Source organism: Thunnus albacares, chromosome 9 (assembly GCF_914725855.1).
Source record: "Thunnus albacares chromosome 9, fThuAlb1.1, whole genome shotgun sequence".
NCBI classification, from domain to species: domain Eukaryota; kingdom Metazoa; phylum Chordata; class Actinopteri; order Scombriformes; family Scombridae; genus Thunnus; species Thunnus albacares.
Window position 1 is genome coordinate 34,761,141 of NC_058114.1, and position 144,179 is coordinate 34,905,319.

General features: G+C 39.4%; 3 protein-coding genes across 9 annotated transcripts; 1 reads left to right on the forward strand and 2 right to left on the reverse strand.

Annotated features, from left to right (window-relative positions):
* Positions 1-503: 503 nt before the first annotated feature.
* Positions 504-15,925, forward strand: ahsg1 (alpha-2-HS-glycoprotein 1). The gene is made up of 7 exons (XM_044362068.1): positions 504-740; positions 4,794-4,904; positions 5,186-5,270; positions 7,273-7,442; positions 7,768-7,884; positions 11,665-11,742; positions 15,068-15,925. Exons 1-7 carry the CDS (start codon positions 543-545, stop codon positions 15,479-15,481), a joined length of 1,173 nt encoding a protein of 390 aa, XP_044218003.1. The 5' UTR covers positions 504-542; the 3' UTR covers positions 15,482-15,925.
* A 362-nt stretch (positions 15,926-16,287) lies between these two features.
* Positions 16,288-42,885, reverse strand: sass6 (SAS-6 centriolar assembly protein). 2 transcript variants are annotated; one of them, XM_044362066.1, is made up of 16 exons: positions 42,632-42,885; positions 40,850-40,910; positions 32,519-32,598; positions 32,307-32,411; positions 30,794-30,962; positions 30,250-30,327; positions 28,969-29,088; positions 28,469-28,654; positions 27,809-28,003; positions 25,808-25,897; positions 25,003-25,182; positions 20,657-20,738; positions 19,524-19,633; positions 19,115-19,218; positions 18,717-18,808; positions 16,288-16,743 (listed from the first exon to the last, which is right to left on the reverse strand). In XM_044362066.1, the coding sequence occupies exons 1-16, from the start codon at positions 42,691-42,693 to the stop codon at positions 16,691-16,693; spliced, it is 1,767 nt and encodes a 588-aa protein (XP_044218001.1). In that variant the 5' UTR covers positions 42,694-42,885; the 3' UTR covers positions 16,288-16,690. The 2 variants fall into 2 exon arrangements, with proteins under 2 accessions (XP_044218001.1, XP_044218000.1); XM_044362065.1 differs by having other exon boundaries at positions 28,469-28,660.
* A 6,165-nt stretch (positions 42,886-49,050) lies between these two features.
* nfic (nuclear factor I/C) lies at positions 49,051-114,285 on the reverse strand. Of its 6 annotated transcripts, none has more exons than XM_044360944.1 (14): positions 114,098-114,278; positions 96,437-96,607; positions 95,639-95,815; positions 89,921-90,104; positions 75,095-75,169; positions 74,106-74,180; positions 73,413-73,545; positions 72,968-73,089; positions 71,143-71,256; positions 70,840-70,997; positions 68,274-68,457; positions 62,846-62,934; positions 55,630-56,771; positions 49,051-55,349 (listed from the first exon to the last, which is right to left on the reverse strand). In XM_044360944.1, the coding sequence occupies exons 1-13, from the start codon at positions 114,176-114,178 to the stop codon at positions 56,751-56,753; spliced, it is 1,584 nt and encodes a 527-aa protein (XP_044216879.1). In that variant the 5' UTR covers positions 114,179-114,278; the 3' UTR covers positions 49,051-55,349; positions 55,630-56,750. The 6 variants fall into 6 exon arrangements, with proteins under 6 accessions (XP_044216879.1, XP_044216878.1, XP_044216881.1 ...); XM_044360943.1 differs by having other exon boundaries at positions 75,083-75,169; XM_044360946.1 differs by lacking the exons at positions 62,846-62,934; positions 114,098-114,278 and adding exons at positions 110,646-110,728; positions 110,924-111,885 and having other exon boundaries at positions 75,083-75,169.
* Between the last annotated feature and the right edge of the window lie 29,894 nt (positions 114,286-144,179).

The following is a 144,179-nucleotide window of genomic DNA, read 5'->3' on the forward strand; positions in this document are numbered from 1 at the left end:
CAAGTGTATGCTGGAGATCACAGCACAACCCCCCAAGCCTCCATATCACAAATGCAATTCAATGCAACCAAATCCAGAAATACTTTTTAAGATTTTGCACTCATGTCCCATCCTTTGCATTAGCCAAAAAGATTCTCATTCATTGTACTGTTGTACTGATGTAGTGTATGTTAAACATGAAATGTTGTGAAGCTGTGATGCAACTGACAGTTCCTCTAATTAAATTTGCTTCAGTAGAAATACCTGTACAGCGGCAGTGGCAAATGGTTGACAGTATTAAAACCATGATGAAACTGAGTGTTGCAGTAGATATTTGAGAATAAGTTGCTCTGCTCTGGTTAAAGTCTCTGTTTGTTCTTTGATTTGGCAGCCCTGTGGCCCTGTCCTTCTTCTATACCTCTTATCTGTCTCTTATCTCATTTATCTGTCATTTCTTCTCCTGTTTGTCACTCTCTCTCCCTCCCTCTCAAGGCTGCTAACCTGTTTGTGTCTATATAACGTCCCCAGCTGCAGCGGTCTGCACTGTCTCTCTTCTCTGCACCATGAAGGGATTTTCCATCTTGGTGCTGCTGTCCTCAGTGGTGCTACTTTGCAGCGCTGCTCCAGCTTTGGAGCTGGTAACGTGCAGTGAAGATAGTGGTGCTGCAGCAGCACGTCTGGCAATGCATCACATCAATGAACAACATGACCACGGGTACAAGTTCAGACTCAGCGAAATCCAAGGCATCAAAGTGGTAAAGGTATGAGAACTAGAAATGGACAATAACTGCACACATTTGCTCAACTAATAACTAACTAATGGTTCTAGTATGTTGAGTAGTTTCATTTTGGTTGACATACATGAATACATACATTTCCTTTGCTACATCTCAGAGGGAAAAATTGTCTTTTCTCTCAACTACATTTATCTGGTAACTGCAGATTGCAATTTTACATTCACCATGATTTTTTTTTTTACTTTGAATAACAGCGTTGTTTCAGCTCAGTAAAATAATGACCTTTAGATATTATCCAACAGGTTTTGGAGATTTTTAAAGGTTGTTTTTTCCTTTCCGTTTTTGCTTTTCCTTCTTTCTGTCCGTCCTTCAATCTTACAGTACTGTTTTTTCTAGTTTTTTCATCCTTCTCTTTTCTGTACTGCAACCATACATTTTACTTCTGTCCTTCCTTCCTACCCTCCTTCTTGTGTGGAGAGCACATTTCACACATTTCACTGTTTATTAGAGCCATATGCATAACAAGTGAAAATTTATGTGTAAGTGTTTCCTAATAATATTACCTAAAGTGAGCATAAATAAGATGAATAGTATTGGGTCAGGTACAGAATCTTGTGGAACCTTGTGTCTAACTTTTATGTGTATGGAGGATTCATCATTAACATGTACAAACTGAAATTGATCTGATAAACTGGATTTAAACCAGCTTAATGCAGTTCTTTTAATGCCAATTAAATATTCCAGTTTCTGTAATAGGATGCAATGGTCAATGGTGTTAAATGCAGCACTAAGATCTAACAAGACAAGTACAGAGAGAAATCCTTTGTCCAATGCAATAAGGAGGTCATTTGTAACTTTCACCAGTGCTGTCTCTGTGTTATGATGTGCTCTAAATCCTGATTGAAAATCCTCAAATAAACTTTTGTTATGTAGAAAGTCACACATCTGATTGGAGACTGCTTTCTCAAGGATCTTAAAGAAAAGAAAGGTTAGATATAGGTCTATAGTTGGCTAAAACACCTGAGAGGCTGGGTTGATAGTTAAGATAAAGAAATCATTGAAGTTAATATATATCAGGTTTTACAGCTGTTCCTAAGATTCCTGTGTTTGGTGATAAATCAGTGTCTGTTGAGGGCAGGAGGTGATGAATCTTTTCTTTAATAGTTATAATAACAGTAATAAGTAATAATTTTATTATTAAAGAAGCTCATGTAGTTATTACTACAGAGAGCTATAGGAATACATGGATCAATAGAGTTATGACTCTTTGTCAGCCTGGCCAAAGTGCTGAAAAAAGGAACCTAGGGCTGTTTTTATTCTCCTCTATTAATGATGAGTAATAGGCATTTCTAGCATTACAGAGGGCCATCCTATGTGTTTTAAGACTATCTTGCCAGACTAAGCATGATTCTTCCAGTTTGGTGGAACACTGTATCCTTTCAAATTTCTGCACTTTTTGCTTTAACTTGTGGGTTTGAGCAGAGGGCGTGAGTGAACTTGTGGCTGAGCAGTGGAGCTTGAGATGGCAGTGGAGAGTGGGCAAGTAGACAAGTGCTTGGAGGGGAGTAGAGCAGTGCGCAGGTAGATGGAGGGCTGTGTGGTAAGTATGGCTGTAGAAGGGTCTTGGCAGGCAGACAAATAACTGTTGAATGGAGCAAGCTGGCTGGCACATGAGGACGAGTTCTGGAGCACAGGGAGACAAACGGTTAGAACAGCGAAAATACTTTAAGAGCAAAAGCCCACTGGAAAGTTGGCCTGAGCATCTAACTACCACTATGGGTGACGGAACGATCTGGTGAAGACTGGAAGGAGAGCCGGCGTAGATATACTGTCAAATTGATGAGGTAATGATGAGCAGGTGTGCCAGTTTCCGATTCAGATTCAGACAACTTTTTTTATCCCAGAAGGGCAATTCAGTTTTACAGCCTACCCAGCTCACAGGCAAGATAAAGTAAAATAAAATAAAATAAAATAAAATAAAATAAAATAAAATAAAATAAAATAAATACAACTCGGTCAAGCAGCAGCATTACATACAAATCAACATGTCAGTGACGACAGGTCAACAAATGGTACAGTTTACAATTTACACATTTACAGGGACCGGTTCATATTCCACTTACTGTTGTCAGCATTTAGCAGCCTGATAGCAGAAGGAATGAAAGAATTTGAATAACGGTTAGTTTTCCTAGGGCGCGCATTTAAGAGAATTGACCAGAAAGAACATGGTCAGAATGACTAATGATGCCATTTCATTTCTGGACCTCATGTCTCTTCCAGAGGGAGTACAGGTCTTTCTGCTGGACTCCGATGATCTTGACACAGACTCTAACAATGCTGTTTCTACTATTCTTGTCCTTCACAGACAGTCCATTGAAAGAGCATATGAAAGAAAATGTTAAAAGACTTTCAATAAAAGATTGAAAGAAGTTACATAAAATGTTATCAAAGACACTAAAAGAGTTCAGCTTTCGCATCAGATGGATTCTCTGTTGTCCTCTCATGGTAATCAGCTCTGTGTTTGCATCAAACTTGAATGTGAGTCAAACACTGTTCCAAGATACTTGTATGTATCTACAATTTGGACGTCTTCACCATATATTATGCTACCTGTCGGTTTGCTGCTGTTTTTCCTTAAACCAATGATTAATTCCTTAGTCTTTGTCACATTAAGGTCAAGGAAGGTCAAGGAAGCTATCATTTGACAAAGGCAGTCTGTGTACTTAATAAAAGCAGAGGGGAAAGGACACAGCCCTGAGGAGAGCCTGTGTTTGAGATGATGACATTGAACATGTGTCCAATCAAAATATGAGGCTGCATCTTGTTAAAAGCTGAAGAAAAATCAGCAATTAAAAATCTCACGTGAGATTTAGGTTTTTCAAGGTGCTTGAACACTGTCTAAAATGAAAAGCTTTGCATCTTCCACACCTTTACCAGCTTGATAAGCAAACTGCAGTGGATCTAGTTTGCCACCGATTAAGGAGACAACTTTATCTTTTAAAATTTTCTCAAAGTTTTTCATCACAAGGGACGTGAGTGCAATCGGTCTAACCTCATTAAGTCCTCTTGGATTTTTTGATTTTGGGACAGGTATTATAGTGGATGTTTTCCATATAGTTGGTATCTGGCCACACTTGGCACACATCTGGAAGACCTCACTGAACTGGTCAGCACAGTGACACAATGTGCGTCCACAGATGGTGTAAGGGCCAGCAGCCTTTCTTCTGTTAACCCTCTTAAATAGATTTGTGACACGTTCCCAGGATATTACAATATCATTTTGAGGAACAAGAGACTCTCTCAGCATAGAAACATTACATGAGAAATTAGACCTTTCAAAATGAGAGAAAAAGGAATTAAAAACATTTGCCAAGTCTGCATCATCCATACTGTTTACACTAATGACTTGCCAGTCGCAGGTTGAGCAGGAGCAGGAGGAGGAGTAGCCATGCCCATGGACACACAAGAACACACATGAACACAGGGACGCAGGAAACGCAGGGAAAAAAACACTAGGATCATGACAAGACTCATGACACCTTTCAGTGTTCTCCGGTGGACAAAAATGCTTCTAAATTACCTCAAACATATCTTTGACATTTCTATACTGCTATATAGGTATAGCTATTTTTACTATATTTTCTACCCCCAAAAGGAATTGAACAAGTAAAAATATAAGTATATATTTGTGTGCACATGATGGGAGCACCATAAGAAAATGTGGAAATCAGATGTTTCATTTTTATTATCTGGTCTTAAGTCTGGCAGAGTAATTGTTCAGTATTTTTACATGATATTTGCTTGACACAAAAAACCAAACAAGTGTTTACCAAAAACAAGATACTGTATTTACATTTACATTTTGTCATTTTGCAGACACTTTTATCCAAAGCTTTTATTATTATTATTATTAAAGTAAGAAACAACTTGAAGTAGACAAGTGTACCATGACAACAAGAAAGTAGTGCAACAATCAACAAAGTGCTAAAAGGGGCTCATGATTGTGATGTTGGGACATTAAAAATATCATTATACCTCAATAATTGTGATTTATTCTCTTACTCTGTGTGTTTCCAGGTTGATGGAGGCTGTGATGTTGAGTTGCAGTTAGACCTTCTGGAGACAAAGTGTCACGTTGTCAACCCCCGACACTTTGAGGACTGTGAGATCCGTGAAGAGACTGAATGGGTAAATGCTCGTCATCAGGTTATTTGTTCCAGTTCTCCTTTTTCAGCCGTGCATCATATTAATCTAGAGCCAGGAAGAAGAATGCACAGACATTGTTGTTGTGTTGTAATACATGAAATTGCAAATTGATTTGAAAGACCTACCAGAATGGTTCATTCATGTAACGTTGCACCTTCTGCAATTTACAGATGCAGAAGGTAAACACACTGATTCTGTCATCTTTTCTTTGAGATGTAAAGTGTTTACAGTAAAACTTCATATATGTCTCTTTTTCTTTGTAGGAAGTGATGGCCAACTGCACCATTATGATGACTGTGAAAAATGATGATGCCAAAGTCACCAAATATGAGTGTGACACGCGACAAGGTGGGCTTCTTCCCTGTTATGTACTAAACCTTATTGCCAGACAGAACATTGATATTGGACAATTTAGCAAAACCCCTGGACCTTGGTGTTTTTTGTTGTTTTGTTTTTGACATCTAGTGTCAACATTTTTACAATGATTCATTCATATATTTGGATATGGCAACTGTGGTATGGTTAAATTATTTGAAAGTTATTTGAAATTTTAATTTGAGGATAAGACCCTTGATATGCACCATCTTGTTTTCAAGGGGGTCCTCTGACAAAAACAACCCCTGAAAATTAAACACAAGACAATTAATATAATAACATCAACAAAACACACACACAAACAGGGTTCTCTCAAAATCTCAAACCACTGCATCATCTGCACAAGACAAGAAATCAACAACTGCCCCACTGAATAAAGATCTCAGTTGTACTGAGTAAATGAAAAATGAAGGTAAAAACAAGAACAACAACAGGGTGTTGGGAGTGTCGAAGTGAGTATGATGATAGTGTTTATAGCAATTCGACTTGGCATTCCTGGTATGTTTGTATGTTTCCTGAACAGTTGAGTCCATCATTGTTCAATTTTTGGCCCACAACTTGTCTGCAAGTTTAAAAAGATTTATCAGATCTGAATTTATCTATGGTAAATGCCTACCTTTAACTTTCATTGTTTTCCTTGGGAGCATGTTTATCTTTTACTAACAATGATACTATCAATAATAAACTCACTCAATAGAAAATTCCATGCATCTTCAACATAAGGTATAGGCTGAAACCTGTCCCAGTTTGTCACGGTGACATCTTAAATTAAGTGATCAATATTTATGTTTTTACACTGCCTCACACCAATGTATCTTGGAGGAAGACATAATCTTACAAACACAGAAAATAACAGAATAAGCACTAAAACGATCAGAAAGCACCCCTTACTCAATAATTCTTAATAATATCTGGGTGAGAAACAAGATTCCAGTCTAGCAGAGATGATGGTGTATGAGCAATTCTGGTAGGTTGAGTAATAAGCTGAACTATATTTGTACTATCAAGTAAGTTTTTATCATTTGAGGTGAACAATTAAGCCAACTGACATTAAAGTTATGGCAGATAAACTATGGTTATGGTACTTACTAACTGCTTTTCGTCATTGTCACTGATATCTCTACTGTTAGCCAGGCAAAATGTGAAAAGTTAAGGGATATTTATTAATTCATACAAGTAGTCACTACACCTGATTTATCATTGCAAGTGATAGTTCAGACAATGAAAACACTTCAGTGACAGCAGTAAAGAATATTGTAGCAAATGAAAACAAACATATAAGGTCACATTACATGAGCTCTTCATTCAGCTCCAAGACAAGTCAGGTCAAGTCAATTTTATTTATATAGCGCCAAATCACAGCAGAAGTTATCTCAGGGCACTTTTCACATAGAGCAGGTCTAGACTGTACTCTTGAATTTAGAGAGACCCAACATTCCCCCATGAGCAGTACTTGGTGGCAGTGGCAAGTAAAAACTCCCGTTCAATGGGAAAAAAACCTCAAGCAGAACCGGGCTCTACGTGGGCAGCCATCTGCCTTGACCGGTTGGGTTGGGAGAGAAAGAAGGAGGGAGGGGGAGAGGGGGGAGAGACACAGAGAAGCATAATAACAACAATAATAACAAAAACAACAACAATAATAACAATTTGTATGAATTCTGACTATGCTGTTTCCCACCAGTCACTCTTGTGACCGAGTATAAAACCTAATATTTCACTAACTTAACCAACATAAAATCAAAAAGGACATAAAGTCTAAGGAGTAAAATGCAAGTTGTCAAATTGCAAGGAAAAATTTGGAATTAAATGGGTTAAGTAATAAAAATGATGATGAATGGCTATGAGTTGAGAGAAACACATACTGTGGAGCCCTCACAAAGCAGACTCACTAATAATGAACACTATGTGTGTGTGTGTGTGTGTGTGTGTGTGTGTGTGTGTGTGTGTGTGTGTGTGTGTGTGCATGTGGTTGTAGCAAAAACTGACATGGAGATGATGAGGATCTGCCCTGACTGTTCCACGCTGATCCCACTCTACAGCCCTGAAGGTATGAAGTCTGTCGATGAAGCTGTGAAAAAATTCAACCAGAACACCACCAACCAACACTACTATATCCTGCAGGAAGTGGGACGGATGCAATCTGGGGTACAGAGAATCTCTCTCAAACATTCACTCTATCTCTCTCACACACACACACACACACACACAGACACACACACAAACACACACATACACACTAAGGCACACAAACAAAGTTTCTTCTCTTTTGTGTTATTATCAGAGTGTGTGTGAGGGGTCAACTATTTTAGCAGCCAAAACATAACCAAACACTGCATGAATATTTGTATCTATCATTGTGAATTCATATAACGCAGTAATCTCACTTGAAGTTGTTTAACATCATACAGTGGCACATCTGAATTTCATTCCCTCTACTGATTTACTCTCTCCACTTCCGCTCTTCTATCAGGACATGATGATGACAGGGATGATGTACTATGCTGAGATTGCCCTCGTGGAGACTCATTGCCCAATGGGATCCAGAATAGTTCCTGAGGCATGCAAACCCCTCTGCCCTGACAGAGCTGTAAGTGCAACTCATACATACAGAAGCTTCAGGAAAATTCTTTTTCCCCACATAGTTCAACACCAACACAGTCAACCATGATAATGTACCTTAAAAGCTTAGGGAATTAAATTATTTTAAAAGCAATAAAACACAGTTTACAAGGAAAATACACCTGAAAAACTGAGGGAACTAAATTATTTTAAAGCAAAGCACAGTTCACAAGGATAACATACCTTAAAGGCTGAGGGAATTAAGTTATGTTAAGCAATACCAGCTTGAAGAGCCCCAGGATGCAGTGTCCTAAAATTGAAGGGATGCACTACTTAAAATAAAAGACAAGAAATGAGAAGCTAAGCCATGCCGACATGGTCCGTTGTCTCTGCCCTGCTAGCACTGGCACTGGCTAGTAGCCAAGTCCATGGCCGGCAAGCAGACCCTCTTCTATGGCAAGTGGCTCCTTCTCAACACAACTCTGCAGAGCACTCCCTCAGCTCCTTCTCGACCAGTGTCCAGTAGGTTTTCAGGTGAACAATCAACAGTGTAGGATTAATAGCATGGTCTGCCTGGCTTTCAATCCCCTTGGCATTCTCCTGGCCCATTGACTGTATATACAGATGGATGACATGACAGTTCCCTAGAAGTGAAGCCAAGACATCTTGATCATTCCCTGGTGGCTGACTGCAGTATAGGTCATAAATTCTGCCCCCTCCATGTCAGCTGATGGGACATGAGCCAAACGAAAAAATCAAAGTACACATCAGATACATTTCTCCCAAAGATGGTTACTGTCATTTTAGGTAGTTCTTATCACCCTTGTGTATGTTCAAGTGCACATTTTTCTGATGTCTGTTTTTAATTAGTTATTTGACGATATAAAAAGGGGGTGTGATCTCATGGTTGTCAGCTGTGACAGCCAGACAAACAGCTGCTCTGATTTCGTGAATCCAGCTGCATAGGTGCGTAATGCTCGTACAGGGCAGAGCACATTCAGCCATTCATGCTCCTGTGTGGAGAAAGGAGGAGGATAGAAAGCCTGCAGTGCAATAGAGCGGTATGATAATGGGTTAAAAGGTTGTATTAGGTTTTAGTAGGTTTGGGGGAGTGAAGCAGGTGTCTGGCTGAGCCTGCCATCAGCAAGTGTCTGACTCAGCCTGCCATCCCCCCTGGAAGAATGAACTAGATAGCGTGTCTCCTCTTCTTAGCCCTGTGAGTGACAGTAGGGGTGGCTTGATCTCCTTCAGTCACACTGGCAGCAAAAGGTTTCTTAGCCCACCTACCCTTGAGTTCCAGTGGCTTGCTCTGACTTCAGGTGCCTGCCAGGGGTTGGGGCTGACGTTTGGGGAGCGGTAGCCAGCTTGGGCAAACATCTGTCAGGGTGCACTGAGGGGAGGAGGTAGCACCTTTCTGGGGAGACACAGCTGTAGTGCTTCACCTTCTTTCTTTCTTTTCCTTGCAACACCTTTGCATGGTGACTACTGCTGGGCTGAATAAGTGTTTTGGGTCCACGGGGATGTCAAGGAGCTGAGTCTTCCCCTTCTGGGAAAGACTGGATAGGTTCAGCCATCTAGCTCTCTCCTGAGCAACCATCAGGACTATGACGTGGGCAGAGGTCTGTCACCACACACACTTCGTCCCACAGGGCTGGGATAGGTGGGGTTGACTGGTTCTCGCTCTGTGAGCAGTTTGCTAGTCCGTAAACTACACTGGCTGCCATCTGAGAACTTGCTTCTGGGTGCGAGAAGAGGTTTAAGACTTAAGGGAGGACATTACGTCAGACTTTTATAGCAGGAGAAAGTCCCTTCTCTTGGGAGCAGACATCATGTCTGCCTGCCAGTTAGGACTGGCGTAGTGTAAAATAACTTCTGGGGACAGCACAGGGAGTGTGTCCCATAGTGAGATACCAAAATGAATGTTGAAAGAGAAGGAGATTTAGGCTTCACTTTAGCATAGCAGTAGGAAGTGGCGATGCCTTGTCCATATTTATCTAGTCTTTGTCCCGGCCTTTACAAACACCCTCCTCCCACCTCCAGCTCTACTTCCTGGTTGCTGAATGGTTCCTTGGTGTCCTGCCCCCAACTGAGGATTGGCTGTTCCAGCTGTCAATCCTATCACTCAGTCAGGTTAATTGTCCAATCTATTGCACTTTTTAGTCCAGCAGGCGATACACTGCTGCAGAAAAAAACGCTACAACGCACAACAAAACTATACAATCCAAAGACACAAAACAGTCCCAAAACCAATTAAAGCCAAATAATCCAAAATATAGTTAAAGCCAAATAATCCAAAATAATTCAAGCATAGCACCTAATAAATATGCAAAACAAACAGATCAAATCAAGAATATTCTGCCATGTGACATATGAACAGAGTACACAATTTACAGAGGCACAAAAATGGGGAAAATGCAGAATGCATTGCTATGCTTTTAATGGAGCTCTATGACAGAGCAGAATAAGATACTTGTTAGTAGGATTAATGCATTGTCGGTTTGGCTCTGCATAAGGAAGAAGAAAGGTGCTATACAAATACAGTCCATTTACCACACTTAGAAGCAGAGTTGTGTGTTGATTTTCAGTGGGATCAGTAGTACAACACCCCTTTCAAATTATAGGGAGTCATTTGATGCAAAGCTGATATCTCAAATATTGTTTAATGCAGTGTTCACATAAGAAAAAGACTGAATACTCACAACAGTTTACATACAGCTCACATACATGTGTGCACATAACTTTTCTTGGTGGTCTCTAGCCCTGAGTCCTGAATAGTGGTCTAATGGAACCTGGACATGTGTTTATAACATTTGTTTAGGGAAGAATGTTAAAATGCAAACTCACCAAAAACCATTTTATATGGTTTCAATTGATGTAAATGGAATCAGATTAAATAGAGAGACTGAATGAACACTAGACACAACATCAGTTGTCTGTGAATACAAAGCCATCCTCTCAATGGGGAAGAGGTCAAGGGTCATCGATCAGGAGTCAGTGGACAGCTGGAGAAAGATCATGGAGGACACCATCTTTGAACAGAGACAGAAGTTACCATCTCCCTCAGTATACAACCACCTGTTATCATGTGACTTGGGTTCCATACTAAGGTCACATGACAACAACAGAACTATCTCTATCGGCTGATGAAGACAGTGATATGTGTTTGAAATCTCTGAAAAAAGCCAGTAAGTGGACCTTGAGTTAAGATTTTTTTTGTCAAATGTACTATTCTCAAGGTCAGCAAGAAACTTCCTTATGTTTTGTAACTCTACTTGTGCCTGGTTTTGTTTTTCCTACATTGAAAAGACATCCTACCACCCTGTGAAAGCGTATTTACAAATTGCTTCCCTTAACAAATTTTCTGAACACCCGAGCAACTAAAATGTCTGGATGTCCTTTGGATAGCTAATATCCTGTTAGATAGCTATAATCCAGGACTGTGAGCTGTGCAAGATATTTTTTGTCCTAGGATGGCGAAGTCATGACCCGCCCTACTCTGCCTCTGATTGGCTTACCCTGATATTCTTACCCTTGCCCTAACCAATCTCACTCTTCACTCCTAAACCTAATCAACTCAACCAATGGAGGCAACAAGTACGAGCCAATTGGAGGCAGAGTAGGGTGGGTCATGACTTTGCCATCCTAAGAAAAAACATTTGGCAATCTATGCAATAGTATGACAGTCCTGGTTCAGGGATAGGCAGTGTTGAATCAGTACAGTTGTAAGTGTGATGTGGCATCATTCAAGCGTCATTCGCTGTTGGTTTCCTACATGCTCTCATCGTCTCTCTCTCTCCTCTCTCTGAAGCATCATGCTCTCTGCAGTTCATCTTACTCCAGTACAGAGGGACTCTGGTCTGTTAAGTGTGAATTCTATCCCCCATTGGTGAGTCCACATTCTAAACACATACTGTTTTTGCACCTCTTCTACTACATGTCTTAGTTGTCTTCCCAAAACTCTAGTAGGATATGACTTGGAAAATCAGCAGTTATATACAGCTGTATGCAAAAGTTTGGGCACCCCTTGACAAATAATATATTTTGGTGATTTTTTTAATTGAAAAGATGTAAACACAGTCTCCATAGGATATGGGGAAAAAAACAATATTTTCAGCATATATTAATGGATAGTTAGGAGAGACTGGGGATGGTTGCAACACTTTTTGCATTTCTCTCATGCGAGGGCCCATTCATCGCTGCTTGTAGCTTTAATTAACTTTTGCTTTTTGTCTCAGTGAGCATAGTATTCTGAAAATATGTATTGTTTTACAATGATATTATAGTATTATTTATTCATACAATAATATTATTATTCATATTTCAGTGCTAGACAGGAGGAATTGAACAATTTGCAATGCAACTTTTATTAAACATGTATTTACTGTACAAAATTGCAACTTTTTTAAAAACTTAATCGTGATTAAGTGTGATTTTTGTCACACTTGAGTGAATGTGAACTGCGACCCTGGATTTTCTGAAAGGCGCACAGACATTATAGACATTATAATAAGATTACGTTAATACCAAATAATGAAATGATCACGATATTATGTTTTTTAACTCCAATGATTTTGTGCATCACAATGACTTGTGCGTATATAAATGTAACGTTATAACATAATTTTAAAAAAAAGTATTTGGGTGAACCAACCTTATATTTACGTCACGACTGGCCTCATTCACAATAAGTGCATACACACAAATCTGTGCTTAAACCGTACATTCGAACATTTTAAGCACAAAGCCAGGATTCATCACTATGTTCTTATCTGAATTTGTGCTTACTCTGTGAACAAATTTAGAACTGCCTTAGACCATGCATAGGCACACATCATCATAAATGTCCCACAGTCTTAAAAACTAATATAGTCCATATTTAATCAATGTAAACAGTATATTAGAGCCACAATTATGTATAAAATGATTGGGCCTAAAACATTTAAAAGTGTGAAATTGCTAATAATACACAATTTATTTACTAATTATAAAATTAATAGACGTAAGACGTAATCAAGAAATCATCATCATAAATGTAATGAAATTATTAATATATTTAAAATTATTTAAAACAGGGAGGGGTGGTCTGCTTTCAGTGCATGGAATGGAATGGACTGTACTTGTATGGCGCCTTTCTAGTCTTCCAACCACTCAAAGCGCTTTTACACTATGAGTCACATTCACCCATTCCCACACAGTCACATGCTGAATGGGTACAGGGGCTACCATACAAGGTCCCTACGTGCCCATCAGAGGGAGCTAACCATTACACACATTCAGACACTGATGGCACAGCCATCAGGAGCAATTTGGGGTTCAGTGTCTTGCCCAAGGACACTTTGACATGTAGACTTGAGGAGCCAAGAATCAAACTGCCGATCTTCCAATTAGTTGATGACCCGCTCTACCTCCTGAGTCACAGCCACCCCTACATCACGGCCTGTTGTGGACAGAGATGAAACATGATGCGCACCTGGTGCAGCAGTAGAGATTTATTTAGATCAGTTCCACAGATCTACACATTTACCAACTTTTTATTTAGTTAGGGTAAAACTACTGCATGGTAGTAGTGCAACAGGTATGCAGGTTGTATACAGGATTCACAATTGGGCTCCAAACGGTTGTTCCAATGACATGTTTACCAGTCAAATCTGCCTTTTCTGGCTTCTACTTCTGAAACTACTGTTTGCTTGATTTCACAAGCAGTAAAGTTTTTCTACATTTTTACCATCACAGTTCTCATTGACAGCTCTCTCTACAGATATAGAGAAATGGGGGCATGGTAGTATAATTACCGATAGCAGGCATGCGTCTGTCAATTTAGAATGATTTTGATTCACTAACATACGCAGAGTGGTAAGAACAAAATTGGCCAGTGCGCATGTGTCATGAATCCGACAATAACTTTGTGTGCGCACTTATTTTGTGCACAATGTAAGAACATTTCTTTGCACATATTAGTGAATGAGGCCAAATGACTTGTGTATGTTGAAAAAAGCAATACAAATTTGTATTTGTATTGATGGTTGCAACATTTTGTTGCATCTGTCCCCAACCCTGTTAGCCATGACATCATGTGCTAGCTAGACACACTGACCTTGGCTGTGTCAAAAATTCCATACTAACATGCTATTCAGTATGCAAAACAGTATGTGAGATTTTTTAAATCTGAAAGCTTAGTATGAAACCAATAGTATGTGAAGTGCATTCTATTTCCAGGGAAATATTACAGTATGCAAGCACTGGACACTATGCTGGCATAAATATCCCACAGTGCAATGCAGACATAACAGACAGTGGTGGACAGCGACCAAGGCAGGTCTGGTATAATGTCAATAACACTTTAATTTAAGTAAGGTTTCACTTTGCTAGGCGTAATATATTTATAATAATATATTATAAATATGAATATTATTATAATATATTTACTAAATTAGTTCAGACTTTATGGTTGGCATGGGCTACCATGTTTACACTACTCCAACTGGCAAGGAGGCTCTCAGGAAGTGACGTGATAAGTGCATCTGAAAAGAAACATACTACTGTTTATTCACACAAAAGTATGTTGAACGATAGAACACATATTGGGTATGTAGGTATGCATAGTATGTGATATCTGAAGCATTTGACACATGCTTACCATGTCAATTAGAAGTCAACAAAACACTGATTCAAATTAAGTATGTTTTGATTAATTCATACGAAAGGTCAGGACGGTATGACAAAAATACAGCTCATGAAAAAAAATTACTGTCATACCTCCAAAACAATTTTTTCAGTAAATGCAGCAGCAATGTTGAATGTGTCTTCTGTCTACCTGGTGGGGGGAGGGTCTAACTGAGCATGTGAGTATATCACTCTAGCATGTTTCTGATTGGAGGAATAAGACTTGCTGCAACTGTCCTGTCTCCCTTTTATGTCATAAGGCTACAAGAAGATAGCAAAGCATTATCAGCTTGCAGTTTTCACAGTGTGAAATGTAATTGTTCATTTTTTAGTTTTGTTTTTCCAATTTATGACATAAAAGTAACTATGCATTAATGTTTGTTGAAAATATAGTTTTTCCCCCTATCCTTGAGAGGCTGTGTTTACATCTTTTCAATAAAAATCACCAAAATGTTGTTTGTCAAGGGGTCCCCAAATTTTTGCATACAATTGTACAGTTATACTGTGCAGAAATACACTTCAACTTCTGCTTGCTCTGTTCTCAACAGAACTCTACTACCCTCAGCCCTGGTGAGCAGGAGCCTGTATGTGGGCCCCCAAATCATGTAGGCCCTCCGCATCTTCCTGGCCCCCCTCCCCATGATGGTGGCATAAGACCCCCTGCCTCTGCTGGTCGCGAAGAACTCCCTCCCCATGCTCATGGCAGAGGACCACCTCCCCATCCTGGTGGACCCCCACCTCGTCACCATGTACCCCCCTTCACTGGCCCGCCAGGGCAGCCCCATGGCCCCCCCTTCACTGGCCCCCCAAGACAGCCCCATGGCCCCCCCTTCATTTCCTACCACCCCCTACAACCGTTCCATCACTGCCGTTTTTTGAACCCAAGTAGTTTTGACCCAGCTCTCCACCCCATTTGCCCCTGGCCTCATCCTGAACCCCGCCCCCACCCCAGACAGACCTAAGATAAACACACAATGCTATTTCAAGGGAACTGTGTTTGTCACTGATCAGACAACAGTCTCTAATGTATGTAAGAAATGCTAATGTCCTTACAACATATTTCAGACCACAAGTAAAATAAACTGTCAACGTGTGATGCAAACTTCCTCCACTGAGACATCTGCCATGTGCAGACATAGCTGACAATACCTTGATTTTTATCAGCTCATACATAAGGCTTTCTTAATATTCTCAAAACATCATTTTCTATGTAGTCTAGAGTGTGCCATGATAGTAATTCTCCTTTCTCTGTAAAATTGTAATCCATCAATGAATTGACGCATCTATGATGCTACTATAAGTTAAATTCGCATTTAAATGGCCAATAAAACATCCTTTCATTATATTTCCATATTCTGACAACTTATGAATTGAATTTTAAAATGGAATGGCAAAATAAAATATAAGAATGATTTACCTATATATGTTTGTCTATCATATTCAGTCTCACGATTTAGTGTTTCCTGCATTTATATGCAAGCAGTTTCAATCATTTTTTTCTTTTAAACTGATGGAAGGGAGTCCGACCAGAGTTCCCGCTGCTGCTCAGTGGGTTGGACATTTAATTTCTAGCTGTCACATTGTTAACACTTCTTTAAAATTTTAGCCTTAGATGAGTCTAGAATGTAAAAGTAAACTTGAGAAATATTGATTGGCAGCAATATCTCCATTTTACACATTTATGGAAACTAAGTGAGATAAATAAATTAAAAACAAATGTAAGACCAGTAGATTCCCTTCCACATTTGTACTGTAAATGATACGCCAATAAGGATTGAAAAGCTGTTTATTAAAGACTACACATTGAATACACACTAAAATACAACAGAAAACAACATCACAATATCAACACTGGGGGTGTCAAACCTAATATACTGTATTAGGAAAAAATACATTTAATTTGAAGACATTAACACATACTCCATGATCATGGGAATCCACCATACATAAAGTTTTAACAGCATTTACTTGTACCACAAATTAAAAGACAGACATGCAGAGTAAATTAAGATAGCAACATTAGCTACTTCATTTAACACAGCAGGTCATTAACAGTTTTGGACTGGAGTTGCAGACAAAGTGGATGGTGAGGTTTTAATGCTCCTTCATCCACTTGGAGCTGAAATGAAGCTCAATCTGTATGCCGGTCCTTACATTTGGCTGCTTCTGCGTCAAGCAGAGAAGTAAGCAGAAGCTACAGAGGGCTTAGTTCGTTGAGGGAGCTCTGGAAAAAAAAAAGGAAAAAAAAGGAAACCTCTATCACATTATCCTCACTCTCATCCAACCTGTCATCAATCAAAAAGATAAAAAAATCTTAAGATTTTTTAAAATTTTGATTGTTTTGATTTCATATAGACTTCCTTTTGAACATCTGGTGCAAATTAGCATTAGACTACAAACTACAACTCAGTGGATCTGTTGCTTTTTAATCATGATACCCACTATCTAATTTACTTTTTTTTTTTACATGCACTGTAATAACCTGGTTACTGCAGGTTTATTTATTACTGACTCCAGATGCTGCTTCCTTTTTAATTTTTTTTTCCTTTTCCTAGTGGGAGGACAGGCTCTATATTTTAGAAAGCAGTTTTTCCTTAGAGTGCAAATGTGCCCTAATTTTACAAATAGTCACACTCATTCCCACAAATGTGTTGCACTTGCAGGTTGCTTTGTTTTCACCCTTTTGTCCAGTTCATCATCCAGTTCATTTTGATTATTATTACTCCAGGATGAACCCCTCACCAACTAGGCATAGGGACCCAGGAAAAAGAGCCCCAGGCCATCGCGCTTTCCCCTCCATGCTTTTATACAGAGGGTTTGGAAGAAATCAACTACAGTTGGGACATCTGTAGGAACCGTTTGCATCAAGTTTCTAGGTTTAATTTACTTCCATTGTTGTAGAAAAGCTGAGTTGTTGACCCCTTACTTGATCCCTGAAATGTTATAAATATGAAATTTTACATATGTAGCCCTGATAAAAACACTGACGGCTTAAAATAATTTAGTTCCTTAAGAAGACTGAAAAAAATGATGCGAAGAACTGAAACTGAAATTTATTTAGTTTAATAAAGAAAGACAAAAAATGGTTGAGAGAGATTAAGAGAATTTAGTCATTAATAAGGTAGGATGTAAATAGTTGAATAAGTAGTTAAAATCAATGGCAACTCAGTTCCAAATAATATTGAAGACAAACAGTTGCTCCAGGACTGATGCTGAACTGTGAGTTTGCGTGCCTTTGCTGTTGAAGAAAAGGATTCTATTAGCTGCACCACACACGAGCGACATACAGGCCTGCAACTTTTCTGTTTTTTGTGTTTGTGTGTGTGCTTAGAGTCCAGTTAAAAACTTTGACCTGAGTGTCCCATAGTGGTTGAGAGGAGAGATATAGGGATTTTGCCTCAGAAATCTGAGTTTAAGTTTTGTGTAGTTGCATTTTGTCTAATATTTTTGCGGGACCCTGTTATGCATATTTTAGGTAATCAATTCAACATTATTTCAAAGGTTACTGTTTGTTTATTTTAAAGGGGTTTAATTTGCGTTATTTATGTTTTTGTTTGATTTCAATTTTTAGGGTAAATTACTGAACACTGAAGAAGCATTTAGTAAACTAGTATTCCCTTTTTCTTTGAAAGTGTTGTCTGGGGTCAGTTATTTAAAATACAGCATAGTCAATATAAATACAACTACTGCTAACTTTGACAGTTTCTTTAATTATTAGTAGGACATTATAAGGGTTACTCAAAATAGGCAAAACTTTGTGGTAGCAACCTTGAAAAACCAAACCCAAATGACCCATCATTTTAGTCTAAAGTCAGTTTACAGCAGTGTGGGCATAGTATAGACTGTTGGGGAGCTACACAGATTTTTTAAGTTTTTGGTAACCTAAATATTTCTTTTTTTGTTTGTTTATTGTACTATTTAAAGTTATTCACTGCACTTGAACTGCTTACATTTAAATAAAAATTGGAAAAATGGGGTTGCTTTACAATTTTTGACCAGTAGTGTATGTGTACACATGACCAAAAAAAAGTGGGTTTTTTATACAAACGCTGATCTTAGCCTACGCTCACACTCTTCACACTACACCTTGCAGTAATTACACTGTGGGCATAATATTCTCTGTTAAAGTGGTCAAATGAAACCCGCATTTTCTGTTTACACTGAATATTTTGAAGCTTTCAGTCAATGTAGTTGTACCTCTGTGAAGCAGATTAGACGACAGTCCGTAGATTGGGATACTATCATCTCTCCTCTCAAAGTACTTAGAATCCAGAACTGCAGAGTCTCCACTGAGGACAAGAGGATAACAGTATAATTTGTTTCACCACTGAAAACAGAGTGAAAATGAAACATGTCTTTCAGTCATCTTTCAGTACTGTAATAAAATGAAAGCCCCCAACAGACAAGACAGAGGTGTTCAAAAGGAAAGCAGAGAAAATTTGAAACAAAATTTTCATTTAAATATTTTATCATAAGATAATATAAACAGAATCAGATGCTAAGTCCACTGTAGAATGAATGTGTTTCAAAAGTATACTGCATACTGTGGAAAGAAAGAATTTAGCTGTGGGGTGAAAGCAATCATGCAAACTCACGTCTGTCTGTTGGCTGACTGCACTGCTCGCTGGTCAGCAGCAGTGACATCAGCAGCTGCTACAAGGGACACAGCAGGTTTGCCCGTCTGAGGATAAAACTGTGCCTGGAAAAATACATTGACATCTTTAACTAGCATCACTGTAAATAGTTGGTGAAAGGTGTAAAATTATATTTAATATCTTGCTTTTGAGTGAGGCACGTGGTTATAACATTACCCATAAAAAACGGTGAATGAATAAATTCACTTAACCTAAGTCGTAGACAGTTGTATTCTATATTTGATGTGAAGTATAATAATACTGATCATGTTTACAATAGTGTGTAAGTGCGAAGGATAAAGTCAACAAAGAGCTAATGATTAAGTTTGGATTAATATGGGTGTAAGCATAGCCAGGAGATCTCTCCTACCCTCAGTCCTGTTGTTGCAGATAAAACTGAAGGATTCTCCAAACATTCAGGAGACTGTGGCTTTCTGGACAGCTGCTTTTCATTCAGCTGCTTGTTGAGCCAACTTATAACTATGATAAAAGAAAATCATAATAGCAGATGAGAAAACTGTCAAAAACTGACAAGGTACTTTGATCATAACACTTCTGGAGTGTAGGAATCAAAGAATGCAATTCACTTTTTTGGCATACACAGTTCTCTTTGAATACTTATTTCCACTGACAGGAATACATTTTATTTATTATCATTATTATTATTATTGTTATTGTTATTCAGCCTTACTGCCACATTCTTAAACAGACATTTGATCAGATATTTTCTGATCTAAATCATAACTTCCCATAATCTTGGGAAATGTCTTGTCCAGCTGATAGTGTTAATGTAACAGTAGTAATGTCCCCCTCCACTAAAAAATGTAAATGTGTTTTGCTTTTCTTCACTGTGATGTTTGAGCTACACTGCGCAGAATGATGCATGTGCAGAGTTTGTTTTCACATTCATCTGCGGAAGAAGAAAAGTTTCTCTGTGCTATCCTTAAATACATGCGTGTACATATGCGCATGATTTGTGACATCACAACTAATTTGGAGCCAGTCACGGGCAACTTATATGCAATTTAAACACGTGTGATGTGGAAACTTGAAGCCTCTAGTGCACATACACTAAGAATGGACTTCACAGTGAAGTAAGAGAAATCTTGTGTCCAGCAGGAAAACTTTCGTAATAATTTGTGCATACTCATAGATCAATCGGGAAGAAGGTTGAGATGTCATTTAAACAATTTCCAAACAGGATAATTGCATTTTTTGTGTGTAAAACAAACATATACAGAAAATATTTGTATATTTCTTAAACATGTCTGAAGATCTTTGAACACTGATGGACTGAAAAGTTTGGCTTATTTTGTAAAATGAATAACATTTAATTAAATTTAAAATGAGGTATCGAAAAAGTATTGTTTTGGTATCAATATATTCGCACCATTCAAATGATACAACAGTTGTGAGGATATGAGCAGCAGTCTCCTGTGGGTCCTCTAACGTAACTATAGTAAGTCCACTGATCATTGAAACAAGTGAGACAAGCTTCCTCACCATTCTCATTTGTTTTTAACACCTCCCTGCTGTCATTTAGCTTCTGTACTGTCGTCTCCAACTGCTCCTTCAGTTTTGAAACCTGTAACATATACATAATATTGTCATCAACTTCATATCGCATAATTTCTTTTGCAAGCCATGCCAGCCCCTTGCATTGGTGCACTTGGTTTAAATATACATGAGTGGGTGGATGAGAGGCAAAATGTAAAGAGCTTTGGATAAAAATGCTACATACAGTGCTGCTTGAAAGTTTGTGAAGCCTTTAGAACTTTCTTTATGTCTGCATAAATATGACCTAAAGCCATAGACTGTATAAAAACACACCCACATTCAACCATTTAGGTTGATGCAAAAGCATTCATGAATACTGATGTACATGTGTCTCTTTTGCCGCACCAATCACTCTCTCTGTCTTTAGACGCCCTGCCAATCAGTGTCGGGAGTCAGTGTATCGGACCCTCTCTCGTGCAGCAGCAGAGGAAGGACTGCAACAGGCATGAGCGGACTTTTACCGTTTTATTTCCCCATTTTTGGACATCTTGAAGTTATGTGTGTAACCCAAAACAACCATATACAATATCAATAAACATTCCTGTGCATCGTAAAGTCAGACATCTCTGGTTAAATGTTTACCACAACCTGCAGCGGGCCAGCTCCCAGTTAACCAGTAGGCTATAAGTAGTTTTTACACCACACACTCAATATCTACAATACAGTAAGCACTGTATTCATTTATATTTACTCCAAAATCCAGTATACAGGTGTTTCTCTAATTTACAATGCAGATGGTGAAGATGTGGCGATGAGGTGACTGGAGAAGTCAGTTTGTATGGCCACCCTGGTGTCTCTAGTGCGCTCTCTGTGCTTGACATAACAGTCGTGTTTACTGTAGCGATTTTACACACATAAACTACATGGAAACTAAACTCATACCTGGTGATATATGCACAGTATAATGAAATATTACAAATCTATGAACACTCTGTCCTGCAAATATTTTTTAGTAATGTTTGTTCAAGTTATTTGATGTCATCTTGGATTTTTCTTGAATATGGGGGAAACACTGGCTGCTCCACAGCTGACTCTCTCCGGGTGAGACAACGCTGATGAAATGTTTAGCGGACACTGCTGGTTTGAATGTACGATAACGTGGATCCATAATTAACGTTTGATATTAAGTGAAATTACATGTGTGAGAGGATTATTATACAATCTGGCTTCAATTCACCACCTCACCATCTGCTTCGCCGATTTCCCTTGTCTCCAAAATGTTGGTACGCATGGGTCAGAGTTGACATACAGGTGCGAACGTTCTCCCATCAAGTTTGTTTTTATAGATCACAACTTTTGTGTGGGAAGTGGCGTACGCCTCTTTCAGGCCCCGTTTTGTGCGTACACAACAGTTATAAATGAGACCCCAGATTTTTACACAAATCCTAAAACTAGATAAAGGGAACCCAATTAAACAAATGAGACAAAAACATTAAACTTACACATTTGTGTGAGGCAAAAGTATGTGAACCCTTGCTGGGGCTTCTGTTGTGCTTCAGTTCAAAGATGGATACCTTGACATTTTCCTATAGAATTTGCTGGTACAACTCCATAAATGATTGCAAGCTGTCCTGGTCCAGAGGCAGCAAAGCAGCCCAAACTATGATACTGCCACCATGTTTCACAGATGGGTTAAGGTTCTTATGCTGGAATGCAGTGTTTGTTCATCGCCAAATATAATGCTTGTCATTCAAGCGGAAAAGTTCAGTTTTGGTCTCATCCATCCACAGAATATTTTCCCAACAGCCTTCTGGCTTATTCACGTGGTCTTGAGCAAACCATAGACAGCAGCAATGTTCTTTTCGGAGAGAAGTGGCTTTTTTCCCTGCAACTCTGCCATGACACCATTGATGTTCAATGTTCTCCTGATGGTGGACTCATGAACATTGACTGTAGCCACTACAAGAGAGACCTTTAGTTTCCTAGATGTTACCCTGGGGTCCCTTGTGGCCTCCCAGACTATTACACGCTTCAATTTGTACATGCCTGACAGTCAACTGGTGGAGTCCAAACTATTTAGAAATGGTTTTATAACCCTTTCCAGCCTGGTGAGTATCAACAACTCTTCTTCTACAGTCCTCAGACATCTCCTTTTTCACACTTACACAAACCTGTGTTGTGATGCTCAGAGTTTGATGGTTAAGATTTCTCTTCTTTAAATAAGGCAGGGCCTCTCAGACTCAAGTTTAATTGTCATCTCATTGATTGAAACACCCAACTATAATTTCCCCTTCAAATTAATTGATAATCGTAGAGGTTCAAATACTTTTGCCACACACAAATATGTAACATTGGATCATTTTCCTCAATAAATAAACAAATGTGTAAGATTTTTGTACAATTTGTTTAATCAATGTCTCTTTATCTAGTTTTAGGACTTGCACGGAAATCTGATCATGTATGAGGTCATATTGATGCAAAAATAGAGCAAATTCTAAAGGGTTCACAACCTTTCAAGCACCACTGTAAGTGTAGCAATGTTTTTAAAGCATATCGACTTTGACTTTTTGACAGCATATTGACTTTGAGTCAATGAGGTCAAAAATGACAGCAGGTATTATATTTACAAAGAAAATAACAGAAAGAGAAGTACATCCTCACATTTGAGAACTGGAGCTGGAATTACAATTTGGTATCTTTTAGAGATGCACAGATGAGTCAACAACAATAAAATAAAGGATAATATCATTATTACAAATGTAAAAATGTGAAGAGAACAATAAAAGCAATTCTTTTTTATTGGCAACTTTTTTAGTACAACACCTTCACCATCTCTTGAATAAATAGATTTATTTATTGGAAACTTTTTTGTTATTATCTTGGTTATTATTAGTTATAATAATAATAATTATTATTATTAATAGTAGTAATTAACACCAGACCTTATCTTGTTATTGACAAAAGTGCAGCAGCTGTTAGAATAATTTTACATATTGTTGGACTGACTGATGGTTACTAAAAGCTCTAGAAAAACTCAAGTAATACTTAGGTCCCATTTACACCTGGTATTTACATGTGATCTGTATCTAGATACATTATCTGGATAAGGAAAAATGCATGTTAATGCGAGGTGTAAATGCACTCAGAATACATTGGGATCGGAATTTGAGTGGATCAGCCAGACCACATTTGAAGGTGGTCAGGCTCACACTGCGATTGGATCTCAACAGGTATAAATGCAATCTGTATAGCGTGATCACATTCATAAGAAAAACATACACCCAGGAAGTTGAAAGGTCACCCCGCTCCGCTTAGCTGCCAGCTAAAGGAAGTAGCAGTATCTACAAGTCTCGTCAATGGCATTGCTTCCCATGGCCTAAGACTCAACATGTCCACCAGCTCCGCCTACCTAGTTTGCATAACAAGATCCAATCACAATGCGGACACAACTGAGAAAACGAGAATGCATTTTAGTACCAGGCGTAAATGCAAAGACCCATAGATCGGATGTCATTATCCAGATAATGTATCCAGGTACAGATCACATGTTTATACCAGGTGGAAATGGGGTATATGATACACCTTATACCTTTTATCCTAACTGATGTACATTTACAATCCCACCTCGCTGCCTCTGTTTTTGTCATTTATGTTTTTTTACTGACATATGGTGAGATCTGTATGCATAAGGAGCTGAAAGTCCAAAGAGGCAGCACTGCTTTAACTGCAACTGCATTAAAACATCAGCCTGTACTTAACCTTCAGACTAATCATTTTTGCGTCAATAATAATAGACTAATAATAACAATAATATACCAAAGTTGATCTTCTAAAAAGAATTACAACTTAAGTATAAAATACAAGGGAGCCATCAGAGCCACTCCTTACTAAAGGACCTGCAGAGATGAGACCTGTAGATCCTGAGGACACCCCAAGGATGACCTTGGAAGTTAGCAGGCTTTCCCATCTCTGAAAACATTGTAATACATTTTCAACTAGAAATTATTTTGATAAATCAACCCTATATTAAAACACTAAATCGTTACTTTCTCATTGTTGTAGTACAAACATTTTAAAGTTGTGTTTGATGTTGTCATGTTGTAACGTCGTAACAGATATGAAATGCATGCTGGGATACTTGTCTACCCCTAGTTCACCCACATATCAGCTCCCAAGGTGTCCTTGATAAACTGGGCATAACACAAACATTTCCAGGTATTTGGAGCGTTATTGGCTAAATGTGGACTTTGAACTGGGACAGTGATGGATGACGTTTTACAAGTCCAGATTAAGAAAGAACTAAAGAATGCCAAATATAGTGTGTCTGCAGTTTCCATGATTTGAAGACATACCTGCTCATCCTTGGTGATGAGCTGCTGCTTGGCTCTCTGTAGATCCTTTTCAACATTCTGTAGTTTTTCTGATGTTTCCTGGAGGACCTTCTCCTGCGACACAGTCACAGTGTTTTTTACTTTTATTTTTCCAACTAGGCCTCGGACCTCCCCTCGCAGCTTCTGAATGATACCATTAGCCTGGATAAAGAAAAATAAAAGGAAGTAAGGAACTGTTATATAATAATAATAATAATAATAATAACAATAATAATAATAACAATAACAACAACAACAATAATAATAATAATAATAATAATAATAATAATAATAATAATAATAATAACAACAACAACAACAACAACAACAATAATAATAATAATGATGTATTTATATATCACTTTTCAAAAACAAGTTAAAAAGTGCTTTACAAATATGTGAAAACAAGAGAAAATGTAGAATGTCTACAAATAAATATTTTAAGCATGGATTGTTTTATTCTTCAAGATGTTTGGCCAATACAAAATGAAAGTAAACCTAGTTGGTCAGTCAAACCAGGAGACAGGAACACCTCAGAGTGTTGGTCGCAGTTTCTTAAGAGTTAGAGCATTATAAGTCTTAACCAAATCAATGAAATGATACCAAAAAGCAGGTTTGTATGGACACAAGAAATGATGTGTAACAGTCAACAGTTACTTGATGACTTAAAGATCTGTAGTCAAACGTAATGTGGCCTGATGCTTATATTTCAGTTATAGTTTCATTTCAAAACTGAACACATGAAAGAATAACAGCATATAGGTAGTCTGCATGCAGCTAAACAAACCTTTATCAGCTCCTCAGACAGTGATTTTACCGTTGCTTCAAGTTTTCTAATCTGAAGTTCTTTACTTTCAGCATTTTCTTCCACTGATTCCTAGAAATTAAAAACATACAGGTTAAAAATGTATAACAGAATTAGAAGAGAACATATTTAAAGAATAAGTCTGGTGTTAATCTATAGTTTTCCTGCTGTCAACAAATCTCATGAACAGGGCTGTGTGATATGACAATATATCATGTTATGATAGAATCTATCGTTTCTTCTTATGCTCTATCATTTATTTTATTGTGACGTAAATCACACTCTTTCCAGCAATATTTTTCATCATTTGGACAGACCAAATATTTATTCATTGACTTAAAATGTGCCATACTGGGATAGGTATCATTATATAATCTACATTAGGATATGAAATTTTGTCCATCGCCCAGCCCTACCCATGAAAACACCAAAACCAACCAAGTGCTGGTGCATCTCTTGATACCTTCTCTTCTGTACCCTGCCTTTGGCTCGCAGATCCGTACCAGTGGATTTGGGGATTTACATAAATCTTTAAAAAATAGCTCACAAATATATCTGATCCATTTTTTTTTTTTTTAAATGGCTCAGTAATTTTCTTACCTTGCAAGGCAGCTGGGTTCGCGAGATCACAAGATCACATGAGAATCCATCTTGTCATCTTGTTATGCGCATTCAGCATCCTATGAGGATTCTCGTGTGATATCACGAATCCAGCTGCCTCGCAAGGTAAGACGGTGATAGACAAATGGTTCATCCAATACCTGGCAAGTATTTTTTGAAAGTGCCTTCCCTTTTCCAAACAATCCACATTTGACATATTGTATTTTTTAATAGGCACAAAGGAATGAAATATATAAGGCTTTGAATATACACACAATATTTGTTAGCAATTAATTGTTGGCGTGGTCTGCACATGGAATTTGTTGACAATAAGAAAAATGCTGAATATTTATTTTAGCCTTGGTCTGCCCTGCCAACAATTAGGACCACAACAGTGCAGGTCAGCACAATTATCTCCCTGCTGTGAGGCTGCAGTGGAAACTCATGTGATCACAGCTTTAATCACACAGCACAATTAAAGCGGAGTAACTGGGCCTTGGGCTGGGTGATACCTCTTGTCTAATTCAATTATTTCAAATTTTTGTTTTTGCATGTAAAATGTCTAAATCGTAAAATCAAGTTATTACAATATGCACAAAATAGTTATATTTAATCAAAAAGTAATATAGATGATATAGCTGGCTACATTTGCTGTTTTGAGCCAGTCCCATGAACTGTGATGTGATTAGTTACTGTGACTGTGGTTACTCCAAGTAGCTCGCTGCCTCTGGCTATCTCATAGTGAATTTAACAGTTACATCTATTAGAGGAACAGACTAAAAATCACTCTGCACACTGATCTGTGCTCTTGGTTCGTGTTAGAAGTATCATCTCTGGATACATGAGTCGACTGAACAGTTTCCAGATCCTACTTTGTTAGGTTTGTTTCTACTTGCAGGGTAGCTAATGCTACAGCAGATCAGTTAGTGAGCAGACATTCCTGCTCTATATGTGCTCAAACTTATTTTTAAACTGGATGTGATCTACTTAGTTGAAGCATCTTGTACTGATGGTCAATAGCTGTGTGGAAGAACCGGTATTTATGTGTAATGATGATAGCATAATGGTGGTGCAAGTCTTTTATTGCTCTTAATAAGCTGTCTTAAAAAATATTATGTTTCAAGCCTACATTTTGCAGGCAAACAAAAATTGATTAAAATTGTGAGAGAAAAAAAAATCAAGATTAAGGTTTTTTTGGCCATAGCAAACTAGATGAGGAACTATGCCTCTAAAAATGTATGAGACCAGGTGGATGTGATGCTGGGTCCACCATAAGATCAGAATATGATAAAGTTTATCTTCAGTTGAGAGTTCTGTTGTTTTTTTTAACATCTTGGCTTTTCAGGTGTTTGAAAAGACACTTATAGAAGTTGCAACTCTCACCTTCTGCTGCTGAGTGGCTTCCAGGACCTCTTTTGTGCGGCCCATCAGCTGATCCTTGTCTTTGATCTGCTGTTCCAGAACAGCCACTCTCATCTGCAGCTGGCTCACCAAACGCTCCTTCTCATGAACCTCTGTGTCCAGAGTGCTGTTCTCTCTCCTCAGAGATAAGACCTGCTGCTTTGAACGCTGACAGTCCTAGAAACATAACAGCAGGAACATAATCAGACCAGTAAGCCTAATTCCCCAAATCAGAGAGCAGAGCTGCATTCAACAAGAGGAGCATCAAGTTCACAGAAATGTGTCAAAGTTACAACTGAATGCCTGACAATAATGATCCAAATTGGTAGAAACTGGGAGAAATCTTGGGAAACGAATATTAAAAATGATACTCCTTGGGAATATAGTAGAGCTTGTGTATTTGTGTGTGTACAACAAAGTAAGGCAGTAGAGTCTGTGTATCTGAGGGCACTAGGTATCTCTTCTGGACAGATGGAAAGGAGTCTCAGTGATATGTAATGTGGGATGCATCGCAATTGTCTGCTCTTTTTGGTTCAGGGTGTTCATGATTTGTGAACAGATAATCAGTGAATTTTCCTTACATGTGTCAGGATTTTAAAAGTCCAGGGCACAGTCATTCCTCATCTGGCATCCATCACTTACCTCCTCTGCACCCACTAGTTTTATCTTCAGGTCTCTGATGGCAGACTCATTCTTGTATTTCCTCTCCGTCAGCTCTCTGCAGGAGACCTCGAGCTCCGTCAGTCTGCTCTGAAGCTGCTGGCTGCTCCTCTTATGAGCACTCTCCAGCTCCTGGCGGAGGTGCTCAGTCTGCTGCTGGAGCCTGCTCTGTAACTGAAAGAAAGTTCACTACACTACAGCTTTTCCAGTGTAGCTGGAAAAAAAGCATCACACCGTCCAAACAAACATCTCTAACAACTCTTGCAGCATGACCACCATCCACTTTTTTGCTAATGATCCAGACAAATAAATGCTTCTCCTAGAGATCACTAAATACACTGCTTTTTGCAGATCTTCAAATATCATAGCTTTGAAAGCAATAACACGACACAGAGGCAGTTTCTCTCTGATGTGGAGAATGTAATGTCCTTTATTAACAACAGCATTGGACAGTCCTGTTAGCACAGTCCTGCCAGTCTTACCTCAACAGCCTTCTCTCTCTCAGATTGTAACTCCTGAGAATGACGGCTGGACAGAGAGCTGCTCTGACTTGTCCACTCTGAACGCAGTTTGTCCAACTCCTTAGTCTTCTCAGACAGAGTCTGTAAGAGAATTATAGATATGTTATGATACTGTTTCTTTTTAAAGCACTCTCATTATAGCTCATTAAGCACATTAAGCAGCATAGGAAGAGGACCTGGGCTCACAAATATCAGAATCACACATTGGCTAAATCTATTTCAGGGGTAGATGAGAGTTGTTTCAGATGCAGGCGTGATCAAGGTACCCACAGCCTGATGTTCGGGTCCTGTCTACAGCTGGTATATTTTTGCACAGGGGCTTTTGACATCCTTTCAAATGTATGTGGCACACTAAATCCTAACCCTTTGAGGTCCATATTCAGGGTAGTCCTTGAGGACTTAAAGAACACTGCTAATCAAATTATAGCGATGTCCTTCTCTAAACTGCTTGCACTGATTCTCCTAAAATGAAAAGACTGCAGCACCATAAACACTGGCAGAAGGGCACACCTCAGACTCAAACAGATAAAGCAGACAACTCTTGGATCAATCACGAAGTTTGATAAGATCTATATACCTTTTTTGTTCCATTTTCAAAATTGGATGAATCCCATTTCCCCTAAATTCCCTATTCAAAACTATTTGAATAATTAAATCCCTTCAGCATCTGAAGGCAGACATATGTTGATAAATATGCTGCCTCTAATTTGAGAAGGGCTGCGCTAGAGCACAGTGCTATTACACAAAGCAGTCCATTGTGTTTACCTTCAATAAATCACCTGAAAACAACACCAGGCTGCTGTAGAATAACCACACACACCTGACTGGTCAGTTATAACTCAGTATTCTGCTGTTCATGTGGGAGATGCTGGATTACCGGGGCTCATTAATCCTGTGCATCATTTCCCCCTTTCCAAAATTTCTGGCTTTTCATGCTTTGTTCATGCTTAGCAGTGCATATTATATACATTTAATGTTTAGATCACAGTGTAGCAAAATAAAACTGGCAAGATCAAACTTTCAATCTCTTCACAGGAATAAACTCAGTTGTGAAAGCCTCAGTCTGCCTGACTGCAGCTTTGTGCTGCTGTGTATTTGCTATCATGTGCCACTGTGATTGGTTCAACTATTTCAGAATTGTGAGACGACTGATGTGATCTGTTCGCCCAGGACCGACTGCTTTTTGTTGCACTTGTGTGACTAAAATAGGCCTTAAACACCAAGTCCCACAGCAAAGCACACCTGTTGAGCATAACTCAGCTGCCTGGACAGATCATCTTCAGTCTTCTTAAGCTTCATCTCCAGGGCCTGCTTCTCTGCCTGAAACATTGAAATGACACGTCCTTATGAACATAGGGACTTGACTTGGGGAAAAACTGATTATAGTCGTACAGGTTATGTTAAGAACCTAATGCATGCTTTGATTGATGTTTATTTTCAGGGTAATCAGATAAAGCCTTCATTTTTTCTAAAATATCCATGACGGTTTGTATTTCCTTTGATTGTTCAATAAGAATATAAGAGTATAACTTCACTGAACTGTTTTAACTCACCTATCTGAAATGTACAAGTAATATACAAGCAGTGTGTAAAGTCAACCACCTCAACAAAGACCAGGGAGAGAGAAGGTCTTGGGAATGTTTTGATTACTGTCTCCCTTTGCAGAACTCCACCAGACAAACCTCCGTTTGATCAGACAACATTCGAATCAGTTTTACTATTCACAGTTCTATTCAAGAGGCCAGGCAGTATCATGATGATGATAAATTATGCTGATTGAGCCAACCTTCAAAGAGGAGAGACACACTGCCAGATAGTCTCTAACATGTTTGTCAGAGCCTTGAGCAAGCCGCAAAGACAAGTGGTTCAGGTGTTTGAATGCGTTTGTCTCTACAACACTGAAGCTGGCGGGGCCTTCGAGCACTGGAGACTGACATGACAAGTGCAGGAGAAACCTGTAGAAACAGATAATGAACAGTCATGTAGTGTGTGTTGTTGGTTTACTGCATTATAATGAAAGGTGTTTCTAATATTTTGTCCACCCCAGATTAAAATTAAACTTGATAAAAGACCTAATAAAACCTGATAAAAGCATCCACGTGCATGTCATATTTCCTCCAGGAATTTGCAACCAATCATGAAAGATTTATCCAAATCAACTAATACCAGCATCAAAGTTTACAATTTTGTCTATACGTCACAATACTTAGACAAAATATCTGGAATTATTTAACCTGCAATAGCTGAAATTATAGCCACTTGAGGGCAGTGGAAACAAGTGAACAAAAGCACTGTCATATCATCAGTTTTTAAGTTATGTTGAACTTGTTAGCAAACAGTTGCTTATTTCCACATCCAGCAGTTACGGAGCAACATTATCATTCATTTGGAGTCGTGTTTCTGTCCACCTGGTGGATGTAAGTCTAATATTCACTCTCTTTTAGCTCTGTTTTTGCTCTCTAACAACTCCTGAAGGAAATATCTGGCTAAATGCTCCACTATGTTCACCAGCTAGTCTACAGCTACCCGTTTGTGTTTGCTGTTTGGTGCTGAGCAGGTAAGGTACAGTGGCTTTTTAGAACTTTTTCTCTGCAGACAGGTGCCTAATGCGGCTGAAAAATTACACTACAAGAGCGCTGAGAGTGAACCAAAGCAGTAAATTTGTAGCCGGACCATTAAAGAATGAATTCTGTATTAAGCTCGGTAAAGCCATGGGGAGCTGCAGAGTCACTGATAATTCTCTGTAGGTTCATCACTACGAGCCACAACCAACACATTACACACTAACATTTGATACATTGTTATTCTACAAAATGTCGATTATAGCCGCTGTAAAGAATGTTGGGAGATGTTACTAATCGACAAACTTTCCCACTGATAGAAGCCTGAGCCAAATAAATTTAAACCCTAAAAAGTCTTAAAAAGAAAAAACCTCACCCAAAAAAGGTAAAATGGATACAAACTCATATAGATGAATTCAGTGGCTGATTACTGCCATGTCAGAGTGGAACTGAACACATTTATACTGACAGTGAAAGCAGAGATGTTTGGATTAATCGTAGTCGGCAGTCACCCCCTCCAACAGATGGTTGTCTGTGTGAATGTGGAGGTAATTCACTCTCTAAACTCTATTCTGAAATTAATTAGGCTTTGTGACAAAATAACATTAATTAAGCGATTCTGTCCAACCCCCACGTGGGCTACTTCCGCCTACAACCCAGATTTGTCTATACAATGTAAAGCTGAATTTATTTAGGTGAACAGTGTGATGACTTATGGTGGTTTGCATGTCTTCGTACCTTGGATTGTCTGATTCTTGCTCAGAATAGCACAGATTAAGCAGGTCAATAAACTTCTGAGGAAATGATGCAAAGTCTATCAACAGCCCCTGCTGAACTTTCAAACTACACAAAAAATGACAAAGAAAGACAACATCAGTGAAAGTCAAAGAACACCTGTTCATGACAACCTAAATGCAAACATTGATCATTTTACTTCATACAACACTTACCTTTGGAAATCTTCTTCTGATATAGAGAGGTTGAAGAGAAAATATGGATCTATATCATCTGTTAGTCTTACTAGAAGATCCTAAAATAAACCAAAAACAACAGATTAGTCACCAGGGATCTATTCCAGAGAGCTTTGTTGGTTAACTCTGAGATGAGGGAAACTCAGGTTTTTTAGTTCCAGAAACACTAATGACTTTTACTCTGGATCAGTTACCACTATAACTATAACTTACTCTGTGGACCTAACCTGCTCACTTGCTTTTCTTCAGTTTCTCTCTTGCAGAGCCCGAAACATTTCATCATGGTTACAGTCAATATCAAAACTCATATTGAAAAGCACTAATTTACATCAGGAGACGAAGATTAAAATCCTGGTTGGATATTAGTTCATATGACTATCTCTATTAACTTTACTACGAAGCCCCCCTAGGGTCAGCTGAGAAAAAAAAAAAGATCCATGTTTTAAGCTGTACTTTTGGTTTAGAAATCCATGTGCACGGTTTATAAACCGAGTTCTCAGATTCATAATCCATGCCCACAGATTTGTAAATCGTGCCTTCGGATTTGCAATCCATGCACTCAAACAACTTTTTTCCTCAGATAACAAGGACCTTCAATACATGGAGCATTTCGATGGTGACTGCATCTTCCAAGTAAATCCAATTCATCTAGATTTAAAGGTAGATTTAATGCTATATTGTGTTGTCCATTGGGTGTTTCACAGCTTTCATTGTGTTACGTTTTATTTATTGTATTTTTTTTACTCCAAAACCAAGCTTTCAGTTTGAGGCTACCAGAGAAGCAGTTAATGTTAGCTTCCCAGGCTTACTTGTTAACCAAACTTTGTGTCACTACACACTTCCATTTACGCTGTGACTGCTTGACCATGAGGCAGATTTAATGCTCTATTGTATTGTGCATTAGACGTTTCACAGCTTTCATTGTTTGTTTTGCACCTCATTTAGATATTTGCTCATCTAAGTCTGTGTGAAATGTTTACATTTACGGTAGAAATGAGTTAACTGGACCCAGGCATATATGTAAGCATTATGGGTGTTTTGACAGACATTTTTCATTTATTAAGATCTGGTGTGGTCTTAGTGTTTGCAAATGGGTACATTACCAGCATGTGTTTGTGCATGCAGACTACAAAGTAAAGAAATGTTCTAAATAATATAACAAATGTCATGTGTCCCTATTTGACAGGTGTGGGACCTCCATTGGTAGGGTTGATATGTAAACTTACCCAATGACTGAACCAGGACAACCTGGAAACAGCTGGGGGGAGACTAGCAGCTGGTAAGTAGAGAGTAGAGTCCTACATTTAGACAGTGGCACATTTAGGTTGTTTTGGCTCCAGCATATTTGATTTGAAATGAAACAATGACTGAAATGAAAGTGCTGACTTGGTTTTAAGTAGCTTTATCGTTCACATCCATACTTGTGAACAGCAAGGCAACTGTAGCCCTCTTTTTTAGATAGTCTGCCAATTTTGGGACAATGCAGGAGGAGGATGGTCCTAAATATACAGCAAATGCAGTCAGGGAGTTTTTTATGACCCAACAGTGGGATGTTATCAACTGGCACTGTCGTTAACTTTACCTCAGTCAGAATGCAAAAGTCCAGTTTGCAGTTAGGGACTGGTATAGAATCACCAGGGGAGATATAAGTGTCCTCTGGGATCACAGACTTCAGTCAATGACTGAAAACAGTTTGGCACCAAATATAATACATCATGAATTGAGTTTGTTTTAATTGGTCAAATGATCTTTGGTCCACTAAAATTGGATGATTTTAGTTACAAGTAAAAACTAAAGCTACAATTCATACACTGTTTATCTATGAGTGTAAACACCATCAAAGTGAGGAGGAAACATTAACCTCATAGTCATGATTTAATTTCAAAGCCAATGGCTGAAAGTACAGATAAATTACAAAAGAACAAATGAGTGTCACTGTGAAAATGTTTTTTTTCTTGAACAGTTTTAGCAGTTGTATCACAGTTCCCTTATTAAACCTTTGGTGGTGCACAACTTAGCATTACATATGCGGCTCTACTGGAGTAGACAATATGTTAGACCTTTTTCAGGGAATTTTGCCTTAATGTTTTTCTGTTCTACTCACTCGCACCACCACTGGCTTCCTTCACCTTGTTCACCTGTCGCAGGCTGTCAAGATGTACCAGCACTCAGGCTTTAAGGGGCATGGAGGTACGTGTAGTAAAAGTTAAGTAAACAAATTCACACTGAATACACTTAATTTATTTAAGATATCTGTTTTAAACCTAACAAAACATTTTCTGTTTTTACAGAGTTTCCAGAGGTCTGTTATATTCACTGTTTAAAATTCCTCTAATTTCATAAAACTATATTAGGACACTATAGGATGGTGAAGTCACAAAACACTTAAGTAGTGACTGTAATGTCAGCCACTGAAGTGCTTAGCCCGTTAGCAGGAAAAAGTGGATGAAAATTTCAACAAAGAGAGAGTATACCTTTTATTTATTTTGAAGGAGACAGAGGTCATATGACAAAAACAAGATGAAGAATTAATACATTTGTATATCAACTTTACAAAGATTAATCATCTCTTCTAATCATCCAATAATTTAAAAGACAGTGCTTCAATTCAATTCATTTTCAGTTTTTGGTGGTGACGGTGATGTGCTGGAGTGCATTATATTGAAAAGAGTTCCTCATATTTTGACCACCCCCTCAGGGTGGACAAAATATGTATAAGTTTTGTAGAAGTAGAATTTATGGCAGAGCTGTTGTACAGGATTGCATTAGATTGCACAGATGTTCCTAATAAAGTGCTTGGTGAGTGTATGTTTTGCTGTGAAAGCCAGTCTTGGTAGGTACAGTTAGAGACTCAGAAAGCAGACATGTGAAACCCCAGCAAAACCATCCGAGGTGAGCAACACACCATCCACAGCTGTCTGCCCTGGTGTCTCATAAGCTCTCTACTCTGGTCCTCTGGAAACTCTGCAATAAAAGGGAATAAAAGTGTTTTGTTAAATTTAAAACAGATGTCTTGAATGAAGACTGCATACAGAAAATAAATGACTATGAAGTTTATCTGTCCTCTTTACCTTAATGGTGTTTACATTAGGGATATCAACAGTTAACTGTTAACCACTGAGAATATTTTTGACTGGCTACGCATGTTGGTCCACAGGTTAATTTGCATACACATTCCACTAACAGCTTTGCTACTAGCTAGCAGTCTGAGGCAAAAATTGAAGCTTTCTAAACCAAGCTTGGTGTGGTAACATTTCCTCCAGAAAGGCAAAAAAGTCAAATGTAAATTGTGGGATGCTACTCTTAAGTTTAGTAGTAGTACTAACACTTTGCTGTACCACTTTAAGAACAAGCACCCCGCTGCCATGTTTGGGGATGGCTCACAGTCGCCAAAGATCACGTCACTGTTAGCCTGGGGGGAGAAAGTACACACTGGTCTGAGGCCATCACTCAGTTGGTGTGCTGGATGATTGAGACCGATATGCTGCCAATCACTGTGGTGGAGGGTGAGGGATTGAAAGAGCTAGTTTGATACCTCAAGCCTGAGTACGTTACGTGACTTAAACGCATTGAAAAACACTTTGAGGAGAAGAAGGATGAGCTAAGATTCAAGCTAGCCAGGGCAGACAAGCTTGCTCTGACCACCAACTGCTGGACAGCTCTCACAAACAAAAGCTACATCACAACTTTTCTTAAAAATTAAAAGCTTAGTTACAGATTAATGGATGTTGGTCTATTGAAAGCAAAATTAACGGAAACTGACATCCCTAGTTTACATCTACCAGGGCTCGAGACTAACGGTGTCCCATTGGCCTTGGGACGGTTATTTATATTGCGCCAAATCATAACAAAAGTTATCTCAGGGCACTTTTCACATAGAACAAGTAAAAACCGTACTCAGAAAGGAAAAACTCCCTTTTAACAGGAAGAAACCTCAAGCAGAACCCGGCTCTAGGTGGGCGGCCATCTGCCTTGACCAGTCGGGTTGTGAGAGAAAGAAGGAGGGAGGGGAAGAGGGGGGAAAGAGACACAGAGAGATACAGCATTTCTGATCAATAGCAAATGGGTCGTGGGTGGTGAAATAATACATCATTAATGAGGAAGTGTTTCCCCCAGCAGCGTACCGCCACTGCAAAATCATGAGCGCCGCTGCTAAAATTTCACACAATCATTAATATCAATGGGCTACTAATAATTTTCACTTGTACACAGTCTTAAATAAAAACAACATTCAAGATGTCCAATGTTTAAATAAAATATTAAAATATATAAAATATTAAATACTCAATTGTTAAATTAAATTGAGTATTCAGTGTTCTCCTATTTATTTTCAACTAACTACTGTAGATGATAATAAAGTAAAAAAAATAACATTTTGATTTTGGGATGATTTACATGCACTTCAGGATGGTTAAAATTGTTTTTCGGGTTTTGGTTAAAAAGTTAATCTGGAGCCCTGACATCCACAAATGAACAGTGTAGTGATTGTTGCTTTAGTTTTTACTTGTAACTAAAGTCTTCTTTAGTGGACCAAAGATCATTTGACCAATTAAAACAAACTTAATTCATGATATATAATATTTGGTGTCAAACTGTTTTCAGTTATTGACTGTCTGAAGTCTGTGATCCCAGAGGACACTTGTATCTTTCCTTTGCCTTCGGTCTGATTTTCGGTGAGTGACACATCTGGTCAGCTGGACTGAGGTCAGGTGAATGACAGTGCCAGTCAAGAACATTCCACTGCTGGGTCCTAAAAAAACTCCCTGGCTGCATTTGCTGTATTTTAAGGATTGTCCTCCTCCTGCATTGTCCTAAAATTGGCAGACTATCTACAATTGCCTCATTGTTCACCCAGTATAGATGTGAACACAATAAAACTAATTAAAACCAAGTCAGCACTTTCGTTTCAGTCATTGTTTCATTTCAAATCAAATATGCTGGAGCCAAAACAACCTAAATGTGCCACTGTCTGAATGAAGGACTACTCTCTACTAACCTGCTTATCAGTTTCCCCCTAGCTGTTTCTAGGTTGTCCTGGTTCAGTCATAGGGTAAGTTTACATATCAACCCTACCAATGGAGGTCCCACACCTGTCAAATAGGGACACATGACATTTGTTATATTATTTAGAACATTTCTTTACATTGTAGTCTGCATGCACAAAAGCATGCTGGTAATGTACCCATTTGTAAACACTAAGACCACACCAGATCTTAATAAATGAAAAATGTCTGTCAAAACACCCATAATCCTTACATATATGCCTGGGTCTAGTTAACTCACTTCTAAATTTACCTTATGGACAAGCAGTCACAGCGTAAATGGAAGTCTGTAGTGACACAAAGTTTGGCTAACAAGTAAGCCTGGGAAGCGTTAGCTGCTTCATTGGTAGCCTCAAACTGAGAGCTTGGTTTTGGAGTAAAAGAAGCATAATAAATACAACATTACACAATGAAAGCTGTGAAACGCCCAATGGACAACACAATATAGCTTTAAATCTAGATGAATTGGACTTACTTGGCAGATGCGTTTGCTGTCAAAATGTTTCATGCATGAAGGTCCTTGTTCTCTGAAGAAAAAAAGTCATTTGAGCACATGGATTGCAAATCTGAGGGCACAGTTTACAAATCTGTGCGCACTGATTATGAATCCGCGAGTACAGTTTATAGACCATGCACACGGATTTCTAAACCAAGACTACAGATTTACACACTTTCCCCTCAGCTGGCGCCAGGGGGGCTCTGTACTTTACCACATTTCTGTGCAATCAATCATTTGTATTTGTACAGTAGGGGTGCACAAAAAAAATCGATTCACATAAGGATCATGATTCTATCTCTGCCGATTCAGAAATTCCAAGAGTCGATTCACATTTTTCAGTCTTGCCACAACGCTGTTTTCCATTTTTTCCTGACATGAGTTAGCTTGTTAAATCCCATAGATGGTGCAATGATGCCACGCCGGTTTTCGTCCGGACCCAACTCCAGGGGCAAGAAGGAAGTGAAGTGTGTGTCACGGAGAGACATGTATGTATTTTGAAACAGTCAATAAAATTTAGTTAATAGCAAAGCTGCCCGTTTCATTACTTACTTAATTACTATATTCATGTAATAAATATACAAATTAAAGAAAAGAAATTAAGAAAAAGAAACAAAATCGGTTACAATAATCATCCGCTTATAGTGATCAATTTGACCAATTTTCATGTTTGCACTTTGCAGCTAAATATAGCAGGCAGCTATTGTTTGTTTGATTTTGTTATTTGAAGTATGAATTTAAGTTATTTGAAGTTTTGCACTTAGCAGTTTATCTTGGCAATCATTTTTATTTTGTGTTGAGTATTCATTTTACCCTTTGTCTCAGGGCCGCCTTGGTTTCCTATTGACTGAGTGGACTAAAGGAAAATAAATCTTACTCAGGTTGACATTGAGTAGTAAATGTTTACATTTGATTCAGTGTGATTTTTTTTCTTTGAGACCTATAAAAGTGTCTACTGCAGTCAAATGGAAAGAGTAACTCAAAACATCAATCTAGAATCAAATCTATGAACATATTGAATTGAGAATTGATTTTGAATCAAGAATCAAATCATTTGTACATGAAACGATTGTGAATCAAATCGTGACCCCAAGAATCAATTGAATCGTGAGATTTCCTGAATCGTACATCCCTATTGTACAGAGATCTCTATCCTCACATTCAAATATTACACAGTGAAATTCACATTCAGCTCAGAATAAAATCTATGCATGTCCTTCTTTTTTGAAAGTGGGAATTTTTATAACACTGTGACTCATTGATAAAACAACTGTCAGGTTGTTACAACAGTTCCTCTGCAGTGAAACTTTTATTGCATATAATGTGACAATCTCTGCTTAAATTTTTTTTAAAAGTATTGTATGGATTTAGACACATATGATCAATGAATAATCATCTATATTTCTTATGATGTGATTGGTCATACTGATGGAACAGTACTATCATAGTTTTCATGTCATATTGGAGATAACATGTTAGTATTTCTGAGTGAGCAGGATTGTGGTGCAGCTGCAGACTAATTGTAGTTTGAAAGCAACTTTTTTTCAGGTTGCGTATAGCCTTAACATGTTTTAACAGCGTTTCAGTAATGTTTAAATTTACATTTGTTGAAACAGTTATATAGAAATATAGTCACTGAATGCTGTTGAGACAAGATCCAAATAGACATCTAAAAACCTACCCAGTTTTAACCTTAACACTTTTTCAACTGCATTATTACTGGATCAGGCTGTGTTCTTACAATCATGTCTCTGTGTATCTATCTGTATCTATGTCTTACTGATCTATAGATTTTTTCTTCAACTATATATCTTTTTCCTGTGTTTTGGCTGAATACAACTTTGTGTTACTTACTGACACTTTTCACCACTCGAACTCAGGTTCTGTGACTGCTGCTGTTTTTTAAAGATAAATGTTCACAGTCCAATTACACACGCATTAATGTTTCTACCTTTTTATCTTTTATCTACCTGTTGCCATGGTGAATCGTCGTATTGGAGCTAGACTGATGATAGCTTTTTTCATTCACGCAGGCACTTATCTCAGAGTGAACATACTCAGAGTTGATTGAACTGACTGAGATGAGCTGTTCTGAAACCAAATACTCAGAGCTTCCCATCTCCAGGTTCATCAACTCAGAGTTTCAGAGTTAGGCTCTGAGTTTGTTAAACCTGCTCTCTGGAATAGACCCCAGGAAGGAAAGTCTGTCTATAACAAGAAGCGAACTTGTGACTGGAAGATCACCAGTCAATCCCCCAGACTGGCAGGATAAATCTAAGCGCTTTTCACCCGCCAACTGCACCGCCCTGGAAACAGAACACTGATGACCTTCTTCTTCCTGCAGTATAACGGGGAAAGTGAAGAAGCAGCGCTTGCCCCTCCCTCATTACCACCCCTGAGATGCCTTTGAGCAAGGCCCTTAACCCCAACTGTTTCATTGAGGCTGCTCAGTGGCCTCCGTTGCACTAGGCAGCTACAAGGTATGAATGTGTAACTGTGTGAATGTGATCAGGGCATTCCTGAGAAAGAGAGCATTGCTCTCAGAGAAACTCACCTGAATAAATAAAGGTTAAAAAAACAAACGAACAAACCCAACAACAGTTATACATTTAAAGGTTAAAAGACTGAGGTGTGCAGTGCAGCCAGAGGAGGAGAGGAACAAGTGTAGGCATCAAACATGTGATGAGAGGTGGATATTTGTTTCCAATTAGCTGACTACTCTAAAATTACAGAGAACACTATTTTAATTGTTTATCCAAAATTCCTACTCACCCGTTTGTGCACTGGACTTGTTGTCAACTGAAGCTCAATGGTGACACGGATGTTTGCTTTCCTGTAAAATTAAACCGTTGAAAATGGTAAAAAAAACACCCCAAAAAACCCAACTCTGCTCCAAACAGTGTGTATGATATGTAATCTTAGCCAATAAAAATATTATTGGAACAATCGTTTCAAACCTCAATTATAACTGTCCTGAAACTGATTATGCTAATGTGATTAATGCGAGAGGTCAGAAAATTGTCTACGATGTAACATGGTTTCTCAAAACAACACAATGGTGCATCACTTGATCAAACACAATTGATATCAAATAATTTTCCTGGCACTCCTGCCTTTTTTATACTGTGAAAAGCAATACTGATGGCTATGGAGGCATAATTTACATGCCTGGTTCCCTCCATCATCCCCCCAGAGAGAAGCCTCTGATCCCAGAGCAGCCGAGAAGGCAACGCTGTGGTTGTTGTAAAGTTAATGTAGAGAAAGAGAGGATTCAAACTCCGCCCTCCTTTTAATATTATAAAAAATATCAGATTGCTGGCTAACATATGCATTAGTTAGGAGAGCTGGTAAGAATTCAGCACAAGTATAGAGTGCAGCATCATGTAATTCACTGAGACACAGTAACGATCACATGTTCTGTCAGTCTGCAGTAGTGAGTACAGTACACTGTAGTGTGCTGGGGCTTTGGGATCAGAGTTAATGACGCCAGTAAGCTGAATAAGCATATCAGAAACACCAGCTCTGTCCTTGGGTCTCATCTGGAGGTGGTGGTTGAGAGGAAAATGGTGTCTGAACTGAGGACAAGCATGGACAGCATGACTCACTGGTCAGCTGGAGCAAACATAGGCAGGCTCTGTGGTCCATTGTGTTTCCTTGTACTTATCTAATTACATCCTTATTATGAGTTACTTTGTATTCTCCACAATTCATTATATTTGACAGTGCTACTCATTGGAGGTCTGCCATCTGTATTACTTGAATATTTCAGGCTCATAAGCTGTAAGCACATTGCCACCTTACAACGTTTATTTGGTGCACTGTTGTTGTTTTAGGGTATACATTAACAGTAGTCCACATTTGTCATTGAACAGTGATACACTGATTTGAATAGTGATTTCCCCTCATTGCCACCGAGTCTGTGAAGCTAACATTAATTCAGCAGCTGAAGTGCAGAGTATCATTAAATGGTTATCTGTCATTCTAAGCTTTGCAGTACCCTAATGCGTCAGTAGTACAGCAGATGACAACATACTCTATGAAGCTATCATCAATAAATAACGCTACATATTAATAGTTTAATAGGATGAGGGACAGAAAAATAAAACATCAGGCCGATGGACACTGGAAATCATAAGAACGCAACTCGCTGTTTGAAGTCTTTAAGCACACTCTCAAATCAAGGTTCAGTTTGAATGAGAACATGATGAGAGCAGACATTTTTGCTCCACCAATGTAAGGTTACAGTAAATCAATACTGACAGAAAATTTTGGAGGACAAACAAATTTAATGCGTCTATCAGAGCACACTTCCAAAATAATAAACAATAGTTTTACATATACTAGTTTGATCATTGTTACTAATGCACACAGAACTAGCTAAGTTAACGTTAGCTTTTAAAAGCTATATTAATGTCTTGAACTAATAAAATAAATCATTGTTTACGACATAACGGCCTTAGAAAGATCTATTTGCCCTGTTCTATAGCTGAAATATGTCGCTAACTTGCTCATGTGTTTACGCCAGGTACTCTGAGGTCAGCGTCAGCAGCTTACCTGTCCTCACAGTCCCTGCACCTCACGCTCACTGCTAACACTTTGCTGAAGAGTTCCTCCATATTATTTCACAAACCAAACGAGTCTTTCACTGAGGCGGTAAACTGTTAGTAAAAATGTGAGGCCTCTCTAATACTGAGAGGCGCTCACTTTCATCAGACGAACTACACGGGTTAGTCTATTCCTAGTCAGTATTTTTGACTTGGCGCTTTTCACCCGCCAACTGCACCGCCCTGGAAACAGAACACTGATGACCTTCTTCTTCCTGCAGTCTAACGGCGGTTGGAAAACATAACACGGTCTTACCGCCACCTACTGACTGGGGGTGGAACCCACACATGTAAACTTTCACTTCTCGTGATAATTGGATGTGGAGCAGTCTTTTATATAGTTTCTGATGTGTACCCTGCCTGTCACAGAGACAGTTTACTCAAAAACGAAAACTCCTTAATGCACCCTAAAATCTGAGGGGAATCAAAATGATGACCGAATGTTTGTGAAAAGACAACTGCTTGAGTGCCAGAATCCAGGATTCACTGTGCACCTGGCTGTAAACATGGCAATAGCAATGAGGAGGTTCTTTTCTCAGTTAAGCCATTACTTCATGTTGCACCATTAAATTTGTCTCTTGGCTTTTTGCTGGCTTCATCTCTGACATGGAGCATACAAACAGGCTGAGTAGCACAGATTGACAAAGATAATTTGACGATGACATCATTGAAATTGGTTGGGAAGACACTCTGTCTAGTTATCGCCATGTTGGAGAGGAAGATTACTTTACCATAAAAGTAAAGAAAAAGATGCCACATTTGCCTTGCCCTGACTTAAACTACAGTATATTGAAACATTATTTACAGTGATAAACAAATATATATACCAGTCAAATATAAATACCGTTAGTCAAGTTATCAAAAGGAACCAAGCTCCATATCTAAGTGTACATGTATGCAGTACAACAGGAAATACAAAGAATACAGTAAAGCATCACAGAAACCAGATATCAACAGACAAGCCTGTTCTCAGACTCTGCATTGTGCCCCCATGCAGTATTTTGTCCTGTTATTAAAATGCAGCAGTAGCTGTGATACACACATACTTGTACTCAATAAGCAGGTACATCTGCATCTCTTGTATAACTGCATGTCTGTCAGACAGGACAGCTGATGTGGCTTGTCGTCTCTCACATGATTTCTTTCTGGCTTTGTTGCTGCTGCTTGTGCTCCATAGATGCTGCTTCATTCAGGAATATCTCAATTCCAATAACTGTTTTAGAGAGACAGAAGCTGTTACAAAGCCAAAGACAGGGGTCTGTTTTATTTCAACTTGAATCTTATTGAGATGTTTACATTTCCCGGACTTAATTATTGTAGCATTTTCAACAGGTTCAGGATTTTTGGAAATTGTCACATACAGAACCTAAGTATTTTGAATCTAAAAATGTATTTTGTCACACAATCTTTCAGTGAAATTGAGCAGGTTTGTGTTTGTAACATATTATTGTGCCCTTTTATTTTGAAGTTTCTGCGTTGCAACATCCTGAAAGGTGTGGTCAGATGACATTCACCTGGTGCAATTTACTGGCATGAATAGGCACGACAGGAAATAGAGGGGGCAGGGTTGTAAGTATATACTGTGGGAACTAGCATGGCTAGCAGGCTAATAACAGTAGTCCACAAAGTTGTAAATTATAAGCCTCATATCAGACACAACTGGTATTATTTCTCCATGGAGTTATATATCAAAACAAGGACACAATCAGTATTTCCTGAATGAGAGGTCCATAGAGCTAGAGAGGGGGCTCTCTCAAACTGGCTAGACAATGGAGTGTCCCATTATTACATGTCTCACCACATTCCTAATTCCAGGTTATTTAAATAATCAGCTTTTTTTCTGACAGTTGGTTGTTTATGTTATTGTGCACGTAGTTTGGTGGTGAAGCAGTTGGCTTCCCAACAAGTTTATCATAACCACAGGAAGATGGTAGAGCTTCTCCCTTTTCCACTGAGGCTAGATGTTATTGATCATGGAGGCTCATTTTTTGGGAACAGTATATGCAACAAAATAATGAAAAAGGTCCACTTACTAGCTCAGGTGTCTTCATGTCACATTACTGACTGCTGGACATGCCACAGTCCTATTTCCCAGAAATCACGCAGGTCCATTCAGAAATGCAGTAGTTTTATCACATTGGTTCTCAGATTGACACATTCCAGCTACTGTAACTTGACTACTACCTCTGTCTGTATGACGTGACATTGTGTGCTATGGGCATCAGATGATGACAATGTCTTCCAGAAGTTTCATCACTGCTACTGTAGATGTTTTGACCCCCTGGCATTCACATTAAATGATGTTCTGACCTATCATTAGGCCCTACAGTGGGTATCAGGCTGTGCTGTCATGAATCTACTGAGGCCCCATGATGTGACACCATTCTCTAGCCCTGACCTAACTTACCTTTAAGCTGCCTTTGGGTTGCCAATTGCTGGATGACTTTTGATGTTCTCCAGCAAGGTGCTGTGGTGGCCAATCACATACATGCAAGTGCACATTCATGGTGGATTACTTTGTATTCTGTGCTATCATGATTGTCGTGAGAAAGGATAAAATGATTGTCTCTGTCATAACTATCCAGAGTTGTAAATTCTTTCTCTTAGTATAATAATCCATTGTGCAGTATTTTGGCGTCTGATAAGCCTTCAAACTCACAGATCTGTTACTCAAACCGTCCTTCCTGCATTCCATGTCTCACCAGTACACCCTCACCAACGCAGCCCCCTGTGTTGTTTTAACACACGGCTGTCTGAATGCCTGCAAAGAGTGCAGGCAAGGCTACAGGGTCAATGTGATACAATCAGATATGAATGAAATAAACAAACAGTACACCTGTTGGCTGAGTTGTGGTATAGCTTGTTTATTAATGGTATATTTTTGCATAGGGAAACATACTCATTTCCAATAATGAATCCATCAGCATTTGCTGAAAGCAATGGCTAAATATGGTTATAATGACATATTTTCAAAGAAGTTAATATCCCCCACAGCAGATGAAAAACATCAGGTCAGAAACACAGGCTGAGACAGCTGTCACTCAAACTATGATACATTCAAACAGGAACAGAAAGTCCAACATCTGAACAGACAATTGACAGTCCATGACTTCAGTTTATATGGCCATGAGAATACATAACTATGCCACAGTTTTGACATCATTTCCTGTCCTTGTCTAAATGCAGCCTTAGAGGAACAGTTTACATTATATAAATAAAGGTTGATTATTGATGTTTGTTTCTGCTGAAAAACATCCAAAAGAAAAAGTACTTAAACTTAACTCTAAAGCTGCTAAAAAACTACATCCAGTCCAGAGCAGCAGCCCTTTCCACAGAGAAACTCTCAGGTCAGGGTTAATGTCAGCACTCCAGCTCTTTTTTTTTTATTTTTTATTTTTTATTACAAATAGTAAGTAGCTATGGTTCAAGAGCCATGATGCACTCTAAACTCTCCCAATCTGGAATATAATGCATTCAGGAAGAGACAAAACATGCCTCCACCTCATCTATTATTTTCTCATATTGGGATACCAAGTTGTGCAGTATTGCTTGTTTCTGATTGGCTGTCAGGACAAGTTAGTCAAATTAGACAAGATAATTCTGGTGGCCTGGCCTTATTAGACTGAGTAACCATAGCAACAGCACTGATGATATGTGCTGGACTAATGCTTTATTTGGCAGTTAAACCTGGATACTCTCAGTATTGGTCAGAGGAATTTATAAAATACTGGATGATTTTTAGCTTTTCTTTAATGTGTTCTTTGGGAAGTGACCATGCACTCTGAGGGGTTCCAATAGAAAATAATAGACACATGAGAGGGGACGCCACTCTGCTTTACCTACACCTTGTCTATTATTTTCAGGCATTGGGGGACTTCATCATGCACCTTTGATTACCAAGAATTTAGTGTTGTTATCCCACCACTAACTGAACTATATAATGCCCTAATGTACGTTTAATGTGAAAAGGACTGTGGTCTGTGTGGACTGTAGTCATGCAATAACTGATGAAAGCTGTTCATGCCTATGCTCTCTCTGATGTAAGGGATACATATCTGGAAGCAAGCAGAGCAGTCCTTTAATATAATATCTGAAAAATTATAAGAAAAAAATCCTTAAAATATGACACAGCCTTAAAATGTTCTCTGGCAAACAACTCTTCCGTTCATTACAAAGTGTCCTCAGCACATGGAGTAAACAGTATGCAGAAGCAATGTACCCACAGATACAGAAAGGAATCAATATGGCATCACTTTCACAGCATACATTGTAGCTCTACAAAATCTCAATTCAGTAACTAAAAAAAGGTTTTGCTGTGAGTCTCTATTACAGAAAGGGTTTTGCAGGGACATTGAAAATAACAATTGAAACCTTCAATTCAAGTAAGAAACAGCAAAAGAAACACATATTGGACTTTTTCAGGCAACAGCAGCTGTAGGGTAGAGTGTTGAATCACAATAATAGTTTATAGAAAAGAGCCCTCTATGAAAACATCCCCCAAAAACCTTCCCAAAAATGTATTGTTTAGATATCCAACAGTCCATTTGTTCCTCGTGCAGCATCTGTCTGCAGCTGCTAACAAACAGGAATTGCCTCCAGCAAGTACAACTGTTCAGTTACAGTTATAACTGCTTACAACACTAACCATAACCTGGCAATCACAATCACAAAGCAGTTATGATTCCGATATGGTGCATCTTATTCAGAAACATTGTTTGCATTGTTGGCACTTAGCACATGCTAACAGTGTATATCAATGGTTATTCTCTGCTAACAGTGCTAACAGTTGTCAGAACAGCACTTGGTTTGTACCACAGAGAAAAGAAAAATCTAGAGGGAACCTAAGACCAAAATCTATCCCAATGAATACCGACATGTAGTCAATAAATCTTTGACAATGTACTTTTATAGAAACGCATATTTCCACAAAAGTAAGCAGCTAATTAATCCGTCATGAACTAATAGCTCCTGAATAAGTAACGGATCGTAAAATACATAATAAAAAAGTGCCAGATATGTTAATGAACCAGTATGTAATGATTTGTTCCTATAGATAGCCTACTTACTTAAATGAATAAATCAAACGCTAAATAGTACATAATCAATAACTAAACACCGCATCTTATTATGTACATATTAGTCTCTATTCATGTGTCCCTACAGTTATTTTGTGCATGATACTGAGACGTAACTTAGTACACATTATTATTTAATAATTATCTGGCAAATACTTATTTGCTTATATGGAAGTGAGTATTAATGTAAACGAGCACTGAATATAATACAATTGACCTATACTAAGAACAAATAATTTCCTCAAAGCACCATTCACTGAGCACAAGCTCAGATAACCTCAGTCATCTTACTGCTCTAATGCTTTGACTGCCAACATTTATGCTATACGTTACATACAACAGTGGCACAGTGAAAACATGCGCCTGGGGAACATAATAACAGTGACACCTCCTGACCATGTGGACTGTATTCTTTTCATTCCATCTGTGGAAGGTGGCTAAAGGTGTAGTTCTCACCATATTGATAGCTGTTCAACATAGCAAAAGTAACGAAAGGAGGAATGGGGTTCATGATCCAATGTTGCCTTCTCACAAAATAAGTAATAACTTACAAATATGGTAATTAATGGTAAATGAATGATCAGGTAACAATGCATTCCAAGCAACAACTCAGTATGATGCAATCATTTATTAAACAATATTATTATATTAAAATTACTATAGTAATTGATATAGATGTAATAAGGATGTAATGATCAGTTATATGTTATGACCCATTTAGAACCTGATTTAGAGTTGCTGATTGAATCAGCAGATATTTTGACTTGTCATGGTAGGAAAAGCACAGATGTTAATAGTATGGTAAATGGTAAATGGACTGTACTTGTATAGCGCCTTTCTAGTATTCTGTACACTCAAAGCGCTTTTACTCTACAAGCCACATTCACTCATTCACACACACATTCATACGCTGAATGGGTACAGGGGCTACCATACAAGGTCCCAACCTGCCCATCAGAGGGAACTAACCATCCACATACATTCATCCACTGATGGCACAGCCCAGAAGCAATTGGGGGTTCAGTATCTTGCCCAAGGACACTTCGACATGCAGACTGAAGGAGCCGGGAATTGAACCACTGATCTTCCAACTTGTGGACGTCCCGCTCTACCTCCTGAGCCACAGCCACTCATCATTAACAAAGGCTCTGTTCTATTCAAATGTCCCAGTAGGATGTGACAGTGTGACAGCAATCCAGCATGCACAATACAAGGACCCTAAAACTTAAGCAGCTAAATGGAATTCAGCCATCCTTCTTTTCGTTATTTACACCTGTACTTTTTCTACTGTGACATGTCAAAATGTCTTCTGTGGAAAAGGCGAAAATGAGGTCAGTATGTTGAGTTAAAGATGGATCAGATAAAGGAACTTATCACTATGACACTGGATCATTACTGCTAATGCTCAAATGGCTATTCAGGAAATACTTGTTACTGGTAACTACTTACAGTTTTTGTACCTCTTTGTAGAGTGGTATCACAAATCACATATATTAGCTGAACTATTTTTTTTAACTTAAATTAGACACAAAATGCAGATAAAGACAGTCTGTCAGTGTTTCCTCTAGATTTTCTTCAACTCTTTGGGTTGTTTATGGCTTGTCACCTCATGACCTGCACAGCCCATCCCTACTGGTCAGAGATGGTAATGTTCTCAATACTGAGCACCAACCCCTGGGCTAAAGTGTGCCACACCACCATATAGTGTTTGAATACAACTGAATACAAACTAGCCTTAAAATGACAGGCACTGCTTGTTGAGATTTTTGTTTTTTCACTTTTATTTTTCACTTTCCATACTGTTGACCTGCTGGTTTATTTGAATAGAGTATTAAGTGATTAGTTTGCATGCCAACTTTCTTTGACCCGAGGAGAGGACAGCGTTTGGATGAGAGGCTGAACTTATGTGGAGCAATTTCTCTCCAAGTTTTGTAATGAACACACCGAGAGGTTACCATGTTTTTTTTCTTTCTCTTTTCACTTTTTCGGTCAAAGAGACATAGGCATAGTGTATGTCTTGTTGCATTTTGGCTTTGGTGGTAGTATTTTATTTATAATAATCAAATGTCTCTATGTAGTACATTTTGTAGAATGGGATGAGGAGACATCACACTGTACAAGCTTAAAACCCTTTCAGCTGAGCCAGGACAGCTGACACATTTCAGTACACATAACATTAGTCTTCTACTTAATTGGCTGGTGTTATGTAGGGAAGCTATTTGGCTCTCTTTCTATATTTTCTTTGTCAGATTGCTAGTCAGTGATACAGAGAAAGTAGAGGGGAATAGAAGATGATTCATACCTTCTAACCTGCTTCAACACAGAGTCAAACCTCTCCTGACAGCCAGGAGGAATACATGCAGAATATGACCAAATGATGACAATATACTGCTTTTATGCCTTTAAATAGTGCATAGATCATCTCCAGATGTAGGTTTACAATTTAAATCAGTTTTTCCATCTTGGCCACAGGTAGAGCCACTAATAGACAATATGAAGCAGTAATAAAGTTCCCAAAGTACAATGCACACAGTAATCTTGGTCATCAGCTGGGGGACACACAACAACCACAAAGCCACTCAATTTGAATCCTATTATCCACTACATGGGCCCTACAATATACCTAACATTTGTATGGCTTACAGTTTTTTTCAGCTGTGTAAGAGAGGTGATTTAAATATATGGCAATATTAAGCAGTGCTTTTTGGTGTAATTGTGTCTGCCCCTTAAAATTTTAATTGGGGCAATCAAACTAGAGAGACTTAAGTTGTTTTCTTATTGGTTATGTACAGACTGCAGTCTGACATTTTAATCTATGAATGATCTGTTTCTGTCTGTGGGCCCAGAAGTTCTCCCTTTCATTCCTGGAGTGCATTTGCTAATAGGCAATCAGCACCTAATCACAAACACATCACAACTCAGTGAACCACAGTGAGTCCCATCATAGGTTAACACTTTGCTTCATCTTTTTATCATTTCACAGATATCCTTCACCTTGCAATTTTAAGTGGCAGCCATGTGAATACCACAATCCATCTTCATACTTGGTGTTGCTGATATATAAATATAGTCTTGTATCCCCATGGTGATATTATTAAGGACAGACAAAACATATTTGATCGAAAGCAGAAGTACAAACATTAAATCCAAATTACAATTTGGTCTGGTATCCGTGAATCAAGTCATATGCTTTCAAAGTGAACAATCACAATCAGCACTAATATTAACTTCACATCAAGCTGCTGTTGCTCTTCAATAGACATGAAGCTCTGTAGTATAATCTCCACCAAGCAGCTTCTGTTCTTTATCCTGCACTACCAGATATATTTCAATACAAGTTGGTGGAAAGGAACAAGTGTTCGTTTCAGGTAGTATCTGGAGCAATAGCACCATCCTGTGGTCATTTACACAGCACTTTTCACTTTGTCTCATAATTTCAGACAGAACTCCTAACTAGAAGTCTTCATGGGTCCACTGAGTGGCTAATATCCAAGACCTGACAAGACCTGAACCAGCCAGGTCCAAACTAAATTTAGTCTGATCAGGTCTGGTCGAGTCGCATTATATTGCTATAGGCCTCAGGTCTGTGTGTCAGTATGTTTTATACCTGAGGGATCCTAGTGGACTTTCTATCAGCTCTGATCACGTGGTGAGTCATCATCATTACCGGAGGAAAATATGTGTTTTGAGGCAGACAGAGACTGCTCTTTTTGTTAACTGGTGGAGCATCATGCTAACTAGATATTCTGCCATTTATTAATTTTTTTCCCAATCCCACTACATATTTCATCCCATTTTCACCAAATTTTCTACAAGATATTTGGATGGGCTATTCATTTGCTTTTTGATATGCCATACCACTTCATACACTCACAAATTATTTATGTGTATGGCCTATGACATAAACTGACATTGAACACATTGCGCAGTTACAAATAAACTTTGTAAATCTATCCACTTATAAAAATGTATTTTCCATATTGGTAGTGCTACAGCAAAATGAAATGGAGTGTTACTTGTGTGTAATTGAAATATTTCATGAAAGGATTTTGTTTAAAAACATGGCTACCAACAGCCAATCAGTGTGACATCAGTGTCTATCACTGTGTATTTTGGTTCAGATCCAGTCACAGATTTTTCTAAACACTGTCTGTTATTAAAATAACCCATTTTAACAATTGTGCAGCCTTGGCAGAGGTATGCACTCTGCATTCTAGAGTGCATTCTAGTTCACCCTAATTTAACTTGACTTCCAGGATTGTCTCTGTCCCACTACCATTTTCACCCATCATCATTCATCATCCCTCACATGGCTAAACTTTACAACCAGCTCACGCACACTTTTCCCATTTCATGGGTCCCTTGCTCTGCGGCTTGGCCACCAGCTTAAGAGAGCCAAACTAAAATACACAAACACTTAAACATTCTATACATTCTTTTTTATAACTGATAAGTCCATGTTGTACATATTTTTATACACAATGCTGTGTTTAAACCTATAATCCTACAAGCAACATTATAATAACAACTCAAAAAATAACTAAAAATAATCTAAAAGCCAAGTAGAGTAAGAATAGTGTTAAGTGCATGCATCCATATAAAACTAAAACTCACCTATGGCATTTTGTAATATCTGGTCACATGATTAGTCATGTGGTCAAATTCATCATACAGGGAAATGGACGGTGTTCTAATGGCCAATCACAGAGCTGCAGAGCATTGAAGCCCAAACCTGAACATTTGCAACATGTTTCCATTAGATGGTGTTGAGGGGCTTGGCCATTTTGGCTAAATGCCTGACAAAATATTTAAACAAAGTCTAGGACTTTCTTTCTGCAAAAAACACTATTAAATGTGTTTGCATGTATTTAATACTTGATATTAAAAGAGGATGTATACAGAGCTGCACAGCATCTCTGAAAATGGCTTTTGTTCGTATGTGAACATTTAGGCAGGACTTACCACCAGACTTTACTTTCAAAACCAGTGGTTTTGCCATTTTCAGATTCAGATGGATGGGAGTAGAGGATAAGCACTGTCCCAATCTCTACTGAAGCTAATGAAAGCTTTATTTGAGCTTACACTCAAGCTAGTATCTCAACTGCCAGCTAACACACCGTCAGTGTTTAACCTAGAACTGTGTACCTGCTACACTGATTAAAGTCAAGAAATCACACATGCAGCTTTTTTTGTATTTTTTAAGCACTACCAGCTGTACCATAAAAAGTAGGATCACTTTTCCATAATGTATTATTGTTCTTTAACTAAAGGCAAGGCACATAATGTGTTTTATGAAATATCGTGCAAAATAGAAGTTTAACAACAGGGCTATTATTAAAATTCAAAGAAAAAGATAGCCCTTCCATCCACTGGTACAGAGGGAGGAAGGGGAGGGGGAGTTGGGAAGGAAGAGGAAGAGCAGGATAGAGGTATCATCAGTTTCAGCCATGCATTCTTCAGGTCAGCACAGCGACCAGAACAGCACCATGCAGTATACATCAGCTTTAAGCCAATTTTAACCAAACCTTAAACCTTGCCCTACAAAAACCCAGTTCATATCAGCACCTTCAGCGCAAAATCTGAACCCCTAGCAGGCACTGACTTCAATCAAATTTAACCCCAATCCCTGGGAAAGCAAACGGAAAAGACACGGACATCTGTGTTCAGACTGAACGAAAAGCAAATTTAAGACAGTCTGACTGCGTACAGAGTCATTAGGAATATGCAAGTGGGCCAAGAAGACGCAAATTCAATGCTTCACCTTCAGCAAAAAAAAAAAAAAAAATCACACTTACTCCAACATTGTTTGACACAAACATTTATAAACGTATAGAGACAAGAGGAAAAAAGAGAAAAACTAGAGGAAATGATCAGACAGAACTGGTGTTCCTGGTGAGTTCCAAGTATGAGCTGTCATACAAACACATACAGCTACTGTATTCTCCATACACATGCTCGTGCGTACGTTGCAAGCTAGCAAGGTCCTGTACAGTCAGTACACTTGCTGTTTGAGTAGCCCCTTTTGTGACCTCAGCACTCTGAATTTTACTTTGTGAATCTTTAAGGGGAAAAATCACATGATCTCTTACTGCAGTGGGATGCATCTTCAAAGGTTTGTTTGAGATGGATGCATGTCAAACTTGCTTTTGCCTGGAATGATAACATGTTTTCCTGGGGCTAAACCAACGCATGCATCCACTATTTTCACTGACCATGGAGAAAAATATTCTTGTTTTTAACAGGACATAGGTATGTTGTTCAGGCTGCGTACAGCGGTCACCGCTGTCTGTGTAAATAGTGGATATAGGGAACACTATGGGATTGATTCATGGAGTAACATCTGCAGGCTGCAGAAACTCCACCCGTCAAATTCCTGTGAATAATGCAGGACAAAAATTCATCATTCAATCTGATTGCAACTCAACACAGAAACACCCATCCTTTAGCTAAATACAACCAGTCAACAAACTTCAATAAACTGCTTTATAGTTGCAAAGCCTTAGAGATTAAAACATGGCACTAGTTATAAAATATTAGTACCTAAAAATCTGTTTTCATCCCCAAAGAAATGATTAACAAATTATCAGAAGGCCAGGGTGCAAATGTTCTGCCTGCTACTGTTGTATTTGGAGTTTGCTTGAATTTTACATAGAAATATTAATGGTGATATGTTTTATCATTTGATTCTGGTTATTCTGCTTCTGCATTCAGATCTTTGACAACAACACGTACAAAGACTGAGTTGCTGCTATCCCTTGAACTGACATCTCACTCTATGTAACTTCTTTGAACATGTGGTTATGAGATGTCACTGCAGATAGGGATGTTTGGATTCTATTACATGCTAAATTTGTCAAATTGCAGTTCAAATGCTACATGTAAGATTTTAAGCTATTAAATGCCTTTAAAAAGATTATTGACTAAATGGAGCTTTGAGAAGCCAGTCATAACAGAATATTGCTTTGTCTCACTAAAGCACTATGCTAATCTTGTGTCATGGTTGGACACAGAAAAGCAAGCTCATGGCCTACAAACTCTGGTTTTACTGTAAATATTTGATTTGGTGCTTGTTGCCTGTGGTAAAGGATCAAGACTTGACCTGAAACCAACCCTAGCACTGTGGCTGACCTCCAGCTCATCTTTGCTTGAACCTGAACCCAAACCTACTGCAACTGTTCCTCCACAAATTGTGCAGGTTGAGGTCATGAGCTACACAGTGCAGAACCTCTTAGGGACCTTTTGGACCAACATTAATTCACAAGCTGGACAAAGAAACCTGGATTTTGTGCTCATTATAGGTCAGTTTGTGTGTGATCTGCTGTCATAACCATCAACAACTTCAAGGAAAACACACTGCTTGGTAACACGCCACGCCATCGCACCTTTCTCAAAAAGGAATTTCAACTTAATCATAGTGCAATGCCTGCTATATCTCTTTCTAAGCGTCAACCTACATACATGTACAAACCCTGTCACTGTGTTCTCTGAGACACAAACAAAATCTATGTAACATCTCCTCAAAACAGAGCAGGGATGAGTGTTGAAATGCAGGAACCATATTCACATTCTGACACACACACACAAACACACACACTTACATGCTTACTTGTGTTTCCATCACTTCAGAGGACATTACATTGACTTACATTCATTTCCTGGTGACGTATCCTAACCTTAACCATAACCACCACATGCCTTACCCTTACCCTAACCTTAACATAACCCTAACCTTAACTTTAAAACCAAGTCTTCACCCTAAAATTAATAATTCACGTTAAGGGGACTTGCTTTTAGTCCCCATAAGGGAGGCGAGTCCCCACAACTTGACTGTGTAAACAGATTTACGTCTCTATAATGTGAGGAATACCTGGACCACGCACACACACACACACACACACACACACACACACACACACTCCACACCATGCTACAGTTTCAAACACATTGAGCCCAGTCAGCCCCAGCAGCCTGTTTACTGCTGGCTGTGCTGCCACATGACCCTGGTTTAAATGTGTCTTTGCTTTTTCTCAGTTCTGCTGAGCTGTTTCCCTGTGGCAGCGGCATGTTTCTTCCAAACGGCCAAGGGTTGTGCGTCTGACTGTAGCATTGTGATTGTGTGTTGTGTTGGAGAAGGCATGAATATAGCTCTTATATTCCACAATTACTCATTGTTGTCTGATAAAAAAGCACAATCAAACAGTCTTAGAAACATGAGCCTCTCAAAGCAACTTAATGGTTTCAGGCTGATGATTGTCAATAAAAAAGACAAATCCTCGGTCTTTTGGTTGGAAGAGAGAAAAAATGCACTGTTTCAACTCTTCATTTTCTTCAGGCGTATCAATAACATATTAAAAAGTGCAAAGAAACATTACATATTAACAATAGGATCTCTCTTTCTTGTCGTTCAGAAAATAAGGGAGGCTTATTTGCATATATAATAAGCAGCACCTGCAGCGGAGAGGGGCATTCTGGGTTTTGAGGGGGGATGAGGTCTATGTCCGTCCCAGGGAGGAGGCCTTATACTGGATTTAGTGTGGAGACTCAGGGTAGAGAGGCAAAGGCTGACATCCGTCCCAGGGAAATAGGCCTCATCCTGGGGACACAGTTAGGTTACAAGCTTCTTAGGATCTGGTGGGTTGAGAACTGGGTCTGGTCTGCAGCTCATCTGGGCCAACCAGACATCTGCATCAATCCACTGCTTTCACTTGAAAATCACAGCTCACGTTAGTGGCCATTTAGTGTCATATAGCATAGTTCATTCTGGGGCTGCAAAATGGCTGAGTGAGAGAAGCATCCTACTTCCATCAAGGCTGTCTCTTCTGGGTACATACACATATATAAATATATTTCACTATATATTTATATATAGGTATGACCACACGTTATGCTTCTACAAAGCTGAATATATTTTTTCTCTGGCAATGTCTTGACAACATTGTTTCCTTTCCTCCAGGACAGAACTGCCATGACAATCACCCTTTCTCCAGAGTTCACTCAGTTGCCCAGATACCAAGACTGCAACACAGAGAAACACACAGTTAACACTTACTTTGAAAGGTTACACAAGCCTGCATTTCACTCACACTTAAGTACAAGATTTTCAAATCGTACTTTTTGTGACAATCTTGGTAAAAAAAAAAGGGTCCATCAAAGGAAATGTACATGTGTAAAATCTCTTAATTAATGCTCTTTTATACATATTATTATACATAAATTGAAGTAAGTAATTATAAAGATTAAGTATCTTTTATTAAGATTTTCATATTATTTGAGGTGTTAATGATGTACAAATATCTTTTATGATTTCTAACAGTAGTACATAGTACATTTATGCACAGAACACATTTACCTTCAGTCAATATCAATAATAAACTGAATTCTCCAGTCAGCCTATCAGCCATAAGGCTGCAGCTTCATCCCCACCTGACTATTTACAGTGGTGAGTTGGGCACTCTATCATTAGGTTTGGCAAGCTCCCTGGTGTCATCACACACTGTCTCTGTGATGACAAATAACACATTTTTTACAACTAATTCCTGTGCTTGTGATGTTTACCCCTAAATCCAGACTGTAGTAGGCCATGTGGGCACCAATTAAATCATGTCAGTAATAAATCAAATTTAAAAATGAGCTTCAGTCATTTTCCTCTGTGCAAGAAGTGTGTCCTGTCTGGACATTTTCACATTTGAGCTAAAAATTCTGGGCATTTAAGGCCCCTTGTATAATGTGTGACTTTGGGTTGTGGGATGGAAGTTGACAAGAGAAAGGTGGTTAAATCTCTGAATAAATACAAAAAGTGTTATGGCCAAAGCTAGTTTTGCTGCATTTTCAAAACATGAGAGCAGCACAGATGGATTATGTGAGTTAATTACATGTCCCTGCTTGCATACTATTTACATCTTTCTGATACAGTACCATCCAAAAGGCCTTCATTGTGACAGTCTCCCATGCCTCAAAACGGAAATTGTACAGTCTGACACAGATTGCTTAGATTAGACTATAGATTTTATTAGACACACCATGACACACCGTGACATGCAATGAAACTGCAAGCACTGATACTCTGTCAGCATTCTGCATTTGTTTTTGTGTTGGACTGAGCACAGTGAAGCTGCTCTGTAGTTTTTTTTGATTCAGGGGCCAGTTTCACTAAATCTGCAACATGCAGGCTCTGATTTGCAACATAATTTCCTCTTCTGTTAATTTTGACTCATTTCACAAATCAAAACTAACATAAATTGAAACTGTGACCAAGCTTCATTAACCTTAAAATATCCATAACAACCTAGTTGTCATTACTAACCATAGAAGAAATTTGCTCACCATGCATTTAGTTGTGACAAACTTTAGAATTACACAGAGAGAGGGAGAGACAGAGAGAGAGAGTGAGAGAGGATTCCTGGCTCAGCAGTATTGGCTGAGGTGTTTCTGAAGCAGAGGCACTGCAATGCAGCAGACACGACACAATGCAAACTGCAGTCTAACACAGAAGGCCAAATGTTACTCTTTAATAATAATAATGATAATAATAATAATAATAATAATAACAATAATAATAATAATAATAAGTTTAATTTGTACAACACTTTTCATTCATAGTGAAACTCAAAGTGCTCCAGTATAGATAACATAGAACACACAACATAAAGAAAAGAGTAATAGGAGTTAAGATGAAAAAGCCTTCTTGAATAGAAAGGTTTTTTGGCCTTTCTTAAAAGACACTAGGGTCTGTGCTCCCCTCAGATGGTTAGGAAGGCTGTTCCACAAGTGTGGTGCAGCAGAGAAGGATCGACTCCCATGGTGCGGAGCTTGGTACTCGGGGCCTGGATGAGCAACCTGCTAGCAGATCCAAGGGTGCAGGTGGAGGTTTGTAGTATAATCAGTTCATGTAGGTAGGGAAGCACATGTCTGTTGATGGATTTGTATGCGAGTACCAGGACTTTGTAGTCAATCCTGAAGGAGACAGGGAGCCAGTGCACTGAAAACAGAACTGGTGTTATATGTTTGTATTTTCGCACTCTCATCAGGATCTTGGCAGCGCTGCTCTGAATGTACAGGAGTTTCTGGATGCTCCTGCCAGGGATCCCTGTGATCCCATTTCAGTAGTCCAGTCTTGAGGAGATAAAGGCATGGACAAGTTTCTCTGCATCTGACGGGGTTAGAGAAGGGCAGAGTTTGGAGGTGTTTTTGAGATGGTAGAAAGAGGTTTTGCACCGATGTCTTATATGGTCGTCAGCTGAGGGTCAAACCTAACACCCTGATTAGTGACTGAGGAGAAAACGGAGATGTCCTGACCGTAAAAGATGAGATTAGGCACATGACATGGCTGCAGAAGGGCTTGGAGCAATTTTGATGTACAGCGGGGTATCATCAGCATAGCAATGCAAAGACTTCCCATTTGTGCTGATGACTAACTTATCGTTGCGGAACACCACTTAAGTGCAGAGTCTGACAGTCCAATGTGAGGCGCTCTAAGAGGATAGTGTGATCCACAGTGTCAAATGCAGCACTCAAGTCAAGGAGAATCAGGAGACAAGGGGACCCTGCATCAGTTGCCATCTGTTGTGTGCTGCACGAAAATCTGACTGAAATTTTTTTAATAGGTTGTTGTGTTTAAAGGCATACTAAGTAGGAATTGTCAGTCGCTGTCTGTAAACACAACATTTAAAGTTGGCCCCTCCTCCCTGGCCCAATGACACCAGAGCGAGCTGAGAGCACCAGCAAGAGAGAGAGAGAAAGAGAGAGAGAGAGAGAGAGAGAGAGAGAGAGGGCGCTGTGGTCTAGAGAATGAAGAGAGGGAGTGATGGTAGTGAGAACAAAGCAGTGAATCAGAGAAATAAAACATTTTCTCATTGTTTCATGGCAGTTACAATATAAAGCACAAATAAACACGCCAACACCTCCACACAACCCTGCAGGAAGGTGCCGCATTGCTGGATTTGGTGTGAATGCAGAGCTTCATCCTATTCACTATGGCCTTTCTGCTCTGCATGTATGTAGCTCAGCCGCGCCCTCTGTCAAACAGACATACAGAGAGCAGAGGAGAGAGAAGGAAAATCAAACATTCAATTCTCTCCCCACTAGATGACATCAGCAGCTCGGAGCGGACAAAGAGCGTGTGGTTTGTGTTTGTCGTGATTATTTTGTAACTACGATGTGAAATTTCAGCAGTGGCATTCCTCATTTAGCAGTGGCACTGCGCCACTGTTGAAAGCATTTAGGGGAAACACTGAAGCACATACAAAAACAAGCAACCACCTTCTCCAACATCTTGGACAGAAAAGGGTGGTTGGAGATAGGTCTTTAGTTGGCAAGAATTTTTGGGTGCAAGGTGGGCTTCTTGAGGAAGGGTGGATGACTGCGACCTTGAGGGCAGATGGAACACTACCAGTTTGAAGGGAGAGGTTGACAGTTTGGGTGATCAGAGGGCTGAGAATGGGAATGTATGATTTGAGTAGATCTGTAGGAATGGGGTCCAGGGCACAATTACTGTTTCATCTCCCTTAGGATTTCCTCAATGTGGCTCTACCTGACACCAGTAAAATTAAGTAGAGATAGCGAGCTCCCAGACAGAGGGTCGATGACAAGAGGAGGCAGAGAGGAAGAGCTGGACATCAGAGAGTGGATGTTGTTGACTGTGGCTCTGAAAAAGTCAATGAAGCTGTTACATCGCTCTTCTGTAGCCTCAACTGGGGAAGATGATTGCGGCTTCAGGAGATGATTTATGGTGAAAAAAAGATGCTTAGGGTTGCCAGCATTGTTATTACTTAGGTTGGAGTAGAACTATGATTGAGCATCTTAAAAGGCCCAATACTTGGCCACCTGATCCACTCAAATAGGGGGCAGCATATCACCAGAAAGCACAGTACCCCCCATCCCTAACACATCACCCCACCACCATTATCACTCACTGAATATAGAGTAAAGCTTACTGTTTACAGTGAATTTGTGCTACGGCATCATAAAGATATCTAAATGCTATAGAGACATTAGAGCCAGTGGTAAATTACCAAAGAGCTGCAGACATCAGTTCATCAGATCATGCAGCTAAGATGGCCTGCCATCTCCCCAGCCAGTGGCTGCTGCAGCAGTTGCGTTTACAACAACGTTGACGCAACATTTCAAATAGGCGTTATTTGGATAAACTGATCACATGTTAGGAATCTAAATGTTTACTTTCTCGCATAAAAAAATATTAAAACTTAATATAGTGACATATTGACAGTCCTACAGTGAAAATTACAGCATCTTTCATTTTCTGCCAGTGGCTCTGGGCAGCGCTACTTCTTTTTCCTCTCATGTTGGACTGAGGGCAGACTGGATGCTACAGTGACTCACTGTGTTCACGGAAGGGCAGTTTATGGACAGTGAGGCCAAATCATCTGAAGTGTCATTCCATGACACGTTCAGTTCTTTTTATTTTCCGCAGGTCATGAGTGAACCAGGGAGCAGAGTGTGAAAAATTGACCCCACGCATCTTGACAGGGACATGAAGATCAAAGACACAGCTCAGAGAATTACTGTAGAATGCCACTAGTTCATCCACTGATGCAGAAGGTGGGCAGGTGATGTGCTGGAGGTCCATAGTCATGATGGCTGGGTCAGTGCTTTTCTAGATCGGAAAAAGCATCTGAAGCTTAGGTTTAGTTGCGGGTGACAGGAATGTCAAATCCATTGAGACCACCTTGTGGCCAGACACACCCAGATCATAGGTGGGGACGGAGTCAGTGATGACCAGGTCAAGTGTGTGCCCCCCGGTATGAGTAGAGACATCAACATTCTGCTTCAGGCCAAGACACTCAATCAGACTCAGGAACTCCACTGCAAAATGACAGGAGGGTTTGTCGACATGTATATTCATATCACCAACAATTACAATATTGGTTGACATGGAACCGAGTGAGATGAGGAGGTTAAATATGTTGAATAATCCAAAATTCCACAAATCCCAGTAAAGAAGGTAGGAAGCACTTTACGGTGAATAATCCAAAATCCGTAAATCCCAGTAGGAAGATAGGTACTTTACTTTACTTAACCCAAAGTCCACTAGTTTGATAGAATGTATTCCAACTAAGTGAGCGATCAAAACACACAGACAGAAAATTGAAAAACATAAAAAAGCTTGAGCAAAATGCAGGAAGGCCACATTAATCACACGAGCAGTGAAGTTCACAGTCAATTGTCTATTTAGGAAAGGAGCGGCATCCAATATGCATCAGCATTCCCTCGTAATGTAGAGTAGCCTCTCTCCCAAAACAACACAAACACCAAACAAATCTTGTACTTTTGGTTGCCATGGTGATCAAACACATATCATACCACATATATTACCAACACATATGGTATATTGTATATACATACACATTTCTAATTACCTAAATTACCTATTAATGCACCCACCCACTAGCCTGTATACCTACCACCTTGACTGCATACTTGCTGTAGCCACCTACTTCACTACCACCCTACTTCTGCATCCTGACACTTACTGACCCACTTACCTAGCTTACAGCCGTCTGACTGATACAGGGTTTTCACAGCTTAAGCTACTGAGACATTGATATTTTTGGATCAAAGTTGCCAATAAATGGTCATTGTCTGACAAGCACTGTTTTATTGACAGATTTTAGATTTCATTTGTCAGACTGCCAACGTCACAGTATTTAGACCATTGAGAACTAACTTGTTATCGAAAGCTACTACAGTGTCAAAGAGACAGCACACTTTTATGAGGTCATAAACATAGTTGAAGAAAATGAAACATGAATAAGAGGGCAGCTTATAAAGTCTGGAGTGACAACATGATATCATATTCAGTCATTCTAATTTAGCACAAAGACTGACTTGACTGAGATGGTAAAAATGGGAAAAATATAATAAAATATTTGTGTTAAGCATCCACAGCATCCACATGTTATTCACCTCTCTTGTATTTTGGTTGTGGCAGAAGTCTCATAGGCTGAGATATTGACCTCCTGTAGAAGTAAATGGGATTTTTTTTCTCTTAACTCTCCAATAATCTGGGTGTTGAAGGATCAACTGAATCCACCCTAAATTGAGCTTGACAATGTCAAATGAGCTGTACTAACCTGGGCTTGGTAGAGTCCACCTGGGTCTCGAGGGGTGACTCCAACGAAGGAGGAGCGATTGGCAGGGGGGGTCCCAGGGGCCGAGTACGCTGAGGGTGTTTGCGTTAACAACATCAGTCTTGTAAAGTTGCATGAGGCACTACTTTTAACAAATTCTGTAAGAATCTGCCCGTATCACACAGGAGCTACAACAGAGAATAGCATCAAATCCCCCTGACTGAGACACTGGACCACCCTGTCTGATGCATCTTTGAACAGCTGAAATAGGTTCACCTCACACTAGACACTCCCACTCAGTTTAAGGTTGTTTTATGTTGTACCCAAGGATACCAAATAGACCACCGAGGCAACAGATATCATGTTGGTGAGTCTACCTTACACTGGACAGAGTACTGCCCAGCTCATCTCTTTCTTTATTGTCTGTCTATTGCAGGTGGGAGAACAAATTCCACCCAGCTGATATGTTAACATCTGACCCGAGAGGTATTCCAGATTGTGGAACTGGCAAATTTGCCAGACACTATATTCACAAACCAACGCTGTTCCCTCTGTCCACACTTTGGACACCTGCTCAGGAGGTGAAACTAAATGTAAGTTCCAGGTAATTTGAGGGGTTGCCTGCAGTACTGTTGATTGTGATTCGTCAAGCAGATGTGACATCACATCACAATAAGGACGACAACAACAAAAAACAACGGTAACCACCATTTTACATATGTAGTAGGAGAACAAATACTTAAAAAAAGAGCAGTGGAGAACGCTTTCTGGACAAAGTAACATGTCCAAGCTCTCACTCGTATTTGTGTAGAGGAGTCCATTGAGAGACAGCTGGAGGCAACGGTTAGAAACCAAGAAGATTTCTCAGACACAGCTAAACTGTACAGGAAAAACTTAAAAACATTTTTTATTAATTAAATCAAACAAGACAGACAAAGCGACAGATCACAGCGTGTGCAGTGAAGCACATCAAAAAACTATATAGCTGTTTGACTCACTGAACAATGTTTAAGGGAAACAAACAGTAGTTATCTGGATGTAACTCCAGTTCTATGAGTATATCCGTAGCCCTCTAATGGGCTTTGCTATTGGTATATCCCTCCAAGGCTCTGCCTTGACACCCTGCGACAGAACTTTGCACTCACCACCCAGTCAGGAGGTAGCATCCACCCAGTAGAGGACTACACATGTACTCACAGGCAATGCTGAACAATCCCCTGCTCTCTGGGCAGAGGAAAGGGCTAAAAAGGGGCTGTCTTGACAGAAACAAAAAATTCAGGTGTGTCCAAGGGCTCAGGAGGTGGGCCTGATGGACCTTCTGCAACCGCCTGGAGATTCCACAGTAGAATCAGGCAGCAGGCAGGTTCTCAGTCTGCAAACATCCCAGAGAAATCCTTTTATGAGCGGATGGCTCTTGGCTGTGAAGCTGTTGAGACTATCATGACCAGCCGCAATAGTGGCGAAAACTCATACAGCCTGTGAAGAAAGTGTGTATATCCTGCAGCGGGCACAAGCATGGGAGCATGAGAGGTGCAAGTTTCTCAAACAACTCCCTCTCAACGACCAAGCCATGACGCACCATTCCTGAATGTGGTGAAGTGGGGAGGTGGTGCCACCAGAACCACCTGGTGTAGACAACCAAATGCGCTCCAGAAGGCGACACTGCTAAGGGCTTGAGTAGGGATGAGAAGTCTGCATCATCTGCCATTATTCTGGTGCAATTCCACTTGTACACAATCAACACTTAGAAGCCCACTGTGCAGCTGCCCGTAGGTGCTTGACCAGCTGAGCGGTTGACCTCAGTCAGATCAGAGGAATAACCAACTCCACCCTGACCCAAGCAGCTGTCTCTACTCACTGTAGCAGATGCAGAAAAGACGTTGATCTGATATACATGCATAAGTAACGTATAAATCCAGGTGGAGAACAAGACCAAATACAGGCTTGGCTGGAAAAGCATTATCATAGCATTAGTATGTGGTTGGAGTGAGGCCCAGACACATGACACCAAATCACCAGAGACATGTGGGCTTTAGCTTTATTTAGTGACGGGTCGAGAAATAGCTAATTGTCAATGTAAGGCAGAACACCTGACTCCTGACTCTGAGAGGGTTAGGCGCATTTTCCACACACAAAAAAACATGCACATAGCTGAAAAAGGAGGTGAAAGCGCTGAGAAACCTCTGAGAAGGCAAATTAGCATTTCATGTGGTGAGGCAATAGAGGTAGAGACAGTCACCTGTCACAAGGTGAATGCATCAGCATATGTTACAGCATATGATAAGCCATCTTGCGACATAGCAGTCAACCAGTCCCCATATGAGGAAAACTGTAGTGATGCCTCCTTTTCCTCGTGTCCTCCTCCAGTCCCAGTGGAACTGGAAGAAGGAATGATGCCCCAGAATGGAGGAACTTGCAGCAAATAGGAGAATGTGCCTCCTCTGTAGCATCCTGCAGGAAGAGGTTGAAATGAGGTTGATATGAGCTGCAAAAAATGCTGATGGGGTTGCAAACAGAGAGGAAGTCTCCCTCAGGGAACCTCTCCCCATTGCAGTGGCTGGGCCGCCTGAGGGAGTGGGGGAAATTGAAGGGTGGCATAGCTCAATTCCCACAGCCAGCAGCATATCCATCCCAGGAGAAACATGTAACACCCACCAAAAATATACAGGGTGTAATTTTCACCGGGAAATGGGTCTTCATTCTACTTCCAGCATCAGTATAATTAATATCTATCATAGGTGGGAAACAGAACAGTGAAAAGTTGTGGCACATATCCCCTGGAGGGTTAGGGCCCACACTGGATTTATTGTGACTTCACAACCACAGAGTTTGTGACAGTCACCTGATGGCAGAAGCAAGAAAGAGGAAATAAACTATTCATCATAATCTTATTCCTTGGACAGTGGGCACCACATCTCAGTAATAAAAGCTCCTGTGACTGGCACCTTGGCAGAATCATTGCTAATTTACCGTGCTGGAACCCGGCTGTGCACTTCTATGCGTCCGGCACTGTAGGGCGCAAGAGAAGGTAGGAGGTTATAAAGGAGATAGGAGAATTATAATATAACGCTGCGCATGACACCCAGTGGCTGGCAGGGTTAGTAGACAACTATATCAGAGACAAGACACTCAGCATGGCGCCATGCCCGAGCTCCTTCTCCTACATGAGATGAGTGGGGAGATCAGTGCGTGCAAGACGGGCTGTCTCACCAAGAAAACACTGAGAATAGTAGTTATCTGAGTGTAACTCCAGCTCTCTGAGTGCGCCGTGCACCAAGCATGACAAACACACAGCGAGCCTGAGGTTACGGTAGAGAAGAATGTATAAAATGAGAGGCCAGGGAGGAACAGGCAACAGACGTCCTTGGTGGAGTGCCTCTAGCCAACATATGAAACGCATCTGAAACAGCCTGTGTAACAGTGCGGTAATGTGGGGGTGCTTAGGTTGCTCTTACTGGTGAATGAGGGCATGTGGGGAGAGGAGATAGAGGCTGGAGGAGACATGAGCATCCAACATTGTCTCCCCTCATTCACACCACCCAAGTTAGGAGGAGAGAAGCAACATCATACCAAGTGGGGTGCCTCTAATCACCATGTGTATTACAACTGGAAAACAGTCTGTGCTTCAGAGCAGTACGAGGAATGTGGCTGGTGTAGTTCAGCTTGCCTGCTGTAGAACGAGCCAGCAAGCGAAGTGCTGGTGCTGAGCCTGAACAGCAGGTGCTAGCCGGTTAAGATGTATGTAGAGGTAGAGCTAGCCTGTGTTAGCAAATGACGCAGCCTGAGTAGCCTAACAAGCAGAGTGTTCTCCACTGTAGGTCCTCTGGTTTGGAAGCAATGTTGTGATGAAGCCAGACATATTTCACAACAAGCATGCCCCCCCCCCCCAAAAAAAAGCTATAATTAATAATGAAACTAACATATATGTGAGTAATTTGTAATAGCAAAAAAAAAAGAGGTTGGGTGTTATGCTTTGTGTCATTAAATTGACATGTGAATTTGAACTGGACTGCTCTGTCTGTTGATCAGACATTACAATGAGCATTTTACCTCAGTATTAACATCACTCCATTCCCACCACCTCTAACACCATCTAAACCTCCATCTGCTCCGCTCTGAGCTGCTGGACCTGACACTTATTCATCACCTCTCTGTAAAATTTGTCACAACTAAATGCATGGTGAGATACGTTTCTAGTGGTTTGTTAGGGATATTTTAATGTGATTGAAACCCGGGCTCAGTTTCAACTGATTGATTTAAAGGTACAGGAAACATGTTATGCCATCACTTCTATATTATCCCACGAGGTTTGTTTGACTTATTCCGCATTAATATAAGTGGTCATTTATTTTCTAAACTTGGTGAACTACTTACTGAGCTCTACTTCACTCTCAGAATGAAGTCAGTCCTGCGTAATGAACTGCTGCCTTAGTAAATCAAGTGCTGAATGCACACAGATTACAGCATCACATGTGATGAAAGCGTATATTTGTGCTAAGCATTTTCTTAGTAAAGCTGCCCTATTTACTGTGTATATAGTGCATATAAAATGACTCCCCTAACAGACTCCATACAGATACAAAAGATATAAATGAATTACATTTGAAAACTAAATTGGTGGTTGTAATCATCACAGAGAGTACGTAACTCCTGAACCACTCGGCAGATGCAGTTTAGATCTGTGCAGACTAGCTCCGTGTAGGGCAGATGTCACTAGAACATGCTCTGGGGATGTAGTTTTGTGTTTACGCTTATTTGTTTGATGAGCTGAGAGGAACTACAATTGCCTGGTTCACCATAATGTGGGAACATGTCGCCCAGTACATTGATATGGCTCCTTTATGTTTAATCGTTAGTGCACAACAATGGATTGTTGTTTATGACGTAAACTATATCACGCTCTGGATACACAGACAATAGTTGATTGTCAACTGGCGTTGTTGATAATAAAAATCAAATAAATATTGAATGAGTAATCAAGGCAAGACACAACTTTATAGTTGTAGAAATTTGCATACACGCATTACTGTAACTATGTCAACTGATTTATAAAACACACACTGCTGCTCTGGAACTGCTGTTATTGTCTTTGTTTATTTGAACATGCGTAGCTTGGTCAGTGAAAGTAGGCTGAGTTATTCAGGATATGCCACACATACTATATCTCCTTCTCCAGTCAGGAATCAATTTAGTTTGGGATTTCTCAAACCGTCAGTCTGGAATACCCCCCAGGAGCCTTTACACCAGTAGACTTTTTGTGTTATCTATCTTCTGAACTTTTTTGCACTTCGATATAAACAAATACATGACTATGAATGGTAACATATTCTATTCTAACACCCATTGGAAGGCAATGTATACTGTATGCAGTATGTGTCATGACACACATCTGTACTGTCAGTGGAAGTTTGTTAATGTTTTGACCACTTACTGGGTGATGTGGGGGAGTTTGCTCCCCCATCAGAGGAGGTGGTAGGGGCCTTGGACTCTGCAGACAGTGTTGGCCTGGGGAGGGAGGATGGAGGAGGAGCCAGGGAGGGTGCTGGCCCAGGGGGTACCAACATTTGAGAGGAGATGTAGTGACTGGGCACTTTAACCTGGTTGCTGCCATTCAGCTGAAAAAATCAGAGACAGACAACATAATTTACCCATATTTAACATGCTGTATTACTGCATTCATTTTTAACTCTACAGTTGGTGAGTGTAGCCCTAAAGTATACATCCAAAACATTTATTATTTCTTTGCACTCTGAAGCTAAAAGCCTTTTTTATAGGCAGTTTTTACTGATCAGGTTTGCAATTGCAAACTTAGAACTATGATGTGTAAACAGGGACTCAAAGGGAGTGGCACATACATGCATCACACAGTACATGTCCAGTGTGTAAGAAAAACGTAGGTGCTACTGACTCATCTTATTAAGTGGTTGTTTATAGTGTTATGTAGAACCTCATGGAACTGACTTGTGACTAGTTTATTTTATTGTGGTGTTTTAGTTTCTGTCAACATTGTAGCAGCTTTTACTGTCTTTATAGATGGAGCACATTGGTGTGTCTACATTTGCAGGTCTAAACTGCTGCTGTTATTAAGGTACTTTCAGACAGCGAGTGGTTGCCGCTGCCGCAGCTCCCAGCTGCCTCCAATTCTACCAGCCTATCCACCACATGTTGCCATTATCCACCTTGTATAATCTCAGAGGAGGTTGCAGCTTAAAAAATGGTTAACAATATAACACACTTAATATAGTAAGTATTGCTAACTGGTATCAAACGTTTTTGTCTCAGACCAGATTATTAGGGCCCAAGCACCAAATGGTGCGAAGGCCCTCTTGTAATTGAAGGAATTATTGTTATTATTGTTCTCTATTCTTCCAAAACAAATGCATTTTTGAGGGGCTACACAAGCTTGAAAACTCATGAAACTTTGCACATGCTTCAGAAGTGATAAAAATTTAATATTTTATGGGTCCTGGGCATGAGTGTGGCAAAATGGCTCAATGGCACCCCCAAGAAAATTTAAAAGTCAAAACCCCCACCTTTAGATTTGACGTAGATTAACAAAATTTGGTAGGCACATGTATCATGTCCAGATGCATAAAAAAGCCTCTTGGACCCATACGCAAAGTCCAACGGGAAGTCAGCCATTTTGAATTTACTTTGCAATTTTTGCGCACTTTTCACCATTTGCAGGTGCTTACAGGTGCTGCACTTTTATGACCTCTGCTTAGCAGGTTGAACAGATCCACTTCAAATTTGGTCAGCAAAGCTTTAAGGATGCGATATAGTGAAGCTTGTGAGTTTTCATTGAACGCTGTTGCCATGGCGATGCGGCAAATTTTGATGTTTCGCCATTGCAAAAGAAACTGTTACATAACTCGACTCCACATTGTCAGGTTTTTCTCAAATTTCACATGTTTCCTGGTCTGAAGACATGTACAGGCCAATATTGAATCATAGAAATAGCACAACATACTGGCAACAGGAAGTCATAGGCCCCATACTTTCACTAACTACTCCTAGCAGGTTAACCAGATCCACCTAAAATTTTGAAAGCTTTTGAGTTTTCATCAAAAGCCGTTGCTATGGCAACACATTGTTTGCCATGAAACAGGAAGCTGTTTTTGAGGGGCTAGGGATGCTTGAAAACTCACGAAACTTGGCACATGTGTCAGAAGTGTCAAAACTTAATATATTATATGGGTCTTGGACTGGGGCATGAAAAAATGGCTCAAGGGTGCCCCCAAAAAATTTTAAAGTCAAAGCCCATACCTTTAAATTTGATGTAGATGAATGAAATTCGGTAGGCACCTGTAGCATGTCCAGACACACTAAAAAGCCTGTTGGACCTACTGATGTACCTTAAGTACAACAGTAAGTCAGCCATTTTGAATTTACTTTGTAATTTTTGCACAGTTTTTGCTATTCGCAGGCATTGTATTTTAAGAAACTCCTCCTAGAGATTTAATCCGACCGACATCATATTTGGTTGGTGTCATCAAAGGACCTTTGCAATGACAATTTATCAAAATCCTGATACACAGTTGTTGTGGCCATGTGGCGAAGTTGTTGTAACTTGAATGTCCAACCTGCACCAAATTTCTCATGCTACATGTCAATATTGAGTCATGGTCATAGTGCCACCTACTGGCACTGGCAAAAATTCACGTTCTGTATTTTTACAAGCTCTGCCTAGGAGACTGACTAGATCCGCCTCAAATTTGGTCAGAAAAGCTCTAAGAAATTGATGATGCTATATTGTGATGCTTGTGAGTTTTCATGGAACACCATTGCCATGGCAACACTTTGAATTTCGATGTTTTGCCATGAAACAGGAGGTTGTTGTAACTCGAATGTACATTGTCTAAGCTGCCCTAAATTTCTTATGCTTTTTTTAAGTTTATGGTTGTAACACGACTCCACATCTTCCATTTCCAAATTTCACGTTTGATAACATGTTTGATACTCATCTTAGAGCTGATCTTTTGACAGGTTGTACTCACTGAGCTGGGGGTCTGATTGGCAGGGTCGCAGGCCAAAGAGACCAGATCTTTTAAGGGGTCCTGGGCCAGGTGAGGAGGATAGCGGATTGCTCCGTGGGGGAAGTAGGAGGAGGATGGGAAATGAAGAGATGAGGAGGGGTGGGGACTCCGTGACAGACCTGGACAGAGAGAAAGAGAAGAAACAATAAATTATATTTTGTTATTTGTGTTCTTGTTATGGGAGTAAAATATCAACTTATTAACTTGATTCTGAATGTGCACAGTTTGTGTGTGTGTGCGCGCATGTGTGCATGTGCTACTGACCGCTATGAACAGCTATGACTGGCCGGTGGTGCTGAGTGAAGGACCCCAGTCTCGGTGAGTCTTCCTGGGGAGAAGGACTGTCCAGCTCTGTCTTCTTCACTGGAGGAGATAGACCTAACACACACAGACAAAGTAGGGATGGAGACAGGTCTCAAAATGATATTGGTTCTGGTTCCTAACTGGTCAGAAACACTTATCTACTGAGCCATCAGTATTTGAATGTCATTCATTTATTTAATATTAGGCATTTTCACATTGTCTGGTGTTTAACTTTCCTCTGTTTGTACGCATCAAGTAATGGTAAATGGAATGTACTTGTACAGCGCCTTTCTAGTCTTCCAACCACTCAAAGTGCTTTTACACTACAAATCACATTCACCCATTGACACACATTCATATGCTGAGGGGTAGCTGAGGGGCTACCATGCAAGGTCCCAACCTGCCCATCAGAGGAAATGTAATCTTTCACACACATTCTTAGCAATTAGGGGTTAAGTATCTTGCCCAAGGACACATCCACATGCGGACTGGAGGAACCGGGAATCGAACCGCCAATCTTCCGATTAGTGGACGACCTGCTCTATCTCCTGAGCCACAGCTGCCCCTTAATGATGGATGTGTGCATTCCAAAGCATTTGGTGACTAAATCATCGTTATGTTTATGTTCTGTAGTTACAATGGCCAGTTTAAAATGCGTGTGTTTGAAACAGGAGTAACACTGGCAGCATAATGGCACAATGTGCCACAAATTAGCATTGTTTTGGATCTTCAGAGCAAAGTAGCTGCTGTTCAGTCCACTCTCCCAAACTCAAGCATGTTAGAAAGGGGCTCCTAAGCCCAAAATTACCTCACAAGTCAACATTAAGTCAAAGGTAGCACCAATAAAATGAACTGCACTAAGCTCATGGCCATAAGTGAGGGCTGTAAATAAATTAAATGGTAAATTGTTTTGGTCGGGATCCATAGCTGCACACAGAACTTGATGTATGCACCCCTGCAATATGACTTTATCTACTCATTTGACACAGCATGTCACAGTTTCAATGACAAATTCAGCGAGATTGACAGATTTTGATTTATATTGGTGGATTTAAGTTTCTGTCTCTATTTTGAGATTCCATGGTGACACCTCTGGGACACCCGATGACACCTGTGGGATATTGCTGGGAAAGATCTGTGTGGTTAGAGTCACCCTGAGACTGATTAGCTGCCAGAGGGAATATAGTTTACCTTCTCCCTGAGAGGGAGAGTGTTCACTTCAGTTATCCATGACAACTGAAGCAAGCAAATGAGTTGTGAATTGTGTCTAGAGAGTGAAATATTTTACTTTACTGTGTAATAATGTCATGTGAGCATTAAATCATTTTACACAATTATTTCCAAATGTCTTTAAGAATATGTGAGTTCATATTTATACATGTGCTTGTTTCTGCAGTAGCACATGAGTTGATGTTTGATGATATAATTCACTATTGGGATACTGTATCTACAAAATAGAATAAAGGGGATGCATATCTATTTTATTGTTCAAGTAACTCATCATAAAGGTGATGCATGGTGTACATATTATAATACTTATTTTTAAAGATTTGTAGTATCTCTTCTTCCATGTCACAATAATTGCTGGTGATACAATGACTGAGCAACTTAAGTATGGTATGGTCCTTCAGTATGGATCTATAAGGATCAACAGTGTTGGTGCTGAACAAAGCTGGCAGACGATGAGTAATAATCAGTTATGCTCATGCTTTAGTGATGAATGCTATTTGTGTCACTTAAACAAACACTGGTCACTATAGTCTTATTCTTGTTCTTTTACATTTACCTCCTTCCATGTCATCAGTCCAGTTTCTGGAGCTGCTGGCAGGAGAGGAAGGTGAGTGGTAATAGTCCCCTCCTGGACTGTCAGCCTCTTCCTCCATAGAGCCAGACTTATGACGCTTACTCCTACAGACACACATAGAGACACTCATACAGACACAGACATTTAAGACCACGGTTTCATGGTGCGATGTGTGAAATAATGAAATCAGAAAGCTTAGGAAAATATAGGTCTTCTTGGGTAGTTTTGTTGAGGCCAATGGCTTAAAGTGCTACTGATCAGTAAAAGATGTTTTTCTTTGACTATCTCCTTCATAGTTCTTATCTAATCTAAACACTAATCTTTATTGTTTTTAGATCTTTTAGTTTAGGACTTAACGCAAAAATACACATAAAAACTATTCACACCAATGGGCTGTGTGTGCCTGTGCGTGCATGCATCTGATTACCCGCTGGATGAGGTGCTGGCCAGTGATCGTCTGAGGCTGACTGGCTGGTTGACAGATTGGTTGAGGTCGTAGGCCAGATGACCCTGCAGCTCCCCCATAGAGAAACTAGGTCCTACTCCTGTGACTACTGGAGCTACACACACAGGAGAACACACACTGTGGTTATGACCTACATACTGAAAATTGAATATCAGCCTCTCAATACTTGTGTGTCCATCTTTCGGATAATTTAATGCAAAATGTCACAACACATGATGCAAATCAGACGTCCTAACTGGCTGGGTTGAAGTGAACTAAACCTGCTGTCTTTTTATTGCATTTTTTTTCTTTTCTTCCATTTTGTAATGGCCAACACCACCATGCACTATAGGAGGTGTGGACTCAAGCCATATGGCTTGTACTTGAGTCTGACCTGCAAAAGATAACAAATATGGATGCTTCATGTTAGCCAAAGTCCTTTGATTAAGGAAATTAAAACCCAAATTTGATGGATATAGTGTTATATTGTCAATACACAGTATTTTTAACCCTCATATGGCCATCTCTGCATCATACAACCGCCTTGAGTTGTCTGATGATGTGACACACTCAGTGTAACTCAAACTCATAAATGAGGCATTGGTATAATAATGAATGGTGACAGTTAAGTTGGGTTAAGGGTTGGTGCACAATCTAATGGTAAGGTAGACTTACTTCTTGAGACTTGGACCAGCTCAGTAACACTGAAAACTCCTGATGTCACAAAACTCTCCTGGAACTCTGGACCATCTGTAGAACACACAACAACAGTTAGAAACTGACATTGCATTTGTGTGTGTGAGTCACAGGGCAGCAGCAGTTAGTTAATGTCAATCAATTCGGATCCTGATCCTGAACTAATTAATGATGTGTGAATATACAGCACACCACTGTCCAGGTGCTTCATGCTTTTATTTGTGCTTTCACTGTGCACTGTCTTTCCCCTGCACAAAGCCATGGGTCAATTTAATCTGTGGCTTGCTTTTACAATTTGTTGCCCTTTTTTCTTCATTTATATTCTTTCTGAGTGTTGGTTTTGTTTTGCATTGTGTGGCATAATGATTGTGTCAAGAGAGAGAATTTAGCACACAATGCAGAATATGGGTTCTGGAACAAAATGTATTCTAATATGTTGAAAGCCTTATATCACAATCCAATAGCAGTGAGCAGTGGTCCTAACAGGAAACCAGTGCTTCCCACCAGCTGTTAAGGCATGTGGCACCCATCAATGATGTCCAATGTTTGCCTGCATTACTGTTTGCCTTATCACATCAGCCCCTTGTGTGAAGGATACAAAACTGTCAGTAGGTAGAGCGGACAAGTGGTACAGGCAATAAATTGTATCTTCATGCAGATGACCTGTTGATTTTCTTGATCACACTCATCTCTTCCTAATTTCTGGTTTCTCAGTTATCTATCACATCAAACTGAGTTGATAACCTATTTATGTAGTAGGTATGTATTGCATTGGTTCATATTATTGGACAAACCAATAAAAGACAATTAACAAACAGACCATGAAGAAAAAAAAGCTAGCACAGGCAGACAAAAACTATGAACATTATGTATGTACATGTATATTACAGAATTATTTGAACAAAGTGCATCTTTTTATGTAGACTGAAGAACAGAATGATCCTCTAAACTCTCACAATTCATATTACCCATGGTGGCGGTTCGACTGTCCTCCTGATCAGAGCCCACTCCTGTACGACTCGGACTGCTGCTCTGCTCTGCCTCTGCAGAGAGAGGAAGAGAGAGAGAGATGTTTACTGTATGCTAATGAGCTAGCTCTGCTGTCACCCACAAAAGAAGGACTTCAGCAAAGCTTTTTTATTTTAGGAATATTCTGCCACACTTGGGTCTTGAAAATAAATGTTAATAAAACCAGAGCAGTTATCTTACAGAAAAGGCTCAAAACTCAAAAAAAGCATTGGAAACATTCCTGTTGGACAAACAAACTACACATATTTAGGAATTAAATAGCATCAACAGGAAATTTTGAATTGGCTGTGAAAGAACGAAAAGGAAAGGCAAAAAGTGCATTTCAAATTCTGGCAACACCTTAAAACAAGTGACCAACACTCACTTTACTATCTAGCTTTAAAAGCCAGGAGGAACACATAGAAAGGAGTCCCCGAAGTCAGTTGGTCCTGAAACTAACACCATCTATTATTACAAACACTGAGGAGCATCAGAGCAATACATTGGCACAAATTATACACGATCAACAAGAAAACTGCCTGACCTATTGGAATAAAATGACCAAAACATAACACAAGCTCAATTGTTATGTGGCCCTAACACACAGCTACACAGTAGCCCTGTATCTCAGCACTATAGCTGATAAAAAGCTGATGAAAACATTGACAATATACAGACTGGCCATCGAAACAGGTAGCAAGAGAAGACTGTGTTCTCACCGTTATCTGACAGAGCTTCCAAGTATTCTGAAATAAGAGATGAATATCTTCACAAAGCCAGCATCATATGTCTAGAAATCCTCCACCACATCAATTAGGGGAACCTTCCACCATCTTGGAAAAAATCAGCAAAATGTACCCTTGCCACAACCAAAGACCGAAAATGAGTCTTCTCATTTATTCTACTCTGTTCAATCATTTTGTGTTTGTGTATTTAGGCTCTAATGGATTATAACGTTAAAAGTGTATTTGTTATCTTGTAATCTGTAATAATTTTGTGAATAATTTTGTTTTCTTGTGTAAAACATAATTATTCGATAATATGTCATGTAGCTTTGATAATAATATAATTATGTAATTATAAAAATGGCGAAGTCTCCAAAATCTCAATTTACTGTTCAGAATTGAGTAACCTATTGAGTGTCTATTATATAGAAAGTATAGAATGAGTGAATGAAGGAGTAATTTCGCACACAGCCCAGGATTTACCCACTGTCTTACATCTATCAGGGTTTCTGTTAGCTGGTCATGATGTTAGCCATTTTGTCTCATACATACTCTGGATGGCTGATATTTATCAACCGGATATTATCTTGTTAGTTTTCTAAAATAAACTGTATACTTGACCTTAATTGTAATACTAAATGTTCCTGTAATAGGTCAGTAATCAGTAATCAGATCAGGTTTGTGAGGTGATGGAGGTTCACTAAGATTAAAGGACAATTTTAGGTAATTAAAGCTTGGGTCTTATTTGTGTAGTTTCGTCCATCATTTCTATCAGTAATAATAACATTGTACTCACCAAGTTAATTTAAGGGAAAATGGAGGCATTGCTAAAAAGAAGTCTGATGGATCAAAAAACATGACAAGTCAGATGACTAGACAGGTTGGACACAAACCAACATTTCAGGTGTGCTCAATTTTAGATTGACCTCCACATAAAATGGTTTAGGATAATCTGGAGAAATTGTTGGCTTGTTAAACAGGTGTTTTGATTTATTCAGGCTGATTAAACCTCTGCTCCGAACCAAGCTATGGCTGAGCCCTCACAGACTTTTGTCATATACCATGACTTGTTAATTATGTCAGGTCTGTGAGGATACTGGGCCACGAGGGCATAAAAGGTGTACTATTAGATGGGACTTAAGACCTCCCTTATTTCCATTGTGATTAATCAAAATTCCTAACTCTGTAACCCAGAATGGTTTTTAATGGTAATGGTATTAATAAGTTACGCAATATAAACCTCTCATGTAACCTACTCATGTAAACTTCTAGACCTACATCAAAAATGAAAAACAAGTATAAAAAATGGCTTATAACTTGTGCGTAGCAAGTAGACTGGTTGTTCTGATTTTACTATTATAATTATTCTTAAATTACTTATATCTATTATATATTACACTGACTCCAACTTTTACATTGTTGCAACTTTGCTATGTGAACTATGGGTAATCTTCCAAGTGAAGCTGGTGAATACTGCACCCCAATCACTCTCTAGAAATGAGGGCCCTTGTGGACTTTATGTATTTATTATTTATGTGGATTTCAAGCACTATCTCTATTCACCCACATGGTCCAGAGAAGATGTCTCAGGCACAACAGACCCTTTTCACAACAGACATTTTGACTTGTCAAAGCAGGAAAGCTATAAATAATAATACTAACAATGGCTTCATTCAATTATGTATCCTAGTAAGTCATGTCCATGATTGAGCATGCACAATACCCTGGAACTGGGTCACCTAAGTGCAATGCAGCCATCATTAATGTTATTAATGCCAACTGTGCTTTTCCTGCTTTGAAAAGTCTAAGGGCCCTATCTTACGCCCAGTGCAGAGCGGCACAGAGCACAGCGCAAGTCTCTTTGCTATTTTAAGACCGACGCAGTTGTCATTTCCGTCCAGCACCAACGTTGTTAAAATAGCAATGCCACTTGCGCCCATCAATGCGCCCATGGGCGTGTTGGTCTAAAAGTAAGGTGTGGTCAGCCGCATTGTTGGCGCATTGCTATCTTGAGGCAGCAGAGAGCGATTGCGCTATTGACCAACAAAAACCTTGTCTAAATTCTTTCAATGGCGCAATGTTTCACTGTTATTTTAAGGGAGCATTATCAAGATAGTAATATGCATCTACACAGGTGGGTGCACAACATATGCTCTGCTTTTTACACACACAGGACGCGCAGCAGCGCACAAACATGCAAAAGGTAACAAATAAAAGGATTACAATATGAAAGATTATTATTGTCTATATTAATATATTTTAAAAAATACATGTCATAATGCTTAGTCATAATATTTATCAGAATTAACTAATCACAGTAATGACAGATTAAATTGTTTAATTATTTGACCAAATCGTGGCAATACACGTAGGTATTTAAACAGACGGACAACAACGGATCAGACACAGATCGACTTTCCTGCAGCGTCAATACATGATGACATGAGGAAATAAATGAGGTGAAAACAATGATTAAACTAACTAAGGAAATAAATCTGCACAGCCTCTAGCTGCTGCCAGCAGCAGGATCAGAACCTTGGAGAACTGATCAAGTCCTGATAACTGTGTTGATGATTCTTTACATGATTAAAATTAATGATTTAATTTGTGAACAATATTTAACAAATATTCTTTAACATTTTTGAGAGTACAGTATGTATACTTTCAGCAATTAAAACCCTGCTGATTTGACCTGGAACTCCGTGACTGAACAAAATGATTCTAAAGAAACCAAATTAAAAAAATAAACCTTTTCAAAAACCGAACGAAGATAAATTTGCAACAAATTAATGTACAGGATCTTAAATTGGTGGTCTGGGGCTGACCACAGGAGGGTCAAGGAGCAGCAGAGGCCAGTTTGCTCGTTATGAATCGTGCGCTTTCACTTTGTGCACAAGCAGATCCTTTTCTTCTGCAGAGAAGCGCTCCTTCTTATTACTTGGCAAATACGCCGTCATAATAGCAATCCGCCAAGGTGCAAGCGCACCTGGCTCTTAAAGGCAATGGGAGATGACACTGTGATTGGTTTATTGCATGTTACGCCGAAAACACACTCATGATTAATTTGGAGATTATGGACAACCTTGAACCATGCGCCTGGCGCATCGACCATTTTTCCGCCGTTAAAATAGCAAAAGTGGATTTGGACACACCCTAAATGCAATTGCGCCATGCACTTCAGACCATGCGCTTTAGATCGTTAAAATAGGGCCCTAAATGTCTGCCTTGAAAAGGGTCTATAAGTGAAAAGACGTGTATAGGTGGATAATGAATGTGTAGGGCGTGTATTAACCTGATCTTTAGGGACAGCTGTGGCTCAGGAGGTAGAGCGGGTCGTCCACTGATCGGAAGATCGGCGGTTTGATTCCTGGCTCCTCCAGTCCGCATGTCGATGTGTCCTTGGGCAAGATACTTAACCCCGAATTGCTCCTGATGGCTGTGCCATCATTGTGTGGATGTGTATGAATGATTAGATTTCCTCTGATGAGCAGGTCAGGACCTTGCATGGTAGCCCCTGTACCATTCAGCGTATGAATGTGTGTGAATGGGTGAATGTGATTCATAGTGTAAAAGCGCTTTGAGTGGTTGGAAGACTAGAAAGGCACTATACAAGTACAGTCCATTTACCATTCACTTTGTGTATCGTTATTACAGTTTTGTATTTCTGGAACTCAAACCATTTTCTGTTGCCCCACAAAATATATATTTAAATAATTAGATTAATATCATAAACATGCGATGATTAGTCGACTAATGGCTTGAACAATGGCTTGAGCAACAACTTCTAGTTGACTAGGGAAATCTTAGGTTGGGGGCAGTCTTAATAGTAATACATTTGGTTACCACAGACCATTTTCATGGTGGACAATAACCATTGACTGTATATAAATATGGACGTCATGACAGCTACGCAAAAGTGAAGCCCTCCATGTTAGCGGATGGGACATGAGCCAAACTAAAAAATCAAAGTACAGGTCAAATATATTTTTCCCCTAAGATGGCTTCTGTCATTTTTGGTTGTTATTATCACACTGATGTTTGCTCAAGCACTCATTTTTCTGATAAGTTTGTTTTAAATTAGTTATTTGACAATATAAAAAGGGGGTCTGATGTCATGATTGACAGCTATGACAGCCAAACCTCCATCAGGTGGCGGGATGGCTCAGGGGGCATGTCCTGCAGGCTATCATCCTGCTGCCTGACTCTACTGCGCAGACTCTGGCTCCAAATGACGTTACACAAGCAAGATAGCAGCTCCTGGAAAGGAGATGTTTTGGCTCCACTTTTGCATAGCAGCAGGAAGTAGAGACGCATCATCCATCCTAATAGTCAATGATTGCAACTAATAACATTAATAATGGCTACTTTCCATTAGGGGTGCCAGGTAATGAACATGCTGTGTGTGTTGCTGAGTTACAGCTGTCTATACAACCACAATATTAAAAGCACAGTCCCGACACAGTGCTACCACAGTGTCAGAACTCACCTTCAACAGATCCATCTGCAAAACCTCTTCTGTTCACCTGGCTGGCTGTTGAATGTGTTCATTCTGCAGTCAGTTGATATTTAATTTACTATTGCACAGACCTGGTGTTGCTGGTGCAACTAGTCACTGGGGCTGTTGTATCTGTGCAGTTCTACCACATCATTCTGCTGCCTCACTGAGACTCCTTCAGCTCCTGAAGCCACAATATAAAAACCAGATGTGAACACTGTGTTCCCTTTCAGATGTTTTTGGACTCACCTCATAGTTGCATTAAACATAATTATACAAATGGTTTCAATGACAATGAAGCACTCAGTTCAGAAGTTCTTAGACAATTTCTGTGTCACTATTAGCAGCTCTGCGTATGATTCAAAAACACCCACAACCCACAGAATCTTTTAGAACTACTTGCCATGACAAAAGTAGCTTCACAGCAACAAGTATTGCATTGTCCACATGTTCTTTCTAATTCGATATGGATAATTATGATTCAAAGGATGATAATTCCTCAGTGACCCTTTGACAAAATCTCCCAACCATTCCCCATTGTGGTTCACAATGAGGAATTACCTACAGGTAATTCAGTGGAATTTGGTTGGTTGGTTGGTTGAATGTGCTATTCCTGTTCCCACATGGCTGAATCCTACTGTAACGTGTTTGTTGACCCCCTGACCTTTCCTCTACAGTTCCACTATGTTTTTGCTATGGTGGCAGCGCGGCTCTAACAGGGGCGATTTCACTTGATCGGTCTCCCACTATAGATCAGACTGAAATATATCTTCAACTATTGGAAAGTAGTAGATTTATAGAGATGTTTTCAACTCAGATATGTAGTTGCCCCAGTTTGCATGGATTAGCTCTATTCACACCCACTCATGTCTTTCCATTGAGTTTGTATGCAACTGCACTGTCTAAAATTCACCTACATGATAAGTAAGAGGGGGCAGCTGCCACTCTTGTTAACACATGCAGCTCTTTGCTGCTGCTATCAGAGGTCATGATGGTTCAACTTTTTCAACTTGCCACTGGGGGTCCATGTCATGTGTAAAAAGTCAAGTTCAGTAAGGTTAGGTGTGAAGTTGCAAACCTTTATTTTGCATGCTAGGTTACAGCTCATTTAAGGGGTGGTCTCCCCTTTGGGGGAGATGAGCCAGTGGGTTATACATATAGTCTATTTTTGTCACTTTTTGTCCTTTCATTTTTTCAGTTATTTTGTTATACCTTTGTATTTCAATTAAATCACACTTAGCATTCATTCTCTTTTATGTGACATATTTTCCACTAACTGACTGGTTATGGCTACTCCCAATAATTTGACCTCTGAGACTAAGAACTCCTCCACTACTTTCATTACCTGGAATGTTCAAGGGCTCAATAATACAATCAAGCGCAACAGGGTATTTACATGTCTCCAAACTTTTAAACCAGATATTATATTCCTATGAGAAACACACCTTTGTGTGACAGAAGACTGCAAATTAAAGAGGAACTGGATAACCCAAATATATCATTCTAGATTTAATTCTAGAGCCAGGGAAGTAGCAATACTTTAAGAAAAATGTCCTTTTTGTTTCAAGTGATACAATCTCTGACATCAATGCTTGCTACATAATAGTTACTGTAAAACTGTACAACACGCCTGTCATTTTAGCCAACCTTTACGCTCCAAATTGGGATGATACCCCAGACACTGCTAAATCCACAATCTAGGAGTCCCTCAAGGCTTTCTTACAAGGTCAAATGATCTCATATACTGCATATAAAAACAAAAAACATACTAAAAGACTACTAGAACTGACCCAACTTATTTCCAATCTCGACTCTCAATACGCAGACAGACCTTCTACAGATTTGTTCAAACATAAACTTGTGCTTGACAAGACAGCATACTTATGAACATGGGGAAAGGGCTGGTAAACTTCTTTCACACCACCTACACCAATCTTTATCCAATACTCTATATAATAATAATATAATAATATCAGAAATCAGTGACAAGTCCAGACTGATAGAAACAGACCGTGAAAAGATAAACGACACATTCAAGCGATACTATTCAAACCTCTATGCCGTCCAGTTCGGGCCCCTCTGACATAGACTCCTTTATGGAAAATCTGAATATTCAACCATCAGCCAAGATCAGCATGCTACTCTGGAAAGCCCCTTTCCAGAGCCCACAGTGTTGAAGAGGCAATTAGTTCTTTACAAAGTGGGAAAACTCCTGAACCAGATGGGTTTATATGTTCATTTTACAAAGCATTATCGTCTAACCTGTCCCTTCTGCTATGTGAGGTATTTTCCGAAATACACACAAAAGGTTTATTGCTGCAAACTTTAACTTAGGTACAATCTCAGTAACCTTAAACCTTCCCTTGGAAATGTGAATCCCACCGACCAATTAGCCAACTAAACGCAGACTATAAAATTCTTACTAAGGCCCTCGCACTTCATCTAGAGAAGATTATGCCTACCATTATACATTCAGAACATACAGGCTTCATTTCAAATAGGCAATCATTTTTCAATGTACTTTGTTCATTTAATATCTTATACTCTCTACAACCACACCTGAGTTCACCAGCTCCCTTGACGCCGAAAAAGGCTTTTGACCATATCAACTGGGAGTATTATTTGTCCATTTTAGATCAATTTGGCTTTGGACCATATTTTATTTTTTGGATTAGGACCTTATATTTATCACCTTTGGCGGTCTGCACTAAAAATATTATATCTGAATACTACCATAACCACACTGAATAATACGACTATATAGAGGAACCCAACAGGGCTGTCCTCTTAGCCCCCTGCTCTTTGATCTAGCTATCGAACCCCTTGCTATTACCATGAGATCGGACAAGGAGATTACAGGAATTGGTAGAGATGGTGTCACCCATAAATTGTCATTGTATGCAGATGATCTCCTCTTATATATCTCAGATCCTATGAAATATCCTATGAAATATCTATGAAATATTATATGACATTTCCCCTTCTCCCACCACACTGCCGTTTAGAGAATGTTTAAGGCCTGATGCAAACCTGTAAGGCTGTATTTCAAGACTATATGATGCAATTCAGCACATAAATCCTCCAACACTGACCGAGACAAAAGATGCTTAGGAACAAGACCTTAATGTGACTATCCCCGACACCATTTGGGATGTTATTATTAGTTGCATTTACTCCTCATCCTTTGCATCCGTTACTGCTTGCTACAGTTCAAAGTTACTCATCGTCTCTACTTTACTAGAGCTGAATTGTCAAAAATATTCTACATCTCTAATGCCAGCTGTCCTAGATGTCACCAGTTACTAGTGACAATGGGCATGGTCATGCAACTCATTAAACAATTTCTGGACCTCAATATCTGAAGTGTACTCATATATCTGCAACAAGCCAATAGATCACAATCCATATATGGCAATATCTGATGTATCTTCAACAGAACATAGCATCAGTTCATATCAGTCAAATGCTATAGCATTTACTTCATTACTGAGCGCACCCAGAAATGATTGCATTCCATGGTAACTGAGCTGGGGGGAAGTTATGTCCCTCTGTGAACCGGTTTACTGAAGGAGACATTCCTGTGCACGTGCTTTTTCCTCACCAACTAGAAGTTTCTCCCCTTGCTGGATGAGTTGAAACTTCGACCCATGTTCAACCAAACACAATTACCTGATCTGAGGGAGGCCACTGCTGCTGCAACCCAGCGCTCTCACTGCCTGCAGAAGGAAGAAAAGGATTTCTTCAGGAAGACGTGGATAACTTCTCTGCCTCGCTCTTCAACCAAGTCACTCTGCTATTTTCTCCACCACGCTGCCGAGGATCAGCTTGCCATGAAGCCTGCCATTTTTGTCCTGCTCGGGACGACTGCTGTGTTTGCGCCACGGTGAGTGAGAAAGTAAGTGGCTTTGTTGATCGGAAATCAGACCATGTGCATTACAGACCGCTGTCGATATGCGCACTCTCTGTGGACAAAGCAACTGCTTCACACACATGCACACACACATATATACACGCACTGACATCTTCTTACACATCTGACAGTCAGATAACGTGGGACACTGCCCCTCATTATCCGCCATCAGACACGTGTTTTACACGGAATTGGGTGAGCGCAAGACACCTACCACCGGCACCAATTTGCTATTGTCTACCAAGACACAGCAGTCACTTCCGCTACTTGATTCTCACGTGACTTCACATCCGCTATCCTTAAGATCGCGTTACATCATCTCACGAGATCACGGTCGCCATTTTGCCCACACACACATACACACACAGAGACATACACATACCCACATACCCCTCTACACTCCCATACTCATACATAGACACACCTACCCATCTCACACACACACACACACACACACACACACACACACGCACGCAGTCACCTGCATGTGTTCAACACTGTACATAGCTGTTGTTTATGTGTTTGCTTTGGTAGAATTGGATTTTAGAACAGTGGTTTATTGATCAAAGCATGTTAACTTTGTTAATTTTGCTAAGTTTAATAAATACTGTTATATCTTTAAAGAGAAGTTCTTTTGTCATTACTGTGTTTTATATATTGTGAAAAGTGGCTGATTGAGGGAGTCAGAGCTCAAATTCATTCCTTCTGTGTTCACCTGTGAATATTGATATCCCTCATATTAATACTCTAGGTGAACTCTTTTATGAGACTACCTTATTGTTAGGTTATTAGTCCCGGTTTCCGAGTGGTGCCCCATAATTATTAATTCATATTAACAATTTTATTCATATTTATAATTAATAATTAATAATTAATAATTATCTCTGATAATTATTAACCATTGCTAATAACCAACCGTGCTCCTCACAGATCTGACAGTTGTGTTCCTCTGTGAGGCTCTCTAACAGTTGGTGCCCTATATTATTAATTGATGTTAATAATTTATTGATTTCATAATAAATGTAATAAATGGTATTAAAAAGAAGAGTGATCATTACCACATAGGTTTCACTCAATATGAAATTTGAAAAATTATATATGATGAATAGAAATTATATGATATAAGCCCGTCTATAGGGCTTCTGAACAGAATTGTCGTCCATAACAGTAGCAAACCAATCCCATGCCAAACAGTGGAAGGGGTTTGGTTAGGGAATAACTTCCCCAACACTGCTATTAACTAAATCACATTCTTTTTAAAAAGGTATAGAGGAGAGAGAGCGTCACTGAGTATAAGGATAAAGTGGTGATATAGCCTACCTATAGTTCAGTCCTGCTGGTAATGGTGATAGTCTATATTGACAGTGTAATTAAATTGTGTTTTATGCTTTCTCACATGAAGGCAAACAGCAGGGCTTCTACAAGCTTCTGTTATTGAAAAGAATGTCAAGCGTTAGCCTCCTTACAGTTAGTCAGCTTAGAAAATCAGATCTAGGTCTTCCATTTGGTCTGAGATGCAGCAAAGCTAAAAATAACATGGGAACCCACATCAATACTCAAATTGTTGACACACACACAGTTGGCCCAGCTTATCAAATATCTTTGTGATAAAGATGAAGAAATTATACATAATCATAAATAAATACAGAAATGTATCAAAGTATGATGTTCATGTTAACTTCAAGTATGATGTATGTAGGTATGATTTCTTCACTACCATACATCCTTCTAACATTTCTTTTTTATTAAAATCTTTTCTTACATCATCTGGAAATATTCATTTCAACAACTCCAGTGTCACACCCAAGCCCTCCTACTCCTGCTAAAGTCCTCCGCATGGTTCCTGCACCAAATTATGTGCTATCTCGTCTGTGTGCGCGCTGTCCACAATAATTTATGTGTTCATACTCCTTCAAGTCGCTGTCTTGTCCTTGCAGCAGATACCATTTCTCTCCGACTCTGCAGTGGCTGTTATGGTCAAATCTGCAGCAAGCACAAAGGACGGATGTTCTTGAAGTTGTTGACAGCAGGAAAAACCAACCCAGTCTCACATCAAAATGTGTAATAGCTACATTGGTCCACAGCGCACAATGTATTAGTTTCACAATAACTGCTCTAAAATTGTCAGATGGCTACATTTTTTTGGCCTAATCTTTTATATTAGCCTGTGTCCACGTCAAATGACAAGTGTCAAGTTTCTGTCTGTGAAAAAAAAGGACATTAATTTTATTCTCTATGGAAAATGCAATATTTTAAGAGGGGTTTCCACCGGAAAAGTTGTTAGGCTCAGTGGGGGGGGGGGGGGGGGGGGGGGGGGGGGTAAAATGTTTTAATGTGTGTTTGGGCACTGATTACATCACTTGTCCACCGCCCCCACCATTGTTTTGCTGGAAATAAAATCCATTTAGTTAATTTTTGTATATCAGCGCCCACGTTCATCAAATAAAAAACTCTAATTGTAAAATACTAAGCATGTTATCAATACTTAGTCAGACGACATATGCTACAATTATAAACTGATAGTGTCTGCTCCATGACCATCCGCAGCAGCAGCAGAGTCACAGCACAGAGTGGTGGGGTGAGACGTCTGTCGTCCCTCCTGCTCTCTGTTGTAAACAGACATAGCTGTTAGCGAGCAGCTGCTCTCATGTCTCCCGGGTCTCGGTGCTTGTTTACGGCAGAAATTCTCCTGCTCTCTGCCTGCTCAGCCTGCTCTCATGTCTTTCTCCGGATGGCAGACGGGTTGCTCCGGTTCTAGTTCTAAGTGGTGGTCGTCCTTTGGCTTGTCCTTGGCCTCACCGTCACACACATACTCTCTCTCGCGACCGCTCACTCACTATGCATTGAGCTACTCCTTAAAGGAGCTATGCTACTTGCATAACACATCTTAATTTAGAAAATATCTTAAATATCTTAATATTTTAAAAATCTTTTAAAAAAAATCCCAAATGCTTAAGCCCTTTGGGCCTCAACTCTACACTGATGGAAACCCTGACTTTAAAATAGTTTTGGTATTAAAATGCATTTTGATAACATTTTTAGTGAGAAATGTGCATTTTATTTTCATAATCTTCATTCAGTGAAAGTGTATGATGTTTATCTTGTTTGTTATTGCGAAGATTTCTTCAGGCTTCCTATCATTGCTATGGTGGTTGCTATGGACACTGCTATCACTGAAACCACATAGTTGCATGTTGTTTGAATTGTTGTCTTTGCGTTGTGTAGTTATCTGAGCTGTTATGCTATTTGTGTTATTTCATGTAACTTCTTTCAATAAAAAACATAGATGTTAGAGCGCTCCAGGGAAGAATTGAATTGGAAATCCAGAATTTGAAGCTTTATACCATTTCTCTCCGACTCTGCAGTGGCTGTTATGGTCAAACCTACAGCAAGCACAAAGGACGGATGTTCTTGAAGTTGTTGACAGCAGGAAAAACCAACCCAGTCTCACATCAAAATGTGTAATAGCTACATTGGTTCCACTGAGATTAAAAGGAATGTCAGCCTTTCTTTTTATGTTCTCGCAGACAAGAACTTGACAGTCACATGATATGGATGCAGGTCAATAGAAAAGATTAGGCCAAAAAAATGTAGGCATCTGACAATTTTACATTATTGTGAAACTAATACATTTGGTGCTGTGGACCAACGTAGCTATTACACATTTTGATGTGGGACTGGGTTGGTTTTTCCTGCTTTCAGCAACTTCCAGGAACATCCTTCTTTTGTGCTTGCTGTAGATTTGACCGCATCAACCACTAACAGACATTCAACATAGAGGGCTCTAGCAAAAAGGTGAACCTAGCTCAACTTTTGCCACATCATCATCCAGCAAGGCACTGCACTTGCTAATCAAATACGTGTAGTGGCATATCCCTTGTAGATGAGTTTATGTAAACAATGTATTTCTACTGTTTACCTAGCGGTCGTCATGACAAAATATAAAGTGATTGCCACTGTAATAGCTTGTTGTAAAGTCCTGTCTCAGAGTATTATAAACCTAATACTGTCTAATAAACCTGCAAATTCATGGATATTTCACTTCAATGCCTCACTAATATCTGATGCAATATGAACCCACCAATTCAGCCCCTTTTGTTTTCTTAACACACTACTGTTTACAGTCTGAACTAACCATTGATTACCCAACCACTGAACTTTCACACAACTGGTCTCACAACTATCACCATCCTTGACAAACTACAAATTCCTGTTTCCATGGAGGAGACCAAAATTCTCTGAACAGCATCACCATTGAAACATCCCCACTAAGCAATTTATTTCTGATGCATTGTCTCACCTTCTTTTCCACAGATTCAGAAAATTCTGCATTTCATGCAGACTCTGTTACTCTGGTGGCTCCACTACTTTCTAAAATGATCTTCCTACAAACCACCCTCTCATCCTCCCCAAGATTTTCACTCTGTCTGCTATGTAAATGCTTACTTCATTTATCAGTCACTGCCACACTTAACGCTCTATTAGACTTTCCACATTTCTGTTCACTATTCATTCATATGAATATCTGAACAAAGACTGTGTGATGATTCAGAGGTCTGGAACCAGGCAGTGTTGGTTTCCTGTGGGTACTCTTGTTTCTCGAGATGTATCGACTCAATTCATTAAATAATCTGCCAGATGTGATCAAGCCACATTAAATACAGTTTCCTGTTCTGCTCCGTTCACTTCACTCAGGATGCATAAAGCTAATACTATGCCACTACCTGCATGTGGTAACATTATTATTTTATGTGAAGATAGTTTTAGGTCTTTACTGGGAAACTGAAAATGTTGATATGACGACAATTTAATCCTCTATTTCAGATCTTCACTTCAGAATATGTTTTTACTGAGAAAAACAATCTGTTTTCAAGGTTGCATAATGGTGACAGTAGAATGCATCAACTCTCACAGTCCCTGACAGTTCTGTCTCAAAATAATTCAGCACAACACCTGATGTAATAAGTAGGTATTATATTTTACCTGAAGTATACTGTATATCAATTAAGGATAACATGAAGCGCAACATTAAAGGATAAAGCTGGCGATTTTCTATATTTTTCTTCTTGTCGAAAAATCTCATGTGCAGAGCCAGGCCAACAACAAACTCATCCTACTAGTAAGTGTTGTGTGTGTATCCAAAGTCTGATATATCATATTCCTCCTCTTAAAAACACATCAATAAGTGACAGGGATAAGACTGTAACCCTTAGGGGAGAGGTTCCTTATACAGTGGATGCTATGTCAATGGAATGCGATTCCAGAGCTTAGTTCCCATGCATTTGCATTGATGTCTGTCATACAAGGAACTTCTCTCCTGAGAGTTAAAATCTTATCTCACTTACTCACTTATGTGTTTTTCATTGTTTTTGGACAACAACAGAGGTCTATGGCACAGAGGAATAAGATATATCAGACTTTGGAGTTGTTTCTAACCAAGCTACGATAATGATGTTCTTTGGGTACGAAGGAACATGTCACCCAATGCAGCAGTGTATATGTTAGTTAGTTAGATAGTTAGTTAGTTAGTTAGTTAGTTATAGTTAGATAGTTATAGTTAGGATGCTGGTTTGGCTCTGCATACGAGATTTGTTGACAGTAAGAAAAATATCGAAAATCATCAGAATTATCTTTCAATGTATGTGTTAGTACATACCCCTCTCTTGTACATAGTAAGCGAGGTAGAGGTCGAGCTCTTTGATGGAGACAGAGATGTGTCGAGGCTGGACACAGAGGACTGGATTGGAGCACTGGCCTCCCTTCACCAGCCGCTCTCCATCTGTGCTTTCCAATGGGATTCCTTTAAACAGGATGACCATCACCAGGTCCAACCTCCACACCTTGGAAAAGACAAAACACAAAAATTACTACCTAAAAACAACACAAATTTAACTCTCGCCAAGGTTAGCGTGACAATATACCATGTGGAATCACTGCACCAGTGCTTCCATTTATGTGTACGATGCACTGCTTCATTAAACAGTTTTGAGTCATCTATATTGGCAAATGGCTTTTCTGATGTTAAAAAAGGGAATTAAGTGTGTTTCCATTAACCAAGATAGCGGAAATGAAACAGGCCTCTCAAAACATCCTAAACTTCTGTCAGGTAGGTAGCAGTAATGCTAAAAGGAAGCAGTTGTGTCATATGATGTCATCTACGGAGAGGAAAATGAATAGTCTACTGTATTTGTGTTTGAGGTTCTTCCAGTGGAGATTCTGCTTTTCTCATTGGGTCATGTTTCTGCTATCGGTTTACATTTATACACTGATTATAAGAATAAAGATATATAGATATGTCTATAATATAGATTTTTTATACCTTGCAATATAGGAAAAGTTCATCATTCATCATATGATCAGCCAAGTTGCCCCATATTGTCAACATTTGTCATGCCAACTGCTTACATGATGAAAAGCTAGTCTAACACTTTACATATTTAGTCAAATGCTCTGGACAAATGAGAGACAGTTGGCCCTACTGCGTTGTTGATGCTATCAACTTTTCAAGCAAATTTAGATGACTTTTGCCTAAAACATTTTCTCCATTTTCTGAGCTCGCCTAAATATTTACAAATCCCTGTGCCCTTTGTAGCTCGACAAGACTTGGAGTTTTATTATCCATCGCTTGTAGTTTTTGCTCCATTGTGTTCACCCTGAAAATGTCTTACCACTTGCCTTAACTTTTTACTTACTTCTTCCTTGGGAACTGTCCAAAAATTATTAAATGGCAAGTAGGGCTACTTTCAGTTTATAAAAACACAACACTCTTCTAGGGCTGCAACTAAGGAATATTTTCAATATCTATTAATCTGACAATTATTTTCTTGATTAATTTATTTTCTTGATCAATTATTTTCTTAATTAATTGGTTAATCATAACTTGCTCATAATTTGCTCCATAAAATATCAGAAAAAGAAAATGTCAATCACTGTTTCCCATAGCCCAAGCTAACATCCTCAAATATCTTGTTTTGTCCCAACCAACAGTCCACAACCCAAATTCAGTTTACGGTCATAGGAATAAAGAAACCAGAAAATATTCACATTTGAGAAGCTGGAATCAGAATTTGGAAATTAATCAAAATGATTAATCCATTAGCAAAATATTAAGCAATTAATTTAAGAGTTGGCACCTAAGCAATTAATTGACTAATAGTTGCAGCTCTACACTCCTCTAAGCATCCCAAAATTAGTTTGACCAATAATAACTAAAAGTGCATTAAAGATTTAAGATTGTGTACCCCAGTTTAATCTTCAACATGTTTATGACAGAATAATTTTCACAAAATTATACATAAACTGGTAACTGCCACACTAACAAGATAAACTTAATATGTTGTGTCCTGTTGACCAAAAAATCCAGCAGCTCTATTTCTGAACCAAGATTTTAAAAAATAAAAATAAATATGAATCAGATTAGATGATATTGTGGCCTGAGCTGTATGAAACCAGATGTCTGTCTGTCCCTCAGCAATTACATGATACCTGAGTCACATAACAACATGTGATGGAAACTGAGGGGATAGTTTCCTCCAAGCACCCTTGTCAAACAGGGCACACTTAAGATCAATACACATGTTAATCACTGTCAATGAATGGTGCACTGCTCACTGAGAGAGGGAGACTGTTACTAGTTGTGTACATTGAGTGTATATAAACATGGACGTCATGACAGCTCCCTAAAAGTGAAGGCAAAACATCACAATTGCCCCCTGGTGGCTGGCTGCAGTGTAGGTTATAAGTCCCACCCCCTCCATGTTAGAGGATGCGACCAAGAGGGCACCTCCGGGTCTGAAGGCGGAAGTGCCTTAAACTTGCATTCTTTCTAATGGCCAGCAGGGGGTGACTCCACTGGCTGCAAAAAGAAGTCCAATAGTATAAAATTCTATGAGAAAATAACCCTACTTCTCACTTGATTTATTACCTCAGTAAACAATTTCCTAATGATTTTATGGTCTCAATCGCTAGTTTCAAGTCTTCTTCAATACAGCATGATGTTCAATTTGTAAATTATGGTCCCATTTGGAGTAAAACAGACAATAAAGCAGTGTTTGCTTTAGGGCATGGCTACCTTGTGATTGACAAGTCGCTACCACAGCAAAAACATTGAATATGTAACTAACCATGGCGTGTGTAGGCATAGCTGCTGTTATTTCACAGTGTGGTTTCAGTTCATTAAAATTAACTGTAACATTTTGGTCGCCTAAAAAATTCTTGTTCAGTCGGTGAGTTTATTTTGTTTGAATGGTTTTAGGGCTGTTTTTTGCTAGCAGGAATTAGCATCAGCACTAGCATTATTACCGTTAACCATAGATTGTAAATGCACTGTGCTAACCGAGCTAGCAGCTAGTGCTATGGTCAGCTCAACCCTATTGTCCAAATATGGTCACTTCTGGCTCGAAAAATCACACTAACCCTAACCCTAAACCATAACCTCTAACCCTAAATCCAAGGTGATGATGGTGATAACTCCCAAACCTCAAATTAAAGTAAACATTGAAAAAATCTGAAAGGATTTGGTGTTCCACCAAACTAGAAGAATCCCACTTAGTCTGGCAAAACATATAGGGAGGCCCTCTGTAATGCCACAGCTGCCTATTACTCATCATTAATAGGAGGAGGAGAGGAGAATAAAAACAGCCCTAGGTTCCTTTTCAGTACTTTGGCCAGGCTGACAAAGAGTCATAACTATTGATCCATGTATTCCTATAGCTCTCAGTAGTAATGACTTCATGAGCTTCTTTAATGATAAAATTCTAACTATTGGAGACAAAATTCATCACCTCCTGCCCATTTATCCACAAACACAGAAACCTTAGAAACAACTGATAAAGCTGATATATATTTAGACTGTTTTCCTCCAATTGACCTTCCTGAATTAACTTCATTGATTTCTTCATCTACACCATCTCTTAGACCCCATCCCAACTAGGCTGCTTAAGAAAGTCTTACCCTTAGTTAGCACTTCTTTACTAGATATGATCAATCTGTCTTTAGTAACATTCTATGTACCACAGTCCTTTAAAGTAGCTGTAATTAAACCTCTTCTTAAGAAGCCTACTCTTGATTCAGGTGTTTTAGCCAACTACAGACCTATATCTAATCTTCCCTTTCTCTCTAAGATCCTTGAGAAAGCAGTCGCCAATCAGTTATGTGACTTTCTACATAACAATAGTTTATTTGAGGATTTTCAGTCAAGATTAAAGGCCTAAACACATTAAAAGCGATAATTGACGTGCATCAGATGGCGCACATCAATTGATGGTCCTATGGCGCAATGCAAGCATCAGATTTGAAATTCCAACACCGCAGAACCAACACAGGTGTTTCATTTTGTTCTTTCTATTAATTGCTGCATTAGTTGGATGTAATGAATGAATGAAAAGGAGAAATGCAGAGGAGGAAAACGAAACTGAAACTAAGAGCATCTGTTTCCACAGTAAATCTTTTGTTGACTGTTTGATGGTTATTTATTTGTGCTTTAAAACGTGACTGCTGTGAAATAATCTGAATATAACGTTTTATTTCTCTCATTCAGAGGTTTTGTTCTCACTACCGCTCAAGAGACAAGACAGTTTGACGCGCCTCATAACGCTTTTAGTGCGTGTTTGGCCATTAAAAACAATAGGTGTACTTCAAAACACGTGCGTCAGACGCTCCCAGTGCGTTTTGGCCTTTAGAGTGCATCTCAGCACAAAGACAGCACTGGTGAAAGTCACAAATGATCTACTAACTGCATCGGACAAAAGACTTCTCACTGTACTTGTCTTGTTAAATCTTAGTGCCGCATTTGACACAATTGACCATCACATCCTATTACAGAGACTGGAACATTTAATTGGCATTAGAGGAACTGTATTAAGTTGGTTTAAATCCTATTTATCAGATCGTTTTCAGTTTGTACACATTAATGATGAATCCTCCATACACGCAAAAGTAAGACACAGAGTTCCACAAGGTTCTGTACCGACCAATACTATTCATCTTGTATATGCTTCCTTTTGGTAATATTATTTGGAAACACTCCAAAAATTTTCATGCTATGCAGATGATACGCAATTATATTTATCAATGAAGCCAGATGAAACCAATCAGTTAACTAAACTCCAAGCATGCCTTAAGGACATAAAGACCTGGATGACCTGCAATTTTCTGCTACTAAACTAAGAAAAAACTGAAGTTATTGTGCTTGGCCCTAAACACCTTAAAAACACATTATCTAATGACATAGCTATTCTAGATGGCATTACCCTGGCCTCCAGCACCACTGTAAGGAATCTAGGAGTTATCTTTGATCAGGATATGTCCTTTAACTCCCACATAAAACACATTTTAAGGACTGCCTTTTTTCACTTACATAATATTGCAAAAATCAGGCACATCCTTTCTCAAAAAGATGCAGAAAAAATAGTCCATGCATCAAATTGCTAAACTCCAGGCTTCAAACTGCAGTCCACAAACCAATGGATGAAGTTACGGTGACTACGTTCATATTTTTTTTTACAGTCTATGGATGCTTCATAGGCCAAAGTAAAAAATCAATTTCCAAATTGAATTTCTTAATCACTAGGTCCCCAGGTAATACTAGTCCTGTACGAATAGGGCTATAAGTGGAAGCACTGTAAATACACCCTGATGACATAATAGAAAACTGTTTGCACCGATTCATTTTGAAAGGGCAACAGCCAATGGGGAAACTCCAACACTTGGCTGGCCGACCAATGGTGTGACTTCATCACTTACTCAGTCAGTCACTCACAAACAACCGCATGAGTAGGGCTGGCCCCTCTGATGCGGTTCAGTCAAAAAGTCAAAAAGCTCTGTTAACTGTGGAAGAATGGACAATAAACGGCCAACACATTTCATTTCAGTTCAACAAGTGTTGTATTGTACTTCTGATTTCAGTTGCAGAATAATGTGAGGGTAGCAGCTGCTGTAGGTTAGTGAGAAATGATCTACAGAGAGACAATGTTCAATTACTAATCAATAAGATCCACACATATTGTTCTAAAAGGAGACAGACTGTGTATTATTATGAACCATGCACAAAAACATCTCATTAATAAAACTATTATGATGTAACCATGTGATTTTTATTTCTAATTAAATCTCACAAGAGAATGCAGTCTTCAAAATTAAATCTGAAGTGAGAAAAAATACCTACCCTTCCCTCTCTTAAGCCAAAAGAAACAATCTAAACAATGTATAGTTGAGAAACATTTGCCTGTAGACCATCTGCTCTTTCATACAGTTCTTGGTTGGAAGTTCTGAATTCATCAACATTTACATATTATCCTGGCTTGCTGATGCAAACATAATTCTGGAACAGAACCACTTGAATTTGTATGGTACTATTAGGAAGAATTCAGTTTACCTTGTCAGCTTGTCGGAGACAGTCTATGCGTCTCATTTTGCCTTTCTGGTCAGGGTTCGACAGGACACAACACGCAGCTTTCTTCCCAGTGACTGACAGGACAAAGTCTTCTCTGCACTCAGGTCTAATGTCCTTTCTTAACTTGGCTAAAAGACGACTGGCCCACTTCTGTTTCACCTAGGAACACAATAATATTGTAAAGAGAGGTATGTCAATTTATTTAGTGATTAATGAAATATGTACTAACATAGCAAAATAGCTTTAAGACCAGTTAGTCATAGGACTGTGTAAAGTATATTAATATGTTGTAAAACACTGGTCTGATCACTAATAAAATGTGTTCATGTTTTAATTAGGCTATAGAAAGTTAAAGTCTGCCTCCACTCAAAAATGTTTTGTTTAATGGTACTTGAGTGTGATATTTGGGCTTCACTGAGCAGAATGATTCAAGTGCAGTTTGTTTTCACATTCATCTGCTGAACCTTTCATGTCAGTTTAACACATGTACATACAAGCATGATTTGTGACATCACAACTAGTTTGGAGCCAACTGGTCCAATTTGCAACTTACACAAATGTTACATGGAAACTTGAAGCCTCTACTGCACATAGACTGAGAATGGAGAAAATTAAGTAGGACACATATCACATCTAGCAGTTAAACTTAATAAACAAACTAAATATTTGCATATTCACTTATTATGGATTTTTCAATGACAGAGAGGAAAAAAATGTAATTTTAAGATTTTCTACTACTTGATTTGTGACATACATTTTTTTTTCTTCCTATCTACCCACCTCTGCCTTCTCCCCAAGCAGTTCGTCTTTGACAGCTCTCTCTTCTTCTTTAGTCATCCTTTTCTCATGTTTTTTGAAGTACTTCCTTTTCCTGGCCTGGAGGTTGAACCATGTGTAGGCGAAGGCACGGACCTGGGGCAGCAGAGCCTCAATGAACGGATGAAACTCATCCTACATGACAGACAGACAGATAGACAAATGTAAATACATACACAGAGTTATCAGTAGGCAAAACCACCTTTAACCTCAACTTCCTCAGTTAGAACATGTAGCATGGGCTTTATTTTCCCAGCGGGTGTGGTGATTATTAAAAAAAGTCTCTCAGCCAGTCATTGCTCTGAGACAGCTGTGTCAACCACAGTTAAGCATAATAACAACAATTTTTTCATAAGTTAGTTAATATAAATAATAAAAAGTAAAAAATATATTTGGTGAAGCTGTTTACATAATTGCATCAGATAACATTATTTCAGCCATAATTCTAATGTATCTTGCCTCGTAAATAGTCACATAAAGTAGTAATTAAGGTTACACAACACCGTTTGCACAGCAATGTATTTCAAGAATAAAAGATAAGATGCTAATTTTGCTGGAAGGAAAGTTGGAAAAGAGGCTATGATGAGCCCTGCTAATCAGACGTCTCCTTCAGGAAAAAGACAGAATAGGCTATCCTTATCATAAATGCAGTCCAACTTAAATGCCATAAAGAAGTCAGGGACCAAGAGGAAATGTATGTATTAGTTGAAGGAAAGCTAGAAAACAAAGTGGTGACACTTATCAATGTATATGCCACCCAGAGAGTACCAAATGTTTTTTCAAAACTCTGTTATTGCCTTAGACACTGAAGGTATTTTCATATATAGTTTTGATCAAAGCCTCAAGAAAAACAAGATGCATCTGATCAAGTTTATTAACAGATCAGTGCAGGAAATGGTACTAACTGATGTTTGCAGAGAACTTCATCCTCTAGAAAGGGATTATACACACTATTCGATACCTCATTCTGTCTACTTCAGAATCGACTACTTTTTAATGAAATGTAAAATCGGGGTGGCAGATCACAATGCGATCAGTTTAACAATACACCTGAATAGTATAAAAATAAATGCTGTATGGAGGCTCAGTGTGGGTATTTTGAATAATAAGACAAATATGGGTACAGAAACAGGGGTATAGAAAAGAATATTAATGAGGATGTAACGATTATTATATGAGCCAGATGAAATAGAAAGAATATTTGAAGAGTACTATAAGAAACTACAAACCATCATCAGCTGATGAAAAAACAATAAGAAGTTTTCTTAAATCACTTCACTTGCCATCTATTGGTGAGATACAGAATGATACTATTACGTCACAATTTACAGTAAAGGAGCTGGAAGCTGCAATCAGTAGACTAAAGATTAGTAAATCACCAGGTAGCAATGGAGGCTGTGTGGGAGTATGGAGGCTGACCATTTGCATATTTTCTGGAGCTACACAAAGATAAGACTATATTGGGAAAATGTTAATATAGTTATTAACAATATTTTGGGATATGAAATCCCAAATATTTGCCCCGTGATGTATTTTGGGAACACTGACGATGTCGTGATGAGATAAGAGAAGATCTCTACTTTACCAAAGTTTACTTACAGCAGGTCGTTACAAGAAATACACTCCAAAACAGTAACAGTGGCTGGTAATTGTCCAAGACATTTTTGTCGTGGAAAAGTTTATATACCTTTTGAGAGTCAAAGAGAATACATTTAAAAAGAACTGGAAAATTGGAACATCTATATGAGACATAACACCAACTAAATGAATGCCTAATTAAATATATATATGTGTATGAATACTGATATACTCGCAGGCAACTCCATTGTAATTTTAATTTTGTATTTAGTTATGTACCTTATTGTATTATTTTTTGTGTTGATGTTGATGTGTTGTTCTGCTTATATTTTTGTGAAAACTCAACAAAACTTAACTCTCACTTAAGTGAGAATGAAGAGGTACATCAAAAATCAGCAACTGATGTTTGTAGCCAGGCTCGCTGGGTGCACCTGTACTGTGTGCACTTGGACACAGAGTGGGATCAGAAAGAATACATTATCATACATTACAGGCGGGCTTGTTAGAGGCTGTGACAATAATGGCTAATAACATCCACTACTTTCATCCCCTTTAAACACAAGTATTTTCCTGTCATGACAGTTTGGGAATCTTGTGCAGTTTTTTCTTCAGTGGAAACTTATTATTGTTTTTGATGTGCAGAGTTTCAAATATGAATACAGCAGCTGCCAGGAGCAGATGATGTCTCTTTTTAGGTTGAATTCCCTTCTCTGGACACGTTGATGATCCAGCAGTCACCATGTTTTCCTTGTGTAATATTTTGCGACTTTTATTGGCATTAAAATGATGCATACAATAACCACCTGCAATTAAATACCACTGTAGTGCCACATATAACATTAAAGTAGAAATTTAAACGTGATCTAGTATTAGGGATGTCAACAGTCAACTGTTAATTGGTTAACAGCCGAGAATATTTTTGAGTGGTTATATATGTCAGTCTATAGATTCATCTGTATACACACAGCTAAAAGTTATCCAGTGTTGTCGGGATAGCATTGGTTTGAATGGACTGTCCTGAGGAAGTCATTAGCAGAGAGAGAGTACAGTTTTTTTAATGGGACTGTGTGAACTGTTCTCAATGTATCAGTATCCAACAGAGTTGCTGATTTGCTTTAGAAACTAAAGAACAATTCATCATAACCAACAAGTTTGATGCGCACATGAGGTTTCTCTGGTTAATTTGCACTAGTCTGGTGGCATAAATTTGATTGGCCACCCCCAATTTGAAATAATTCATTATCATTATAAATAATGATTAATACCACCAACTTCCTTTTACCAAATTATGCTCCAATTTCACTGCTCTCTCAATGTGTGTATGACTGTTTTATTGTTGCATGTTTATATGTTTAAATCCTCTCCTTGCAGACACCTTCACAACACATTGTGCAACTCACTGTCACTCACTACATTATCTACTCTACAGTACAACCAGTGAAAATAACATCATGGAACATAAGGAGGATTAGCTCTCCAGCAAAAGAGCCAAAACACTGAATTACTTACACAAAATAAAATAATTAACAAAAAAATCCAAAAACAAGGTATAACCATACTAATAAGAAAAAATGTTTAAGGCATAAGGCATAATGTCTTCTGATTCAGAAGAGTCTATGTTGGGAACTGAGGATATGACCCCGGTGCAGTTCAGACAGTCATGATAGCACAGCAAGAAGAAGTTGGGGGAAAATATGGCAACACCAGCTATTGCAATGTGGAGGAAGCTCTTGATTTAGAAAATATTTGGTCAGAGCAGGAGAAAGAAAAGATACCAACAAGAGAAAGAGAAGGAAAGAGAAAAAGAGAAAACACCAAGCAACAAAAAGAAAAGGGAAAAGTAGATGGAGAAAAGTAGAATGCTCCAAAATTAAACTGATAAGGTTAGAGTAATGAGGTGGCAAGCTCATCCAGCTTTTGATATGTTGATATGTTCTTACTCTGTAAACAAATTCAGAACTGCTGTAGACCATGCATACACACAAATCATAAACATCCCATGGTCTAAAGAATGATATAGTCAATATTTATTCAATGCAAACAGTATATTAGAACTTCAATTATTTAAAAAATGATTGGGCCTAAATATACAACATTTAAAAATGTGGAATTGCTAATAATACACAATTTATTTACTAATTATAAAATGAATTGCTAAAACGTTGTAATCCATAATCATCAGCATAAATGTAATGAAATTATTAATATATTAAAATCGCAATATCCACTTTTAGATGGCAATAGCTTATATATTGGAATTTCCATATTGGAATGTGACACCGATTGATTTCCACTCTCAGATTTGGCTGTGATATATGCCGCTGGTTAAACAGCAGCCTGTTCAGTGTTCCTCGCGGCCAAACACACAGACGAAATACGATGCACACCTGGTGCAGCAGTAGAAATTTATTTAGATCAATTCCACAGATCTACACATTTACCAACTTATTTTTTTACAGATGTACTGCGTGGTAGTGCTGCAACAGGTATGCAGGCTGTATACAGGATTCACAATTGGGTTCCATCTGCCTTTTCTGGCTTCTACTTCTGACACTATTGATTGCATTTCACTAGCAATAAAGTTTTTCTACATTTTTATCATCACAGCCCTCTTTACAATGAGTGACAGCTCTCTCTACTGCTGCACCACTCCAACAGAGCTTTCTTTATATAGAGAAATGGGGGCATGGTAGTATGCTAATTACAGATAGCAGGCATGCACCTGTAAATTTAGAATGATTCTGATTCACTAACAAACGCACACTGGTAAGAACAAAATTGGCCAGTGTGGCATGTGTCATGAATCTGACGGCAATTTTGCGTGCACACTTATTTTGTGTGCAAAGTAAGAACATTTCTACACACATATTAATGAATGAGGCCCAATGATGCTAGCATGTTGATGTTATGAGGTATAATGTTCACTGTGTTGGTTTAGTGTGTTAACATGCCTACATGTGCTAATTACCACTAAACACAAGCTGAGGCTGATGTGAATTTCAGGAGTTTGGCAGGCATTTGGTCACAAACCAATATATTGGACAAAAATGAAATTTTGACCAGTTGATGGTGTTAGGTCATAAATCCATAAAGAAAATACAATAAAGAAATCAACCTCATGGTCATACTAGAGAAAAAGTCAAGAGCATCATCAAAGTTGTGAGAATGTATGGTCTGGGGACCGTGAATATCTGTTGTAAATTTCATAGCAATACATTGAATAGTTGTTGAGATATTTCACTCTGAGCCACAAAAGTCGACCTCATGGTGGTGCCAGAGGAAAAGTCAGAGGATCACCAAAGTCAATATGATTCATCCTCTGAGGAACTCGAATGAAAGAGCGATCAAGTAAGTTGATTGGTTAGAGATAATTCAGGCGGACTGACAGACAGGCCGACATTGCCATTCCTAGAGACATGACACTAGCATGGCTAAAAATACATAAAGGAAAAACAATATACATGGAATTTCCATATATGGTGATATATCAGAGTTATGGTGGTTAACCACATCCTGACTAATTAGCCAGCTGTCATAACAACATTCCAAAACAACATGTCATAACGATATTATCACATTGTGAATAAATAAAAATGGAAACTAATCAAATTTATTTGATTTATTGCCTTAATTATAGCCTAAAACAACAGGCCTAATTATTTGATCAGTAAGATTATGTCTGATTCCTCTGCAGTAGTAAAGCTAGCCAATAAGTGGGCAGCAAAGATTTCCAAATGTTTCTCAAAGAAAAAGAATTCGCAATGGAATGATCTCTCTGTTCAACAGAGAACACAATACATTCAAGTTATGATAGTAATACTTAATCGGGTATAATACTGTATATCAGGTCTAATTAACCTAATAATATATTATTGAATTAATCCATGGTAATTTACTTTATACCATGAATAGACTGCTCCCCTGACCCACATAATCACAGTATCCACAAACTGTACAACTACTATATCAAAAATGACAAAAAGATAGAAAGATGCTTACTGCCCTCTGATGTGCTATTTGTTAGTATTCATATAACTGTATACTAAAAACAACTCTGAGGTTATGTCCGTATTAATACATTTTTGTTTTAGAACGCTGTTGATCTCAGTCCACACGATTTCTGAAATAATCTCTGTCCATAATACATGCCTGAAAATGCATACCACATGAGCATTCACATACACTGGGCATGCGCATGCCAATGTAAACAGGCAGCAGCTTGTCTACCCTGCAGTTGGTTCCTTAGTCGGAGAAAATACCATGGAGGAAGAACAGCAATGGTGAAAAGACCAGGGATTTCTTTGCTTGGACCAATGACGAGGTGGAACTGTTACTGAGAGTAACATAAGTATAAGGCGGTCAAGGTGGTGGAAAACATAGATTGGGATTTGTTGCAAAGCAAATACAGCGACATAAGAGCGGTACCAGGAGCATTATCCTTCGCTGGAGGAAGTCATGGCAATGGGAAAGGAGTACCCACACCAGAAGGATGAAATCCAGAAATGTTTTTTTAATGTTTTGACTTTTCTTTTACAAAAAAACCCCCCAAAAAACATATGCTACACTGGCTAATAGCCCAATAGTTTTAAACGGGATTGTGTTTTTAACCTTCCTAATGTGTAAGAAAGTTGCATATACCTTTTGTATCGGCAGGGAGAAAGGTGCCAGATGGACTGGGAGTAACATTACAAGTCCATACCACTAGAAAATAATTGTTCCTGGGGAGGAAGGGGAGATGTGGCGTAGCTAGAGTCAAACATGAATCTTATTTGAGTCAAATTTGTTCCAGACAACTACCTACAGCTTTTCATTGCTGCATGCCATACTATCAGTGGTGGAAAGTAACTAAGTACATTTACTCAAGTACTGTATAAGTACAATTTTGAGGTATTGTCACTTTACTTGAGTATTTCTATTTTTTGATAGTTTATACATCTACAGCTTTAGTTACTTTGCAGATTTAGATTATTAATACAAAACATACATTAACTGATACATTTTGATGCATTATTATAGGTTAAGCTACCCAGCAGTACATAAAATAATTAAAATCACCCCCACCTTTACCAGCTGCAACATTAAAGTGATGACCACATTAATGCATTACTAATTACAATCAAAAATCTTTGTTCTATGTTCAAAGGTCAACTGACTACAAAACTTAAGGCCATATGGATCAGATACAGGCAAGCAGTCGATTTGGGTAGAAAAAGTGGCCATGGGTGGGTACTCTTGCTCTTTTTTTGAGCTCTGTGAGTCCATTTAAGGGGGAATCTCCTGCTACTCATGCAATATCTGAGGGTATTGAGACCGGCGACATGACCGTGGAGGCCGTGGAATCAATTGCCAGCTGGGTCACTGCGTCGTTGTCAATGCTGTGTGTGGAGAGAGTTGTAGAGGATGCCATGTCTGCAGGAATGAGACTCAATGCTACCCTGGGTGGCTACAGGAGAGAAAACTCAAGAGAAAACTCTCCACAGATTTTGTTGCACAGGAGGATTTGGACATTAAGAGGCGGCTCCATCAATGATTAAAGGCAACCGACAACAAGTTCATGCAGACAATGGGCCTGTGGTCATCTACAGTGGACGGTCTGAACTCTAATACCGAGCTGCTGGTGCAGCATATTGTGGGTTCACGTACCACTTATTATATGACTCCACGTTCACCGCACACTACTCACCAGAACACCTATTCATATGGACACATGCCCACAAGAAGACCCCTCCAGGAGTACAATTCTCATGCATATGGTGAGCACAGCAGTCAATGTGCAACTGAACAGAGACTCAAAAAGTCAAAATGTTGGTAACAAAAATTCTAAAAAAAAAAAAAAAAAATCAATCATTTTGCTAGTGGAGGCCTGGGAGGAAGAGAAGAGAAAGCGTTAACAAGGAATAGGATGAGGCTTAAACTACCCAGATGCAGGTAGTTTCCTGATGCCCTCTCCAACCACGGCTCCTGAGCCAGGAAGCCAAACCAACATGACAAGCAGAAGGCAGAGAGAGGGACCTCATAAAACTTTTAATATTCGCAATTACTTAACTGTTGGGGATACAATTCTGAAAAAAAAAAATCACACATCAACCTGCTTTGTGTATTGTCAAATATTTTGGTGAAATTTGTTTAAAAATTGGATGAAATAGAAAATGTTGTGCATACAGTGCAAATTACAGTAAGACAGTTTATAACACTGCAGACTCACCGTTTGACCAATCTGAACACCATTTGAAATGTGATATCTAGTATCAAAAGAATGTCCAAGAGAATTTTGGTAGCATATGAATGCAGACTTGTGGAGATATAGATGTTAATTGATTTTACATATTTTGAAAAACACAGAGTGACGGATTTCTGAATTGACCATAGATTGCAGTGAGGCAAACTTTTGTCACAATTCAGTGGATGTGCTGAAAAATGTTCAGCTCTCTAGGATGTACAGGTGATTTATTTTGATTTTTTGAAGATTGCAATGTAAAATGTCTAGAAATTTAGATTTGTTATAATAAGCCACACACACTTTAACAAATCATTACCAGATTTTATGCATCATCACCCTAGGTCAAACTGAATTTCATACAAATCCATGTAGCCGATCACGAGATATAAACTTTTCGTATTTGCAGCACCCCCTAGTGGCAGAAAATCCCAGGACTGTGAAGCGAAGCTTGGACCTAGCATCCAAACACGTGCACCAAGTTTGATTGCAATTGGTTAAGCCAATTTTGACTTATGAGCATTTATGTAAAATGGATCACAGGTTCATAAACGGACTGACATATTGGAATTTCCTGATAACTGATCCTGACAAGGTTTCAGGATGATTAACCCAACGGTTTCTGAGAAGTTGCTGAAAATAGGATTTTGAGAAAATTAAGAAAAAGTTGCAAAACTGACATTTTTAGAGCAAAAGACCAAATATGCAGACTAATTGTAAGAGCAACATGACAAAGGAATTTTGACTCTACGCCAAGCCATTTTTGAGATAACTGTGAAAACATAAACTTGAGTGTTACAGTGCCACCTTGAGGTCAATGAGGAATTTAGAATTTGCAACCCACCTGCCAATTTTGGTGACTCTCGGTCTTACAGTTTCTGCTGCACGAACAATTTCAACAGAGAAAAATAAGAGGAAGAAAGAAAGAAGACTAATGAGAACAAAAACAATAGGGCTCCAGTAGCGACCTTCACTGCTTGGACCCCTAATAAATGTCTATGTTGACAGATGACTTGCTAGTGTAAAAATGATTTTCTACAAACTCAAAATTCTTCAGTATTATAATGCCGGTTCACTGTCTGACAACAGAAGCAGAAAACTTTGTCGAGGAGAAAAACTAAATTGTGTGCAGATAAATGGAATTATGATTAAAGAGATCAGGGAGACATCTGTTCTGACAGAACAGAGTTTAAACCTGCTATGACACAGATAATGTCACTGTGTCTACATGAAGTCGAGGGACTGTGTTAAGAGACTAACACAAAAACCATGACATAACAAAACTTTGACTATCTTATCAATAACAGAGAAACAGCCACTATGCTATGAATATGAAGAACAATCAAAAAGTGCAGACATCACCAAAAACATTAAGGGTCCCAGGTACAGCACAAACTAAAACAAGCACAACACAGTGATGTATACCATGTAACTACTATAGAGAATGACTTAGCTAGTCTGGGTGATTGATTGAGCTAGAGAGACTGCCACACAGACACAGACTGCCAGAGAGTAAGACAGACAGACAGAGAGAGAGACTTTGGCTCTTTGTGTGCGATACATATCAGTAATAGCTGTACAACAACAAGACAGAATACTTCAACTAATTAAAATGTGTGCCATTTACAGGAGCTCTCTATTCAGCACCACAAAACTACAACACAAGCCAAAACACAATAACAACTTATCACTCAACAATATAATGTGAACAGCTGTGGCGAACATTACATCAGTGAAACAGCGAGGACCCTGGACAAGAGGCTGAATGAACACCAGAAACAGGCATCATCAGCTGTCGGTGGACACCAGACCAAAACCACTAACATCTGACAGCAGAGACAGGAGTTGGCATTTCCCTCCATATACAGTACCACCGCCTGGTATCATGTAACTAAGGTCACCTGACAGCAACACAACCACCTCCATAAACAACTACACTGATGATGACCATGGGATGTGACTGAAAGCTCCTGAACATTTCCAGCAAGTATGCTTTGTACTAAGAATTTCTTATAAAATATTATTTTCCTGATGTTACAGCTGTTCTGCAGTTGCTTTCTATTTCTGTTTTTCAGAGTGGGGGAGAAGTCTAGCTAGCATCTTGTTGCATCTTTATGTGGTAAAATGTGTCTGTCGTAGTTTATTAATTCAAAGGCAATCACAACTTTTACCACTCTCTGCATTTTCTTGAATTACCTTTTCGATGAAAAATTAAGTGATTTCATATGTTGCTTAGGTGGCTTGCTCTGGTGTGCACAGAGACAGTACACTACTGCAAAGCTACAGTGTACATGTGTGTTTAGTGCATCGCGGACCAATATTCCTGTGTATGAGTGAGCAACTGTAGCAAATCTACACGGTGAGCCCATGTGGACCATTTTTTTTGCAGGAACAGTTTGTATCTCTGAAGCCTGAAATTTCTCTTGTACTTAATTACAATTGAAAAAATAATTTCATTAGCTATTAAATGTCTTTAGATACATACAGCAAAACCAGTTTTTCTTGTTTGTTTCTGTCACTTCTCCTCTGAAGTTTATGAAACAGAATGCTACAGTTTTCCTTCTGCTAATATACACCGGGGTTTTCCCTGCTTATCTAACTTAAAGGTGGGCTACCTTTGTATTACTGGCTCTGCCTGTTTTGAAAATTCTGGCATGTGATGTTGGCGGACTGAAAAAGGCGAAACTCAACTGCAAGGGCAGTGCAGCACCCAGACAGTCAACTGCACACATATGCTAGTGTTATCTTGTAATTCATCTTCAAAAAAGACTTAATGATTAAATAATTACCTTTTGCAAGATGAATGTGAAGTACATCATGAATACTTTCCACACCATCACTAAGAGACTGACGTAAGCAGAGCGGAACAGCGATCAGCAGTAACAAACGAAACCTGCTGACCTGCACACACTGCAGCATTAAACGACTTAAACCAACTCTGAGGTGAAGAAAATAACTGTGCTCAGTCTGTTTCACCTCAAAAACCCTGCGCCCGCCCAGCATGTTGGACAGCGATGTCTTTCCCCGGAGCTAACGGTGCAGCAGAGAGGCTGCTCTCCACAGCTGGATCTATAATGTTAATAACAACACAGCGGAGCACTCTGCCTCTTCCTCATTTTGTTATTCTTATACAGGCAGGAGACTGTATTATGATTTCAAATTAATGAATGAATTAATTAATTAATGCAGTTAACTTTTTAAAATAAAAAGGCTGCAGACCATTTATCTTATCTGGCAGTTATGTTTCATATGTATTTCAGTGGACTAAGGACATCAGTGAATGGTTTGGCACACTGAAAATAGAGCCCCCTTTTCTACTCATTCCATCAAGAATTGGTTTTGAATTGAGAATTAATTCTGAATCGAATCGGCACCCAACTATGGTGACAGCATCAAATTGGGAGATAAACATATCATCCCAGGGCCACAAAATAAACACCGTCATTTGTCACCTTTATTTTTCATCCTTGTGTTCCATCTTGGTATAAAATTTAAATCCCTATGGACACTTTCATTTGTCAAATCGTGATTTTTTCATTAAAGCACACAACGCTCTAGTTGTACACACAAACTGTTTGCACCGCACCACACACGTTCTCCAGCCTTTGCCACCTATGACTCCAGGGAAAACCTATATAGGAAATACAGATACAAACTTGTCAAACAGAGTGATGTATGCAGTAATTTACAAATGCAAAGTACAGTACAAGTATCTGTTACCATATAAAACAAGCTTCGATTGTGTTTTCAATCTGCTGTAAAACATAAAAAATGACTGTGAAACAACTCACAAACAAATAATATTGGAAACGTGTCTGCTGAAGAACAGACAGCCAACACACTGCATGTCACTCCACTTCTGAAACTTTTCCGGTGGACATTTGATCTGTGACAGAGGCGTGACGGAGCCGCATCCTGTAGACATGAGGACTAAGTGAATCAGCCGTCATATTGAGATTTGATTATTTGTATCAGTTTGTAATATATTTTTGAGTTTTAAAAACACCAAGATCTCTCCGATTTAATTTTCTTCATTCTGGAAGATCTACAGAGGTACATTTCAATAGCTAGCTGTGTTAATTTGATTCTGGAGTGGTGCACTGACGGCAACTGAGGGGCCCGCCCTACAAATGCAATTGTCCGTGAGTGAGTGACTGAGTGAGTGACTGAGTGAAGTCATACCATTGGTTGGCCAGCCAAGTGTTGGAGTTTCCCCATTGACCACTGCTCTTTCAAAATGATTTGGCGTGAACAGTTTTCTATGACGTCATCAGGGGGCATTTACAGCACTTCCACTCATAGCTCTAGTCATGCAGGACTCATATTACCTGGGAACTAAAACTGGGAAAATGTTATTTTTTTATTTCATGGAGCCTTTAATATCAAGGAATTCATTATAGACACTACCACTGACTATCCCTGTAACAAATTGGCCACAACTTTGCACTCCCATACACGGTCCAGCCATATACTAGGTTTTGACCTAGTCTTGTTTTTCTCTCTCCTTTGGCAGCAGAGATGGCTTTATTTTGCTTTGAACAATTTTCAAGAGTATCAATTATTGATAATACTTATTAAGAGACAAAACAGGAGCAAATGTCACTATGAATCATCTCTTCGTTAGCCTCACCTTTAATATCTGGATATTATCTCTACTGTTTCTACTGCCTCTTTTCTATTCTAGTTGTGTGAATATATATTTCACCTCAATGAATATCACCTCTTGCCCCAGTAAACTTCTTTCCCTGTGGGTAGCTCATTTCATATTACAACTCCATTCATGATTCTGATAATGTTGCTTGAGTTTAGCTTGTAATAAAGAATTGTGATGGCTGAATTGGGATTAACCTGTTCAAGGGCCCTGGAGCAAAAATATCACTGACAACACCACCCCCTTCCCAACCTCTTGCCTTCTGTGTATTATGTACCAAGTTACCATTAAATCCAGTGCACACAGCAGATCACACATGGCAGCGTTGTCAGTATGTTTCTGGTTAGATTTTAGAAATATGAACATTGTGAGCACATTATAAAGTTAAATAATAAAACGTTGACAGATGCACCATGGGCATGTCAAGGGGTCGCAGTTAGTTCAGACATGTCTGTAATGATAGCAGAACAGAGACTGAACAGTGTAGACATTTTAGACAGCAGAGACACAAAAGTTGAAAAAAAGGACATCAGAAGATAGTGTTGGTGAATTTTAACCAAGTTACACTGACCTAAGTACCCGCACTGCTACACTGGTAAATTTTCATGGGAATTTTAGTTTTTTGTATGCTCACAACGTAATCATTTAATTGTATCATAAAAATCACTGAGGTTTCAACTTCTGATGGCAACTACTGTAGTGGATACTGATTTGTCTTATAACAGGGAAAGAAACTCCAGGAACACGCTTCATTTTTTCAGAAAGACAGATGAAAGAAATGCTGAATGAGAGATTGCATTGTGTTGAGGCTAGCTCAACCTTGCAGTCAAAGAAATATCAATGACAGTAGAGGAGAATACTAGCAGCACTGCCAAACTACTTCAGAAGTACAAATCAGCAGCAATGTTGAATTTTAATAGAGAGTTTTAGTCTTATAATTTGAATTCTATTTTTCTCATCCTCAGAAGAATATTTCAGGGGATAGTCCTGAATATTTGAATGTTTGGTCATTTATTGGCTTTACAGCGGTTAGATTTTAAAAATGATCATAAAAACACATATGAACAACTTCATATTACAAAATATTGGTGATGGCAATCGAAAACTGTTCATCACATTGTACCCCAGCACCCCTCACTCTCATGTCTCAATAAAATAGTTTCCCCACTTTCTTTAAACAACAACATCAAATCATGCGAATAGACTTGCATGTGATACAAGTATCTGTGTGTATATTATAATACAAGTAGGTCCAGGGTATTAAAAGAAGCTGTTTCAAAGCAGTTGGAATTACAGTTTGACGTGTCACACATTACATAGAATACCCATAGAAAGGAATAAGGCAGGCAACTTGCACAGTGGAAAAACTCTGCAGCTATCAGAGCCTTTCTGTCAAGTCCCACATTTAGAAAATAAATCAAAGCTTGTCTGGGTTGTCTATCTATTATCTTCCAAATATTTTTTCTTTCTCGAGCATATGGAGCTTAACGGAAAAATCTTTCCCAACACATGTAGACATGCTCTTGCACTGATACACACATACACAAGCACATACACAGCATACTGAAAGCAGACAAGCTGATTAACATACTGTGGGAAAGATAAATCTTATGAAATGTACTACTTTCAAACACTCCTTCCAACATGTCCCAGCTAATAACCACATGTTAATTCAAGCCCCTCTGCAACACTTTGTGATTCAGTTCTACACCGTTTCATCTGCTTACCTGCTCATGATATTAATCTGATTGATATCACTGTCTGTCCTATTCTGCACAAGGACAGCAACTGCAGCTGGGAATTGTTGAAACTGTCGATATGAAGACGTGTCATTAAGTTGTATTCTCATATGGCCTACACACTTTGCGTTATCAAATCAACACAGTGTCATGGATAATTAGGTAACTACATGATAGCTTAACATCCATATAGGATATGTTCTCCTCTGGCCGTGCAAGTGTAACACTGTGATCAGGAGCTACAGAGAAGCACAGTGCAAATTTACCTGAGACAGAGAGAGAGAAGAAAACATCATTGTGGCGAGAAGAAGGTGAATCAGACCAGGCTGTGCGTTAGCATAAACATCCCTGGGCTGAACATTTTAATTTCCACAGCGTCGTCATGGTCTTTGGCAGATTTCTACATGCTCTCCCTCTCTTATACAGTTGAGCAGCCGTGTCTCCGCGTTAGAGAAAACGCTGAATTTCCTGGACTGTTTAACTGGGTTTGTAAAGAATCCAGATATGAGAGAGCTCCAGTCGCCTCGGATGACTCTGCCGCGTTAACTCCAGAAATGATGACACGCCAGAAAAGTTGAGGCCCAGTAAAAATGCCCCGCAGGGAGAAAAACACAGAGAAAGTTCGGAATAATCATTCTTAGTAGAATATGGCCGGAGGTGTAGCGGAGCACGACGGACTGTGTCATTTAGAGAAGGAAGAAGATGAGAGGACGAAGAATAAAAGAAAGAGAGCTGAAATGACGTTATGAATTCAGCCCATCCCAAACAACGGGCTTAAAGTCGCAGCAGCTGCTCTCTGCCTCTGCCATAAACTTGCAACACACTCCAGTTCATCTCAGGATCAGCTTTACATTCACTGCACTAGCCTATACTGTGGCCTTAATTCAATTCACACTGTGCACATACTTAACACACAAAACAACTGTCAACAGTCCTGATAATGTGTCCAGTCTCTTGGTGGTGAGACTGATGCCACCCCTTGCTCATGGGTAAACACACACTCCTTACAGAGCATGATTTAACGTGTTCTTCTGAATACATCCAAAAACAAAGCAGCATATTATATCCATGAGCCATAATTTGCTCGTTATTGGTGTTATTCATACTGTGGAGGGTTAGATGTGCTTCCAAAGACTGATATTTTATTTTCACATTAGATTAGGTACAACTTAATTGTCATTGCACACAGTAAGTAGTACAGTGAAATGCAGTGTAGAATCTCTGGCATAGCAGCAAAGTGAGTAGGCAATAGATAAAGCTTACTAAGATTCATAAATATATTCAGTGAACAATAAAAACCAATGGGGCGATATAATGTGGCTTGTAACGTTAGGCTACAAAACGAACAATAAGCAAATATATATCTAATATACAAGAATGTATTATATGTCATTAACATAACAATGATGTACAGTTTGGATGTAGAATGGACCCTATTTGATTATTACATAAATTAACTTAGTGGATTATTAACATGTAGATGATCCACAGCTAGTGGCTAGAGATGGTGGACCTGACTTAAATACTTTATGTAGGCTACTGTAGTTCACTTTTCTAGGACAGCCTGTCTTTCAAACCTGCTGTTGAACCACCAACATCCTACCACATCCTTTTCATGGCAGTAAGTGAGGATGTTTACTGTACTTGTAGGTAGCCTATTAAATATGAACCTTTTTTACAAATCACCTATAGACCTATGTTTTACCAAGTGTAATAAAACCGAATGGAAAACAGGATTTAAAATTGGGAAAAATACACAAACTATATTACATGTCTGATAACAATGACAAATCATTTCACTTTTGAGTGCATTAATGTCATTATGATCACTTTCATTAGTTTGTCGTAATTCTAGGCTTTTTGCTTGAAAATGTATGCTTGTATTATCCTTCAACTGAAACTGTATATATATATATATATATATATATATATATATATATATATATATATATATGTGTGTGTGTGTGTGTGTGTGTGTGTGTGTGTGTGTGTGTGTATATATGTGTGTATTATTAATAAACTAAACGCTGTCACATCCAGACACCGAGTGCAATCTAAATTTATTTCGTGGGCATTGTAAAGTGTGTTCAGGAGAATTTAGCCACAGCAATCATTGAGATAGCTTAGTCCTACGATCTATTCTCAAATTTAATTTGTGTCACGGCTCATCTAATGGAGCTGATGGCGATGGAGGAGCAATATTTGACTGCTTTCTTCTCTACAGTCTGAGATGTTGTCAAGTGGCTCGCTTCCCAACTTGAACTCGAATCTTCCACTGAGTTTTTCCATCAAGACTGCGGTTACAGAAAAACCTCCGCCAGCTGCAGCTCTGTGATTATTCCAGCGGCTCTCCACCTCAGCTGTATGCCGGGACAGAAAGCCCTCTGACGGCCTGTCATTCTAACTTAGCCCGCTGGCTCCAAATGCGGCCATTTTCTGCTGACTAACACACACACGCACGCTCAGATAGACCGGGAGAAGGAGGCTTGAGCTGAACTTCAACTTGGCCTTCCGCTGTCCCGCGTGACGAACGGAAGGGGGCAGACCGGCAGACCGGCCTGCTGCTGCACGTTTTCTACAAAAACCCCCCAAACTCAACAACTTTCTCCTACGACTGCACGCGCTAATAAACACGCACTAAGGCATGTTGTCCGCGTACTCACGCGCCACCAGGGGTCGGAAAACAAATTAACCGATCCCGGTGGGATTAAGGCTGTGTAGCGCCAATACGTCCCTTTCTTCGGTACGGAGGCGACGTTGCTCCAAACTTCATTCTAAACTGAAGCAGTTTTAAACGGGCTTGTTAAATTACAGACACACTAAACGTGTCGTGCGTGACCTTAAATGTTTACCCTTTTGATGGTGTTTTGGCAAATTCGGCGCACGTATGAGACTCAAGAAGAGCTTTATGTCAACAAAATATCAAGTTTCCTAATCGTCTCAAACTGCTGACTTCCGCCTTGCAGTGTGTTTGGCAGAAGACGTCAATTGAAAGAACAGGCGAACCAACTCTAAAAGTTAAGATTTTACCGAGTTATGGGTGATTTTTCACGTGTGGTTTGTGCCGAATTTAAGGATTGACCCTGACAATTCAACATTGTTCTCAAGTCTTGTTGTACAAGGTGTTTATATTTGCCGGTGTGTAAAGGATATTTTATTTGCATGATTTTTGAATGAAATTTAGCGAGGGACTCCATAGGCAAACGTCACACATCGGACTATAATGTTCGGACGCTGCTAGAAGACAGAGAGAAATAGTAGAGGGGTGCTGACAGTCTAAGAAATGGATGCAACTGCCACCGCTTTCTGCTCCACTTTCAGCTGTGTAGCTAGTCTCATTTAACTCCTCGCATTGCGTCTTTTTTGGAAAACACGAAACAGCACACCAATAGGAAGGGACACTCTACTACATTATTGTACCGGAACAGGTTTTGTCCTACCATTTCGAAGCTGAGCCTCCACCGGAGGAAGTTAAAGCTGATCTCAACGCCTGCCCATCTCGCGCTGTCGGTCGTTATCATTCCATATTCATTTCTATTATAGTGCGCGTGCCAGCCGGAGTAAATCCGCGGTGCTCGAGACCAGAAACGTCCCGCGTCAAGCCTCGGGCTTCACGGCAGTACCCCCTCTCCAACACCCCCCCTCCCGCCCGGTAGGCTGCGGCAGAATAGAATAGTGTTACATTCACCTTCTACCTCTCTTTAGGCTACATTCTCTTGTTTCAGCTTTTTCTCTGGCTCTGTACTTCACTATTTATGTCCTCGCATACTGTAAGCATATTTTATTTCATTACTGCTTCCTTCTATCCCAGTGTCTTTTCATCCTTTCATTTATTTCTTAATTTCTCCTTTCTCCCTCCATTACTTTGTCCACACTCGCTGTCTTTCTCTCACTCTTTAATCAGTTTCATTTCCTCTACTTTTCCTATAACTTTCTGTGTTTTGTGTTGGCTAGTAGGCCTGTAGGCTAATGAATTTACAGAATCTATCCCTATCTACCTTCAAATTCTACAGTTTGTTGAATATGGGCTTTGATCTAGGCATGAGTATATGATGCAATGTCCAGGTACTGTAGGTTCAACTCTGATCCAAAACTTGAAAATGCACTTTCTGCCCTTTGCTGCTGTCCTCTTTCTCATGGCAATATGCTTATTAAAGCATGGCTCGCTCTGACGACGAGATGGGAATTTGGAGTTCCTGATTCCTTTTGTGACCACCAACTCCCTTGTCCTGGGAACATACCCTGTTGGAATTTTTGCTATTACAATGCCATCATTAAAGTTTTTTTTTTTACATCCATCCACATGGGTAAAAACATAAAATCCAAGTAGAATTACACATATAACTTCAAAAATGACCCTGAGGTTTTTGCTATGTTGGATGGAGTTTTAATAAGTAATATTAAGGACAGAGGTAAGAGGTCTGCTGTGGCTCAACATTTTTCTGCCAATTACGAAGTGGTTACCTGAGGAAATAAAAAATGATTTGCAAAGAGACCATCATTTCAACTATCCCAAGCAGTTGAATTGAGTTAGCATTGGCATGCTTATTCTCAGTAGTTATATAGAATAGTACTTCAAATATTGCATTTTTATAATTTGTCCTGTGATTACCATATCCACATCCTGTGACAAACTTATCTTAACTCCAGTTCTACTTACTAGCTTTCCCAGGCTATAAAGCACATTTCTTGAGACTTCAAACTGCTCTTACATTCAGGAAAGCTCTAAGAGTAAATGACTGCAGCACACAAACACACAAACAGAGCTGAGCACACATCTCCTGAGACATGTTTTGTGACTGTACAAAATATCATTGGTCATGATGAATAATATATCTAAACCAATATGTATAATTCAGAATAGCCTAATATTTGCACTTGAACTTAAGGATACCACTTTTTCTTTGTTTCTTTTTCTTTTCTTTGCATTTTTCAGTGGTCCAAACAACACAAATAAAGCTGATATTGATTTTGCCTGCATTCTTCATTGCCTTCATTGTCTGCATTTGTTATTGTGGTGCTGAATTCTCCTTATAATGTTTTCTCTAATGCACCTCATCTACCAGCTGCAGAATTGTTTTCCCTCCCCGGTTTGGGTTTTGTTTGGCTTCTATTTAGGTCAATATCCTATTATTTCATACATTGTTGTTAATTTCACACATTAATTGCTACTGGAGATATTAAGGATTACAAATAAAATTAAGTTTTAAAAAAATAAAATTAGATACATTTTTTCAGAAAAACATCACATTTTTCTTTAAAGGTGAACAATATGGCAGAAATCCTTGTTTCTGATGTCGATCTCTTTTTCCTTGGCTCATTTGTCGAAGATTGGAGACTATATGACATCATCATGACGTCACATGTGACACCTGTGGAGAAACAACAAGGACCCTGGACAAAAGACGGAGGGGGGAATAGGTGTCTGTGTGTATATGTCTGTGTCTGTGTGTATGTGTCTGCGTCTGTATGTCTGTGTGTCCTTCACGTAGCCTATCTCTTGAACCGTTCATCGGATCGACTCCACACATTTGGTGGGTGCATTGCTGGGGAAAAAAGGGAGTGCCATGTCAAATTTGATGCAATTTGGACACGCGACACGATAAATACTAATAATTAAACTGAATAAACAAGACATCAGCCCTCCGCTCTGCAGTGGCGGGGCGGGGCTTCTGGGCTCTAACTCGATTTCACACTCGGCGGGTGTACTGCTGAGGACCAAAGTGTAGTGTGAAGTTGTTTGGACACGCAACACGTTTAATAAACTTTACTAAACAAGCGAACAGCGCGCCGCTCAGCTTTGTAGCTGAGTGCAGCGGGGGCTGTTTGATACAAACACCGTCACATTAGAGCAGGGCGGGGCTTCTGGGCTCTGACTTGCTGAACGGGACAAAGGCACGCGCCCCGCTCACTTAAACTGCCCGAGAGAAGAACGAGCATACACAGGAGAAATAAACAGAGGTGCAGGCAGTAAAACTAGCCAATGATTGGCAGTAGAATTAACCAATGGAAGGCCATAACCCGCTTCTACGGTTCAACTTCAGTGTAGTTTCACTGGTGAAATTTCTGTCTAGATTAAAACCATTTAATTTATTACATCCTTATTGTGTATACACACATACACACACACACACACACACACACACACACATATATATATATATATATATATATATATATATATATATATATATATATATATACAAGAAATAATGAGCAATCTGCCTATTCAGAACAGGCATGTTTTGAACGGGCACTGCACTAGTCTATCTTCTAAAGGAAGGAATCTCTGTCTGTATGTCTGTGTGTCTGCACGTCCTTCGCGTATCTCTTGAACTCTGTCTGCCTTTTCTATGTGTTGAAGTAGCGGCCAGAGGTCAAGCAATCGGCCTGTTCTGAACAGGCAAGTTTTGAACGGGCACTGCACTAGTAAAAACAAAACTAGAAGACGAAATTTAATTTTCTTTGCCATGTAAAGAATTTCATAATTATTACTCATAGATGTCTCAGCAGCACTTATGTTGCTCCTTTTGGATGTTGTCAGACATAAGATGAGCAGTATAACTTGAGGTTTAGTCTATTTACCAGGAAATTGAGGATTCAACATTAAAGACACTGCTGTCTTGCTGCATCCAGATCTTCAGACCAAGAATATTTTAGCCATGATGGGATTAGTTAGTCTAAATGTCACTCACTGTTAAATGTTTATCAATTTGAATGATTGTAGCTTAACTACATGCTCCTATAATCTTTAACTTGGATTCTAACCAAGAAATCCTTTTACATCTTTACTATTGTAGGTCAGAGAAGCTAGACTGATCTGCTGATATATAGAAAATAGACAAATTGCTGCAGAATGGTCAGGATGAAAACATAGAGAGAGAGATTGAAAAGGAGAGTTGAGTGAGAGGAAGGAAAGGCAGAGGACAACAAACTCAGAGGGAGGAGATCAGGAAATGAGAAACAGAGAAGAGGGAGATGGAGAAGAACTGAATGTAAGGGATAAAGAGCTGAGGGGAAAAGATGAGACAGAATCAGAGAGAGGGACAGATGGAGAGAGAAATAAAGACAGAGAGACGCATGAGCCAATGCTGCCAGTCCAGCTGAATCTCATTGTCAGTTCCAGGGCAATAGATGGCAATTTCTGAATAATATGTTTTAGTCATTGACTATTTTTGTTGTCATTTACCTACAAATGTAGAATGTATTTTTACATGGGGACCACAATCCACCATCCCTCCATGCCACCCTGCCACAATTTATTGCCAACCTTTTGCAAGGCCATGTAACATTTTCTAGATCTGCCACTGTTCACTGATCAGTTTTTGATCAGCCCCTAGTTATGCTGTTATAGGTCTAGACTGCCGGGGGGACTTCCCATGATGCACTGAGCTCCTCTCTTCTCCTCCTCCTCTCCGTCTGTACGCATTCATGTACCATTTATGCATGTTACTAACTTGGCTTCTTCCCCGGAATTTTTGTGCTTTCTCGTCTCACAGGAAAATCCAGAATTCGAGTTGTGGGCCATGGGTGCAGGGATGGTGTAGGGATGGTGGTGTAGTGCTGTTGGTGTCCTGCCTCGACACCCACTCCTGCTATCATTATTACTAGTCATATTTCTATTATTATTATCATTGTTATTGTTTTTATTGTTGTTATTATGCGTCTCTGTTTCTCTCTCCCCTCTCCCCCTCCCTCCTTCTTTCTCTCTCAACCCAACCAGTCAAGGCAGATGCCCGCTCACCTAGAGCCCGATTCTGCTTGAGGTTTCTTCCCATCAAAGGGGAGTTTTGTCACCAAATGCTTGCTCTTGGGGGAATTGTTGGGTCTCTGTAAATTAAAATGTACGGTCTAGACCTGCTCTAAGTGCTCTGATAACTATATAATATAGCTATATAAATAAATAAATTGAAATTGAAATTGAAATGATCTTTCTGGGCCTATATGGATGTCAGATGTCATAGTCAAATTACAAATGAATTCATCTGGGACCATATTTGACATTAAAAAATTTGACTTCTCACCATCATGTCCCTGTCTTTAGTTAACTAGTTATATTAAGTTAATAAAGTTATTAAGCTAAGAGTGCAATAACAATTTTTAATATTTGTCCTCCATCACCAACTTCAATTGATCCAAACAAGAAATAACACATCACATTAAGACCTCAAGAACTGAAAAATAATTGTTAATAATAAAGTATTCAAGACTGTATGTTTCATGAATAACAGTATTGTTATTCTTATTTCAGTTCCAGCTGAAAACCAAGGGTGATCACAGCAGCAGTGTCAGATATAACTGACCACTGGCAGGCATCATGATCAGCACACAGTGGTAGTGTGTGTGTGTGTGTGTGTGTGTGTGTGTGTGTGTGTGTGTGTGTGTGTGTGTCCTAGAACAAAAGAGAAGCAGTTGCTGACTCAGCCTCCTTCAATCTGCATAGTAACTCCCCCTGGAGGCCTACATGTTGACTCACACACAGACACACATACCCACTGCCTGAAGCTCTTTCTCCATATTCTAAAGTTAAAAGGAGGTTTCAGTGCTGAGAATAAGAATAATAGTAGCACAAAGCAGAGAGGAAAGCTAATCTTTGTTATATCCCCAGGGCAGTTTATAATTCAATGGAGTCAGCAGACAGAGTGGAATGTTTCAGCATCAGTGTTTCAGGCTGGCTGTGCATGGCTGCAGGGTGAACAGGTACAGGTGGGGAGCACTGAAACTAATGTAGATGGCTAAGGTCTGTCATAATATAATATCTGCCCAGAAATGAACTTATGTGTTATATTTCCTGAATATCTTCTTTTACTGTTTTTTCTTTAGTGGTTGCTGTAAACACTCAGGAACAGCGCATCAGGCCTGACCCTATACATAGTTCTTTGCACTAAGGTACTAACTCCAGAATATGGCAGTCTCCATAATATCCTCTGAATAGCTATGCAAATGCTCATTTTAATGTGTGAAAGTGTTTCAATCTCAGTTTCAAAGCCAACATGGACGAGAAGTCCTTAAAATGCTCAGAAAAATAAAAATGTAAACATCTACAATTCCATGGCAACCAGACAAACTCCATCTACTGATGAGTATCATGTAATACAATCAGAAGCGAGCCTTGCTCACCTCTCCTCCAGCCACAACACAGTAGGGAGACCACAGCCAAGCATCCCAGCAGAGCTGCTGCGCTCAGTGGTGCACATACCAGCCTCAAGGGCACCTCCACTCAGTCTCCCCTAACATGACTCTCCAACTCCTGGTAGATCTCAGGCCTCCTTTCCTCTGTCAGTGAGGGCCGAAAACCACGGACACAACAGGCATAAACGCGGGAGCAGGTGTTTCAATCTCAGTTTCAAAGCCAACATGGACGAGAAGTCCTTAAAATGCTCAGAAAAATAAAAATGTAAACATCTACAATTCCATGGCAACCAGGCAAACTCCATCTACTGATGAGTATCATGTAATACAATCAAGCGAGCCTTGCTCACCTCAGTTTCCTCACAATGTGAGCAAAAGTGAGTTCTGAGGGCGCTTGACAGTATTGGAGGTGTTAAGGGACCAGGTGAGATTTTCTGTTTTATAACCTGGTGTTTCTCTGTGCTCACCTCAAATCTGAGTTTACGATCTGTCATACGAACAGGATTTGTGACATCACAACCGGTTTGGAAGCCAATCCTGTCCAATTTACACAAGTGTGATGTGGAAACTTGAATCCTCCAGTGCACATACACTAAGAATGGACTTCTTGTCTCCAGAAGTTGAACTTTTGAAATTTACAATACTTTTTTTTTAATACAGGCAAAATAATACACATAACACACAGGACAATATGATGACATGACTATATAACTTCATGAGAAAAACAATTGGAGAAAAAAGAAGAAAATAAAATACGATAATCTCTGTAAAATGAATAAAAATTTATAATAATAATAAAATTATAAATTATTTTATTTATCCGTTTTTGGATAGCCATTTCTGACACCTTGTAATAGGTTGTAATGTTTGTATCCACTATTTTGTAGTTTCCGTTTCCAGTTAGTTGGGACAGCAACTGACTGAAATTAAAAATATCACATATCTGATCATACATACAGCAAAACTGAAAGTATGAAAGGAAATCACATGTGCTATCTACTATATCATTTATAAAAACAAATCCATTTCCCTGAAGTGTTTCCCATAAAAAAGGCTTCCCATATATTAACAGTTCTGAGTTCATCCATATTATTTGATTTTGGATATTTTGGATTTTGGATTTACCTGGGGTGTCTGGAGGATAACACTGGAAACTCAACCAAGCCTTCAATGCATCTTCAAATAAAGGTGAGAGATTCAATAATATTCCGCTAATTGAAGCTTATTTAGCAAAGTTTCAGGAGCAGGACCACACCACAACCCTCTCCTCCTCTTTCGCTCTCGTATTCTGAGCTTCACATGTATGTAGTCTAAGTCTAGCTTCTCGCAGTTACTCCAAAAACAAGCTCAAGCTACCACCAGAAGTTAGCCGTTTTGTCTCAGCTTTCTCATCAGACAAACTGTACTTCCCGCCTAATCGCATGATTGCATTATCTAAAACTTGGACAATCACCAAAATTTCGATTCCAAAAAGTCAACTCGTCATGGATCACAAACTGATTCAGATGAAGATTTGTTTGAAACCGGTTCTCCTCCAGCCACGACACAGTAGGGAGACCACAGCCAAGCATCCCAGCAGAGCTGCTGCGCTCAGTGGTGCACATACCAGCCTCAAGGGCACCTCCACTCAGTCTCCCCTAACATGACTCTCCAACTCCTGGTAGATCTCAGGCCTCCTTTCCTCTGTCAGTGAGGGCCGAAAACCACAGACACAACAGGCATAAACGCGGGAGCAGGCGGCTTCAACTCTTTCCTCATCAGCTCGCTACAGTCCGGGATACTATCCACCACAGCAAATCCATGGTGCACCCTCCTCTTGATTCAGCTGTCTTTACATTCACAAATGGAGCCAGACATCTGAGACTGAACTGTGGCCCACATCCAACGATTCTTGTAAGAGAAGACATTCCCTTCAACCACAGCGACAATAAAGCCAGACTGTTTCATCTCTACTTAGCGGCAACAATGATCACCGAGTCTCCCACACTTCCAGCTTCCTCTCCAGAGCCAATCACCACCATAGTCAGCAAGTGTGACTTCACAGAGTCACACTTGTTACTAAGTGTTACTAATACAACTAATGTAATGTCACTTCGGTAATGTAAACCATCACTTGCACCAAGTTGCAGGATACTAATACAACTAATCTAATGTCACTTTAGTAACATCTATGGTTACTGGCACCAGGTTGCATGTTACTAATAAAACTATAACGTCACTTTAGTAACATCTTTAGCTACTGCCAGTTACTAACACAACTAATCTAACATCACTTCAGTAACGTCTACCATTACGAGCATCAGGATTGCAAGTTACAATACAACTAATCTAGAGTCCCTTCAGTAATGTCCACCATTACACGCACTGGGTTGCCAAATACCATTACAACTAATCTCACATCACTTCAGTAACTTCTATCGTTATGTGTGCTGGGTTGCAAGTTAATAATACAACTAATCAAATGTCATTTCAGTAACATCTGCCGTTACATGCACCAGGTTGCAAGTTAGTAATAGAACGAATCTAGCGTAACTTCAGTAGCTTCTATCATTACATATACCTGATTGCCAATTACTAAAACCGAAACTGATCTATCATCACCTTAGTTACATCTGCCGTTACATGCACCAGTATACAAGTAACTAATAAGTTGCAAGTTACTATACAACTAATCTACAGTCACTTCAGTAACATCTGCAACTACACATACCGGGTTTCCAAATACCAATACAATCAATCTAACATCACATCAGTTATGTCTATCTTTATGTGCACTGGGTTGCAGTTTAATAATACAAGTAATCAAGCATCACTTCAGTAAAGTCTGCTGTTAAATGCTCGGGTTGCAAGTTAGTAATAGAACTAATCTAACATCAGTTCTCTAACTTCTATCATTATGTGCACCGGGTTGCCAATTTAAATTAAAGGTGATCTAAAGGCACTTCAGTATTGTATGCCATTACAAGCACCGGGTTGCAAGTTACCAACAAAACCAATCTGACATGACTTTAGTAACTTCACACTGTTTCCATCATTCTGGCAACCAGGTTGCCAGTTGCCCGTTCTGGCCTCACACCAGAATTCCAGGGCCCTCCACCTCCCCTCAGGTTTTTCCAACACCAGCAGCCGACATCATCCAGGGTGAACGACACCAGAATGTCAGCGCTCCCTGTCATCCAGCTCCAGCAATCACAACATCCAGCTTAGCAGGGGAACCTGGCACCGAGATGCCAGTGCCAGTCTTTTTGCTGGTTTTGGGGGTTTCCATGATGGATGATGGTTCTCCATCAAATGGCCAACTGAGATCATGCAGTTCTTGCTTGCAGAAAATTCTACAAACATCTCCAGCTGTTCATGAGATCTACCCAGTCGTCATTGCTTCACGACAAGTACAATATAGCCTACCCGTCGTTTGATCTCGACACCATGACCGTTTCATTACCTACACCCCTTCAGTGGTGGCTATCAGAACACATACCATCCATGTTTACCTTAGCGGCATCAACTTCTTCTCTAAATTCCTTCGTGGCATCTGCTTCTTCTCTGAACTCCTCACCGGCACCAGGCTGGGTCTCCAGCCATTCTCGTTTAATTTCACTCTTCCTCCTCCCACCACCTTCCATTTACTGCTAACTTGCTGTCAGTCAGCATCCACACCATCTGCTCCAGATATAGCATTCCTCACGTTGCTCGATATTTAGAAGTCACATTCTCACTTGCATTCTTTGGCTTTCTCATATGCTCCAAATTCACCGCCTCAGCTCTTTACTCCGACCCAAGCCGCCACGCCTGCTTTTCAGGCTTATATATTTCTAAAATGACACGATCTCTCTCTCTCAACCCAACCTCAACCTCAAGGCAGATGGCTGCCCACCTTGAGCCAGGTTCCGTTCGAAGTTTCTTCTTGTCAAAGGGGAGTTTTTCCTTGCCGCCGTCGCCGAGTGCTTGCTCATTGGGGAATGTTTGGTCTCTGTAAATTAGTATGGTCTGGACCTGCTCTACATGAAAGGTGTCATGAGATAACTTTAGTTGTGATTTGGCGCTATATAAATAAAATTGACTTGACTTGACTACTTAAAGTTCAATCTCCACTAAGACCATCGCAAACTACTTGCAATTCCAGAAATTCCAGAGTTTATCATTGACAGTCTGGAGTAGCCACATCCAGACAAGTAGCTACTCATTTCTGGTTCCACCAGCACTTCCGCCACATGCTCTACTTGTCTGGCATTTCTCCTATTCATTACTCTGGACACTCCTTCAGGATCAGAGCTGCCACTTGAGCCTCTTGTAATGGCATCCCAAAACACTTCATACAACTCATGGGCTGTTGTTCCTCCCAAACGTACCATTGCTACATCCATTCAGATCTCAAAGATCTCAGATCTCCTCAATCTTATCATAAGTAAATGGAGCTTTTAGGGGTCCATCATTGCCTGGGTGCTACGGCTGATTCTCTATAAGCTTCCCCACAGTGCAGTCGGCAAGTAGAAGAACTACACACATCAATTGTTTTTCTTAATAAATCATTCAAACGCATCTTATTGATAGTGTGGTCCTTGCTAGTGAAATAGCTATTCAACGTGGTGAGATTTTAGTTGAAAAAAGGGGAACAATTTGCTGTCAAAGAATAACAACACAGAAGATAAGTTTTGACTTGTTCTCCAGAGACTGTTATGGTAAATCATATTAATCCAAGATGCTTTTAGGTATGTTCATTGTTGCAATATTTTTTAGATTTAATCCACCATTTTCATGTGAGTTATAAATGTATTGCCTTTTAATCTTGTCAGGCTTATTATTCCAAAGGAAAAAAAAATTGTTCAAAACATTGAAAGAAGGATACCTCTGGGGAGGGTAGTACCATTAAGTGATAAATGAATTGAGAAATTAAGAGAGTATTCATGAATGTCATCTTTCCTTGTAAAGACAGAATTTTCCCTCTCCAAGGTTTTAAAACTTTTCAATTTTCTCAATTTTTCCTTCAGAATTTATTTTAACTAGATCTTTTAGATTATCTGAAATATGAATTCCCTGGGAATGAGCTGGGCACCATGGGTCGAAATCTGTACCTCTCAATGGTCCTATTCTCATAATACTGCATTTACCACAGTTTGGCTTTAATCCAGATAATTTAGAAAAAAAGATTTAAATCAAATATGTGGGCATCCAGTAAAGATTTCTCAGGCTGCAGAAAAAAAGTTACATCATCTGCATATAATGTTATTTTTTGTTTCTATCACATTTGGTTTTAAACCAGTTATGCATGAATTATTTCTAATTCTAATTGTAAGAATTTCAGTGCATAGTTACAACAAATAGACAGTGGATAACCCTGATGTACACCTCTAGACAGGGTGAAACTATTAGATCAATATCCATTATTTATTATTTTGCTGGTTGGTTGAGTATACATGACCTTCACCCATTTTATGAGGGTTTTCCTGAAATTAAAAAAAACCTGAAGAGCTTTTGGTTGAAATACCATCTTACTCAATCAAAAGCTTTTTCAAAATCATCAATAAATAAAAGCCCAGATTTTTGGTAATTTTCATAATAGTTTATAGTATCAAGAAGATGCTGTGTGTTATCACCAGTAAAGTGCCCTTTTATGAAACCTGTTTGATCATATTCTATCATATCACCGGTAATTCTTTTTATTCTCAATGCAGTACATCTAGAGAGGTTACGGGTTAGGGTACTACCCTAACCCTAACCCTAACCCTAACTCCATCACAGCAGAGCACTGTCAGTGGTTTCCAATGTTTCATATATATGGGATCTTTGTAATGCCTCAGCGGATCTTGTTTTAGGAGTTATGTAATGATGCCCCGTTTCTCTGTGTTTGATAATATTCCCTGAGTGAAAGAGTAGTTAAAAGATGCCGTCAGAGGTTTTTTAATTTCTGTGAAAAAAGTCTTGTAAACCTCAATATGAATGCCATCAATACTAGGTGATTTATCAGAGGATAAAGAATTAATGGAATTAATTAATTTTACCTTCAAAACTTAATTGCTGATGTACTGAAAGTGTCTGATTATAGTTTACTGGAAAAAATAACTCAGTGTCAGAGCCAGCAAGAGACTCTGGCTCCTTCTCAAGCCTTAAAAAATGAGCAGTGCACTTCTCCCCTTTTTCCATCCAAGTCACACAAGATCTATTGATGATACCATTTACATGCTCTAGTATAAATTCTCCAGTTCCGGTTGTTTATTTTTAATTAAATAAGTCGTTTCTACAGAGAGCAGTTGCATATCATCCAGCCTTTTATTCAGTTAATTTATCTTGTCCATTAAACTTCTCTCCTTTATCAAGTATTTTTTTTGTTTCCATGACCCCAACTTAATGGCAATATTTGCATATTCATAGATTCTGGATTTTTCAAAGAGAGAGAAGAAGAAGATACCACAATGTAGTTAAAAACAAATATAAGTGTTTATTAATGCATTACTCAACAACTATAACTCCTCCTGTGGGCAGCCATAAGTGTTTGTTACTATAATGTAATAGTAGCAAAGACTAGATAATGAATCCCAATACAGAAAAACACAGATGTAAGAATATAAAATACGTCTTCATAGGAGAAGTTATAATAAATACTGTACATTAATAAACACTTTAATATGTCCTTATATCTGCTTATAGATAACTACAACTAGATAACTAGAACTACATTAAAGTGTGTTGTAAACCATTTATTAAATGTTTAATAGGGGGACTTAAAGTAAAGATTTACTGAGAAAACATTCAATCTTAACTTATAAACCCTCATAAAGGGTGCCTCATATGAAAGTGGTGCTGAAAACCATTAGATAACACAAGCATACTGACTTAAGTGCAGCTGGAAATAGACATGCACACAAAAATTGGCCACTGTACCCACAGCAAAGCTCAGACTATTAAATCCCCCTTAACCCCACAGAAATGCACTGATTTGGACGATTTCCTGATCAAGTTCAGAAGACTCAAAGACAAATATTTGGGAATAGTGTGTTAAGGTATGAGTTTGCATATCCTTGCTCATATCAGTGTTGACTCTGCTGAGTTATACTCAGAGGTAAACATACCCCCACACTTTGTTTTTTGTTTTGCTGTTAGAGGACAGCATTTCATTATGATGGTGAATGAGAGCAGCAGAGCTTTATATTGGACATACCCTCTGCTTAAACTTCTGTGGCTGCGATATAGAGGAGATGGAAAGGAGGGGCTGAGAAGTAAGCCTGAACTGTGTCACTCTAAGCATCCAGAGGACAGATGTTGGTGCAGGAATTATCTGCTTTAAGACTGATCAGCTGGGCTTACACAGCTCAGCCTCTTTCTGCTGGATCCACACATCACAGTTTAATGAGGCTTTCTGTGACAATCGCATCTGTAATAAACTTACAGTTGGATGTTTTTTTCACTGCCTTGCTCAGTGATGAACAATTGTGCAATGGAAGGGTGAGTGAAAGCACCCAAAGAAAGAAGATTTTTACTGTTTTTTGCTACTGTGTCTAATTTTACAAACTATAGCTAACTGAACCATCTCACCTTGTTTTGCAAGTTTGTTTGACTGTGAATTCAGTGGTGATGGTAAGTGTTGTTTTACTGACTACCTCTGGCTGAAAGCTTCATCAGTTCACCTATGACCACACCCAACAGTGATGTCACTGTGTACTGACCACACAGAATACATTCAACATCACTGCAGCAAGGTGAGAACATCAATTACCAGAGGCCCCAATCAGCTGGACGACAATGATTGTCAGTGCCTTCCAAAACTGTTACGAATCTGTTAATTGATATGACTCATATTAGCTGCCACCTATATGGTTAAGATTTAGGTTTAGGCACAAAATCTACATGGTTAAGGTTAGGAGAAGATCATTCTCATGGTTAAAATAAATCAGCCTTGGTTCTTGATAGGAAACAGGATATGAGCAGTACTCTCTCATGTCAAAGTTTATTGACCCATTGATCCATCCCTACCATCTTCCTAACAGGTCTTGTATCGCTAATAACAAAGTCACATTACCTCAAGTTCTGTCCCTTAGAAACAAGAGTCATAATTGCCACAGATACCAGAGGTCCGTGAAGGTAAACATAAACCTGGGCATTTCAACAAAGTACAAAAGATGCTGCTTTGCTCATGGCAAATGGCACTGTTGCACTGACCACTACGTTGAAAAAGTTGCATGCCACTCAAATCTTACTAGTACTGGAGTTCCTAGTAAGATTTGAGACCAAAAGTTGAAATCTGTTGCATTTCTGAGCCCACCCATCATTACAGCTGGATGTGGTCAGGTGTGGTCTAACCTGACCCTCACTGAGGCCCTTTACTCTTGCTCTACTGACATTTTCGCTGACTTGATTCATCTACTGTATGAGACCAGTTATCACTCTGCTGATGACACGCTGCACAGTAGCACACCTCTTCATCATAAATGGGATCAAAACAGAGAGCATCCATGCTGACAAGGTGTTTCAACTGTTTGTTGCCACCTTGATTCCAAACACAGATCACAGAGATATTGGACTTGACATTATTGTGTACATAAAGTTCTAGCCTCATCCTCCTGCACTGTGAAGCTGTCCAGTACAATGACTGAGCTTGAGAACTTGTGAAGTGTTTACATCTCTAAGGCTTACCTCAGATTAATGCAAGCTATACTTGTGCTGTGGATTTATGTACAAGGCCCATATGTCTGAGTATCAATGGTGGAATGTAACTAAGTACATTTACTCACATAATGTACAAATTTGAGTTGACTTGTACTTCACTTGAGTATTTCCATTTCATGCTTCGTTATACATCTACTCCACTACACCTCAGAGTGAAATACTGTACATCTTACTCGACTCGACATTTATTTGACAGCTTTAGTTACTGGTTGCTTTACCAGTTACAATTTTACATACAAAACATTTATGCCTAAAATATAATGCAATATTAAACAATATTGCATTGCAATATTAAACAAAGTTTATAAAAAACGGTTGCAACATTAACAACATTAAATTACACATTAATGCATCAGTAATGATGATCTAATGAAATGATATATAAAAGTATTATACTCACAAGGGTCATTTCTCTGGATTGAGTAATTTTATTATTGATACTGTCAGTTCATTTGGCTAATGATAAAGTGCACTTTTACTACAAACATTTTCAGTGCAGGACTTTTACTTGTAATTGTGAGACACTCATGACTCCCCAGGATTGATATTAACAACAAGGCTAAAACCCATCACGCTAAAAATGACACCTGCTAACATTTTGCACTCACTTCCCATTAGACTTTCAACACCTCAAAATATACAGAATTTGAAACATTTGTTCTCAAAACAAAGCATATTTATTGGCTGAATGTTGCTATCTCAGGGTCAGCTGAAAAACTTCTGCTCTTGTTCTAATTAGAACCAGAAAACCTGATCAAATCAGTCTAGTTTGTAACTACACTGCTCTGTCAGTTACAGAAGAATTGTTAAGATTTGACTGATGGACCTCAAAGCCCAAGCTGGCCTGGCACATGAGTACAAATCTGACATGTTTATCTACCATGAGCCTCTCTGGTCATCAGCACTGGCTGTTTTTACATGCCTACTACAAGATCTAAATCTGATGAACTGGCCTGTAGCCACTTTACTCCCAGCAAATAGCCTGCTGACCTGATGTCCTCCACAATATTTGGCATTATTTTAAAAGCTAACTCAAAACAGCTTCAAGACGCAGACAAGTATCTGTAGACATACTTGCTGATAAAGTCAAGAGAACAGCATACACAACAAGACACATCCATACAGTCTATGGTCACATCACAGAGGGTAACATCTTCAAATTAGAAAAAAAAAAAAAACACTCATAAAGTGGAGTTTTATTTGGGGTTGTTTGGGGCATTTTGGGGTTTGTTTTGCTTTTTTTTTTAGCAGGCAGATACACATCTTACACCAGAAAGGCCTTCCCAAACAAATATACAAAGCTTGTTTGCTGATAATTCAAAATCTTTTTGCATATAATTTTTTGTTGGTAACTAGAAAAATACATTTACAAAGCAAGTAATTTTCCCTAATACTGGTTCTTAAATGCCATGGTTGTTGCCTGTAGGGTCATTACTGTCATGTAACTGGAAAATTCCACGTTCAAATCCCACTCATCTGTTCTGGTTCAGGAAACTGATTTCTAGAAATTCATTTCTAGAAAAAAATCATTATTTAAAAAAAAAAGGAAAAGGAAAAGTACACATGGAGCAAGCTGAATGATCTCACCTTATTGGGATGACATGACTAATCTCCAGAAAAATAAGGCTGAATCTGATCAGATTAAGATAATAACTTGGATACTGACTGAAACAACGGTCTCATTGTTTACATTGAATATATATCATGTATTGGTTAGTTTGACAGAAATGCTTTAATATTTAAGTTGCAACAAATTGCAGGTATAAAGAAGCCCTTGTCTGTTGGTCTGTCTCTCTCCATTGTATTTGGGTCAGTGCGGCCTTTTCTCTTCATGCAAGAAATGAGAGGCTTCTCTTGCTGTGTTTCCAGTTCTTTCAGTTCCTTATCATCTCCCGGTGTATCTGATTCCCTTTCTCTGTGACCCCTCCTCTTCCCCCTCGTTATAAAGATCATTACTGCCTGCTGCCCTCCTACACATCACTTGCCACCCAGTGAGTTGTTTAAACCTAAACGGGATGTGATTGGAGTTACAAGGGAGGCACTGGGCATTTTGTCAAAGTAAAAACTCTGCTGGCTGTTAAACTGAACAGTTATCTTTTCTTGCTACTGCTAACTCTATCCTTTATAAACATAGTAAATACTAGAATGATCATGCTCTTCCTGCTATCTCACGTACTTTAAAAAACCAACAAACAGGAAAAGTTTGACGATTTTGGTCATTTACGCAGAAGGCTACCACAACTGAAAACTAAAACATTTATCAAATTACAATAAACCTGCATTAAGAAAAATTTGACTACTAGAGAGCAGACAAACCATGTAAAAAAAAGTATATGGCTCGTGTGTTAGCAGTCATTTCCTTCCTTAAAAGAAAAGTTTTAAACAGTTTATCCTGACAGCAGCTAAACAACTGTATATGAAGGTCACCTAAAATGTTGCAAGTACTCCTTCACTGCACAGGACAGCTACAGCTACAGTAAGTGCAGCAGGTCAGTTCAAGTCGGAAGTAGATCTATGAACTGTGATGGGTGTCTACAGTGGAGAGTTTGACGTTTCTCCTCCAAAGTAGTTTTACAACCTGCCTGCTCGTTTCACTGCTTGTGTTTCTTGGCCCATCTTAAAAATTATACTGTGTTCCCAGAATTCATCAATTACCTTGGTGAGGACAATTTTATTATTACTGACAGAAATTATGACCAGAAAAATTATGATTAGAGCAAACTTGCTCTAGGCAGCACAAATTAAAGCCCATGTGAGTTGATTTCATTTTGAAGGAAAAATTTGCTTCTATTCCAAAGCTTTATTACTCACAGTTGCCATGGTCTCAGAGATCTGAGACAAACTGGTTTTGAACTGTCCATGGAAGTATTTGCTCTGTTTTATGCATGTAACTACACACGTTGTGTAATTGCTTCCAAAACGCAGATGACCTACACTCAACAATGTACCTGAACACCTCCTGTCGCTGCTGATGATGATCTGCTAAACATGCTGCAAACACTACGCTTTCTTTCTAAACATCGGGTAAGAATGTCCATTCTTGATTAAAAGCTCTGTTTCACTGTCTACTTTTCTCTTTTTAGAGCACTTTTTGCTGACTCGTGTCACACCTCGTCTCTGGTCTCTCCCTGACATACTGGAGTCAGTCGGCAGAGCCTTGAAGCTTCACCCTGCCCCTGCACAGAGCAGAGTGGCATGCTGATCACTGGTTTAATCGAAGTTTATTAATATTAAATGTATTGTGTAAACAGTTCAAGAGATACGCAAATGATATACACACAGACATACATACAGAGATTCCTTCCTTTAGTAGAGAGATTGTAATAAGTGCAGATACAAGAGGAACTGGGAAAGAAAGTGGAGGAAAATGACAGAAAGTACTGGAGTTCCTAGTAAGATTTGAGATCAGTCACAGTCTGAGCTGTTAAACAAACAACACACACACACACACACACACACACACACACACACACACACACACACACACACACACAGGTACACTCCACACACACAGTAAGTGTGTGCGTTCTTACAGCATTAATGAACGTCTATACATAATGAACATCTAAACATAATAATAATCCACTTGTCAAATGTGTGCAAATAAAGCAGACTAAAACAGTGAGCTTAAAGCTGCTGAAAGGTTTGCAGAGCTATTGGCCATTGATTCTCAGTGTGACCATTAGTACTTTTTCACCTTACTCTGAGTCATTTAATTCAGTGTTAATATCCAAAAGCTGCTTAACAAAGAATACATCCCAGCAGCCCAAGGCATCAGGGTGGGTAACTCTGAATGGTATTTTATATGAGTATAAGTAATAAATGGTCATGAGTGAATCAACAGATAACTGTCAGCAGTTATTAATTCTACAGTAAGTATGCAATTAAGATCCCTGGACCAAATTTTGAGCCCCAAAGAAGTCAAGCATCAGAAATCAAACTCACCATCCACCATGTCTTGGCAGTGACATCATAACATAGTTGCCACTTCACCGAGCTGTCCGCCTCACCGCAGCCTCCTGGTGCAGCTGACATCGCCATGACAACAAAGGGGAGCCGTCAAAATGTCAAACAACCATGGCTTTAGAGATAAAATAGGACTTGAGGTAAATCCGAGCGACTACAGGGATTTTGTAACAAGACAGTATTTTTGGTGTTTCTCTCAGCTTTTTTCCAGTTTGTTGGACAGAATCTGTTTCTATCCTGTGTGAGTTTACTTTCAGTCCCTGTAGGTCCCAGTTGCAGTTTGTCTCTGATTCCTACACAAGGAGAATTGTTCCCTTTCAAAGGGAACAGTTGGCAAATGAATAACTAAGAATTTCAGACTCTACCTGACTAAGGTCATGCACGTCTTGATTCCAGTAAAATAGGGGATTTACTAGATTCTGTGATTTCAATGAAATTATAATATAAGATACATCTGAAATCTGTGGACAGTCTTTGCTTCTTGAATAGGATGTTCTCCTGGTACAGCACATCAATCCAGTCTGGGAAACTCAGAAAACAAGTTATCCTCTCAAAGAAGTTTAACCACAGACTGCACAACTTAAAAAAACACACATTTGAACTACACAGCTTTCCTATCAAATCCAGCACCACTTCTCCTCTCAGTCCTGCTGGACTCCCACTGCCGCAAAACACTACCAGGTACACAAGTCCCAGTCCACGATGGGTTCCACTTCCAATTGTCCACTTGTAGCAATTCTTTCTTGAGATTGTAGTCCTCCAGTCTCCCACAGCCTCAAGTAATTCCTCTGCACACTACAGATTAATTCTTGCTGCAAAAAGATTCATACAAAAGCTAAAATAAAACTCACCTGGATGGTTCTATTTCAATTCAAGCATAAATCCACATGTATTGTGCTTTTGTTAATTAGGTCTCCTCTGATCCTCCAAGCTCTGTACTGCATCATCACATTACATTGGTGTCAATGAATTTGTCTTAGTTCACTGTGTGTCCTGAATAGATTCCTGTGTTGTTGCTCCAGCTCCTCTCTGTATCTGTCCACATTCAGCAGTGTCTTTGCATAGGGACTCTAAGTTAGAACCAACCAGTCAAGAATCAAGTGATCTTCCAGTTCCAGTCCCTTTGTATCATTTAAAGTGGAAAAAGCACCAGCCACCAAAAAAAAAGCCACCCCCTTTCTTGATTCCACTGAGTGGGCTGTCACTGTGAAGGGGAGGATTAACTAGCAGACACACATGTGGGCAAACACACACACATACATCAAATGCTTCTTACCAGCTATCTAAACACACATATGTGCAACATGTTGTTTTGTTGTTTTAAAAATGTTTTATCATATGTGGTTAAAGTATAAATAAGGTCAAAACAGGTTTAATTATGACATGGTCTGTCTGTGTGTCTGTCCACTGTGACTCAGTGCCCATTTTAAAATAATGGCATTGACCTTTCTCTATTCACTTTCTCCCTCTTTCCATCTTCCTCACACCTCTTAACAAAAAAGGTTCTGCAGCAGACCTAAAATGTTTCTATGATCTTGGACTATAGAAGAACCCTTCATGGTTCCTCATCTTACTATCAGTGCAAAAGAGAATAATCATATTTCCCAAAACATTGAACTATTCTTTTACATTAAGATCCACTTACAAACTGTTTCAATCACATCCCTCAGCCCTCATCAGCCAATTGAGTTTATTGACTGAAACTTCAGAAAAGCTTAGTATGTGGACCTTGAGTTGGGCATGTTTTTTGTGTTCTGAAGTTTGATCTGGAGGGAAGAAATTTGACTCCCAACATGTGCTGACTGTCCATGGTCACCTGCTGTAATTTGCTCAGTCCAGTCGCCTCATTTATGAAACTGTGTTCAGGATCCACACTAAAGCAAAAACAAATCTGATTGACAAAGCTGTGCGAGCACACACACCTTCTTAAAATGTTCCCTTTATAAATTACAACCAACTTAAATATGTGCGCAGATGGATGACCATCCCACCCCCTACACTATGACATTTAACCATAAACAGTTAAGCCCTTTATAAATATTAATGTATATATAAGCATAGAAAACAATTCTTCTTTAGGGAGAATAATGGCACCATCCAAGCAGAAGACCAAAAAAGAATTTCTGAAATCAAGGTGCTTGTGGGATTGTTTGCTGTGGCATCACAAACAAAAAAAAGCATATCAAGTGGCAACAGATGATGGAAATATGTATTGCTAGGTTTAGACTCCTCATGGGCGATACTGCTAAAGAGAAACTAAAGTAATGACTTTAACAACTGAAGTGTCTATGATTTTACAGAATAGTAAAAGATGGTTTCCCCTGTTTTGAATTCTACAGTACAACCAGCCCCTCAAGTTGGTCCTCCCAAGAAAAACAACAGATGCCTAAATACAACCTATGTTTATATTTAATTGGCAAAGACCTCTTGCAACTGTTATGAGACAAGTCTATCAGAAGCACAGTCAGACATACTGTTACACCGTTATAGAACCTCAAAACTTCATGCAGAGGTTGCAGTTGGTGGCTGGGTCAAAAAAGTGTGTGACTTTGACGCAGGAGACCACTGTTTGTTTCCTGTTTCCTACCAACAGTCAACATTGCTTTCTTTTCACAATGACTACTATCATAAGCAAGTGGCTCTTCTTTAAAATGACCCAGGCTCCCTATCCTTAACAAGGTTAAACCCAAACCACAGTCTTTCCCTAACCTGCCGTGTCTAAATCTAACCAAACCTTAAGCATAGCCTTGGCCAATCAGAAAATGTTCATATGATTCTTTTTGTAACAGTGAATTTTATCAATTTTGGAGGACAATGACAAACTATATTGTCCTGCCAATCGATGTGTCAGATCAGGAAACACTGATATGCGTTGTTTACTTATTCCACAAAGAATAGTTACTTCTTACTTAGCATTTCTTTGTAAATCAACCAATTTACAGTGCCTCTACCCTCAGCAGAGAACCCTTGGGTAGAGGACCAGTGGTTTTTGAGGGTGTGGTGACAGTGTGGTCAGGTTAGTGTCTATGTCAGCCCACAGAGCTAGGGCCTTACAGCTGAGGGCTTGAGGTCTAGATCAGACCAACCACAGCCAACTGTAGAGAAGGTCAGGACTCCTCCACCAAATGTCACACTGCCGTTTTAGGCTTGGCTTTAACTGGCATCATTATTTATGGTAGCATTGCTCTTTATTGTTCTTTTCGGTGGATTTTTTGACATAACATCTACTACAATCAAAGGGCTATCAAAGGAGAGGACAGGAAGTGAGAGGCCATGAGAGGAGAGGAGAGGAGAGGAGAGGAGAGGAGAGGAGAGGAGAGGAGAGGAGAGGAGAGGAGAGGAGAGGATTGAAACCTGTAAAGGGTTTAGTGATGTTAAACAGTCCACCACACACATGCACATAAACTAAAACACAATCTTGTAATTAGCAGTCCAATCAATCAACTCCAGGCTCCCACCCCCTCAGTTAATTAGCCAACCTCCCCCTGAGGTGTAAACATCTAGCCAATCAGGCTTAAACACAGCAGTCCTAAGCCAATCACAGTGTTGGTCCAGAAGAACAACAGGAGGTAAAGAGAGAAAATTACAGGACAGAATACACACACATATATATACACACACACACACACACTCCTTTACCAAAACCCCTGAACAGACCTCACACTCACTGAATGACAGAGCAGAACAGTCCTCTCTCTCTACAATGTGACTCCAAAATCTGCTGTACTTATTCTCTCAAAGCACAGCCCGTATTCAATGCTGTTACCCACTCAGCTATCATACATCATTAAGAATAAGAACTCCCTGTATGTTTTTTGAGTTAAATTGCAACCGCTGGATTTCCACAGCAAAGGTCAGTATAAAAAAGCTGCAAATTTATCGTGTACACTAATATGATGGTGATGCAACAGAGGACTCATATGCTAACTTTAGTCCCTCCCAAACTGACAATCTTGTTGATAGTGCCACAGGCTCATTGCAAATGACATTCAACTCCACCACCCCTTTAAAGAAGAAGATAATAAAAAAATAGGAGGTTAACTCCATGGTACAACTCCCAAACCCGCAAATTAAAGCAAATATCGCAAAATTTGAAAGGATATGGTGTTCCACCAAACTGGAATAATCTTTCTTAGTCTGGCAAGATAATCTTAAAACATATAGGAAGGCCCTGTTTAATTCCAGAGCTGCCTATTACTCATCATTAATAGAGAAGAATAAAAACAGTCCTAGGTTCCTTTCCAGCACTTTGGCCAGGCTGACAAAGAGTCACAACTCTATTGATCCAGCTCTCAGTAGTAATGACTTCATGAGCTTCTTTAGTGATAAAATTCTAACTATTAGAGACAAAATTCATCACCTCCTGTCCCCAACAGGCACAGATTTACCCTCAAACACAGGGACCTTAGAAACAGCTGTAAAACCTGATATACATTTAGACCGTTTTTCTCCAATCAACCTTCCTGAACTAACTTCAATGATATCTTCATCAAAACCATCAGCCTGTCTCTTAGACCCCATTCCAACTAGGCTGCCTAAGGAAATCTTACCCTTAGTTAGCACTTATTTGATATGATCAATCTGTCTTTAGTAACAGGCTATGGTAAATGGACTGTACTTGTATAGCGCTTTTCTAGTCTTCCAACCACTCAAAAGCGCTTTTTACACTATGAGTCACATTCACCCATTCACACACATTCATATGCTGAATGGGTACAGGGGCCACCACGCAAGGTCCCAACCTGCCCATCAGAGGGAATCTAATCATTCACACACATCATCAGGAGCAATTTGGGGTTCAGTATCTTGCCCAACAACATTTCGACATGTGGACTGGTGGATCTTCCGATTAGTGGATGACCTGCTCTATCTCCTGAGCCACAGCCACCCCTATATACCACAGTCCTTTAAAGTGGCTGTAATAAAAACCTCTTCTTAAAAATCCTACTTTTGATTCAGGTGTTTTAGCCAACTATAGATCAATATCTAACCTTCCTTTTCTTTCTATGATCCTGGAAAACAGATGCCAATCAGTTGTGTGACTTTCTACATAACAATAGTTTATTTGAGGATTTTCATTCAGGATTCAGAGCACATCATAGCACAGAGACAGGACTGGTGACCTCCTAATTGCATCGGACAAAGGATTTTTCTCTGTACTTGTCATGTTAGACCTTAGTGCTGCATTTGACACTATTGACCATCACATCCTATTACACAGATTGGAACGTTTAATTGGTATTAAAGGAACTGAATTAAGCTTGTTTAAGTCCTATTTATAAGATAGATGTCAGTTTGTACATGTTAATGATGAATCCTCCATGCACACAACAATTAGACATGGAGTTCCACAAGGTTCTGTGCTTGGATCAATACTATTCACCTTATATATGCTTCCTTTATGTAACATTAACATTATCAGTTAACTAAACTCCAAGCATGCCTTAAGGACATAAAGACCTGAATGACCAGCAGTTTTCCGCTACTAAACTCAGAAAAAACTGAAGTTATTGTGCTTGGCCCTAAACACCTTAGAAACACATTATCTAATGATATAGCTACTCTAGATGGCATTACCCTGGCCTCCAGCACCACTGTAATGAATCTGGGAGTTATCTTTGATCAAGATATATCCTTCAACTTCCATATGAAACAAATTTCAAGGACTGTCTTTTTTCACCTATGTAATATTGCAAAAATCAGGCACATTCTGTCTCAAAAAGATGCAGAAAAAGTAGTTCACGCATTTGTTACTTCAAGGCTGGATTATTGCAATTCCTTATTCTCAGGCTGCCCTAACAATCTTTAAACTGGTTCAGAATGCAGCTGCACGTGTACTGACAAAAACTAGGAGGAGAGCTTCACTGCATTGTCTTCCTGTAAAATCCAGAACAGAATTTAAAATCCTTCTCCTCACTCACAAAGCCCTTAATGGTTAGGCACCATCATATCTTGAAGAGCTCATAGTACCCTATTATCCCATTAGAACACCGCGCTCCCAGAATGCAGGTTTACCCGTGGTTCTTAGAGTCTCCAAAAGTAGAATGGGAGACAGAGCCTTCAGCTATCAGGCTCTTCTCTTGTGGAACCATCTTCCAGATTCGGTCCAGGGGCCAGGCTTCAAACTTTCTTTTTCGATAAAGCTTATAGTTAGAGCCGGCCAGGCTCGCCTTGGACCAGCCCTGAGTTATGCTGCTATAGGCCTAGACTGCCTAACTTTGCTTCGTCCATGGAGTTTTTGTGCTTTCTTGTCTCACAGGATGAGGGACTTGGACCCCCTGGTTATGGACAGTGAGAAACATGGCTGCAGGGACACCATGGTGGTGTGGTCCTGTTGGTGTCCTGCCTCAACACCCACTCCTGCTATTATTATTACTAGTCATATTTCTATTACCATTGTCATTGTTATTATTATTGTTATTATGCTTCTCTGTGTCTCTCCCCCTCTCCCCCTACCTCCTTCTTTCTCTCTAAACCCAACTGGTCAAGCTGAAGGTCAAGCCTGCTTCTGAGTTTTTCCTTGCCGTTGTCGCGAAGTGCTTGCTCATGGGGGAACTGTTGGGTCTCTGTAAATTAAAGAGTACTGTCTTTACCTGCTCTATGTGAAAAGTGCCCTGAGATGACTTTTGCTGTGATTTGGTGCTTTAAAATAAAACTGAATTGACTTGAACTAGGACACATGGAAAGTAGGGTGAATATGCATTGATGCGGGCAGTTTGAGCTTGACAACAGATGGATTAATGATTGAGTCTGTTGATTGAGTCAAAGGGCCCAATGTAACAAGGAGTGAGTTTCTTGGATTGAGATGTTAATGGGAGATCCTTGGAAGAAAGCCAAACTTTCTGACCTGACTGGTAGGCGGGAGCAGGGGTGGTGTTATAGAAATCTTGAACTTGTCAATTCAGAAACTCCAGGAGATACAGATGTCCTATGCTAAAAGATTTATTGACAAACACAAACTTGATTGACCAAGGAGATAGGAGTTGCAATTCAAAGTGCCAGTGTAGACCCAGTGAAATGCCACAACAAATTTGAAGGAGAGTTGTCTGCATGCCAAGTCAAACCTCTTGCCCCATCCAGATAAGGATTCCAGCATAGCAGACTGCCTGGCTCAAGTCACTACACACGGAACCCTTACCATACTTTAACGCCCGCTCCCCCTGGTAGTGGCTTTGTGGAGAAACTGAGAAGAGGTACTGTGTACTGTGCTACCTTGGGAAGGCAGAAATCCGGTTACAATGTTAAGGGCAATGTGGGACCAGGGCCGACCAGGGACTGGCAAGGGTTGGAGCAGGCCGGCAGGTGGTTGATGAGAGGACTTGAAGCGGGCACACACTGTACAGGCTAGCACGAAGGCATGGGTGTCTGAGGCCATGGTGGGCCACCAGAAGTGTTGTTTTAGGAGGGACAGGGTGCAGCAAGTACCACGGTGACAGGCAATCTTGGAGGTTTGTGCCCATTGGCAAACCTGAGAACAGGCTGAATTAGGTACAAAGAGGCAGTTGGGAGGACCATTAGCCAGGTCTAGTTCTGTTAGGTGGGCTTCTCAGATGAGGGTTTTGACCTCCCAGGTGACAGCTGCCACAACGCAGGAGGAGGGGAGAATGGTGTCAAGGTTGGCAGGGACAGATTGGCGAGCGAGAGCATCAGGTTTGACATTTCAGGAGTTTGGCTGATAGGTGAGGGTGGAAGTTGAAACAACCAAAGAACAGGGACCACCAGGCTTGACAGGAGTTGAGATGCTTGGCAGTTTGGATGTAAGCTAGGTTCTTATGGTCCATCCACACAACAAACAGGTGCTCAGCTCCCAGCGCCTCCATTCCTCCAGGGCAAGCTTTACGGCCAGCAGCTCCTGATTCCCAACATCATAATTTTGCTCAGCAGGGGACCAACGGCAAGAGAAGAAGGCGTAGGGATGAAGCTTCTGGTCAATGGCAGAGCACTGAGAGCCACCCCGGAGTTGGAGGGATCAACCTCCACAATAAACTGTCACAAAAGGTCTGGATGGATGAGGACAGGTGAGGATGTGAATTGTCTCTTTAGCTCAGAAAAGGCTGCATCTGCCTCAGAGGTCCATGAGAAGGGGATAGCAGGTAAAGTAAGTCGGAGGCGTGTCCACTTGGCTGTAGCCCCTGATGAACCGGCAGTAGAAGTTGGCAAAGCCAAGGTATTAGTCAGACCAAAAGACATAATGAGATATTCGAAGTGGCCAAGGGGGGTGTTAAAAGCCATTTCCACTCATCTCCTCCTTTGACTCTGACCAGGTGGTAGGCATTCCTGAGGTCCAGTATTGAGAAGATAGTAGCTCCTTGAAGGGATTCAAAAGCTGAACTAATTAGGGGCAATGGATACTCGTTTTTGATGGTGATGTTGTTGAGTCCACAGTAATCAATGTAGGGGTGAAGGGCCTTGTCTTTCTTTGCCATGAAGAAGAACCCTGCACTGATGGGTGAAGAAGATGGCCGGATAATTCCAGTGGCCAAGGAATCGTGGATGTATTTCTCCATGGTCTGTCTTTCCAGATGGGACAGGTTAAACAGGCAGCTGGAAGGCAGGGGAGCTCCAGGGAGGAGGTCAGTGTGGAGGAAAAGAGAGAGTGAGCTGTTTACTGACACTTTCACTCAAGTCATGATAGGCAGAGGGAATGACTGATAGGTCAGGGGGCTTCAAGGTGAGTGGAGAGACAATGGCCTCTCTTGGGGTGAGGGCAGATTACAGGCATGAGGAATGACAAAAGGAGCTCCAGCTGACAACTTTGCTGGCGGACCAGTCTGTAGGGGGATTGTGTGATTTTAGGGTGACCCAGGACCATTGGGGCTTGAGGGGAAGAGATTGTATAGTACTCACGATGGTTACCAGAGAGGATGAGATGCAGGGATTTGGTGTGGTCATTGACGTGAGCGAGGACCTTGCCATTGAGAGCATTAGCATTCAGGGGAAAAGCTAATGGTTCACTAGTGATGCTGGCTTGCGTGGCAATATTAGTGTTCAGGAAATTTTCATCAGCTCTAGAGTCCACTAAGGCAAGCATTGGCAGGGACTGCTGATTCCAGCACAGTGTGGCCTCCAGCTGCAGCTGGCTTGACCACAGTAAATACACTCCCTGGCCTCCATTCTTCGGAGATGTTAGCAGGTGAGAGGCAAGCCCGGCCCAGATGCCTGGGTTCCTCTTCTGGGTAAGTGGGAGTGTTGGAGCTGGAGCTCCAAGCTGGAGCTCTGGGGAAGGGCCTGGGCCTGCTCTCACAAAGGTGGAGGGAAGGAGCGAGAAGTGCGCAGGGGTGACTGATAGCTAACTCTTTCCCTATGGCGCTCATGGAGGCAATTATTTTTATTATTATTCATTAACCTTTATTTCTGCAGGGAAGGGCCATTGAGAGCATGCTCTCTTTTCCAAGGCCACCCTTAGTACAGAACGTACAGAAAAATAAAAATAAAGTTTATGATGTACAAATTTGAAGTAACAAACAACAAGATTTACAGCAAGCATACAAACAGAGACAACATTCAAAGACATTCAATCAGAGACCTCAACTTCATTCATAGAGAGCACGCACTGTACCAAATCTGCCAACAGATGTTTGAAATGAGTATAAGGGATCAGCTCTTCCATTTTAGCATGCTTTTGCCAATTATCAAGTCTGATGGCCAGGGAAATTAAAGAACTGAAATTAGCAGATTCATCCCAGGCCGTAAACTCATCCCATACTGGGTCACTATGCCCATCTAAACATATACCCTGAAGTGCCTCATCATTCCTCCCTGAGTCAGCAGCTATAGTTCTAAACTTAACAGAAAATTCGGCTGCACTGCGGGAACCCCGCTGAAGCGAGAGGAGGCATTTAGTTAGGTCCCTCTCTGACCATCCTCACCCCTGGACAGGATGGTCAAAATCCTTTTTCATTTCTGGTACAAAATCATCAAAAGAGGAGCTAAGGTGGGACTTACTCTCCCTCACAGCTGATGTCCAGTCTAAAGCATTCCCTTTAAGTAACCCCATTATATAAGCTATCTTGGACTTATCTGTGCTGTAGGTGAGGAGCTGCTGTTCAAAAACAAGAATGCACTACATGAGAAAACTCCTGCAGGAGCCCATATCCCCAGCATAATGCACCATTGAGCAAATCTGGGCTCAATAGGCTTCAGGTGGTGGAGAAGAGATATGAGTGGAGACAAAGTCAAGTTGGGTTCTGATCTGGGTGATATTGACAGATAGGTTCCTAAGTGTCTCTACAACGTCATTGAGAACGTGCTACTGCTTGCCCACAAGAGCATCTTGGTTGGTGAGAGCCTGCCGGAAGATTGTCCTTGTCCGCTAGGTCCATGTTGGCCAGATTTTTTTGTTAAGAACTCAGGAGGGACCCAAATGCAGGACAAGGACAGAGTGGTGTTGGTTAAGGAAAAAGGTTTATTGTAGGAGAATTCTGGGCTTGGAGTGATGATTGGGAAAGGGATCTGGCGGCAGCAGGTGAAGAGAGTTGAAATGGAGGTGTGTGGCTCTGAGCGGGGAATGAGGACAAGTTTAGCTGGCAGGGACAGCTTGGAAGTTTGAAGGCAGCTGGCAGGCAGGCAAGATGGCAGGCAAGAGTGAGATGATCCACTGAGGTTGAAACAACAATCTGGCAAAGTGGGTGAGGAGCCAGGGTTGATATGCTTGAGAGGAGATGAGATGATGGATGTGTGTTGACTGAGGGAGGAGATTCAAATAAGGCATTTCGTGTTTGAAAAGGAGTAGGAAGAAGTTAAAAACTTTTTTTTTGCTTTCAACAATAAACTTTTATGATTAATATGAAAACTCAACGATCTGCCACCAGTGTCCGTGATACCCATGTCTATCAAATCAAACAAAAACCAAAATTCAAACAAAACAAGAAAAAACAGTCAGACTGATTACAAACCAAACTCTCAAACAACACAAGAACAAATCAATCAGGTTGGAAACAAACAAAACGTCACAAGTCCATGCCATATCTGTTCAATGTGTTATTTTTAAAAAAGTATTTTAAATTTCATTAGTATTCCAAATGTTTTCATTTCTTCACTACAGTTGTTCCATACATTAACTCCTTTGATTATGACACAATGATATTTTGCATTTGTCCTTACTAAATGCTTTTTGAACATACAAATTCCTGTCAGGTCATGTTTACTTTCTCTCATTTGAAACCACCCATGGATACTTTTAGGTAATTGTTGATTTTTTACTCTGTACATGATTTGGGCAGTTTTGAGGGCAACCGGATATTTGAATTTTTATTCAATATTATAATTTAATTTAATAAAGAGTGGAGTAGTTTTGTTTACGATTCTTATGGCTCTTTTTTGAAGGATGAAGATTGGATTCGTGTTTGTTTTATATGTATTTCCCCTTCCCACTTCCACACAGTAGGTTATATATGGGAGTATAAAGGAACAGTACAACCTTGATTTAGAAGATCTTTGGCTTTATATAGTATTGCAATTGATTTTGATATTTTAACATTAATGTAATTTATATGTGGCTTCCAGCATAATTTATTATCTATTATCACCCCAAGAAATTTAATTTCAGTCATTTTTTCAATTTCTACATCATTTATCATGAGTTTCCTATTTGAATTATTTGAACAATTCCCAAAGATTATTAATTTTGTTTTACTTAAATTCATTGTTAGTTTATTGGCATTGAACCAACTCTTTAGCTTTTCCAATTCATCTTCCACTATGTCCAAAAGTTGTTCCAAGTTGTTCAAACAACAAAGAAAACTTGTATCATCTGCAAATAGA

What these genes read in the sequence shown, in the direction of transcription:
- ahsg1 (XM_044362068.1), top strand. Translation starts at nt 543, where the DNA reads ATGAAGGGATTTTCCATCTTGGTGCTGCTGTCCTCAGTGGTGCTACTT. An exon ending in TCCGTGAAGAGACTGAATGG is followed by an intron (nt 4,905 to 5,185) that starts GTAAATGCTCGT and finishes TTTTCTTTGTAG; the next exon opens with GAAGTGATGGCCAACTGCAC. An exon ending in TGAGTGTGACACGCGACAAG is followed by an intron (nt 5,271 to 7,272) that starts GTGGGCTTCTTC and finishes ATGTGGTTGTAG; the next exon opens with CAAAAACTGACATGGAGATG.
- sass6 (XM_044362065.1), bottom strand. Translation starts at nt 42,693, where the DNA reads ATGGAGGAACTCTTCAGCAAAGTGTTAGCAGTGAGCGTGAGGTGCAGG. An exon ending in AAGCCACTCAGCAGCAGAAG is followed by an intron (nt 25,898 to 27,808) that starts GTGAGAGTTGCA and finishes TTTAATTTCTAG; the next exon opens with GAATCAGTGGAAGAAAATGC. An exon ending in TGTCTGAGGAGCTGATAAAG is followed by an intron (nt 25,183 to 25,807) that starts GTTTGTTTAGCT and finishes TTCTTTATCCAG; the next exon opens with GCTAATGGTATCATTCAGAA.
- nfic (XM_044360941.1), bottom strand. Translation starts at nt 114,178, where the DNA reads ATGATAACGACCGACAGCGCGAGATGGGCAGGCGTTGAGATCAGCTTT. An exon ending in GGAGGCTCAGCTTCGAAATG is followed by an intron (nt 96,608 to 114,097) that starts GTAGGACAAAAC and finishes TCTGTCATGTAG; the next exon opens with GATGAGTTTCATCCGTTCAT. An exon ending in TTACTATGTACAAGAGAGGG is followed by an intron (nt 75,170 to 89,920) that starts GTATGTACTAAC and finishes CTCTCTCTGCAG; the next exon opens with AGGCAGAGCAGAGCAGCAGT.